This window comes from Pleurodeles waltl, chromosome 1_1 (assembly GCF_031143425.1).
Source record: "Pleurodeles waltl isolate 20211129_DDA chromosome 1_1, aPleWal1.hap1.20221129, whole genome shotgun sequence".
NCBI lineage: Eukaryota > Metazoa > Chordata > Amphibia > Caudata > Salamandridae > Pleurodeles > Pleurodeles waltl.
In genome coordinates, this window is record NC_090436.1 from 31,451,104 (window position 1) to 31,595,282 (window position 144,179).

At 48.2% G+C, this 144,179-nt stretch overlaps 1 protein-coding gene across 1 annotated transcript; it reads left to right on the forward strand.

The window, feature by feature from the left end:
• Positions 1-47,310: 47,310 nt before the first annotated feature.
• Positions 47,311-99,431, forward strand: LOC138259363 (probable N-acetyltransferase CML1). The gene is made up of 2 exons (XM_069207081.1): positions 47,311-47,393; positions 96,883-99,431. Exons 1-2 carry the CDS (start codon positions 47,341-47,343, stop codon positions 97,595-97,597), a joined length of 768 nt encoding a protein of 255 aa, XP_069063182.1. The 5' UTR covers positions 47,311-47,340; the 3' UTR covers positions 97,598-99,431.
• Positions 99,432-144,179: the final 44,748 nt, after the last annotated feature.

The following is a 144,179-nucleotide window of genomic DNA, read 5'->3' on the forward strand; positions in this document are numbered from 1 at the left end:
CTACTCAGACAGAATTCTAAATGCTCAATCTACAACCAAGGAATTTTACAAAATTCTCAATGAATTTCGAAAACCCACATGCATGGAAGGAAGTCATCCCACCACTCAAGATTTCACAAACAAACTGGCAACTCACTACACAAACAAGGCAGACGCATTGGACTCCTATTTAAAACAGAAGAAAACCATCAGCACCAACCCCTTTACTAAAATACCCTTTAAGAATAAACCATCCCAACCTCTACAGTCCTTCAAACAAATATCCCAGGATGAATTTATGGATTTGGTCAAAGCAAGCAGACCTTCTGGTTGCCCTTCTGACCCTTGCCCACCACAGATCTTCAAGAACATCCTGCTATCTACTTCCGCTGCCACACCTGTAAGAAGAATCATCAACAACTCTTTAACTTCAGGAACTTTTCCTACAGACCTGAAAAAGGCATACATATGACCATTATTAAAGAAAACAAATCTAGACCCGCAAGACCCCAACAACTACAGACCTATCACAAATGGACCTTTCCTGGGCAAATTGATAGAAAGAGCAGCATTCGCCCAGATGTCACAATTCATTGAAGACAATTCTATACTTTCAGACTTCCAAACTGGATTCCGCCCAGGAAGAAGCACTGAATCGGCACTCATGGCAATCTGGGACGATCTTAAAAACACAGTTGACCGAAATGGAGTTGCTGCACTACTTCTCTTGGACCTCTCAGCTGCCTTTGATACGGTTGACCATGACACCCTAACTCAAAGACTCCACGAAGCCGGCATACAAGGGATTGCGCTCGACTGGATTACTTCCTATCTCCAAAAAAGAACAAATATCATCCACTCACCCCCCTTCTCATCCGAACCCTACCTCACAAAAACAGGGGTCCCCCAAAGGGTCAATTATACCACCTTTGCTTTTTAACATCTACATGATATCTTTACCAGAACTGATCAATGATTTCCATCTCACATGCTACAACTATGCAGATGACACACAAATACTACTTCAATTAGAAGACCCCAAAAACATTGAAAACTCTCAAATCTTCAGTTGCCTCAGAGCCGTTGATCAGTGGATGACCTGGAGCCATCTCAAACTAAATACCTCCAAAACTGAAATACTCATATGTGGTAACTGGAAACATTATGACCCTCTGTGCGTCTGGCCTGATGATCTCGGACCACCTCCTCAATTATCCAAGGAAGTGAAAAACCTAGGAATCACCATGGATTCCAAACTAACTATGAATGCCCAAGTAGACAAATTAGCACGCACAAGCTTCATCACCTTAAAGACTTTACAACGCATTTTCCCTCACCTCGGATTTCCACATAAGGTGCAAGCTACTATCTCACTTGTATTATCCAAACTGGATTATGCCAATAGCCTCTACCATGGATCATCTCTATCTGTTATGAAAAAACTACAACGTATCCAGAATTCCGCGGCCAGGCTACTACTACATATAAAGCCGCAAGCCCACATCTCCCCTGCCTTGAGAGCACTACACTGGTTACCCGTTGCCAGAAGATGCACTTTCAAGCTGCTTTGTATCACCCACAAAGCTATACATGGAACAGGACCGCTTTTCATCAGAAAGAAAATTACCAAATACATCCAACAAAGAACCCTCCGCTCAAGACTGGCACCCCGCCTTAGAACACCACCATACAAGAAAAAGACTGTAAGTGGTACATCCTTCTCCGTCCAAGCAGCCAAACTATGGAATTCATTACCCCCAACTATAAGAGCCACAGATAACTTTCTTGTTTTCAGGAAACTACTCAAGAGTTGGCTCTTTCCTTCATAACCACCTTTTTCAAACAACTATGAACTGCATATGCCTATGTGGTTAATTATTTTTTTCAGATTATATGTATATTTCTATTTATTTATAGTTCTTTGGAAACTAAAGCAAGGCTGTGCGCTCAGAGATCCCATAGCAGGAAAAGATCTAGAATCCTTCCTGGAGGTGAACTGATGATGTACTGGAGCGTAATCTGTATCTGACTGTGACGCGCGGGTTCTATCTTCAACTCCTGGAGACACAAAGTAGAATGTTCTCCCTTTATAAAGAACCTGTAAGCTCCGCCCACTGAGCCACGCCCCGTCCACCCTCGAAGCAGGTAAAGGAATTCCCGCCTTTTACCAGGATGATGGACAGCTTTCCAAAACGACCCCACTGCGTTTACCGACGATTCCGGTGGTGCGTTGTTGATGCGCAGGAGCACGAGGACATCCCCACAAAGACGCACTAGTAACAATAACATTGCCAAAGGCTCACAAGATTGCTGGAGACGTTAACCCCGTGGCCCATCAGGTACCCTTAGTGTACAATATAAACGGGGCATATAAAACATGCTAGGTAACGCTTACTGACATACTCGTAGAAAATAATCCGGTTGAGTAGGCCACGATGCTCATTTTACAGAAACTAAACCTCAAAGGAAGCACTTACATATAAACGTAGCAGGTGCCGCAGTTGAAGCTCAGCTTCTGTAAAGGACAAGCCACCCTAACTCTTGGGCTTGGCAAAGATAAAGCAATGTCTGTGCACTCAGAGATCCCATAGCAGAAAAAGATCTAGAATCCTTCCTGGAGGTGAACTGATGATGTACTGGAGCGTAATCTGTATCTGACTGTGACGCGCGGGTTCTATCTTCCTCTTCTGGAGACACAGAGTAGAAGGTTCTCCCTTTATAAAGCACCTGTAAGCTCCGCCCGCTGAGCCACGCCCCATCCACCCTCGAAGTAGGTAAAGGAATTCCCGCCTTTTACCAGGATGCTGGACAGCTGTCCAAAACGACCCCACTGCGTTTACCGCCGATTCCGGTGGTGCGTTGTTGATGCGCAGAAGCACGAGGACATCCCCACAAAGACGCACTAGTAACAATAACATTGCCAAAGGCACACAAGATTGCTGGAGACGTTAACCCCGTGGCCCATTAGGTACCCTTAGTGTACAATATAAACGAGGCATATAAAACATGCTAGGTAACGCTTACTGACATACTCGCAGAAAATAATCCGGTTGAGTAGGCCACGATGCTCATTTTACAGAAACTAAACCACAAAGGAAGCACTTACATATAAACGTAGCAGGTGCCGCAGTTGAAGCTCAGTTTCTGGAAAGGACAAGCCACCCTAACTCTTGGGCTTGGCAAAGATAAATCAAGGCTGTGCGCTCAGAGATCCCATAGCAGAAAAGATCTAGAATCCTTCCTGGAGGTGAACTGATGATGTACTGGAGCGTAATCTGTATCTGACTGTGACGCGCGGGTTCTATCTTCAACTCCTGGAGACACAAAGTAGAATGTTCTCCCTTTATAAAGCACCTGTAAGCTCCGCCCGCTGAGCCACGCCCCGTCCACCCTCCTAGTAGGTAAAGGAATTCCCGCCCTTTACCAGGATGATGGACAGCTTTCCACAACGACCCCACTGCGTTTACCGCCGATTCCGGTGGTGCGTTGTTGATGCTCAGAAGCACGAGGACATCTCCACAAAGACGCACTAGTAACAATCACATTGCCAAAGGAACACAAGGTTGCTGGAGACGTTTTTTTACCCCGTCCCCATCACGTACCCTTAGTGTACAATATAAACGGGGCATATAAAACATGCTAGGTTATGCTTACTGACATACTCGTAGAAAATCCTCCGGTTGGGTAGGCCACGATGCTCATTTTACAGAAACTAAACCTCAAAGGAAGCACTTACAAATATAATCGTAGCAGGTGCCGCAGTTGAAGCTCGGCTTCTGGAAAGGACAAGCCACCCTAACTCTTGGGCCTGGCAAAGATAAAGCACGGCTGTGCGCTCAGGGATCCCAAAGCAGAAAAAGATCTGGAATCCTTCCTGGAGGTGAACTGATGATGTACTGGAGCGTAATCTGTATCTGACTGTGACGCGCGGTTTCTATCTTCCTCTCCTGGAGACACAGAGTAGAAGGTTCTCCCTTCATAAAGCACCTGTAAGCTCCGCCCGCTGAGCCACGCCCCGTCCACCCTCGAAGTAGGTAAAGGAATTCCCGCCTTTTTACCAGGATGATGGACAGCTTTCCAAAACGACCCCACTGCGTTTACCGACGATTCCGGTGGTGCGTTGTTGATGCGCAGAAGCACTAGGACATCTCCACAAAGACGCACTAGTAACAATAACATTGCCAAAGGCACACAAGGTTGCTGGAGACGTTTACCCCGTGGCCCATCACGTACCCCTAGTGTACAATATAAACGTAGCAGGTGCCGCAGTTGAAGCTCAGCTTCTGGAAAGGACAAGCCACCCTAACTCTTGGGCTTGGCAAAGATAAAGCAAGGCTGTGCGCTCAGAGATCCCATAGAAGAAAAAAATCTAGAATCCATCCTGGAGGTGAACTGATGATGTACTGGAGCGTAATCTGTATCTGACTGAGACGCGCAGGTTCTATCTTCCTCTGCTGGAGACACAGAGTAGAAGGTTCTCCATTTATAAAGCACCTGTAAGCTCCGCCCGCTGAGCCACGCCCCGTCCACCCTCGAAGTAGGTAAAGGAATTCCCGCCTTTTTACCAGGATGATGGACAGCTTTCCAAAACGACCCCAATGCGCTTACCGCCGATTCCGGTGGTGCGTTGTTGATGCTCAGAAGCAGAAGGACATCTCCACAAAGACACAAAGACGCACTAGTAACAATCACATTGCCAAAGGCACACAAGGTTGCTGGAGACGTTTACCCCGTGGCCCATCACGTACCCTTAGTGTACAATATAAACGGGGCGTATAAAACATGCTAGGTAACGCTTACTGACATACTCGTAGAAAATACTCCGGTTGGGTAGGCCACGATGCTCATTTTACAGAAACTAAACCAATAACAATAAAATACACACGCACTCCTTTAAACCTGTCTGACTAAGTATTTTTTACCCATGATTCTAATTATGTATTGTATGTGCATATGTGTGTGTATTCATGTGTGTGTGTATATAAATGTATATATATATGTGTATGTATGTGTATATGTTGTTTCTGTGCCTGGCATGTTTGTGGATCATTGCATGGCTCCATTTCTCACTCGGACTCATCCCAAATCCCTTCGACCATTTTCATCTCCTAAATATCTCTGCCTAAGCTCTTCCCTCCACCTCCACATCTAACTCACCAAACCTCACTCTACCTCTGTGACCTCCCACACAACCCCACTAAATTCTCCTGCATTCATCTCACCCTGCTACCATGCTCTCCCTAACCCTTCCACATCCTCTTTCCCCTCCGCTCCCCTTTTATTCATCTCAAGCCTTTGGATTGAGTAAATGAAGGATAAACTCACAATTAACACTTCTGGATTTCTTTCCTCCTCCACCCCTCCATTACTCCAGTCAATCTAACTAACAACCTCTCTCATATCCGCAACTCAAATTAACTCATAATAATACTAAAACTGTACTCCTTATTAAATTATACTAATCCATCACTAATTCTTGTTGGGTACCGGAGTAGCGTGCTACTCATCGAAAAGCGTTTCGACACCTCGTCAGGGGTAGTAAGCGCTATATAAATACGATTACAATACAATACAATTACAATTAGTAGTGTTCTAGCAGCTTATGCTGATAGAGGTAGCTCTAGCAGAGCAGCTTAATCTGAACTAGGAGACATGCAAAGTTCCTACTATACCACATATATCATATAGCAGTATATCATAAGAATCACAATACTCAGAGTTACTAAAAATAAAGGTACTTTATTTTAGTGACAATGTGCCAGAAATATCTCAGAGGATATACTCCCTTAGGAGGTAAGTAAAATACACAAAATATACACACAACCCAAAATCAGGTAAGTAAACAGTTAGAAAAGTAGAGCAAACACTGTAGAATACAATAGGATGCAATAGGCCTAGGAGCAACACAAACCATATACTAAGAAAGTGGAATGCGAACCACTTAGCGACCCCTGGTCTAGTGTAGTGTGTAGAGGGTCGCTGGGAGTGTAAGAAAACACTAAGGGTGTCCAAGATACCCCACCCCAAGACCCTGAAAAGTAGGAGTAAAGTGACCCTACTTCCCCAGAAACACACTAAAGTTGTGACAGGAGATTCTGCAAAGACCACAACAGACTGCAAAGCACTGAAGACGGACTCCTGGACCTGAGGACCTGTAAAGGAAGGGGACCAAGTCCAAGAGTCACGAAAGTGTCCATGGGGGGCAGGAGCCCACTAAACCATGGATGAAGGTGCAAAATGGCTGCCTCTGGGTGGAAGAAGCTGAAGATTCTGCAACAACGGAAGATTCCAGGAACTTCTTCTTTGCACAGAAGATGTCGCACGGAGTGCTGGAGGATGCAGAGTTGTTTCTTTGGAGAAAGACGGCAAATAAGCCTTGCTAGCTGCAAAGGTCGTGGTTGAAGAAAATGGGGCCACCCGGGCCCAGAAAGAACCAGGAGGTCACCATTTAGAAGAGGAGGCCCTCAGCAACACAGAGAGCCCACGCAGAAGGCAGCACCCACAGAAGTCCTTGAACATGGGTTCAAGAAAACTGAGCACGGTGGCCGTCTCAACACTACAAATGAGGGTCCCACTAAGGCGGTGGTCAACTCAGCGAGCTGAGCAATGCAGGACAGAGTGCTGGGGACCTGGGCTAGGCTCTGCACGAAGGATTCCTTTCAAAGGTGCACAAAAGCCCTAGCAGCTGCAGTTCATGCAGTACACAGGATTACTGATGAGAGGGGTCCCAGAGTACCAGTGACGCTGAAGTTTGATGCCTGCTGGAGCAAGGGGAAGATTCCGTCAACCCACAGGAGATTTCTTCTTGGCTTCCAGTGCAGGGTGAAGGCAGAGAGCCCCCAGAGCATGCACCACCAGCAGGAAACAGTCGAGAAAGCCGGCAGGATTAGGCGCTACAATGTCGCTGGTAGTCTTCTTGCTACTTTGTTGCAGTTTTACAGGTGTCCTGGAGCAGTCAGCAGTCGATCCATGGCAGAAGTCGAAGAGGGAGATGCAGAGGAACTCTGGTGAATTCTTGCAAGTCGTTTTCTGAGGGAAAGCCCACAGGAGAGACCCTAAATATCCCTCAGAGGAGGATTAGCCACCTAGTCAGGTAAGCACCTATTAGGAGGGGTCTCTGACATCACCTGCTGGCACTGGCCACTCAGAGGCCTCCATTGTGCCCTCACACCTCTGGATTCAAAGATGGCAGAGGTCTGGGACACCCTGGAGGAGCTCTGGGCACCACCCCTGGGGTGGGGATGGACAAGGGGGTGGTCACTCTCCTTTCCTATGTCAAGTTTCACGCCAGAGCAGGGACTGGGGGTTCCCTGAACCGGTGTGGACTGGTTTATGCAAGGAGGGCACTATCTGTGCCCTTCAAAGCATTTCCAGAGGCTGTGAAAGGCTTCTCCTCCCCAGCCCTTAACACCTTTTTCCAAAGGGAGAGGGTGTAAGACCCTCTCTCAGAGGAAATTCTTTGTTCTTCTTTCCTGGGACTGGGCTGCCCAGACCCCAGGGGGCAGAAGCCTGTCTGAGGGTTGGCAGCAGCGGTAGCTGCAGAGAAAACCCCAGAGAGCTGGTTTGGCAGTACCCGGGGTCCATGCGGGAGCCCCGGGGATGCATGGAATTGGCTCCCCAATAACAGATTTGGCATGGGGGGGCAAATCCATGATCTTAAACATGTTACATGGCCATATTCAGAGTTACCATTGTGAAGCTACATATAGGTATTGACCTATATGTAGTGCACGCGTGTAATGGTGTCCCCGCACTCACAAAGTCCAGGGAAATTGCCCTGAACTACGTGCGGGCACCTTGGCTAGTGCCAGGGTGCCCTCACACTTAGTAACTTTGCACCTAACCTTCACTAAGTGAAGGTTAGACATATAGGTGACTTATAAGTTACTTAAGTGCAGTGAAAAATGGCTGTGAAATAATGTGGACGTTATGTCACTCAGGCTGCACTGGCAGGCCTGTGTAAGAATTGTCTGATCTCCCTATGGGTGGCAAAAGAAATGCTGCAGCCCATAGGGATCACATGGAACCCCAATACCCTGGGTACCTCAGTACCATATACTAGGGAATTATAAGGGTGTTCCAGTGTGCCAATTAGAATTGGTGAAAATGGTCACTAGCCTATAGGGACAATTTAAAGGCAGAGAGAGCATTGAGGTTCTGATTAGCAGAGCCTCAGTGACACAGTTAGTCACTACACAGGGAACACACATTCAGGCCACAAACTATGAGCACTGGGGTCCTGGCCAGCAGGATCCCAGTGAGACAGGCAAAAACAAACTGACAACAAGTAAAAATGTGGTCTGGGGCCAGTGGTTGTATTACTGGACTGCGCTAGTGATTGTTTCATGGGTTGTGTGAATAATTTTTCAGTATTCCTCTACTGGTAACTGTCATCATTGTGTTTGGGAAACATCCTGACTTTTTCTGTTGCAGCTTGCGAGGGCATAGTACTCGGTGCAGATTGTGTCAAGGTTCTCCCCCTTAGCAAACTGTGACGCAGTCCACAAAACTCCTTATCCTAGGGCGGTGCCATCTTGTTTTTTTCTATCATGCACCAGGCCACATAGGGTACTTGGGCAAATTCATATGTATGTCGGCTGGTTAGTCACCACATGCAGTAGAAACTATTTCCAAATGTATTTGGCATCTTTATTTGGAATTGATTTGTTCTTTGAGGTTGTTCTCTCACTGGACTCTCTGGATTCTCTGCCTTCTCTAGATCCTACTCGTACTCGCTCTTTGCCTTGCTGTCTGGCTTGGTCAGCTGGGAGGTTTTTCTGGTGTATAGATTTTTCCTTCCATTTGAGTATTATTTCTAGAGCAACACTGGACTTCCAGTTAATCTGGGATCTAGCTTTGCTTTGGAGATCGTAGGCCCTTCCTACATGCTAAGAAGTTCTTTCAAGTGTTCAAATATTGTCAAAAAGACCTGCTCTTGACATAACTTGCCTTCTTTGGCCTGGCACCCGGTCATGTTGGGTTGGCCAGCTAGTGTGTCTGGGTGTGGGGCATGTTGGAGTGCTGGGCTGCATTTGTGAGTGTGTGTGTGTGTGGTGCAGTTGGATATCCTGATGGGGATGTGTGTGTTGCTTGTGGAGGATGTAGACTATGTGAGAGTTTACTGTGCTGTGGTGTTTAGTACAGCAAGGTGGATGTCTGGAACATTGTTGATTAGGGTAGTTGTTGTGCATAGGTTTTTGTGTTGGAGTCAGGTCAAGTGTATTTTGAGTTCAGGTGATGTATGATTAAAATTTCCATTTTGGTTTTTGCTTTGGACCTTGAATGTGCAACTTAGGGATGAGGGAGAAACCCTTGGTCTAAAGAAGCTGGTGGGTTACGTGCCCTGGTTGTCGCGTGACTGGGAGTCCATGACTTCATGTCCGCCAAGCATAAAGTTTGTGAAGAGTCATTGTGAGGAGCTGACATGGACGTATGATCTCATTTTCCAGGAGACTGCAAGACCTGCATGTCTTGGACCATTGTGTTTAAAATGTGGCATGGAGAGCCTGATATGCTGACCCATCACAGAGCAGCTTCTGTGACTGTAATTTGTTGTCTTTCTGTGTCTGTGTGGCTAATGGAGATTTTAAGTGGTTTTTGCTGGGTTAATAGGGAAGGTAGGCCTGCTAGACATAGTGAATGATTCCTATTATGCTTTACATGCTAGGGAATGGCTGTTCATTATTTTGTTGTTCGTGTCTGTCATATGAGGTCAAATACCAGTGTTTCTCCTTGTCCTATCTTCGTCACCATTGAAAAGGTGTAGGACTTCACACTGGATCCAAGCTGAACTATGTAAATTTACATAGATACAGGACAATACTACTGGTAGGTAGTCAGGCAACCAAGAAATGCCACCCCCGGACCTGAAAGACAAGATGCACATTCTACAGAGGAAGACTTCATAAAACCCAACAATTGGCTACTAGGCATGCCACCATCCCCCTTTTTCACCCATAGCAGAATCATTGAACCCACCTGTCAGCGTTTCTTCCTTGCCCATGTTGCCACATGGAATACTTCGCCCTTTCTGATGTGATGCAGACACTACCCTGCGGTAAATCTGGCTAGACTGGTATTGTGTAGCTGGCTGTATGTTTTAGTCTAAAGTTTAACTATAATGTGCGTGCCAGTCTCACACACCTCCTCCATCACCTGGTAGGTGCTGTGCCCCAAAACAAGATAAGAGCATTTCTGTAGTCACTCTCACACAACACCAAGATGCTTCCCACATAGGATTTCAACACTACTCTGCCAATCATTCTAACTATCCAAAAATGTGCTTTGGCAATCACATAGCCATACGGAGTGCCATATACATGCTACAATACAATGCAATACAATACAATACAATACAATACAACACAATGCAATACATGGTGCCACTTGATACCAAATGTGCATTACCGGGATGGAGTTTGAGCTTAGATGTAGCAGAGCTTACTTTGTGGCAGTAAAGTGACAACGGTGGGATTTCCCCTCCTGCTTCCCTGAAAGCATGACAATGCGCAGCTGCTGCTTTATCAGCAGGATGTCACATAGCAGTACTTCTACCTCCAAGGATACATCAGGGGTGTGGCAGAAAGATACTACCTCGGGAGGGTGTAGGAGAGACCCGGAGAATAGGAGGATGCTAGGACTGCATGTAGGCACAACGGAAAAGAGGTTATTAGGAGATAGGACTGGTAGACATTTATAGAGTAGGGAGGTAACATACAGCACCTCAGCGTAAAGAGAAATGAGAGCATCTAAAGGGAGACAGGATGTTGGAAATGACCATCTTCTGCACAGTATTTCCCCTCCACCACCCTCATTATTTGCTGAACCTCTTTATGTTGGCATCAGAGCTCCATATGCTTTACTCCTTCTAATCAGTAGTAAAGTGCTTGTTCTCCCCCTTTCAAACATAATAAAGCTGATATACACCTAACCTGCATTTATACATCCCTAGTAAATGGTGCTTTATGCACCCTGGGCCTGTAAATTAAATACTACAAAGGGATGCAGCACTCATTGGGTCACCCACTAAAGTAGCACTATAAAACATTTCTCAGGCCTGCCACTGCAGTCTGTAGTGCAGTTTAAAAATGCCATTTTGAAGCATTTTGCAAGGCATAACCCTGCCTTTTTAATACTTTTAGATCACTTTTAAGGTAGGCCTTGATGGACTCACAGGGCAGGGTGACTGGCATTTAAAACATAGGACAGGTGTACTTACGTTTTACATGTCCTGGCAGTGGAAATCCTGCAAAGTCGTTTTTCACTGCAGCAGGGCTAGCTCTCAAATAGCCTACCTCGGGTTACCTTATTATATCTAGTTAATGATGATTTCAGTTTGAGACCAGTTAGAGAAATAGTTCTTCCACTCAATTCAATTGCAATTTAATATCCTCTTTAATGATGACGTTGGATTTTCAATTACTGGTTTAAAAATGCCACTTTTAGAAAGCTGTCATTTATCTGGCCAAACCAAATGTGGCTTTCTGTCAGTGCCCAGGGCCACATAAATGCTAATTTCTCTTCAGTGGTGAGATGTGTATTCTTCCAGACAGGGGACAAAAGCGCTTTGGGCATAGGATGTTGTAGCCCTTTCCTGCACTGCAGAGGGTAATCTGAGGGCTGTACCTAGCCCCTCCCTGAATTCTCAGGCATATGCTACTACACCTGGGCCTGCCTCCCTTTTATCTCCCTAGGCAGGCTGGAGCCAAGCCCTGGGAAAAGGTAAGAGCTGACCAGAACCCCTTCAGGGTTCTACAAAGGAGGTGTCCCCCACACACAGGCTGGTTCTGCGTATAAAAGTGGCATCCTCAGAACCTCTCATCAAAACACTACTGGATTAGGGAGGCTCAGAAGAAGGGCTGTCCTGATGTCTTAAGCCTGAATGAAGACTAGACCTTCTTAAATTGAACCCAGGGCCCCAGAAGTGACCCTAAGGGGGCAGTTGGCAGACGTCTTTGAGCTACATGGGCACAATAACGTTCCACGGGTCTTTCCCTGCAATTGCCCAGCTGACCAGCAGCAACTGGATCTACCTGGACCCTGCAGCTGGCCTCTGAGGGAGCGAATCCTAACTCCCGAAAGGTATTCCCCAGGTCCTGAATCTTTGGCTGGTGTTAGAGTGTCCTCCTTCAACCCTAATACTGCAAGAACTAGACTCCAGGAGAAAAACCAGGAGCTCTGGGCTCTTGGTGTTAAAAAGAACTGTCTCCAGTCTTCTTATGAAAGCAAGCTAACTTCACAGAGGCCAGCGTGGAAACTGCACCCGACAAGACCTTCTCGTATACGGACTCTGGACTTCATAGCGAAAACAACCGACCTATGTTTCTCTCCCACACAATGTTCAGTCGTCAAACAGTTCTTCGCACCAAAACCACCATACCAGCAACGCAAAGTTCAGAACGAGGCCAAGACTCCAGCAACCCACTGTCAACAAGCCCCTCTCCGGATCTAGCCAGCAGCGCTACTGCCGGCCGCCTTGTCGACGAGAGCTTCTCGCTTGAAAACTGATCTGAGTTAGAAGGTAAAACCTTCCACCAGGATGAACCTGGTCTCTGTATCAGAACCACACTTCGTCACAGTTGTTCTTAACATTTGACTTGGACCTGGTACAGCGTGGCCATATAACCTGATTGGCACTATTTCTACTGAAAACTTTATAAAAAACACATACCTATTGGATATTTGTCATTTTGGTGTCATATTATTTATTTATATTTTCTCTATTCATCAGTTAGGTTGGGACTTTTCTTTATGTTGTTTTGCTTTGTACTGAACTTTAGATGCTCCTTCTACTAGTCATTTGCACTCCTCTCTGGGCAGCTCTACATGGTATGTGATATTGGCATCGGGTCCCTCGGCATCATCTGCCTCCTACATAAACAGTTTTTCCTCCGGCCCTGCCACCACCTCTGCCCAGGTTCTCCTTCTCCCTGTCATGTATAAGACTAAGTTGTCCCCTGATGTCTGTTTCATAGACTTCTTGTATAACAATCTTAAAGACTACAATGTGTGTGTGAAATATAATTGTGTGTTGGTGGTTATACGTTTTCCAGTATTCCAATCTGTAAGTTCCCCAGGGTAAGACTCCATTTCTTGCGTTGCATGGTGATAGGCAGTGCCAGCTACTTACATATCGGGGAATGGTCTTAAATGCTCCTTGCTGGGCATCTTGTGTCTCAGAACCTGCATCCCTGTATCTGTGGGACCAGAAAATAATCTAACCAGGACATTGAGACAGTGGAGCCGGAGACATTGTAATACTGCCAGGCTATGGGGTGTACCTCCCTCCAGAGGTCTGTCAAATCCAGGGCTAATACTGACTAACATCATAGCCTGCAGCCCAGGGGGGAAATATCAGGTGGCCACTCCTTGTCATTGCATATCAGGTGGCAACTGTGCCCTGTACAGGCCTTCCACCTCACACGGTGGCACCACGTGTCACAGGGTATCAGCTCCCATCATACAGTCACCCGCTGAGGAGCCGGTATCACACGGTCTGCAAACAGTTAGCTGGAAACCCCTGCAGACAGCCGATGTCCCTTCACGAGGTGTGAAACCTCACCAGGACATTGGCAGCAGCCTGAAAAGCTAAATATTGACTGGGTTTGAGGGGGTGGGCACTTAGAGGCAGTGAATAAAACGCGCCTTGTGCTATGGTCGGCACTAAGCCCTCCTCACACGACAACAAGTTTCTCAGGTTGGCAGGTCTGCTTGCAACTGCAGCATAACACAACCCTGGATCCATCTGCTTCTCCACGACCGTCAGCTGGAATGACCCGCTTGCCTATGTTTCGACTTCCTGAGAGTCAGAGGGAAATCTAGGCTGAACCTCGGTTTTGTCTTTCCCCTTCCGGGGAAAGCACAACTGTTCCCCACAGGGTGTGTCTCCTTTGACAAGAGAAGATCGGTTGGTGCATGAATTACTTATTTACTCCTCTCTTCAGTGTGTTACCCAACCCGTTCACATTCCACAAGAGAATGCAAAGACCTGCCTCGTTAGTGTTGGGCCATTTGTGCGTGGTTGCTGGGTAAACTAATGGGTTGCTTCGCGCCGACTTTCCCATCTCGTTGTGTCTTCACGCTGCAAGTCTTCAAGCAGCGTTTGAGATAGGTCAGGAGGTAGGGAGCAGTCCAGTTTCTGTTTTTTCTCACTCGAGAGTTTCTCACAGTTCTTTAATGATATTAAAAAGTTTCTTACGTTAGTTATTTTCACTGCGTTAATTTCATTTTTTAATGAAGGATACTTTGAAGGCCTTGAATAAGTATTTTGTAGGATTTTTAACTGGCTTCAGGATCTCGAGGCTTGTCAGGCAACTTTGGCCATGCCATAGTTTGTCTCTTGCTCTGGGTAGTTTTCCCTTTTCATGGAACTCATGATAACACTTTAAGCTTGTTCATCTCTTTCCATGAGAGGGGCTTGGTCATCTGCTACCTCAGTCATGATGGAGTTGCAGGCATCCACCAGAGCCGCAATGTCCTAAGGGCTGATGTTTAGCAGAGTTATGGACCTGCTGTGCTCCACCGTAGCCTTCTCAGTGTCTTTGGAGTTCTTTGCCCAGATCTTAGGATGTTTGAATGGTCCATCTTGAGAGTTTTGGGGCAACAGAGATACAGATGTACCAGGTCAGATCAGTTCACTGGTATAGGGTTGTCTCATGTGATGGTATCTGTTTTGGCAGTGATAAAGTCTAACGAGGAGCCTTTGTTATGGCTGGAAACTGAGTGTCACTTGCAAAGTCATTGTAGTTAACACATTGGGATAGCTGTGAGATTTCCGTATCCTCGGTGCCACCCCAGTGTAAATTAAACTTACCAATAAAAATGTTTTTAGCATCTGAGATTGATTGTACGGGGAGGGGGTGCAAAAGATTGAATTGTCAGTCATTTTTATCTCAATGGAGAGGGATTGGAAAGGGAGGCATCGATTCACTCTCAAAGGATGGCAGATATTGGGTGCTCTATTCAACAGGGCAGTGCCACTTTCTATTCTGCCTTTGCGGTCTATGCAAATTTTGTCGTTTGTCCAAATCTAGTAGGAGGTCCAGGATTGTTCCTGAGGAGTTGTTGAGTTATGTTTCCGTGAGGAAAGCTGGTTTAAGATTTTCAGTACTGATCAGATCTGTGTTTTTGAGACAGTATTTTGCTGTTGATTTGCATTTGTGTAATACACATTTGAGGTGTGAGTGGTTGACTTTGACACTTAGGCTGCTCATGAGTAGAACTTGAGTCAGGTTTTGGATCTCTGGTTCTTGTGATGATTTGAATGTGGAAGGCGAAGCCGCAGCAGGGTGGGGTATGTCTCTGCCTCCATGGCGTATCATGCTACCTGTTCCTAGGCAATCTCGTGGCACACACACCCAGGTGAGGTAATGGGACCAGCCACACTGCATGTGGAGCACTCTGGGCACCAAGCCCCCACCAGAACCAGTGGAGAATCACATCCACTACCTCAGTCCTTGGCAGAATGAAGCACTCTGGGCAGCAAGCCCCCTCCAGAACCAGTGGAGACTGACATCCACTTGAAAGACTGTGTCTTTGCACTCCACAGGATTGAGCAGTGGGCAAACCACCCACTGGAAAGACTTGAGAGACTGTGGCTTTGCACTCCCCAGGATAAAGCAGTGGGCATACCACCCACTGGTGAGACTTGAGAGACTGTGGCTATGCACTCCCCAGGATACAGCAATGGGCATGGAGCCCCCTCGTGCAGCAGTGGCGTTGTGCATTCATCCAGCTGAGGTGCCCCCCTCCCCTTCCCCCTGAGGTGCCTGTTTATTTTCGATCTGATGCCCCTGCAGTGTTCACTCCGTTTCGAGTCAGGTATCTTGTGTGGACTTCACCCATGCATTTTGGGACCACTGGTCCAAGTACAATGATTGGTACACCATGCAGACTTGTGTAGTTGGTGTACATATTTGTGTATACTGATTTTTGAACTTTCACTATCTGATTTTTCATGATTACACTTGTTACAATCATTTAATTTTGTCCTTGCTTTCTTCCAGAGGGTGAGGGGGTGTATATGTAATGTTGCAGCATCTATTTGTGTGTATGGTGTTGTGGGTGAGGGGGTATGCCGTGTAGCGTGTGTGTGTCACTCTCTTTTCCCTCCCCCCTCCCCTGTGTTGTAGGTGCAGTACTCACCGTGGTCGTCGACGGCGTCTGTCCGCTCCTGATACAGCAGGAGGAAGACCAGCATGGTAGGACATGTAACTCGGGCTCCATGGCGTCCTGGTTCCTCGTTGGGTGTCGAGAGGTGAGTGGTTTCCCTTCTGTGTACTGTTTCCGCTGTGCTTTTGATAGCATTGGTCCCGCCCCCCCGGAAAAGGTGGCGGATAGGCGTGTTGAAATACAGTGGGTGGTACTTTGTCCTCTGCCTGCCTGTTGGCGGTTACCGCCACGGTGTTTGTTTCTACCGCCGTGGCGGTCGGAGTGTTAAAGTGGCTGTGTATGTTGGCAGTTTCCGCCATGGTCGTGATTCCATTTTTTTTCGGCCGTCCTGTTGGCGGTATTACCGCTGCTTTAACACCGTCCGCCAGGGTTGTAATGAGGGCCTCAGTAACCCCATTATATTTACAGCTTAATTTACATGTGTGATGTCAAGCCAGAGGTGCTAATAAATCTGATTTCCTAATATTATCTAAATTCAGTTGCTGCGTATCCACTTCAGTGACTGCGGATGAGATCACGACTGGCCCCAATGAGTCCCAGGCCTGGATCCACCCCTCTGGCTAAGTGGCCCTGGGGTAGGTCCCTCCAAATGGGAGGGCATTCCCTCCTCCCCAGTTCAACCCCCCCACACTCCCTGCAGCAAGCATTCTGGGTGCAAACTTTGTGCAGGGGGCCCACCTTAAGGTTGTCCCTGCAACCCCCCCAAAAAATGTAGTGTCCCCTACGCCCCTGCTAGTGATGGCTATCGTTTTCTCTATTTACTTAACAACAGAGGTTTATGTTTTATTTTTAACTGCTAGGCTATGAGTATTAACTGTGTTGGCAGGCAGAAGCCACAAAACATCTGGCTTGTTTTGCGCTCAATGTTCCAAGAGGACCTTGATCTGAGCGAGAGCCGGGCCTCTGGCTCGAGTCTTCAGTGGCTCACCCACCTCTAGCACTGTTATGGTGGCCATAAGCTGCGTGCAGTGTACGAGGTTATAAACAGGACCACTGGAATTATGAGTTTGTGCAGCTGCAGCAATTTTTGCATAATTATAGATTTGTCAAATCTGACACATAATCCATCATCTGCCGCATAATTTGTAGAATTTAACTAAAAACTAATTTTGCTCATAGTTCAAACAATTCAAAAGTTACTAAAAATGCAGCAACAAGGCTTGCTGCATGCTGGAAGGACATTTGGAAAACTGGACTGGTCACCTTTCTTTTGCTTATTGCTATATTTGGGTGTTAAGCGGGTGCTAAATTAGGTACACCCAATGCTCAGACAGTGTTACTTAGTTTAAACAAGCATGTGCAATGCAATGGGCCTAGCATTTGGTTGAGTTAGAGCTATTAGCGTTGTAAACTCCTAACCGGACGTTTCTAGCCACACAAATTAAAAGAAAAAAACGAAGCGCGATCACGCTGTGTAAAATGCAGCGCAATCATGCTGAAATTGAAAAAGGAAAAACAGAGCGCTATGTAAACCCCATTGCGATTGCGCTGCATGGAAAAGAAAAAAAAAAAAGTAGTCCAGAAATCATGATGAAAACATGGAGCCTCGTATGTTTTCAGTAGTTTACCGGTGCTGTGTAAGTGGGCTAAACACCGGAAAAGGCATGACGTATGCCTGCCTTCCATGAATGAAAGCAAGCGGATTTTAAAAGGCAAGCCCACGAACCGGTTAAAGTGACGATGTGACATGGGCGTGTCTAGAAGCCCAAAGAGAGATTACTGCTGGGGACGGAGCACTTTGGGATTGCCTCTAAAAATGATCGGTTAGAGACGTAATACTATTACAAAATGTGCTTCTTTATGCTGCATAATTCGCCTTTTCCTGCCACATACTTTGGCCCTCTCCTGTCGCCTAATTCCAGCGCCCTGGTTATATAGTTGGTGTGTGTCGTGTGTCTAGCGTTATGGTAAGCATTACCAGAGGCTGCCGGATCAGTTTTAGGGGCTTCATAGCCAGGCCTCGATGTTTTAGGGGACATGGCCCAAGGAAGAACCGTAGCATAAAAGGAGTCATGACTGGACAGCGGCATGGCTCTATCTCACAGCAGCGTTTAAAAGCAACCTATTGTCAAAGCCAATAGGTATCACCCATGTGAGATGTATTCGCTTTACCACTGTTTCTTTAGACGAGTTCTACAGCAGCACGGTTGCTGTGCAGCAAGTTTGAAGGTTAAAAACAGCACTAGCACACAGCCAGCGTTGACCGCGTCAAAGCGCTTTCTATTTGCTTTCAATCGTGCTGTTGTACAACATGCTTAAAAAACATTTAACAAGCTCCTGCATAGGGGGGCATTCCAGCAGACCCTTCAGTTCATGCAAGCAGACTCTCTTGCTGCTTGGGGAGAATACGTTTTCTACATTTAATCACGAGAGCTGCCTCTGTCATTCACTCTGACTCGACGCACTTCGTATTCATTCATTTTGCAATGTTTTCCACGTTGTCACTCACGACAAGGGCCGTGTAGCCTCACTTCCTGTGATGGTGAAGAACCAAGCTAAGGTCTAAGAATGCTGAAACTGAGACGTGTCGGGGGGCAGCGCTACATCCACAGCGCACATTTGGGGGAGGGGTGCTGGGGGCATGGACGTCAATTAGGGGTCGCAGTAGAGACCCCTGCCTTGCCTCCTGCTACCCCTGGCACTGGCCTTGCTAGTCCTGGCTTCCAATGTCACAATGGAAGCCTCAGAAGCAGGAAGGACTCACAAAGTAAATAATGAAACTCATTTCACTGACATGGGGCACGTGCACCTGCATCCTCCAGAAGGAAGCCTCACTCTCCATCTTCTAGCGTGCAGGGAGCAGGAGGAGGTGGGCACCCCGCGCCTTGACAACACCCTCGGGCTCAGGGCAGGGGCAGCTCCCACCCAGCTCCTCCTGCCCACTTACACAAATCCTGCAGCTCACATACCCGTGGGTCACCATGCCCTGTTTATCTGACAAATATTTGCTCTTTGCGGGCAGAGCCCAGATTATTACCTTTGTAGTGGTTGTAGTTCCTTCAAAATAATGTTCTATAATGCAATATGGGATTTTATGCATATAATCCAGTATCCTTTTAGATCATATATACATCTACCTTATATTATTTGGATTTATGTGTAGCTGCAGTTCTGGGGACATGGGGGCAGCTAGGCTTGTGCCGCAGCCCTGGGGGTCGGGGTTGGTTGCCTGTGATGTCCTGGGGTCTGTTCTACAATGGATCCGCAAAGTGACCCCGGTATAACCCCGTAAGCATGTGACTCTCGGCGGTAGTGACGGTGCCCATCCCTGAAATGAGAAGCCAGGACTTTGTGTGCTGGGCCCAGGGGAAGCCACGCTGGCCACCTCGGTGGCCGATCCACAAGCCAGTCACAGTGTGAGCCAATCTCTCCACCTCCACTGCCCCTCTGTGGTGCGTGGCCTCCCGAAGTCTCCACACCAGTTTTACTCGGTCCTGGCTTGACACTCCTGACGAGGGATGACCCGCCTAGGAGGTGGGAGTGACAACATGCAAGAGAGGCTCGAGCTGCGGTCTTTTATCCACTGTGCATGTGGTGTGAAGGGAACAGCCGCCCAAAAGACTCAGACAACAGTAGTACCAAAGTTTAAAAGCCCCCTTCACGATGTCCATTAAGTATTAACATTACAAAAGCCTCATGACCACAGCTATACTGGCTGGTGGGATGATAGAGTGATGCACCTCAGCTGCGGGTTTCTAAGCACTAGCACGTGGTCTCTTGAGTAATCCGCAATCAGAGTAGAAAGGGACCTTCTGGACCTGAGATTTATGGAATGCATCATTTTGTGCCCACACAGTATATTTTTAGAATCAAGGAACGTTGACAGTGTATGTTTTGTTGTCTCATACCTTAAGCTGTAACATGCACTATGTAAAGGTTTTGAGTATGTGAAGTTTCCCCTTCCCAGTATGTTTATGTGTCTTTATCTGTGCAGCAGACACCTAGCGCTGCGCAGAGTCAGAGACGCAGAGACAGGCGCTAGGCAGAGTGTGCTGTGATCAGGGTGTGTGGACGATTTACTGCATCATGGCGCATATGGTCCACCGGCGGCCATACATGGGAGGCAGATTCAATGAACTGAGCCCTACTTTCGGCAGAGAAGCTTTGGTCGTGTTTCTCCTTCATTTCCCGTTATTTACGTGTCCGCTCCGCTGACAGGTGCCAGTAATGTGTCATTAAAAGCGCATGAGCTGTCCTGGTGGGATCTGGCTTTGTCCATCACTAGTCGAGCATCTTTGACAAGAGGTACCTGTGCTGGGAGCCGCAGACACCGCCTCTTGCTAGGATAATGACCCTGCGTTACTCTAGCCACAGCTGGGGGTGCAGGAGATCAAGGCTTCCACTACAGGGAGGTCCCACGCACACAGTTTCATCCCATGAACACAGACCTGAATCCCACCAACCTCTCGGTCTTTTATCCCTCCCGAGTGAAGCGCATAAATGTCATTGAATTTGGCAAAATGGGAGACGGGATCACCACAAGCAGTAAATCAGATTGCATTATGTTAATAGATACAAGCACTGGAAGGTGTGTCATGGTCTGGGGATCCCCGGTCTTGTGCCAGTCTGGGTGTGAACTGTGGCCGAGCACTGAAGATTGCGCTGGTGAACAGAGGCTGGGGCATGGCCTGGGGATCTCAGGTCTTGTGCCAGTCTGGGTGTGGACTGTGGCCGAGCACTGAAGTTTGCGTTGGTGAACAGAGGCTGGGGCATGGTCTGGGGATCGCAGGTCTTGTGCCAGTCTGGATGTGAACTGGCCGAGCACTGAAGTTTGCACTGGTGAACAGAGGCTGGGGCATTGCCTGGTGATCTCCGGTCTTGTGCCAGTCTGGGTGTGGACTGTGGCCAAGCACTGAAGTTTGCACTGGTGAAAAGAGGCTGGGGCATGGCCTGGGGATCTGAGATCTTGTGCCAGTCTGGGTGTGAACTGTGGCCAAGCACTGAGAACTGTGGCCAAGCACTGAAGTTTGCGCTGGTAAACAGAGGCTGTGGCATGGCTTATGGATGTCAGGTCTTGTGCCAATCTGGGTGTGAACTGTGGCCGAGCACTGAAGTTTGCACTGGTGAACAGAGGCCGTGGCATTGCTTGGGGATCTCCAATCTTGTGCCAGTCTAGGTGAACTGTGGCCGAGCACTGAAGTTTGCACTGGTGAACAGTGGCTGAGGCATGGCCTGGGAATCTGAGATCCTGTGCCAGTCTGGGTGTGGACTGTGGCCGAGCACTGAAGTTTGCACTGGTGAACAGAGGCTGGGGCATGGCCTGGAGATCTCAGATCTTGTGCCAGTCTGGGTGTGAACTGTGGCCGAGCACTGAAGTTTGCGTTGGTGAACAGAGGCTGTGGCATGGTCTGGGGATCGCAGGTCTTGTGCCAGTCTGGGTGTGAACTGGCCGAGCACTGAAGTTTGCACTGGTGAACAGAGGCTGGGGTATTGCCTGGGGATCTCCGGTCTTGTGCCAGTCTGGGTGTGAACTGTGTCTGAGCACTGAAGTTTACACTGGTGAACAGAGGCTGTGGCACGGCCTGTGGATCTCAGATCTTGTGTCAGTCTGGGTGTGGACTGTGGCCGAGCGCTGAAGTTTTCGCTGGTGAACAGAGGCTGGGGCATGGCCTGGGGATCTCAGATCTTGTGCCAGTCTGGGTGTGAACTGTGGCTGAGCACTAAAGTTTGCGTTGGTGAACACAGGCTGGGGCATTGCTTGGGGATCTGAAATCTTGTGCCAGTCTGGGTGCGGACTGTGGCCGAGCACTGAAGTTTGTGTTGGTGAACGGAGGCTGTGGCATGGCCTGGGGATCTCAGGTCTTGTGCCAGTCTGGGTGTGAACTGTGGCCGACCACTGAAGTTTGCGTCGGTGAACAGAGGCTGGGGCATTGCCTGGGGATCTCCGGTCTTGTGCCAGTCTGGATGTGGACTGTGGTCGAGCACTGAAGTTTGCGTTGGTGAACAGAGGCTGGGGCATGGTCTGGGGATCGCAGGTCTTGTGCCAATCTGGGTGTGAACTGGCCGAGCACTGAAGTTTGCACTGGTGAACAGAGGCTGGGGCATTGCCAGGGGATCTCCGGTCTTGTGCCAGTCTGGGTGTGGACTGTGGCCGAGCACTGAAGTTTGCGTTGGTGAACAGAGGCTGGGGCATGGCCTGGGGATCTCCGGTCTTGTGCCAGTCTGGGTGAACTGTGGCCGAGCACTGAAGTTTGCACTGGTGAACAGAGGCTGGGGCATGGCCTGGGGATCTCCGGTTTTGTGCCAGTCTGGATGTGGACTGTGGCCGAGCACTGAAGTTTGTGTTTGTGAACAGAGGCTGGGGCATGGTCTGGGGATCGCAGGTCTTGTGCCAGTCTGGGTGTGAACTGGCCGAGCACTGAAGTTTGCACTGGTGAACAGAGGCTGGGGCATTGCCTGGGGATCTCCGGTCTTGTGCAAGTCTGGGTGAACTGTGGCCGAGCACTGAAGTTTGCACTGGTGAACAGAGGCTGGGGCATTGCCAGGGGATCTCCGGTATTGTGCCAGTCTGGGTGTGGACTGTGGCCGAGCATTGAAGTTTGCGTTGGTGAACAGAGGCTGGGGCATGGTCTGGGGATCGCAGGTCTTGTGCCAGTCTGGGTGTGAACTGGCCGAGCACTGAAGTTTGCACTGGTGAACAGAAGCTGGGGCATTGCCTGGGGATCTCCGGTCTTGTGCCAGTCTGGGTGTGGACTGTGGCCGAGCACTGAAGTTTGCGTTGGTGAACAGAGGCTGTGGCATGGCCTGTGGATCTCAGGTCTTGTGCCAATCTGGGTGTGAACTGTGGCCGAGCACTGAAGTTTGCACTGGTCAACAGAGGCTGGGGCATTGCCTGGGAATCTGAGATCCTGTGCCAGTCTGGGTGTGGACTGTGGCCGAGCTGAAGTTTGCACTGGTGAACAGAGGCTGGGGCATGGCCTGGAGATCTCAAATCTTGTGCCAGTCTGGGTGTGAACTGTGGCCGAGCACTGAAGTTTGCGTTGGTGAACAGAGGCTGTGGCATGGTCTGGGGATCGCAGGTCTTGTGCCAGTCTGGGTGTGAACTGGCCAAGCACTGAAGTTTGCACTGGTGAACAGAGGCTGGGGTATTGCCTGGGGATCTCCGGTCTTGTGCCATTCTGGGTGTGAACTGTGTCTGAGAACTGAAGTTTGCGCTGGTGAACAGAGGCTGGGGCATTGCCTGGGGATCTCAGCTCTTGTGCCAGTCTGGGTGCACTGTGGCCGAGCACTGAAGTTTGCACTGGTGAACAGAGGCTGGGGCATGGCCTGGGGATCTCAGATCTTGTGCCAGTCTGGGCGTGAACTGTGGCCGAGCACTGAAGTTTGCGCTGGTGAACAGAGGCTGGGGCATGTTCTGTGGATCTCAGGTCTTGTGCCAGTCTGGGTGTGAACTGTGGCCGAGCACTGAAGTTTGCACTGGTGAACAGAGGCTGTGGCATGGCCTGTGGATCTCAGGTCTTGTGCCAGTCTGGATGTGAACTGGCCGAGCACTGAAGTTTGCACTGGTGAACAGAGGCTGGGGCATTGCCTGGTGATCTCCGGTCTTGTGCCAGTCTGGGTGTGGACTGTGGCCGAGCACTGAAGTTTGCACTGGTGAAAAGAGGCTGGGGCATGGCCTGGGGATCTGAGATCTTGTGCCAGTCTGGGTGTGAACTGTGGCCAAGCACTGGGAACTGTGGCCAAGCACTGAAGTTTGCACTGGTAAACAGAGGCTGTGGCATGGCTTATGGATGTCAGGTCTTGTGCCAATCTGGGTGTGAACTGTGGCCGAGCACTGAAGTTTGCACTGGTGAACAGAGGCCGTGGCATTGCCTGGGGATCTCAAATCTTGTGCCAGTCTAGGTGAACTGTGGCCGAGCACTGAAGTTTGCACTGGTGAACAGTGGCTGAGGCATGGCCTGGGAATCTGAGATCCTGTGCCAGTCTGGGTGTGGACTGTGGCCGAGCACTGAAGTTTGCACTGGTGAACAGAGGCTGGGGCATGGCCTGGAGATCTCAGATCTTGTGCCAGTCTGGGTGTGAACTGTGGCCGAGCACTGAAGTTTGCGTTGGTGAACAGAGGCTGTGGCATGGTCTGGGGATCGCAGGTCTTGTGCCAGTCTGGGTGTGAACTGGCCGAGCACTGAAGTTTGCACTGGTGAACAGAGGCTGGGGTATTGCCTGGGGATCTCCGGTCTTGTGCCAGTCTGGGTGTGAACTGTGTCTGAGCACTGAAGTTTACACTGGTGAACAGAGGCTGTGGCACGGCCTGTGGATCTCAGATCTTGTGTCAGTCTGGGTGTGGACTGTGGCCGAGCGCTGAAGTTTGCGCTGGTGAACAGAGGCTGGGGCATGGCCTGGGGATCTCAGATCTTGTGCCAGTCTGGGTGTGAACTGTGGCTGAGCACTAAAGTTTGCGTTGGTGAACACAGGCTGGGGCATTGCTTGGGGATCTGAAATCTTGTGCCAGTCTGGGTGCGGACTGTGGCCGAGCACTGAAGTTTGTGTTGGTGAACGGAGGCTGTGGCATGGCCTGGGGATCTCAGGTCTTGTGCCAGTCTGGGTGTGAACTGTGGCCGACCACTGAAGTTTGCGTCAGTGAACAGAGGCTGGGGCATTGCCTGGGGATCTCCGGTCTTGTGCCAGTCTGGATGTGGAGTGTGGTCGAGCACTGAAGTTTGCGTTGGTGAACAGAGGCTGGGGCATGGTCTGGGGATCGCAGGTCTTGTGCCAATCTGGGTGTGAACTGGCCGAGCACTGAAGTTTGCACTGGTGAACAGAGGCTGGGGCATTGCCTGGGGATCTCCGGTCTTGTGCCAGTCGGGGTGAACTGTGGCCGAGCACTGAAGTTTGCACTGGTGAACAGAGGCTGGGGCATTGCCAGGGGATCTCCGGTCTTGTGCCAGTCTGGGTGTGGACTGTGGCCGAGCACTGAAGTTTGCGTTGGTGAACAGAGGCTGGGGCATGGCCTGGGGATCTCCGGTCTTGTGCCAGTCTGGGTGAACTGTGGCCGAGCACTGAAGTTTGCACTGGTGAACAGAGGCTGGGGCATGGCCTGGGGATCTCCGGTTTTGTGCCAGTCTGGATGTGGACTGTGGCCGAGCACTGAAGTTTGTGTTGGTGAACAGAGGCTGGGGCATGGTCTGGGGATCGCAGGTCTTGTGCCAGTCTGGGTGTGAACTGGCCGAGCACTGAAGTTTGCACTGGTGAACAGAGGCTGGGGCATTGCCTGGGGATCTCCGGTCTTGTGCCAGTCTGGGTGAACTGTGGCCGAGCACTGAAGTTTGCACTGGTGAACAGAGGCTGGGGCATTGCCAGGGGATCTCCGGTATTGTGCCAGTCTGGGTGTGGACTGTGGCCGAGCATTGAAGTTTGCATTGGTGAACAGAGGCTGGGGCATGGTCTGGGGATCGCAGGTCTTGTGCCAGTCTGGGTGTGAACTGGCCGAGCACTGAAGTTTGCACTGGTGAACAGAAGCTGGGGCATTGCCTGGGGATCTCCGGTCTTGTGCCAGTCTGGGTGTGGACTGTGGCCGAGCACTGAAGTTTGCGTTGGTGAACAGAGGCTGTGGCATGGCCTGTGGATCTCAGGTCTTGTGCCAATCTGGGTGTGAACTGTGGCCGAGCACTGAAGTTTGCACTGGTCAACAGAGGCTGGGGCATTGCCTGGGAATCTGAGATCCTGTGCCAGTCTGGGTGTGGACTGTGGCCGAGCTGAAGTTTGCACTGGTGAACAGAGGCTGGGGCATGGCCTGGAGATCTCAAATCTTGTGCCAGTCTGGGTGTGAACTGTGGCCGAGCACTGAAGTTTGCGTTGGTCAACAGAGGCTGTGGCATGGTCTGGGGATCGCAGGTCTTGTGCCAGTCTGGGTGTGAACTGGCCAAGCACTGAAGTTTGCACTGGTGAACAGAGGCTGGGGTATTGCCTGGGGATCTCCGGTCTTGTGCCATTCTGGGTGTGAACTGTGTCTGAGAACTGAAGTTTGCGCTGGTGAACAGAGGCTGGGGCATTGCCTGGGGATCTCAGCTCTTGTGCCAGTCTGGGTGCACTGTGGCCGAGCACTGAAGTTTGCACTGGTGAACAGAGGCTGGGGCATGGCCTGGGGATCTCAGATCTTGTGCCAGTCTGGGCGTGAACTGTGGCCGAGCACTGAAGTTTGCGCTGGTGAACAGAGGCTGGGGCATGTTCTGTGGATCTCAGGTCTTGTGCCAGTCTGGGTGTGAACTGTGGCCGAGCACTGAAGTTTGCACTGGTGAACAGAGGCTGTGGCATGGCCTGTGGATCTCAGGTCTTGTGCCAGTCTGGATGTGAACTGGCCGAGCACTGAAGTTTGCACTGGTGAACAGAGGCTGGGGCATTGCCTGGTGATCTCCGGTCTTGTGCCAGTCTGGGTGTGGACTGTGGCCGAGCACTGAAGTTTGCACTGGTGAAAAGAGGCTGGGGCATGGCCTGGGGATCTGAGATCTTGTGCCAGTCTGGGTGTGAACTGTGGCCAAGCACTGAGAACTGTGGCCAAGCACTGAAGTTTGCGCTGGTAAACAGAGGCTGTGGCATGGCTTATGGATGTCAGGTCTTGTGCCAATCTGGGTGTGAACTGTGGCCGAGCACTGAAGTTTGCACTGGTGAACAGAGGCCGTGGCATTGCCTGGGGATCTCAAATCTTGTGCCAGTCTAGGTGAACTGTGGCCGAGCACTGAAGTTTGCACTGGTGAACAGTGGCTGAGGCATGGCCTGGGAATCTGAGATCCTGTGCCAGTCTGGGTGTGGACTGTGGCCGAGCACTGAAGTTTGCACTGGTGAACAGAGGCTGGGGCATGGCCTGGAGATCTCAGATCTTGTGCCAGTCTGGGTGTGAACTGTGGCCGAGCACTGAAGTTTGCGTTGGTGAACAGAGGCTGTGGCATGGTCTGGGGATCGCAGGTCTTGTGCCAGTCTGGGTGTGAACTGGCCGAGCACTGAAGTTTGCACTGGTGAACAGAGGCTGGGGTATTGCCTGGGGATCTCCGGTCTTGTGCCAGTCTGGGTGTGAACTGTGTCTGAGCACTGAAGTTTACACTGGTGAACAGAGGCTGTGGCACGGCCTGTGGATCTCAGATCTTGTGTCAGTCTGGGTGTGGACTGTGGCCGAGCGCTGAAGTTTGCGCTGGTGAACAGAGGCTGGGGCATGGCCTGGGGATCTCAGATCTTGTGCCAGTCTGGGTGTGAACTGTGGCTGAGCACTAAAGTTTGCGTTGGTGAACACAGGCTGGGGCATTGCTTGGGGATCTGAAATCTTGTGCCAGTCTGGGTGTGGACTGTGGCCGAGCACTGAAGTTTGTGTTGGTGAACGGAGGCTGTGGCATGGCCTGGGGATCTCAGGTCTTGTGCCAGTCTGGGTGTGAACTGTGGCCGACCACTGAAGTTTGCGTCAGTGAACAGAGGCTGGGGCATTGCCTGGGGATCTCCGGTCTTGTGCCAGTCTGGATGTGGACTGTGGTCGAGCACTGAAGTTTGCGTTGGTGAACAGAGGCTGGGGCATGGTCTGGGGATCGCAGGTCTTGTGCCAATCTGGGTGTGAACTGGCCGAGCACTGAAGTTTGCACTGGTGAACAGAGGCTGGGGCATTGCCTGGGGATCTCCGGTCTTGTGCCAGTCGGGGTGAACTGTGGCCGAGCACTGAAGTTTGCACTGGTGAACAGAGGCTGGGGCATTGCCAGGGGATCTCCGGTATGTGCCAGTCTGGGTGTGGACTGTGGCCGAGCACTGAAGTTTGCGTTGGTGAACAGAGGCTGGGGCATGGCCTGGGGATCTCCGGTCTTGTGCCAGTCTGGGTGAACTGTGGCCGAGCACTGAAGTTTGCACTGATGAACAGAGGCTGGGGCATGGCCTGGGGATCTCCGGTTTTGTGCCAGTCTGGATGTGGACTGTGGCCGAGCACTGAAGTTTGTGTTGGTGAACAGAGGCTGGGGCATGGTCTGGGGATCACAGGTCTTGTGCCAGTCTGGGTGTGAACTGGCCGAGCACTGAAGTTTGCACTGGTGAACAGAGGCTGGGGCATTGCCTGGGGATCTCCGGTCTTGTGCCAGTCTGGGTGAACTGTGGCTGAGCACTGAAGTTTGCACTGGTGAACAGAGGCTGGGGCATTGCCAGGGGATCTCCGGTATTGTGCCAGTCTGGGTGTGGACTGTGGCCGAGCATTGAAGTTTGCGTTGGTGAACAGAGGCTGGGGCATGGTCTGGGGATCGCAGGTCTTGTGCCAGTCTGGGTGTGAACTGGCCGAGCACTGAAGTTTGCACTGGTGAACAGAAGCTGGGGCATTGCCTGGGGATCTCCGGTCTTGTGCCAGTCTGGGTGTGGACTGTGGCCGAGCACTGAAGTTTGCGTTGGTGAACAGAGGCTGTGGCATGGCCTGTGGATCTCAGGTCTTGTGCCAATCTGGGTGTGAACTGTGGCCGAGCACTGAAGTTTGCACTGGTCAACAGAGGCTGGGGCATTGCCTGGGAATCTGAGATCCTGTGCCAGTCTGGGTGTGGACTGTGGCCGAGCTGAAGTTTGCACTGGTGAACAGAGGCTGGGGCATGGCCTGGAGATCTCAAATCTTGTGCCAGTCTGGGTGTGAACTGTGGCCGAGCACTGAAGTTTGCGTTGGTGAACAGAGGCTGTGGCATGGTCTGGGGATCGCAGGTCTTGTGCCAGTCTGGGTGTGAACTGGCCAAGCACTGAAGTTTGCACTGGTGAACAGAGGCTGGGGTATTGCCTGGGGATCTCCGGTCTTGTGCCATTCTGGGTGTGAACTGTGTCTGAGAACTGAAGTTTGCGCTGGTGAACAGAGGCTGGGGCATTGCCTGGGGATCTCAGCTCTTGTGCCAGTCTGGGTGCACTGTGGCCGAGCACTGAAGTTTGCACTGGTGAACAGAGGCTGGGGCATGGCCTGGGGATCTCAGATATTGTGCCAGTCTGGGCGTGAACTGTGGCTGAGCACTGTAGTTTGCGCTGGGGCATGTTCTGTGGATCTCAGGTCTTGTGCCAGTCTGGGTGTGAACTGTGGCCGAGCACTGAAGTTTGCACTGGTGAACAGAGGCTGTGGCATGGCCTGTGGATCTCAGGTCTTGTGCCAGTCTGGGTGTGAACTGTGGCCGAGCACTGAAGTTTGCACTGGTGAACAGAGGCTGGGGCATTGCCTGGTGATCTCCGGTCTTGTGACAGTCTGGGTGTGGACTGTGGCCGAGCACTGAAGTTTGCACTGGTGAAAAGAGGCTGGGGCATGGCCTGGGGATCTGAGATCTTGTGCCAGTCTGGGTGTGAACTGTGGCCAAGCACTGAGAACTGTGGCCAAGCACTGAAGTTTGCGCTGGTAAACAGAGGCTGTGGCATGGCTTATGGATGTCAGGTCTTGTGCCAATCTGGGTGTGAACTGTGGCCAAGCACTGAAGTTTGCGCTGGTGAACAGAGGCCGTGGCATTGCCTGGGGATCTCAAATCTTGTGCCAGTCTAGGTGAACTGTGGCCGAGCACTGAAGTTTGCACTGGTGAACAGAGGCTGGGGCATGGCCTGGGAATCTGAGATCCTGTGCCAGTCTGGGTGTGGACTGTCGCCGAGCACTGAAGTTTGCACTGGTGAACAGAGGCTGGGGCATGGCCTGGAGATCTCAGATCTTGTGGCAGTCTGGGTGTGAACTGTGGCCGAGCACTGAAGTTTGCATTGGTGAACAGAGGCTGTGGCATGGCCTGGGGATCGCAGGTCTTGTACCAGTCTGGGTGTGAACTGGCCGAGCACTGAAGTTTGCACTGGTGAACAGAGGCTGGGGTATTGCCTGGGGATCTCCGGTCTTGTGCCAGTCTGGGTGTGAACTGTGTCTGAGCACTGAAGTTTGCACTGGTGAACAGAGGCTGTGGCACGGCCTGTGGATCTCAGATCTTGTGTCAGTCTGGGTGTGGACTGTGGCCGAGCGCTGAAGTTTGCGCTGGTGAACAGAGGCTGGAGCATGGCCTGGGGATCTCAGATCTTGTGCCTGTCTGGGTGTGAACTGTGGCTGAGCACTGAGGTTTTCACTGGTGAACAGAAGCTGAGGCATGGCCTGGGGATCTCAGGTCTTGTGACTGTCTGGGTGGGGACTGTGGCTGAGCACTAAAGTTTGCTTTGGTGAACAGAGGCTGGGGCATTGCCTGGGGATCTGAAATCTTGTGCCAGTCTGGGTGTGGACTGTGGCCAAGCACTGAAGTTTGTGTTGGTGAACGGAGGCTATGGCATGGCCTGGGGATCTCAGGTCTTGTGCCAGTCTGGGTGTGAACTGTGGCCGAGCACTGAAGTTTGCGTCGGTGAACAGAGGTTGGGGCATTGCCTGGGGATCTCAGGTCTTGTACCAGTCTGGGTGTGAACTGTGGCTGAGCACTGAAGTTTGCACTAGTGAACAGAGGCAGGGGCTGTACCTGAGGATGCTGCTGTGGGTACTGGAAGTAGGGTGTCCACATTGCAACTCTCTGGTCCATCTATCATTAGCATTCACCATTCTAACAGAGCAAGAAGAAGCTCTATGGACCATGGGGCACTGTACAAGATCCTAAAATGCAAACATGCTTGTAGTGTTAACTAAAATACTGATCATATATAGAAAAGGGTTTATACTTCTAAATTCACTTTCAGATCATCATAGAGCATATTTAAAATGTGTCATACAGTAGATTTGTTTTTTAAAGATTGTGTCAGGAGAGCAGTGTTGCTGAGCGCACAGTCATTCACTCACTGAGCCTCAGTATTTTAGCTTCTAGTGGCGTAGGACTGGATTTACACATGCAAATGCACTGTTTGCAGAAGGGTAGGTAGTGGGTGCACTCCTGACATATTATGACTATGGCCCTTATTACAACTCTGATGGTAAATGCTGCCTACCGCCGTGCTGACGGCCGCCAAGATACCGCGACTGCAGCGGTTTACCCCTACGGTTATTATGACCCACACAGAGAAATCCGCCACTATACAGACACTCACACATGTCCGCCAGACCAAAGGTCAGTGATAAATTGGCGATACTAAAACCCACACCGTTACGCCAACAGGAATATGCCCACAGTATCAGGACCCACGAATCACCGCGGTGGTCTTTGAACCGCGGTAAACCATTGGCGTGACACACCGCCGCGCTCAAAATACACACACACTAACAAAACTACACCACATTGGACAATTCCAACTACACACACCTGACACACATACACACACCCCACCCACACACCCAATCCAATATAAAACATCCACCCACATTACACACAACCCTTTCAACAACAAAAAGAAATTGCCAACAGAGAGAGACACAAGCCTGGAGCACCCACTCAATCTGAGCCACAGATCACCATCAACCATACACCATCCACGCACCTCACAGCACACACCACAACACATCACCGCACACATCATCCCACACATCCATGGCACCCCAAAGACACCCCAAGTTTTCAGAGGAGGAGCTAAGGGTCATGATGGAGGAATTCATCCGGGTAGAGCCACAGCTATTCAGATCACAGGTGCAGCAGACGTCCATTGCTAGGAAGATAGAGCTATGGCGGAGAATCGTGGACAGGGTCAACACCCCAGAACAAGGGATGACATCAGGAAGAGGTGGAATGACCTATGGGGGAAGGTGCATTCCGTGGTTGCTAGACACCACGTAGCTGTACAGAGGACTGGCGGTGGACCCCCAACTCCTCCCCCACAACTAACAACATGGGAGGAGCAAGTCTTGGCGATCATGCATCTCAAGGGCCTCGCAGGAGTAGCAGGAGGACTGGACTCTGGTAAGTCAAATCCCCCACCCTACCTGCATGCCATCACAAACTCCTACCCCTACCCTCACCCCATCACTCCGCCACCTCACATATTCCCCACTATCACAACCCACCCATCCCAATACCAAGCCCTGCATGCCACAACAATCCATGGACCCCCATCACAGACATGCATGGACACCCATCACCACAGCATGCCCAGTAGAGAGACTCCCCCAGCCCACAAAATCACCACTCACACAAGGCAAAGCTGACAGAGCAATCACAACCATACAGGGAAACACACCCATGCACAAGATGGCACATGCAGCTACAATAACACTGCATTTTCATCCCCACAGGACCCCTACTTAACGTCACCGGAGAGGAGTTGCCAGCAACATCCAGTCCCCCCCTAGATGAGGCTCACAGTGATGACAGCAGCTCTACACGCCTGGATCACGATGACCAACCTGGCCCATGAGGGACAGGCCACAGTCCCAACCCACCACAGAGCAGCCCCCCTCAGGAAACACCAGCACAGCACCCAGCGGGCCAATACCACTGTCACCAGGACACGTCAATCAGCAGTGTGTCCACCACTACAGGGACCCCAGGCAACCCCACTAACTCAGGACAACCAGGGACCTGGGGGCAGTGGGCACATGGTTCAGGGGACAGAGTCACAGGACAACAGGAGAACTGGGAGGGCTGCTATGCGACAAGGGGAGGACAGGCCCAGGGAACCGACCCTCCACGGGGCCCTGTCCAACATCATGGTAGCTTACCATCATTCCCAGGAGACGATGGCAACGGTACTGGCCAAGTTGCAGGAGACCCAGCGGCTGCAGGAGGGACAGTACCTGGGGATCAGGGAGGACCTCAAACACATCTACACCATCCTGATCACAATTGCAGGGGTGCTGGGTGACATGGGCAACACAATGAGGGAGGCAGTGGCACACCAACGGGCCCCTGACACTAGCCACACAGAATAAAAGCCCTCTACCTCCGCCGGGGCTAGTGGACAGGAGGCCCCGCCACAGGAACAACAGACCACCAGCACCTCACCACCTGCAGAAGGAAAAAAATACCCTGCAAACGGTCCCTGCGATCCAGACAGAAGCCAGAGAACATTGCCAAGACCCCCGCCAGGAAATAGGACTCTCCAGATTGTCACCCTTCTGTCCCACTCTGCCATCCTGTCCACCTTGAACTGCCATTACTCCCCTTCCTATGCCCCATTGGACAATGCACCTGTGATACCAAGAGACTGGACTCTAACTGGACATTCCTCCACCATCACCTCAGCCCATTGCACATCCCCCTCTACGTATGAGCCCTTAAATAAGCACTCTTGGAACAAATACAAATCTGGAGTCTGTCAAATGATTGAAATATGTATTAGTACAACATTCTGAAAACATTGCAAGTCATATATACAATTATATATACATTGGTATCACCTTTAGTGGGAAGCAGTAAACATACCAGTAGCCGGAGTGGGTCACAGAGATCTGAAAGTAGAGATGCCAAAGGGTACAGTAAGTGGCCATAGAAATAGGGAAATCAGGCTGCTATGTACAATGTCCAACACAAAACTGAAAAGTAAAGTGAAGTTACAGTGTCTTTCCTGTGTGTCACTGGAAGTATTGCTGTATGATATTACTTCTGTTGTCCACATCTTCTTCCTCTGCCTCCTCTTCCTCACTGTCCACAGGCTCCACCGCTGCCACAAGACCATCTCCAGGCTCATCCTCCTGCAGAAAAGGCACCTGGCGTCTCAAGGCCAGGTTATGCAACATGCAACATGCAACGATGACCTGGCACACCTTCTTGGGTGAGTAGTACAGGGATCCACCTGTCAGATGAAGGCAGCGGAACCTGGCCTTCAGGAAGCCGAAGGTTCTCTCAAATATCCTCCTTGTTCACCCATGTGCCTCGTTGTAACGTTCCTCTGTCCTTGTCCTGGCATTCCTCACTGGGGTCAGCAGCCATTTCAGGTTGGACCAGAGTCACCTGCAAATATCGAGGGACAACTGTTCGACACACACTAACCCTTAGGATCAACCCCATACCCAGACACCAACATATACTGGGTGGGTACCTTGGCCTCACCTATTAGCCACACCCGGGGCCTCTGGCGTTGGCCCATCACATATGGGATGCTGCTATTCCTCAAGATAAAGGCGTCATGCACAGAGCCACAATACTTGGCATTCACATGGGAGATGTACTGGTCCGCCAAACACACCATCTGCACATTCATAGAGTGATAGCTTTTTCTATCTGTGAACACTTGTTCATTTCTCCGGGGGGGACAAATGCCACATATGTACCATCAATGGCACCAATGATGTTGGGGATGTGTCCCAGGGCATAAAAGTCAGCTTTCACTCTGGCCAAATCCTCCACCTGGGGGAATGCAATGTAGCTGTGCATGTGTTTAAGCAGGGCTGACAACACTATGGTCAACACATTGGAGAACATTGGCTGAGACATCCTTGATGCCATGGCCACTGTTGTTTGGAAGGAACCACTTGCCAGGAAATGGAGCACCGACAGGACCTGCACTAGAAGGGGGATACCTGTGGGGTGGCGGATAGCTGACATCAGGTCTGGCTCCAATTGGGCACACAGTTCTTGGATTGTGGCCGATCAAGTCTGTATGTTAGTATAATGTGTCTGTCCTCCATTGCCGCAAGGTCTACCAGGGGTCTGTACACTGGAGGATGTCTCCATCTCATACTCATCCTCAGCGGTTGAAGCCTATGGAGAAAAACGATGAGCAGAGGGTCATATTCACACATCAATTGAAATAATGATGCATTTCTACATTTACAGAACCAGTATGCGAATCCAAGAGTCAGTTGTTGTGCCAATGTCTGCGGTGACGCAGTTAGGTACCATGGCCTGTGCCCCCCTGAAATGGCGGCTGCCTGACCTGTGAGGAGGGACAAGTTGAAATGAGGTAATTCCACTGGCGTTGTGAGCCGTTGCGGTAGGCGGTCGATGACCGCCACGCAACTTTGAAATGGTTGTCATTAGGCCCTATGGTTTCCAGGAGCCAATGGCGATGTACGCCGGCGGTGACCATACGCACCGCCATGGACGTGACAGCCATTTTCTATCTATTCACTCACTTGCTGCCTGACCTTCAACAGGAGAGGACCTACACTGCTGTGACCTGTGTCTGGAAGCGACAATGGCTCATGTGTCTGGGGAAGGGGCCCCTGCCTTCACTGCGGAGGAGTTGTAGAGACTGGTGGATGGGGTCCTGCCCTAGTACACGTTACTCTACAGTCTTCCAGACAAACAGGTGAGAACACTGTGAGCATGATGCGTGGGTCATGAATGTATGAAGTGCTGTGTGTAAAAGCCACATGTGGGGTGGCTGGGGCATCCTGCCAGAGTGCTGCATGTATGGTGGTCAATGTATGTGCGTCAGGGGATGGGAGGGATATGGTGGGCCATGAGTGTGATGGTCTGGACGGTTTACTAATTCCCTTTTCTCCTGTCTTTTTCTTGCAGGTCAGCGCCCATCGGAAAAAGGGTATTTGGCGTGCCATCGCCAAGGAGGTGCGGAGCCTGGTGGGTCTTTGACCGGCAGAACACCCACTGCCACAAACGGTGGGAGGACCTGCATCGCTGGGTAAGGAAGATGGTGGAGGCCCGGAAATAGCCTGTTTGTGAGGAGCACATGGCGGGCTGCGTCACGGCCGTAGCTCGTTAGACGCGCCTTCTGCCGTTCCAGGGGGGCATGGCACACATACACAGCAATCGGCTGAATGTGTCGGCCGGCCGCGCTAATTTTGGGAAGCCGGCCGCATTGGAGTTCAGACGAGGCACCCGCGGGAGACTCCGGCATTGGGGACGTGCCGCGCTGGAGCTCCGCCGGGTGCGAAGAGGCTCGGCGAGGATTCCCCTTTGGGGGAATCCGGGCAGCGCCAGCACTAGCAAGGTTCCCGGGAGCCTGGTAGCGCGGTTACGTGCGCTTTTTTAGAGAGTTTTAAAGCAGCAAGTAAGGCGGTGGGCAGTGCTGGGGCCGCAACCAGTTCCCGTGAAGAAAAGAGCCCTCCACCCCCCAGTCCTCCGTTAGCTTCTTGCAGGTAGGGGGGCTGGGGCTAAGGGTGGAGAAAAGGGATAGGGCGGTTGGCGGAAATCAGGGGAAGCCCAAGGGAAAAACTTTGGACCAGGCAAATTATTTATTTAAAAAAAAGAAAGACGCGATTGAGGGGAGACAAAAAATAAAGCACAGACTTACACCATCTCTAAGATCCTACTTTAGGGCTAGGCCAGAGGATATTGTGCTGGTGCCTGGGCAAGGAAAAATTTATACCTATATGGTTAAGGACACTGGAAACTGTGCAGACTCTGGCAAGGAGGTTGAGGATGACTCTCCCCCCAGTTGATAATTTGACCCTTCGAGAGAATATACAGGTTGGTCTTGATGTTTCTATGACGAGTCAAGGTGGCAACTTGTCCACCCCGCGACATGAGGAAGAAGTGCTGGTAGAATTAGTAGCCAGCCCTCCCCTAGACCAGACTCTGGCCCCCAACCCCCGACTCAAGGTACAGCCCCTCCATGGAGGAGGTGATCCTCTCCATCTCGAACGATAGAAAAAAAGGCTTTGCAAGCTTGGAGTGCAACCAAGGGGAAATCAGAGAGGCCTGTGAGGCATTGGAAAAAAAAATTGATAACTTGATGGAGAGGATCCAGACATTGGAAGAGACAGTAGGGGGGATGAAGGAGGAGTTGAAACATCATAAAGATGAGATCCGAGGCTTGAACGAAAAAGAGCAAGGATTACAAGTTAGGATTGAACAACTGGAGAACTACTCACGTAGGAATAATGTAAAGTTGTTAAAGGTGCCGGAAGGAGCAGAAGTGGCAAATCTCAAGTCATACGTGGTTTCCCTAATTAAATCCGTTTGTGAGCTGGAAGAGAGTAATGAAGAGATTGAAAAAGATATTCAGAGAGTCCACCGCGACCCCTTTATGAGGCGGCCGAACAGCACAAGACCGAGAAAAATCTTAGTTAATTTCTTAACCTATCATCTAAAGGAGAAAATATTGAGTTGCGCACTAAAACAGAAATCATTAAGGGTGGAAAATGTGACATTTGAGATTAGATCCGACCTATCCAAAATTACAATGGATAGACAGTGGGAATTGGGAAAAAGGCTGGATGAATTAAAAAAGTTTGGAGTCACGGCACAGCTGAAATTTCCGGCATTCTTGCGAATAATGTACAATAACAAAATGTACAATATAAGGGAGATAGATAGGGCGGATGAATTGTTAGATGTTATAAAGAAGGAACAGGCCGATCATGTGTAATAATTGTAATCATTTTTGTAATTTTGAGCCTCCCAGGTAGGCGGGGCACTCTAAAATTAGGCCCATGGTGGCTGACATAGTGGGGGGGGTTCTCCATGGGAGGGAGTAGGGAGGGAAGGGTACAAGGGGGTTGGTTTTTTGGGTTAAGCATGGAAATAGTTCCTCATTCACTTAGGCGGTGGGGTGGTGGGTTAGCATTGAATGGTTAGAATTGGTAAAGGCCAGGGGGAGGGGAGGTTTACGATAAAATTTCTTTCTTGGAATATTAATGGTTTGAGGACTAAATCGAGACGAAACAAAAATTTAAAATACTTAAAGGATTCGCCGGCACAAATCCAAATTTTGCAGGAGACTCACTTGGCGGCAGACGATTGTAAAGAGTTATTTAAGACCCAAAAATGGGTGCAAATGTGTTTTTGCACCACCCAGAATTTTCACACAAGGGGAGTAGTTATTTTGGTTAAACAGGGGCTCCAAGCTAGACCAGAAATTCTTGAAATAAGGGCGGATCAAGCCGGTCGTTGGATCATAGCAAGAGTACAGGTTGATGAGGCAGTTCTGGTATTGGTTGGATTCTATGGCCCGAATTGTGATGATATCGAACCTCTTAAGAAGGTATTCTCTCAGTTAATTGAATTTTCAGATTCGGTCATTATGGCAGGAGATTTTAATGTGGTGTTGGATAATAGATTGGATAGAACCGACTCTTGCAGATCCTTAGGTACGCCAAAATCAGACATTTTTTAAAGAGAATGATGAAAGATCATGAGTTGTGTGATATCTGGCGAAAGAAGGAAGGGGAGGCTAGAGTCTTCTCCTTTTTTAATAAGAAATATAGCCGTGCGTCACGCATTGATTATTTCTTAGTTGATGACAGGTTGTTGGAAAATGTTGATGGGATCGAATATTTACCCTCACATCTATGAGACCATGCAGCGGTAGTATTGCATCTGACTCTCCCTCAGAGAAGAATGTTTAAGAGATGGACATTGGAGCGTGCGTTATTACTAGATGAGGATGTCTTGTCGCAATTACGTAGAGAAACTGAGTCTTTTTTTAATATTAATATAGGTTCGGCACCATTATCAGTGGTTAAGGCTGTAATACGGGGCGTAATTAAGATTATCTTATGTTACAAACATAAAGTGTTTAGAGACGAAATAAGAGCTTTAGAACAGGAAATGTTAATAAAAACCGAGGTGTTGGTTGGTAAAGGAGATGGGACTCAGGAGGAGGAGGTAGGAAGAGTGGAGTTGGCCGAGCTAAGAACACAATTGGTTAATATTCTACAGGCGCGTATTGTTAAAAGATGGGAGGTTAGCAAACTAAAACATTTTGAATATGGGGAAAGTTCGGGGAAATTGCTAGCCTGGAAAGCCAAATCAGATCAGGTTAGGAATCATATTAAGGAAATAGTGGTTGAGGATACAGGTGTAAAATTGACACGTAGTGAGGATATTGAACGTGGGTTTCAGGACTTTTTTTCATCTCTGTATACGGAACATGTGGAGGGGTGAGAAAAGTTGGTGGAGGATTGGCTAGCTCAAGATATGTTACCAGAAATCTCGCAACAAACCCAGGAATTTTTGAATGGCCCTATCCCAACTGGGGAAGTGTGGGCGGCCTTAGCTGGGGGTAAAGAAGGGAAAGCCCCGGGCCCCGATGGTATTCCGGTGGAGGTGTATAAAGTCTTAGGCGAATCAATAATCCCGATTTTGATTGAGTTGTTTGGCAAGGTTTCCTCAAACGAGATACATATGCCCTCCTCGTGGAATGACGCAGTTATTACGTTGATTTTGAAACCCGGCAAAAACCCGACTAATCGTACATCCTATAGACCTATCTCATTATTGAATAGCGACTATAAGCTGTTTACCAAAATTGTGGCGGATAGATTAAATAGAGTAGCAAATAGTTTAATACACTCGGACCAGAAGGGCTTTTCGAAGGGTAGATACCTCCACGAGCTGACATATGAATTGATTGGGGCTATAGATATGGCAGTATCTTTTGACTCCCCTTTGGGGATTATTACTATTGATGCAGCGAAAGCCTTTGATCAAGTAAGTTGGGGCTATTTAAAGCTTTTGTTAAAAAAAGCTAAACTGGGAAGTAATTTTTGCGGGGTAGTAAATCAGATTTACAGGGCTCCAACAGCTAGAATACTTGTGAATGGGAATCTTACTGGTCCGATTGTTATAGCTAGGGGCACTAGAAAGGGCTGCCCGTTATCTCCTGTATTATTTTATCTATATATGGAGCCTTTTGCAAGGAAGATTCGGTGGAATATGGTGATCTCCCCCTTCTGTTGTCAGGGTTGGGAGAGGATACTCGCTTTGTATGCCGATGACCTCTTGGTTTATACAGACAATCTATAAACTGCATTTCCTGAGATTCTTAGGCTGGCTGAAGAGTTCGGTAAGGTTTCTGGTTACCAAGTGAATGTGGAAAAAAAGAGATTATGGCTTGGAATATGGATTATAAATCTGTTTATTGTAAGAAGGAAATTAGATATTTGGGAATTTTGATACCTCAAAACATTAACCAATTAGCGGAGAGGAACCAGGTAAAATTGTTGCTGGAATGCAAGAGTTTATTACAAGGCTGAACCAATCTCACTTTATCGATTATTGGCAGGGTTAATTTGGTGAAAATGTCTATCCTTCCAAAGTGCAACTTTTTGTTTTCTACCTCTCCACTCCCCATGCAGAAAAAATATATAGAAAAAATGCAGCGCCTTATAAACAACTGTATTTGGAACTCTAAAGGGGTTAGAATTTCTCTGAGGAAGTTGCGTTGATGTAAGGAAAAAGGTGGTTTGGCATTACCAGAATTGCAATATTATGCTTAGGCTTTTCTTTTGAAAAACTTTAGAGTTTTCCTCCTTGCTTCAGATTCCACGACTACGGGTTTAATGTTTAAGATAATGGCTTCTAAGATCAAAGGCGCTTCAACTAACTTTATTTTCAAATTTGGGGACCCTAAATTTTTCAAAAAGATAAGGCTGAAAATTATGCGGGGATTGGAAGAATGTTGGTATCAGATCAGACAATCGGCAAAACTTACTTATTATAACTTCAATGCACCTATCTGGGATTCCCCGGGTACCCCAGAATGCTTTCAAGATATTTTAGCGTTACCGATAAAACAAGCTGGGTTAGAGCACTGGGGAGAGTTTTTGGAGGGGGTTCTTCTTTCCTGGGAAGAATTGGTGCTGAAAACGGGGGGTTCTTTGTCTAGGTGGAAGTTTTTGCAAATAAGAGAATGGGCTAAGGGGATTAAGGAAGGTGTTGGTATGTCTAATCCTTTGAACGAGATCATTCCGAGCCCATTAGTAGGTCCCCACAGATTGTCAGCCTGGTATTGGGGGATCCTAGAAGGGGTAGACGGTGAGTTTGAACTTCCCATAAACTTGTGGAGAGAATTTTTCCCAGAAGAGTCAGTTAAGTGGTGGTGGAAAGAGTCGTTAGTATTGCTCTATGGTATTGTGAAACCTGCCGCTCTGAGGAAAAATCACTGCTTCACGATACATAGAGTTTATATCTCTCCTCAGAAGCTATCCAAAATGAAAGGAGGGCAGGAGGTAAAATGTCCAAAGTGTGGTTTAATTCAAGCAACAGATATTCATATGTTTTGGGAATGTGTTGATGTTCAACATTTTTGGGAAGGAGTATGTGGAACAATTTCGAGTATATTGAATCGGGAAATTGTGCCCTCCTTACAGTTAATCATTTTCGGTCAATCCCATGATCAGCAGGGGCGGCCTGGTCGGGATACATCCATAGACATGAAGTTTGTATTCTATGCAATATTGCTGGGGAGGCGGGAAATATGTAGAAAATGGATGTCGAAGGCCCCTCCAGGCCACGCAGAATGGCTTAGGGATGTTTTTTGTACAGCAGATTTGGATCTAATAATGGGGGGAAAGGATAGGATGCGGGGGAATTTTTGGGTACCATTATTGAATTGGAAATTAGGTCATTGATGTATATAATTTTGCCGAACTCAATGCAGGAATTGAAATGGTTCTGTGCTACTTACCCAATGATTATACACCCTGCTCTGAAATCCTTAGGGAATCGGGACAGTCTGAGGATTCCCTGAGAGGAGAGGGCAACCCCTGGCCGAGAAAAATGTATTTTGTCTTGGTTGATAAGCAAAGGAAGTTTCTCATATAGCCTATGAGGAATGAGGAAAAAAAAAAAACCAAACAAAAAAAAAAGACGGTGGAGGCCCAGCTGGGGCTGGCCTCCCAACGAGGAAGGGGTGCCCATCGTACCCTGACCCCCCTGATGTTCTGCATCCTGGCGGTAGCCTATCCGGAGTTGGATGGGCGCTTGAGGGCATCACAGCAGCCACAAGGGGGTGAGTACAAATTCTGATTCATTACTTTGCGCGCGTTAATGTTTTACCTGGGTGGGGATGTAGAATGTGGGTTCCCCTAGGCCAGGGCAAACATGGCAGGGTAGGTCCCTTGTTGGGCAGGCTCTGAAGCACTCCAAGCCCAATAGTGTTAGTGGGCATCTACTACTGGTCAGGGCCCTGTTTGTTTCAGGTGTGCAGCTGGTGGCGTTAGGCATTGTACCCTTTGGGGTGGTGACTGGCATTTTAACTGGTAGTGCATGGTATAGTGCATAGGGGCAGAGGGCGAGGGGAGCACCACGACAGGGACAGGAGGGGACACCTCAGACAGCGACCCCTGGCAGTGGCAGACACCTCTGTGCCCACCCAAACAACAGGTACAACTGCCACCACCCCTACCAGCACCGCCCTTCCAGCAGCCCCTCAGCGTGTTTCCCGTGCCCACTCACCCAGGAGTGTGGGCATCTCCTTCGCCCCAGGCACCTCAGGCCCTACCCCAGTTAGCCCTGCTGCCCTCAGTGAGGAGGCTATTGACCTCCTGAGATCCCTCTCTGTTGGGCAGTCAACCATTCTGAATGCCATCCAGGGTGTCGAGTGGCATTTGAAACAAACAAATACATACCTGGAGAGCATTCCCTCTGGCGTGGCAGCCCAACAGAGAGCATTTCAGGCTCTGGCCTCCGCACTGATGGAAGCCATTGTCTATGCCTCCAGCCTCCCCCTCCAACTTCCTCTACCCAGTCCCAACCCCCTCAACCCCAGCCTATCCCAAGCACACCTTCAGACCAGCATTCACCCGAATCAACACACAGAAATGGCTCAGGCAAACACAAGCACCACACTTCATCTCACAGGCACTAACACAAGCACCATCCCCATGCAGACACACCAGCATCCACTGCCTCAACTGTGTCCCCTCCTCCCCGTCGTCCATCTCCCTCCCAGTAGCATCTCCACTCACACCTGCATGCAGTACATCCTCATCCACTAACTCCATCACTAGCATGTCCATCACTACACACCCCTCACTGGCAGTCACCATTCCCACATCCAGATACACGTCCCCTGTGTCCTCTCCCACTGTGTCTGTGACCCCTCCTCCCAAAGTACACACATGCAAGCACCCACCCACCCAACACCCATCCACCTCACAACAGCATCCAGCCCATGCACCTGCACCCAAACTCAGCAGAAAGACATCTCCTACAACCACTCCCTCTTCCTCCACTCCCAGGGCTGGTGCTGGTGGGGATGCTGCCAGTGGTGGAGGGAGGCTGCAGCCTCCCTCCACCACTGGTAGCATCCCCACCAGCACCAGCACTACCATCACTGTGCAGCCGTAACCACCGCCGGATGGAATCTAGCCCTGCGTCCATGGACCATCATGCATCCTAGTCACTGCAAATCTCGGGCTCAGACACCCAGGTGACGGACTGTGAACTGCCACACCCCAAGTGTTGCATCACTGGGCACAGAGCTCCCTCCAGAACCAGTGGAGAAAGGCATCCACTTGAGAGACTGTGGCTTTGCACTCCCCAGGACCAGGCAGTGGGCAAACCACCCACTTGACAGACTTGAGAGACTGTGGCCTTGCACTCCCCAGGACATCGCTGTGGGCATGGGGCCCCCTCCAGGAGCAGTGGCATTGTCCCATCTTGCAGCTGAGGTGCCCCCCACTTCCCCCTCAGGTGCCTGTGGGTTTTCGACCTGATGCCCCTGCAGTGTTCCCTCCATATTGAGGCAGGAGTCAAGTGTGGGCTTGGCCTGTGTGATATGGCCCAGTGGCCCACGGACATTATGAGTGGACAATGTACCGCCTTATATACTGTAGGAAAGTACCATCTTGCCTGGCATGTTACCCCCATTTTCACTGTATGTATGTTTGTTTTTGCCTATGTGTCACTGGGACCCTGCCAGCCAGGGCCCCAGTGCTCATAATGTGTGCCCTGTATGTGTTCCCTGTGTGGTGCCTAACTGTATCAATGAGGCTTTGCTAACCAGAACCTCAGTGTTTATGCTCTCTCTGCTTTCTAAAATTGTCACTGCAGGCTAGTGACTAATTTTACCAATTCTCATTGGCACACTGGTACACCCATATAATTCCCTTGTATATGGTACCTAAGTAGCCAGGGTATTGGGGTTCCAGGAAATCCCTATGGGCTGCAGCATTTATTTTGCCACCCCTAGGGAGCTCAGGCAATTCTTACACAGGACTGCCACTGCAGCCTGCATGAAATAACGTCCACGTTATTTCACAGCCATTTTTCACTGCACATAAGTAACTTATAAGTCACCTATATGTCTAACCCTCACTTGGTGAAGGTTAGGTGCCAGGTTACTTAGTGTGTGAGCACCCTGGCACTAGCCGAGATGCCCCCACATTGTTCAGGGCAAATTCCTGAACTTTGTGAGTGCGGGGACACCATTACACGCGTGCACTGCACATAGGTCACTACCTATGTGTAGCTTCACAATGGTAACTCCGAACATGGCCATGTAACATGTCTAAGATCATGGAATTGTCACCCCAATAGCATTCTATTGGTATTGGGGGGACAATTCCATGATCCCCCGGGTCTCTAGCACAGAACCCGGGTACTGCCAAACTACCTTTCCGGGGTTTCCACTGCAGCTGCTGCCAACCCCTCAGACAGGATTCTGCCCTCCTGGGGTCTGGGCATCCCCAGCCCAGGAAGGCAGAACAAAGGATTTCCTCTGAGAGAGGGTGTTACAACCTCTCCCTTTGGAAATTAGTCTGAAGGGCTGGGGAGGAGTAGCCTCTCCCAGGCTCTGGAAATGCTTTGATGGGCACAGATGGTGCCCATCTCTGCATAAGCCAGTCTACACCGGTTCAGGGATCCCCCAGCCCTGCTCTGGCGCGAAACTGAATAAAGGAAAGGGGAGTGACCACTCCCCTGACCAGTACCTCCCAGGGGAGGTGCCCAGAGCTCCGCCAGTGTGTCCCAGACCTCTGCCATCTTGGATTCAGAGGTGTTGGGGGCACACTGGACTGCTCTGAGTGGCCAGTGCCAGCAGGTGATGTCAGAGACCCCTCCTGATAGGTTCTTACCTCTCTTGGTAGCCAAACCTCCTTTTCTGGCTATTTAGGGTCTCTCCTCTGGGCTATTCCTCAGATAAGGAATGCAAGAGCTCACCAGAGTTCCTCTGCACTTCCCTCTTCAACTTCTGCCAAGGATCGACCGCTGACTGCTCCAGGACGCCTGCAAAACTGCAACAAAGTAGCAAGACGGCTACCAGCAACATTGTAGTGCCTCATCCTGCCGGCTTTCTCGACTGTTTCCTGGTGGTGCATGCTCTGAGGGCTGTCTGCCTTCACCCTGCACTGGAAGCCAAGAAGAAATCTCCAGTGGGTCAACGGAATCTTCCCCCTGCCAACGCAGGCACCTAAAGACTGCATCATCTGTCCTCTGGGTCCCCTCTCATCCTGGCGAGTGTGGTTCCTGGAACACAGGAGCTGGGTCCAAGTGTCTCCCACAGTCCAGTGGCCCTTCCGTCCAAATTTGGTGAAGGTAAGTCCTTGCCTCCCCACGCCAGACAGCAACCCTGTGTACTGCGTGATGCAGCTGCTCTAGCTTCTGTGCACTTCTCCAAGATTTCCTATGTGCAAAACCTAGCCTGGGTCCCCTGCACCCCGTCGTGCAGTGCTCAACCCGCTGAGTGGGACTCCGACGTCATGGGATCCTTCTTTTGTGACTCACAGAACTTCCAATTGCTTGCTCCGGTACTTCTGCGGGTGCTGCCTGCTTCTGCGGGGGCTCTCTGAGGTGCTGAGCGCCCCCTCTGTCTCATCCTCCAAGGGGCGACATCCTGGTCCTTCCTGGTCCCCAGCAGTACCCAAAAACCTCTACCGCGACCGTTGCAGCTAGCAAGGCTTGTTCGCGGTATTTCTGCGTGGAAACCCTTGTGCAACATCCAGCACGCTGTGGGACATCTTCCATCCAAAGGAGAAGTTCCTAGCCCTTTTCCTTGTTGCAGAATCTTCGGCTTCTTCCACCCGGAGGCAGCCCTTTTGCACCTTCATCCAGGGTTTCCTGGGCTCCTGCCCCCCCTGGACACTATTGCGACTCTTGGACTTGGTCCCCTTGCCTTGCAGGTCCTCACGTCCAGGAAACCGTCTTCAGTGTTTTGCTGGTGCTTGTGGTTCTTGCAGAATCCCCCTATCACGACTATTGTGTCTTTCTGGGGTAGTAGGGTAACTTTACTCCTACTTTCTAAGGTCTTGGGGTGGGGTATTTTGGACACCCTTACTGTTTTCTTACAGTCCCAGCAACCCTCTACAAGCTCCCATAGGTCTGGGGTCCATTCGTGATTCGCCTTCCACTTTTGGAGTATATGGTTTGTGTTGCCCCTAGACCTATGCTCACCTATTGCATCCTATTGTGATTCTACATTGTTTGCACTACTGTTCTTTCTGTTACTTACCTGTTTTGGGTTTGTGTACATATAACTTCTGTATATTACTTACCTCCTAAGTGAGGGTATTCTCTGAGATACTTTTGGCATTTTGTCACTAAAATAAAGTACCTTTATTTTTAGTAACTCTGAGTATTGTGTTTTCTTGTGATATTGTGCTATATGATAGAAGTGGTATAGTAGGAGCTTTGCATGTCTCCTCGTTCAGCCTAAGCTGCTTTGCCATAGCTACCTTCTATCAGCCTAAGCTGCTAGAAGCACCTCTATTCTACTAATAAGGGATAACTGGACCTGGCACAGGGTGTAAGTACCACAAGGTACCCACTATAAGCCAGGCCAGCCTCCTACATGTACATATTGTATATATTGTAAATACTGTTTTGGAATTTGTAACATATATCTGACTATTTCTAATATGACACTCATTTGACTTAATTCCTTTTGTCCTTGCGTTCTTCCAGTGGGTTATGGGGTGTATATGTAATGTTGATGCATGTGTTTGTGTGTATGGTGTTGGGGGTGAGGATGGGGGTGTTGCGTGTTTCGTGTGTGTGTCACTCTCTCCCCCCGTGTGCTAGGTGCAGTACTCACCGTGGTCGTCGCTACCGCCGTGGTGTTTGTTGCTACCGCCGTGGCAGTCAGAGTTTTAAAGTGGCTGTCTGTGTTGGCGGTTTTCGTTTTGGTCGTAATTCCAATTTTCTTACCGCTGGCCTGTTGGCGGTATTACCGCTGCTTTAACACCGGCCACCAGGGTTGTAATGAGGTCTTGTATGTCATAACTAAAATAGCCATTTATCTGCTTTAGCAACTGGTAAGCAATTGTATTAATCTTTCAGTTATTGTAGGGTTCCTAATTTAAGCGATTTTTGGCGATGTAATTCAGGTGGTGTGATCAGGGTCACATGTCATGTGACATCACCTGCTCCTGTGATGGCACATCCTATGATGTCACTGGAATCAAAGGCACATGATCTCACTTCCGCTGCCCCTGTCATTTAGTTGAACTGACGTCCAGTGCCGGGGGGGGGGGGGGGGCGGGGGAATTTATAGAATATAGAGGATAACTAGGAAGAAACTTAACTGATGGGTGAAGCGCCAAGAAAACATTCATTGAGGAGCTATGTATTGTATTCAGTGCGGGGCTCGGTGCACACTTGTCTGTGGCTCCTAAGCCCACAGGATGTGACCTGGAAACGGACACGAATATTTGCAAACGTGTCCAGGCAGCTGAGGGACTGTAGGACCCTCGGACCGCATTACTTCTAGGCACTCCCGCCGAGGCTCATTGGCCGCCAGGGTGTGCTGGCTCAGGGAGCTGGGAAGTGGCCGAGTCACATGCGGAGGGCGGCTGTTTCACAACTTGCACTGTTGTGGCAGCTTCGGACGAGGTATGTTGTGTTCACGTCATCTTTTCCTTTCCATAGCTCTGCGTTGTTTCTTCTTCATGCGAGGCATCTGGGCTGCGAGATCCAGGCCACCATTAGCCACGCTTAGCTTGCATATTTTATTTTTAAACATTTCACTCCTGTCTCTGCACAGAGCTGCGTTTGTGAAGAATGATTGTCATTGGAAAAAGCTCCCAAGTGCCCGTTTTAGGAAGAGCGCGTTGCTTTGTGTTCTCTACTGGAATAGAAACATGCCCCTGGTTGTATCTCACAATGCCCAGAGCGCTGCTTCTAGTATGGAAAAGGGCATCTGTAGGTGCCATGGCTGCCATAGGAGATATTACGATCATAAACAAGAAAGCCTGCTTTAAAAGCTACACGTCAGTGCTTAACTTTAGCCGGTGGTTTCCGCTGTGGAGCACCGGCACTTATTTTTGAGGTCCGGCATTTGTTTTTCTGCCTCAAGTATTTACTGCGAGCAAAAGACATATGGGAAAGACGGAGGAAAGAAGCAGGGAAAAGCCTAACAAAGGGAGAAAGCAGAACGCTGCAAGAGTGAGCTGAAGGGGCAGGGAGTGGTGTAATTGGATCAAAAAGGCCCGAGGTGGCTTCAGGATTACGCTGTCTCAGTATTCTGTTTTCGCACATTTAATTGCAGCAGTCGCGTCATTCATAGAAGAGCTTTGGCACCGGCACGTCATTGTTTATAAATTAAGCACTGTTATACGTTATTTATCGCTGACGTGCATCTAATGTATCTTGAGCTCACTGGGCGCACGAGGGCAAAGCGCCGAGTTAAAACAGAACCTAAAGGCGCAGAGTTGTCTCAGACTGTCCACCAATAGATGGAAACAGGCGCTGCATGTCCTGGCTAGGCACCGGCCCGTTCACACCTTCCCTTTTACAGCAGTCTAAAGTGCACGTCCACTGCCCCAGGGGTTACTGGCGCTGATAACACAGCGTTATCATTAACCAACCCAGAGGGACCCAGTTTATGGACCTTGGATGACATTCTAACCTGTGACCATACGTTTACGGATGCATTATTAGTCTGCTGAGACATCTGCCTGGCCGCACACCTACCCTTCTAAGTCACAAAGTGTGTTTAGGCAAGAGAAAATTCACTGTACTCAATCATTCATTCATTCTACAAACGTTGTTGAGAAGTTTGTGACGCTACGGCTCAGTGTGCCCGCACATATTCACAAGGCCACGCAAAGCCACCTTTTCATAGACTTGTAAATATGGCCCCCTTTCACACGTAACTCTGGGTGAGAGGGGCGTTCCATGGGTGTTGCTGTGGGGGTGTCAACGCAACGCCCATGAAATATGACGCATTCCCAGATTTACAAGGTTTCCTAAACGTTGGAATGCGTCAGATTCCTACGCCACTCCAAGGGTGGCGTAAAAGTGGCACAACAAGCAATACCTTTATTTCTCTTTGTTTTTTGCTGCAGGGGGAAAATGCCATTAATGATTGTCCATGTGCAGGAAGGTGTCTCTTCCTGCACATAAACAATCATCCCTGCAATGCAGGCACTCTTGCACCATGGTGCAAGGGTACCTGCGTTGGTGCTAGACAGCCCGTTGTGTGCCAGCGCTGAGGTACGTACAGGAATGCGTTGTATTCTTGTAAATACGGGGCGTCCCTGCTCTTTCCTAATGGCGCACCAAGCTGGCTTGTGGTGCCATGCTGTGTCATTTCCTCGTAAATATGGGCCTCACTGTCTGCCGACCCCTGCATAAAAGTCCTGCTGGAGCAGGCATTGAAGTTACGAGTTGGTTGGTATTACAGCATCAGATGAACAATGCGTACGGTAAACAACCCCCTCCCCCACTTCATGAAATGTAGGTAATTCACACCTGCTGGAAATTAACAGGGGAGAAGTGTACAGTATTTACCAAACTGCTGCCCATATTTATACTTTTTTAGCGCCACATTTGGGTCGTTTTTTGGCACAAAATCGGCGCAAACTTACAAAATACAATTGTCAAAAAACGATGCAAATGTGGCGCTAAAAAAGTATAAATATGGGCCTAAGTATGTTTTCGTTCTGTAAGCATCAAAATCTGAATGTTGTTCCCCAGATACTAAAGTAAGCCAGTCAGTGCGCTGTGTCGTGGAACCATTGTTTCATTAAAGGGACACAACTTTGCATCCAAGCGTGGCAACACACCTCTTATCCAGCACAAGCCAGGTGGAGGCGAGACGATGTTTTCCAGGAGTGACGCCTGAAATGTCTCCTAACAAGGTTACTTGGAGAGAAGGGTTGAGGTAATCTCCAATACCCCAGTCGTGATTTGAAATACTTCTTGCCAGAACATTGTAAGTGAGAGGCAAGTCCCTGCCATATGTAGAATATCAGCTGACACAGTTACACATATCCCACATTTAGTACAGTTATCCGCACCAGACTTAGCGGTGCGCTCCGGGGTGTAATGATGTTAGTGTATTTGAATTTGTATCAGCTTGTTTCTGAATTGTAGGGGAGTGTTCTTTACTTGTGCATAGCAATATGCCCACGGCTTATCAGTTAGCCTGTAGCCTAGAGAGTCTTTTGATTTCCACCTAGCCTCAGTGAGCGTGTCTGTTGTGCTGGCCATGAAGTTAGAGCATAAGTGTGAGAAAGTAGCCTCTTTCTAACCTTGTTACCCCCACTTTTGGCCTGTTTGTGGGTATGTCAGGGTGTTTTCACTGTCTCACTGGGATCCTGCTAGCCAGGGCCCAGTGCTCATAGTGAAAACCATATGTTGTCAGTATGTTTGTTATGTGTCACTGGGACCCTGCTAGCCAGGACCCCAGTGCTCATAAGTTTGTGGCCTATATGTATGTGTTTCCTGTGTGATGCCTAACTGTCTCACTGAGGCTCTGCTAACCAGAACCTCAGTGGTTATGCTCTCTCTGCTTTCCAAATTGTCACTAACAGGCTAGTGACCAATTCCACCAATTTACATTGGCATACTGGTACACCCATATAATTCCCTAGTATATGGTACTGAGGTACCCAGGGTATTGGGGTTCTAGGAGATCCCTATGGGCTGCAGCATTTCTTTTGCCACCCATAGGGAGATCTGACAATTCTTACACAGGCCTGCCACTGCAGCCTGAGTGAAATAACGTCCACGTTATTTCACAGCCATTTACCACTGCACTTAAGGAACTTATAAGTCACCTATATGTCTAACCTTCACCTGGTGAAGGTTGGGTGCAAAGTTGCTTAGTGTGTGGGCACCCTGGCACTAGCCAAGGTGCCCCCACATCGTTCAGGGCAAATTCCCCGGAATTTGTGAGTACGGGGACACCATTACACGCGTGCACTATACATAGGTCACTACCTATGTATGGCGTCACAATGGTAACTCCGAACATGGCCATGTAACATGTCTAAGATCATGGAATTGTCACCCCAATGCCATTCTGGCAGTGGGGAGACAATTCCATGATCCCCCGGGTCTCTAGCACAGAACCCGGGTACTGCCAAACTGCCTTTTCAGGGTTTGCACTGCAGCTGCTGCTGCTGCCAACCCCTCAGACAGGTTTCTGCCCCCCTGGGGTCCAGGCAGCCCTGGCCCAGGAAGGCAGAACAAAGGATTTCCTTCTGAGAGAGGGTGTGACACCCTCTCCCTTTGGAAATAGGTGTGAAGGCTGGGGAGGAGTAGCCTCCCCCAGCCTCTGGAAATGCTTTGATGGGCACAGATGCTGCCCATCTCTGCATAAGCCAGTCTACACTGGTTCAGGGATCCCCCAGCCCTGCTCTGGCACGAAACTGGACAAAGGAAAGGGGAGTGACCATTTCCCTGACCTGGACCTCCCAGGGGAGGTGCCCAGAGCTCCTCCAGTGTGCCCCAGACCTCTGCCATCTTGGAAACAGAGGTGTTGCTGGCACACTGGACTGCTCTGAGTGGCCAGTGCCATCAGGTGACGTCAGAGACTCCTTCTGATAGGCTCTTACCTTTCTTACTAGCCTATCCTCCTTCCTAGGTAGCCAAACCTCCTTTTCTGGCTATTTAGGGTCTCTGCTTTGGGGAATTCTTCAGATACCGAATGCAAGAGCTCACCCGAGTTCCTCTGCATCTCCCTCTTCACCTTCTGCCAAAGGATCGACCGCTGACTGCTCAGGACGCCTGCAAAACCACAACAAAGTAGCAAAGACGACTACTGCAACCTTGTATCGCTTCATCCTGCCGGCTTTCTCGCCTGTTTCCTGGTAGTGCATGCTCTGGGGGTAGCCTGCCTCCTTCTTGCACCAGGAGCTCTGAAGAAATCTCCAGTGGGTCGACGGAATCTTCCCCTACAACTGCAGGCAACAAAAGACTGCATCACCGGTCCTCTGGGTCCCCTCTCAGCATGACGAGCGTGGTCCCTGGAACTCAGCAACTCTGTCCAGGTGACTCCCACAGTCCAGTGACTCTTCAGTCCAGGTTTGGTGGAGGTAAGTCCTTGCCTCCCCACGCTAGACTGCATTGCTGGGTCCTGCGTGATTTGCAGCTGCTTCAGCTCCTGTGCACTCTTCCAGGATTTCCTTCATGCCCAGCTAAGCCTGGGTCCCGACACTCTAACCTGCAGTGCACAACCTTCTGAGTTGTCTTCCGGCGTCGTGGGACTCCCTTTTCTAACTTCGGGTGGACTCCGGTTCACTCCTCTTCTAAGTGCCTGATCCGGTACTTCTGCGGGTGCTGCTTGCTTCTGTGAGGGCTCCCTGACTTGCTGGGCGCCCCCTCTGTCTCCTCATCCAAGTGGCGACATCCTGGTCCCTCCTGGGCCACAGCAGCATCCAAAAACCCTAACCGCAACCCTTGCAGCTAGCAAGGCTTGTTTGCAGTCTTTCTGCAAGCTTCTTCACGACGTGGGACATCCATTCTCCAAATGGGAAGTTCCTAGTCCTCTTCGTTCTTGCAAAACACCAAGCTTCTCCCATCCGGTGGCAGCTTCCTTGAACCCTCAGCTGGCATTTCCTGGGCATCTGCCCACTCTCGACACTGTCCCGACTCTTGGACTTGGTCTCCTTCTCTTACAGGTACTCAGGTCCGGAAATCCACTGTTGTTGCTTTGCTGGTGTTGGTTTTCCTTGCAGAATCCCCCTATCACGACTTCTGTGCTCTCTGGGGGTTGTAGGTGCACTTTACACCTACTTTACAGGGTCTTGGGGTGGGCTATTTTTCTAACCCTCACTGTTTTCTTACAGTCCCAGCGACCCTCTACAAGCTCGCATAGGTTTGGGGTCCATTCGTGGTTCGCATTTCACTTTTGGAGTACATGGTTTGTGTTGCCCCTATACCTATGTGCTCCTATTGCAATTTATTGTAACTTTATACTGCTTGCATTACTTCCTTTTGCTATTACTGCATATTTTTGGTATTGTGCACATATATCTTGTGTATATTTGTCATCCTCATACTGAGGGTACTCACTGAGATACTTTTGGCATATTGTCATAAAAATAAAGTACCTTTATTTTTAGTATATCTGTGTACTGTGTTTTCTTATGATATTGTGCATATGACACCAGTGGTATAGTAGGAGCTTTGCATGTTTCCTAGTTCAGCCTAAGCTGCTCTGCTATAGCTACCTTCTATCAGCCTAAGCTGCTAGAAACACCTCTTCTACACTAATAAGGGATAACTGGACCTGGTACAGAGTGTAAGTACCCCTAAGTATGGAAAAGCAGCTCAACGTAGTCTCCTCCACCTGCTTCCTCACCCTTCGAATGCTCCTGAAAATCTTCAAGTGGCTTCTGGTCACCACAAGAATAACAGTCACGCAGGCCCTCATCACCAGCCACCTGGACTACGGCAATGCACTTTATGTGAGCATCTCATCACACTTCATGAAATGACTTAAAGTCATCCAGAACTCAGCAGCCAGACTCATCCCGGACCTCCCCAGATGGACCAACATCTCCCCCGTCTAAGGAACCTTCACTGGCTGTCCTACACATAATCGCTCGCTGCTAATTCAAGATCCAGACCTAGACATACAAGGCCCTGCACCACCTAGGACCCACCTGCCTAAACCACTGACTGAACTTCCAGCAACCCTCCAGACACCTCCGCTCCACAGCACTTTCCCTCTTTCACCCGCTGTAGGAAAGTACCATCTTGCCTGGCATGTTACCCCCATTTTTACTGTATGTATGTTTGTTTTTGCCTGTGCCACTGGGATCCTGCTAGCCAGGACCCCAGTGCTCCTAAAGTATGCCCTGTATGTGTTCCCACTGTGGTGCCTAACTGTATCACTGAGGCTCTGCTAACCAGAACCTCAGTGTTTATGCTCTTTCTGCTTTTACAATTGTCACTGCAGGCTAGTGACTAATTTTACCAATTCTGATTGGCACACTGGAACACCCTTATAATTGCCTAGTATATGGTACCTAGATACCCAGGGTATTGGGGTTCCAGGAGATCCCTATGGGCTGCAGCATTTCTTTTGCCACCTATAGAGAGCTCAGACAATTCTTACACAGGACTGCCGCTGCAGCTTGAGTAAAATAACGTCCATGTTATTTCACAGCCATTTTACACTGCACTTAAGTAACTTATAAGTCACCTATATGTCTAACCCTCACTTAGTCAAGGTTAGGTGCAAAGTTACTTAGTGAGTGGGCACCCTGGGACTAGCCAAGGTGCCCCCACATTGTTCAGGGCAAATTCCCCGGACTTTGTGAGTGTGGGACACCATTACACGCGTGCACTACATATAGGTCAATACCTATATGTAGCGTCACAATGGAAACTCTGAACATGGCCATGTAACATGTCTAGGATGATGGAATTGTCACCCCAATACCATTCTGGTATTGGGGGGACAATTCCATACATCCGTGGGTCTCCAGCATAGACCCCGCGTACTGCCAAACTAACTTCCTGGGGTTTTCTTTGCAGCTACCGCTGCTGTCAACCCTCAGACAGGTTTCTGCCCCCCTGGGGCCTGGGAAGCCCAGTCCCAGGAAGGCAGAACAAAGGATTTCCTCTGAGGGAGGGTGTTACACCCTCTCCCTTAGGAAATAGGTGTGTAGGGCCTGAGAGGAGTAGCCTCTCCTGGCCTCTGGAAAGGCTTTGAAGGGCACAGATGGTTCCCTCCTTGCATAAACCAGTCTACACCGGTTCAGGGATCCCCCCAGCCCCGCTCTGGCGCGAAACTGGACAAAGGAAAGAGGAGTGACCACTCCCCTGACCAGCACCTCCCATGGGGAGGTGTCCAGAGTTCCTCCAGTGTGTCCCAGACCTCTGCCATCTTGGATGCCGAGGTGTGAGGGCACAATGGACAGCTCTGAGTGGCCAGTGCCAGCAGGTGATGTCAGAGCCCCTCCTGATCGGTGCTTACCTTTCTCTGTAGCCAATCCTCCTCTGAGGGCTATTTAGGGTCTCTCCTGTGGGTATCTCACCAGATAACGAATGCAAGAGCTCACCAGAGTTCCTCTGCACTTCCCTCTTCGACTTCTGTCAAGCACTGACTGCTCCAGGACGCCTGCAAAACCGCAACAAAGTAGCAAGAAGACTATCAGCGACATTGTAGCGCCTCATCCTGCCGGCTTTCTCAACTGTTTCCTGGTGGTGCATGCTCTGAGGGCTGTCTGCCTTCACCCTGCACTGGAAGCCAAGAAGAAATCTCCCGCGGGTCGACGGAATCTTCCCCTGCCAAAGCAGGCACCAAATTTCTGCATCACCGGTCCTCTTGGTCCCCTCTCATCCTGACGAGCGTGGTCCCTGGAACACAGGAGCTGGGTCCAAGTATCCCAGACAGTCCAGTGGCCCTTCTGTCCAAATTTGGTGGAGGTAAGTCCTTGCCTCCCCACACCAGACAGTAATCCTGTGTACTGCGTGAAGTGCATCTGCTCGGGCTTCTGTGCACTCTTGCAAGACTTCCTTCATGCACAGCCTAGCCTAGGTCTCCAGCACTCAGTCCTGCATTGCCCAACTTGTTGAGTTGGACACCGACTTCGTGGGACTCCCTTTTGTTGTGCTGAGTCGACCGTCGTGCTCAGATCTTCTGTATGCCTGTTCAGGTGCTTCTGCGGGGGCTCTCTGTGTTGCTGAGCGCCCCCTCTGTTTCCTCCTCCAAAGGGAGACCTCCTGGTCCTTCCTGGGCCCTGGCAGCACCGAAAACCTTCAACCATGACTCTTGCATCTAGCAAGGCTTGTTTGCGGTCTATGTGTCTGGAAACAACTCTGCATCCTCCAGCACGACGTGGGACATATTCTGACCAAAGGAGAAATTCTTGGTACCTTCCATTGTTGCAGAATCTTTGGCTTCTTCCACCCAGGGGCATCCCTTTTGCACCTTCATCCGGGGTTTAGTGGGCTCCTGCCCCCCCTGGACACTTGCGTGACTCTTGGACTTGGTCCCCTTCCTTTACAGGTCCTCAGGTCCAGGAATCCGTCCTCAGTGCTTTGCAGTCAGTTGTTGTCCTTGCAGAATCCCCTATCTCGACTTTACTGTCTTTCTGGGGTAGTAGAGTAACTTTACTCCTACTTTTCAGGGTCTTGGGGTGGGGTATCTTGGACACCGTTAGTGTTTTCTTACACTCCCAGCGACCCTCTACACACTACACTAGGCCTGGGGTCCATTCGTGGTTCGCATTCCACTTTTGGAGTATATGGTTTGTGTCGCCTCTAGGCCTATTCTTCCCTATTGAATTCTATTGTGTTCTACAGTGTTTGCACTACTTTTCTAACTGTTTACTTACCTGATTTGTTTTGTGTGTGTATATTTTGTGTATATTAATTACCTCCTAAGGGAGTATATCCTCTGAGATACTTTTGGCATATTGTCACTAAAATAAAGTACCTTTATTTTTAGTAACTCTGAGTATTGTGATTCTTATGATATAGTGCTATATGATATAAGTGGTATAGTAGGAGCTTTGCATGTCTCCTAGTTCACCCTAAGCTGCTCTGCTATAGCTACCTCTATCAGCCTAAGCTGCTAGAACACTACTAATCTACTAATAAGGGATAACTGGACCTGGCACAAGGTGTAAGTACCCCAAGGTACCCACTATAAGCCAGGCTAGCCTACTACACCCCCCCCCCCCCCCCCCACATCCGTCACAACCCCTACGGATGATGCACCTTCTTTTTCATCGCAGCCAAAGCCTGGAACAGCCTCCCAACCCACCTGAGAACACCTCCTTCCCTCCAGGACCTCAAAAAGAACTCAAGACCTGGCTATTCGACTAGAGCTCAACAGCATCTTCGCACCTGGATACCTTCATGGTGCGCTATATAAATCCCCTGATTGATTGAAGTTCTTGTGTTTTTTTTAAGTGATTGGTGCTAGGTCTTGAAAGAGTTGGACTGTCGATCCTCTGAAGATAATGTCTGTCTTACTGTAGGAGGCTGGACTGGCTTGTAGTGAGTACTAAGGGGTACTTGCACCTTGCACCAGGCCCAGTTATCCCTTATTAGTGTATAGGGTGTCTAGCAGCTTAGGCTGATAGATAATGGTAGCTTAGCAGAGCAGCTTAGGCTGAACTAGGAGACGTGTGAAGCTACTAAAGTACCACTTAGTGTCATATGCACAATATCATAAGAAAACACAATACACAGTTATACTAAAAATAAAGGTACTTTATTTTTATGACAATATGCCAAAGTATCTTAGAGTGTACCCTCAGTGAGAGGATAGGAAATATACACAAGATATATATACACAATAGCAAAAATATGCAGTATAGTCTTAGAAAACAGTGCAAACAATGTATAGTTACAATAGGATGCAATGGGGAAACATAGGGATAGGGGCAACACAAACCATATACTCCAGAAGTGGAATGCGAACCACGAATGGACCCCAAACCTATGTGACCTTGTAGAGGGTCGCTGGGACTATTAGAAAATAGTGAGAGTTAGCAAAATAACCCTCCCCAAGACCCTGAAAAGTGAGTGCAAAGTGCACCAAAGTTCCCCTAAGGACAAAATAGTCGTGTTAGAGGGAGAATGCAAGGAAAACACAAATCAGCAATGCAACAACGATGGATTCCTGTCTGAGGGTACCTGTGGAACAAGGGGACCAAGTCCAAAAGTCACAAGCAGCTCGGAGATGGGCAGATGCCCAAGAAATGCCAGCGGTTGGTGCAAAGAAGCTCTTACTAGGCTGAAGAACTGTGAATACTGCAGGAACGACATGGGCTAGAGACTTCCCCTTTGGAGGATGGATCCCCCACGCCTTGGAGAGTCGTGCAGAAGTGTTTTCCCGCCGGATGGACGCCAACAAGCCTTGCTACACGCAAATCGTGCGTTTGGCGTTTTTGGACGCTGCTGGGGCCCAGGAGGGACCAGGAGGTCGCAAATTGGACCTGCAGAGAGAGGGGACGTCGAGCAAGACAAAGAGCCCTCACTGAAGCAGATAGCACCCGGAGAAGTGCCAGAAACAGGCACTACGAGGATGCATGAAACGGTGCTCGCCGAAGTTGCACAAAGGAGTCCCACGTCGCCGGAGACCAACTTAGAAAGTCGTGCAATGCAGGTTAGAGTGCCGTGGACCCAGGCTTGGCTGTGCACGAAGGATTTCCGCCGGAAGTGCACAGGGGCCGGAGTAGCTTGCAAAGTCGCAGTTCCCAGCAATGCAGCCCAGCGAGGTGAGGCAAGGACTTACCTCCACCAAACATGGGCTGAAGAGTCACTGGACTGTGGGGGTCACTTGGACAGTGTCGCTGGATTCGAGGGACCTCGCTCGTCGTGCTGAGAGGAGACCCAAGGGACCGGTAATGCAGCTTTTTGGTGCCTGCGGTTGCAGGGGGAAGATTCCGTCGACCCACGGGAGATTTCTTCGGAGCTTCTGGTGCAGAGAGGAGGCAGACTACCCCCACAGCATGCACAAGCAGGAAAACAGTCGAGAAGGCGGCAGGATCAGCGTTACAGAGTTGCAGTAGTCGTCTTTGCTACTTTGTTGCAGGTTTGCAGGCTTCCAGCGCGGTCAGCGGTCGATTCCTTATCAGAAGGTGAAGAGGGAGATGCAGAGGAACTCGGCTGAGCTCATGCATTCGTTATCTAAAGTTTCCCCAGAGACAGAGACCCTAAATAGCCAGAAAAGAGGGTTTGGCTACCTAGGAGAGAGGAAAGGCTACTAACACCTGAAGGAGCCTATCAGCAGGAGTCTCTGACGTCACCTGGTGGCACTGGCCACTCAGAGCAGTCCAGTGTGCCAGCAGCACCTCTGTTTCCAAGATGGCAGAGGTCTGGAGCACACTGGAGGAGCTCTGGACACCTCCCAGGGGAGGTGCAGGTCAGGGGAGTGGTCACTCCCCTTTCCTTTGTCCAGTTTCGCGCCAGAGCAGGGGCTAAGGGGTCCCTGAACCGGTGTAGACTGGCTTATGCAGAATTGGGCACCTCTGTGCCCAACAAAGCATTTCCAGAGGCTGGGGGAGGCTACTCCTCCCCTGCCTTCACACCATTTTCCAAAGGGAGAGGGTGTCACACCCTCTCTCAGAGGAAGTTCTTTGTTCTGCCATCCTGGGCCAGGCCTGGCTGGACCCCAGGAGGGCAGCTGCCTGTCTGAGGGGTTGGCAGCAGCAGCAGCTGCAGTGAAACCCCAGGAAGGGCAGTTTGGCAGTACCAGGGTCTGTGCTACAGACCACTGGGATCATGGAATTGTACCAACAATGCCAGGATGGCATAGAGGGGGCAATTCCATGATCATAGACATGTTACATGGCCATATTCGGAGTTACCATGGTGAAGCTACATATAGGTAGTGACCTATATGTAGTGCACGCGTGTAATGGTGTCCCCGCACTCACAAAGTTCAGTGAATTGGCTCTGAACAATGTGGGGGCACCTTGGCTAGTGCCAGGGTGCCCTCACACTAAGTAACTTTGCACCTAACCTTTACCAGGTAAAGGTTAGACATATAGGTGACTTATAAGTTACTTAAGTGCAGTGTAAAATGGCTGTGAAATAACGTGGACGTTATTTCACTCAGGCTGCAGTGGCAGGCCTGTGTAAGATTTGTCAGAGCTCCCTATGGGTGGCAAAAGAAATGCTGCAGCCCATAGGGATCTCCTGGAACCCCAATACCCTGGGTACCTCAGTACCATATACTAGGGAATTATAAGGGTGTTCCAGTAAGCTAATGTAAATTGGTAAAAATGGTCACTAGCCTGTCAGTGACAATTTGGAAAGAAATGAGAGAGCATAACCACTGAGGTTCTGATTAGCAGAGCCTCAGTGAGACAGTTAGGCACCACACAGGGAACATATACATGCACACCTATGAGCACTGGGGCCCTGTGTGACAGGGTCCCAGTGACACATACATATAGGCCACAAACCTATGAGCACTGGGGTCCTGACTAGCAGGATCCCAGTGACACATAACAACCATACTGAAAACATGGTGTTTTCACTATGAGCACTGAGGCCTGGCTATCAGGATCCCAGTGAGACAGTGAAAACAGTGACAAACACCCTGACATACACTCACAAACAGGCCAAAAGTGGGGGTAACAAGGCTAGAAAGAGGCTACCTTCTCACACTTACCCCTGGACTGCGCATAATTTCTTCTTTGTCCTCAAAGAAGCGGACCTGGGTGAGGATGTCCTGAGAAACCCAGTGCTTTATGACATAAAGAGAGTCCAATATGCTTGTTCTAGTCGAATGGGCGGCAGTTCAGTCTGTCCTCTGATTGCTTGCAGATGGTCATGGGTGAAACTGAGAATGTCATCTCGCTCTGTCTCCTTTGGCACATCCCTAATTCATATGTTGTTGCAGTGACATCTACTTTCCAGATCTTGGCATTGAGGCAAATGCTGGACAGGACTGTAAAAAAATTCAAGACAAAGGGTCAAAATTCAGGACAAAAATTCAAGACAAATGGTCAAAATTCAGGAAAATAATTCAAGAACAAACATCAATTTTACAGACACTCCCAAGAGAGGCCATTCCTCACTATGTTGTCAGTGCATTTATTTACTCTTTTTTAACATAGCACTATTATCTTTTTGTGATTGCCTCCTGTATGCTACATTCAGGTGACACATTACGTCCTTGTTCAGTAGTAAATTAATGCCCTTCAGCACTGCGTCTAGGCCATCACCCCTACCCTGGTCTACCTAATCTTTTTTGAAGAGAAAGTAACAGCAACTTTTTGATTATGTTTCTTAACATTTAAAAACCCCTGGCAAACAGTTTGGGAAACATCAAAGTAATTAACCTTATGCTAGTTTAAACAAATTGAACAAAAACATCTGGCTGACCCCAACCACCCATGAACTTTCAACAACAAAAAAAATGAGGCAGGGCAGATGGTGTGGGTGACAGTCTCACACCTAATGTCAGGATGTGAGGTACCCACAACTAGTCTCACAGCACTAGAGTGCATGTCTGGGACTCTACATTTATCTCAGAAATGGGAACCCGGACCACCAATCAAAGATGATAAAAGAGGAAGATGAAATCGAGATCAAATGGGAGATCCACGGCAACTGATTCAAAAGGTTGTTGCTAAGAACTGGATAAATAAGGAAGAGAAGAACAAAGTGGGACAATTTCTAAAATCAGACAAGATGGGTCCACCAAAACTATTGGAAGGTATTGGGTACCTGGGGAATTGTCTCTGCAGACAGGAGAGAAACAGAAGAGGCACTGTCAAGTGGCTGAACAAGCAACACCCATCCACCTTGGCAAACTCTTCTGGGGCAATGGTCCGCTGTTAGTGCTTGTGAAGGGTGAGCAGGGGCCAGACCCCTTGCAAGGTTGTGCAAGGCAATTTCCCGCTTTGTCCATGGCTTTATATGGTTTTGAAATTGAGCAAAAGCTAAACTAGTAATCTGGATTATCCCTAAGTGTCAAGTACACATAGAATCTTCAAAATATTTGGGTTGTAAATTGCACAAACAAAATGTAAACATTTTTAAATGCAATTAGTGTTTCTTTAACATATGGCACTGTTTTCCCCTTTATAAACAACTAGATCTCAGATTGAACTGGGAACCAGTTACCGTTTGATACCTAGTGATTAAGGGCCGGATGTAGCAAGATATGCTTCTGCGATTCTGAAATAGCGAGTCGGTGCGACTCGCAATTTCAGAATCGCAAAAGCATATGCAGAATGGTGTCTCAGACACCTTCTGCGACTCGCTATGGGGTCGCAAAGACCCACCTCATCAATATTCATGAGGTGGGTCGCATTTTGCGACCCCATAGCGAGTCCCTGCACTCACAGGGATGGTGGCCTGCTGAAGTCAGCAGACCTCCATGTCTGTGACTGCTTTTTAAATAAAGCAGTTTTTTTTTTCATTTTGCAGCCCGTTTTCCTTAAAGGAAAACGAGTTGCAAAATGAAAAAAATACCGAAACCATTTGTTTTTGTTTTTTTCAGAGTAGGCAGTAGTCCATAAAAAATATTTTTGTCGACATTCACAAAGGGGAAGGGGTCCAATGGGGACCCCTTCCCTTTTGCGAATGAGTTACCACCAGTGTGACACTGGTGGTAACTGCGAGTTGCTTTGCGACCGCATTCGCGGTCACAAAGCAATTCTGAATTGCGGTGCGAGTCGCAAATAAGAAGGGAACACCCCTTCCTATTTGCGAGTCGCATTCACAAATTGCGAGTCAGTACCGACTCGTAATTTGTGAATGTGCATCGCGGGAGGCCGTTTGCATGGCGCAAACTGCGATTTTTGCAGTTTGCGACATGCAAACAGCTTGCTACATCTGGCCCTAATATCTACCACTCTCTCACTGATTTGCAGTATGGAAATCTCGGCAGAGCGTCACGGTCCCTCCAAGCCCAGTTTGCTTTTTGGTCTTCTCTTCTGCTTTCTGAAGTGGGCCACATGGCACTGGTGAAGATGGTGTGCTACCTCAATTATAGTATTATTTTGCAAACCTTCTCCTGCTCATCCTTCATTCCTTCTTCGGACATGCCACACATCTGATTTGGTGGCTGGGGCCCAGTCGGGTAGCTCTTTCCACTCTAAAGTTACCAGTGAATGCTGGTGGATTAGGTCTTCTGGACTTAGAATGCTATTATTTAACTGCACAGGTCCAATGGGTGGCTCGCTGGCTTTCTGACCACCTCCCTGCATGAGATGGGGTTTATCAGGAAAGACCTTTAAGGAAGGTTTACTGCACTGCTCATTGGTTCTTACTGACCATTCTATGGATCACCGTCCGGGGTTATCATGCACAGCTTTCTCTTGCCTTGCTAGAACCTTTAAACTCAATGACATGAAGAAACCCTTTGCTCCTGCATTACCATTGCTAAGCCTTCCCACTCGCACAGGACAGCTGTGTTCAGAGCAACTCCATCAGTGGCATGCTGCAGATGTCTTAAAATTGGGGGACTTGTTTCTGGACAGCGAGCTACTAAGTTTCCAAACCCTTGTGGCAGACTACCATCTTCACCCAGGTCAACTCCTTACTTACAACCACCTTAAATAATCATTAAATGCCCTATTTCATGTCTGCCACCTAGCACTAACCCTACAAGAGGTGTGCCAGAAGCTCTACACCATAGGAACTGGTGGCAAAATGACAGAATGGGTTATAGACCTTTGCTGCAACCTGGAGACCACGCCAAGTCTTCTTGTCATACTACCTGGGTGATTGATGTAGCCAAACCTCTGCAAGATATGGACTGGACTAAAATACTGGACTTTCCCCACAAAGTGTCCCACAGCTGTCACTTTAAGTACATTCAGAGAGCTTCCTTGGGAATGCATTCCACCCGTTGCTTGCCATTGACCTTGTGGTTTGTAACTCACATTTTGTTGCTTTCAATTTGCTGGCTTTATTTGTTTTATGCTATTCAGCTTGAGTTCATTCCTTCCCTGGCCCAAACCTTATTTACAGTATCTTTCTGAGTGCTCCCTTTCTGTACACATGCCTGTAAATCTTGTTCTAATCTCATTGCATTTGCTGTGCATTCAAAGAACAAAGTCAAATGTCAGGCTCTGTCTTCGGTGGGAACTTAGGGCCAGATGTATCATTCTTAACAATAGTGATTACCTAATTGCGATGCTTTGCGAATCTCAATTAAGTAATTGCTATTGGAATGTAGGAGTTTCATACTGCAAGTCGCAAGGACTCACAAATGGACATACCTTATTAATATTCATGAAGTAGTTTCATATTCATACTCATGAAGTAGGTCGCATTGCGAATGGTTACAATCACAGGGATGGTGGCATGCTGCGCTCAGCAGACCACCATGAATGTGATTGCTTTTCAATAAAGCAATCTTTTTTTTTTTTAATTCATCCAGTTTTCCTCAAAGGAAAACGGAATGCGTTTAAAAATGAAAAATTAAAAGTTTTCTTTTCATTTTTTAAGAGTAGGCATTGGTCAGTGGGACCACTGCCTGCTCTCAAAAAACGTTTTCGCATGCATTCACAAACGGGAAGGGGTCCCCTTTGTGAATGGGTTACCACCTACTTGAAGTAGGTGGTAACTGTGATTGTTTTGAGACCGCATTCATGGTCACAAAACAATCATACATACCTCTGCGATTCGGTATTAGGAAGGGACGCCCTTGACACTCCCCTTCCTAATACCGAATCTGTATGTAGTCGCAAATCCAGTTTGCGAATCGATAGCAAGTTACCAAATCGCAAATTGGACTTGTTATATACCAAAACAACTTTTTGCAATTGCAAAGGATCGCAAAAATGTTTGGTACATCTGGCCCTTAGTGTTTACTTTTCTTTCTCTGACTTCAAAGTGAGAGCATTTATTGGACAATCTTGTTGGATACTGGGGTTAGGAAAGAGTTTTTCTATCACATGACAACATTTAAATAAACTTCAGAATATATCAGAATAAGGAGTACAAATGAAACACATTTTTGTTAATTCTGAACTGTTCTGGAAACAAATACCTTTATATGATTAAAACAAATCATTGCATTAGGTGATGCAATTTCCACACATCATCATCGGTGCACAGTATAGTTTTATTTGAAAAACTCTATGTCTCTGCAAATTTAATGGTCAGTACAATCACAAATGTGTTGTCTGTAATGGCAGTGTGTTACCACACCATTGCATACTCTACTCCACGCTGCTCTGCACCACTCCACACCACTGCACCCTTCTCTGTATCACTCCACTTTACACCACTCCATGCCACTGCACTGCACTCTTCTCCATTGTGAACCACTCCACATTATGCCACTGCACTCCATGCTACTTCACGCTATGCCTCTCTACTCTACTCTACTCTGTACCACTCTACTCTATGCCAATGCACTTTACGCCTCTCTACACCACTGCGCTCTGCTCCTCTGCACGCTATACCCCTCCAGTCTAGGCAACACCAATCTAGTCCGCACAACTCCACTCTCTGCCACTCTGCAACACTGCACTGCTGTACGCCACTGCACTCTAAGCTAATACACGCTATGCTAGTGCACTTTACTCTGTAACACTCAACTATATGCCCCTGCACTCTACATCAATACACTGTACGTCACTTTAATCTACTCTGCACCTCTGCACTCTGTGCCATGGCACTCTACACCACTTTATTCTCCGCCATCACACTCTATGCAACTCTACGCAACTCCACTCTACCCTGCACCTCGCCACTCTAAGCCACTTCACTCTACTGTGAAACAATCAACTTTATGCCACTGCACTCTGTGCCACTGCATTCTGTGCCACTGCCCTCTACCCTGCACCTCTCAACTCTATGCAACTGCACTCTACTCTGAAACAATCTATTTGGAGGCACTGCACTCTAAACCACTGCACTCTACTTCAATACGCTCTACGCCACTGCACGATGAGACACAACTCTGCAATACTGCACTGGCCGCCACTATACTCTACACAACTCTACTCTGTACTACTACATTCTGCACCAATACACTCTATTCCACTGCACCCTATGCCACTCTACTCTGCCCCATTCCTCTCTCTGCCGCTGCACTCTACGCCAGTGCACTCTAAACAACCGCACTGTATCCCACTGCTCTTTACTCTGAACCACTGTACTCTATCCCACTGTTCTCTGTACCACTCTACACCACTGCGCTGACACTGTACTCTGCAGCACTACACTCTACACCACTCTACTCTGTACTACGGCATTCTATGCCACTGTACTCTATGCCACTTCACAGTGCATCACTGCACTCTACGCCACTGCACTCTAGGCACTATACTCTACTCTGCACTGCACCACTCTACAATACTCCACTCTGCACCACTCTACGTAACTGCACTCTATGCCACATGAGTCTTCTCTGCACTCACTGCCTCTTCACTGTGTATCACTGCAGTCTACACCACTGCACTCTAGGCACTATACCCTACTCTGCACTGCACCACTCTACAGTACTCCACTCTGCACCACTCTACCCCACTGCAGTCTATGCCACATGAGTCTTCTCTGCACTCTGACACTGCACCACTCTGCATTACTGTACTCCCTGCCACTCTATTGTACGCCACTCTACTCCACTGCACTCAATGCTACTCTACCCCATGCCACTCTATGCCACTGCACTCTGCGCCAATGCACTCTAAACAGCTGCACTGTACACCACTGCCTTCTACTCTGCACCACTGCACTCCACTCTCTCTGTGCTACTCTACTCCACTCTACATCACTGCACTGACACTCTACTCTGGAACTTTACACTGTCCGCCTCTGTACTGTACACCAATCTATTCTTTACTACTGCATTCTACGTCACTGCACTCTATGCCACTCTACTCTTCATTACTCCACTCTACGCAACTGTACTCTACAGCACCATACTCTACTCTGCACCACTCTACACTACGCCACTGCACTCTATGCCACGCAAGTCTACTGTGCACTTTATGCCACTGCACCATTCTACACTATTGCACTTGCTACCACTCTATTCTATGCCACTCTACTCCACTGCACTCTATGCCACTCTACTCTGTCCCACGCCACTCCATGCCACTGCACTCTAAACCACTGCACTCTATGCCAATGCACTCTAAACAACTGCACTGTACCTCACTGCACTGTACTCTGCACCACTGTGCTCTACACCACTGCTCCTATGCCAGTCAACTCCACTCCACACCACTATGCCACTAGCTTTCAGCCATGCTGAACAGCAGCCACTCTGGTGTATATCATGGCTAAAACACATTGGCGAAGCCAATAACTCTTGCGGTAACGAGACGTATTGGCTTGGCCAGTGTTTGTTAGTATTACGAGGTACCGAGGTCCCTGAAAGAACTGTGAATCTGTAATTCCTTATTTTAAACATCCATTCGACGCCTGGTCAGGGGTAGTAAGTGCTATATAAATACAATTACATCATAATATAGGCTGCTACAAAATGCGCAAATACATTTCGGTTAATGAAAAAAAAAGTGGTTCTCAAATACAGATCTGAATAATTATACCTAGTAGTAACAATCTTTATAACACTCCATTAAAACCACACACTCCACAGCGCACCTTGGAACACCATTACAGTACCTCTCTAAAAGAAAATATCTTTGCCATCAGAAAGCTTCAAGTGACTCCTTTGATTAAGTTCAATGCAAGTTTTCAAGCCCCTTTGCATTTGCAGATTTACCAGTTGCCCACATTTTCATTTCTTTAGGAAAGGAGATACCCTGGCAAGAAGGTCTGTTTCTTTTCTGTCTGCCCCTCCCTCGGAGCACAGGAGACTCTCTGCCTTTCAATCCAGCTGGGGAAACTGGTCTGCCTATAATTTCACCATGCTGTCCATTGTCCTTGTGGTGATAGGCTAAAATTACAGCCAAATACTGTTTGTTAAACCTTTCATCACGGACAACGGACGGATGGGCGAAATTACGGGCAGTCCATGAAATTTACGGACGAGTGGTCACCCTAGCCATGGTCGTTGCTGCTGGGTTGCGTCAACGGCCCTCGGAGTCAAACAAACTTTCTTTCTACCAGACCTGGACACTCATGAAGAATTAGTAATCAGCAGCCCCTCCCTAATGAGGCCATCATCGAATACCTAAGAGGAGCCCTGTAGGAAAGTACCATCTTGCCTGGCATGTTACCCCCATTTTTCACTGTATATATGTTGTTTTAGTTGTAGGTGTCACTAGGACCCTGCCAGCCAGGGCCCCAGTGCTCATAAGTGTGCCTGACTGTGTTACCTGTGTATATGACTAACTGTCTCACTGAGGCTCTGCTATCCAGAACCTCAGTGGTTATGCTCTCTCATTTCTTTCCAAATTGTCACTAACAGGCTAGTGACCAATTTTACCAATTCACATTGGCATACTGGAACACCCTTATAATTCCCTAGTATATGGTACTGAGCTCTGACAATTCTTACACAGGCCTGCCACTGCAGCCTGAGTGAAATAATGCACACACTATTTCACAGCCATTTTCACTGCACTTATGTAACTTATAAGTCACCTATATGTCTAACCTTTACCTAGTAAAGGTTGGGTGCTAAGTTACTTAGGGCCAGATGTAGCAAGGCATTAGCGCCTCGCAAACGGCGAAAAACGCCGTTTGCGAGGCGCTAATGCCTGTGCGCGATGCAGAAACACATTTTGCGAGTCGGAACCGACTCGCAAAATGTGTTTCCGACTTGCAAATAGGAAGGGGTGTTCCCTTCCTATTTGCAACTCGCACCGCGATGTAAGTTGATTTGTGACCGCAAAAGCGGTCACAAATCAACTCGCAGTTACCATCCACTTGAAGTGGATGGTAACTCATTCGCAAACGGGAAGGGGTCCCCATGGGACCCCTTCCCCTTTGTGAATGATCACAAAAATAATTTTTCAGAGCAGGCAGTGGTCCAATGGACCACTACCTGCCCTGAAAAATACCGAAACAAAAGGTTTCGGTTTATTTTTCAAAGTGCAGCTCGTTTTCCTTTAAGGAAAACGGGTTGCACTTTGAAAAAAAAAACCTGCTTTATTGAAAAGCAGTCGAAAACATGGAGGTCTGCTGAGGACAGCAGGCCTCCATGTTTGCGAGTGCCCATAGTCGGTATGGGGCCGCAATTTGCGACCCACCTCATTAATATTAATGAGGTGGGTCATTGCGACCCCATACCGACTCGCAGAAGGTGTCTGAGACACCTTTCTGCATGTGGTTTTGCGAGTTGCAATTTGCGAGTCTCTATGACTCGCAAATTGCAACTCGCAAAACCATACTTACCTACATCTGGCCCTTAGTGTGTGGGCACCCTGGCACTAGCCAGAGTGCTCCCACATCGTTCAGGGCTAACTCCCCGGACTTTGTGAGTGCGGGGACACCATTACACGCGTGCACTACACATAGGTCACTACCTATGTGTAGCTTCACAATGGTAACTCCGAATATGGCCATGTAACATGTCTAAGATCATGGAATTGCCCCCTCTATGCCATCCTGGCATTGTTGGTACAATCCCATGATCCCACGGGTCTGTAGCTCAGACCCGGGTACTGCCAAACTGCCTTTTCAGGGGTTTCACTGCAGCTGCTGCTGCTGCCAACCCCTCAGACAGGTTTCTGCCCTCCTGGGGTCCAGCCAGGCTTGTCCCAGGATGGCAGAACAAAGAACTTCCTCTGAGAGAGGGTGTTACACCCTCTCCCTTTGGAAAATGGTGTGAAGGCAGGGGAGGAGTAGCCTCCCCGAGCCTCTGGAAATGCTTTCATGGGCACATTTGGTGCCCATTTCTGCATAAGCCAGTCTATACCGGTTCAGGGACCCCTTAGCCCTGCTCTGGCACGAAACTGGACAAAGGAAAGGAGAGTGACCACTCCCCTGACCTGCACCTCCCCTGGGAGGTGTCCAGAGCTCCTCCAGTGTGCTCCAGACCTCTGCCATCTTGGAAACAGAGGTGCTGCTGGCACACTGGACTGCTCTGAGTGGCCAGTGCCACCAGGTGACGTCAGAGACTCCTTCTGATAGGCTCCTTCAGGTGTTGCTAGCCTATCCTCTCTCCTAGGTAGCCAAACCCTCTTTTCTGGCTATTTAGGGTCTCTGTCTCTTGGGATTCCTTAGATAACGAATGCAAGAGCTCATCAGAGTTCCTCTGCATCTCTCTCTTCACCTTCTGCCAAGGAATCGACTGCTGACCGCGCTGGAAGCCTGCAAAACTGCAACAAAGTAGCAAAGACGACTACTGCAACTCTGTAACGCTGATCCTGCCGCCTTCTCGACTGTTTTCCTGGTGGTGCATGCTGTGGGGGTAGTCTGCCTCCTCTTTGCACTAGAAGCTCCGAAGAAATCTCCCGTGGGTCGACGGAATCTTCCCCCTGCAACCGCAGGCACCAAAGAACTGCATTACCGGTACTCTGGGTCTCCTCTCAGCACGACGAGCGAGGTCCCTTGATTCCAGCAACTCGGTCCAAGTGACTCCCACAGACCAGTGACTCTTCAGTCCAAGTTTGGTGGAGGTAAGTCCTTGCCTACCCACGCCAGACTGCATTGCTGGGAACCGCGACTTTTGTAGCTACTCCGGCTTCCGTGCACTTCCGGTGGAAATCCTTTGTGTACAGCCAAGCCTGGGTCCACGGCACTCTAACCTGCATTGCACGACTTTCTAAGTTGGTCTCCAGCGACGTGGGACTCCTTTGTGCAACTTCGGGTGAGCACCGTTTCATGCATCCTCGTAGTGCCTGTTTCTGGCACTTCTACGGGTGCTACCTGCTGCTGAGAGGGCTCCTTGTCTTGCTCGATGTCCCCTCTGTCCCCAGACGCAATTGGCGACATCCTGGTCCCTCCTGGGCCACAGCAGCATCCAAAAACCCTTACCGCACGATTTGCAGCTAGCAAGGCTTGTTGGCTGTATTTCCACAGGAAAACACTTCTGCACAACTCTCCACGGCGTGGGGGATCCATCCTCCAAAGGGAAAGTTTCTATCCCTTGTCATTCCTGCAGAATCCTAAGCTTCTACTGTCCAGTAGCAGCTTCTTTGCATCCACCGTTGGCATTTCTTGGGCATCTGCCCATCTCCGACTTGCTTGTGACTTTTGGACTTGGTCCCCTTGTTCCACAGGTACCCTCGTTTGGAAATCCATTGTTGTTGCATTGCTGGTTTGTGTCTTTCCTGCAGAATTCCCCTATCTCGACTTCTTTGTCCTTTGGGGAACTTTAGTGCACTTTGCACTCACTTTTCAGGGTCTTGGGGAGGGCTATTTTTCTAACCCTTACTATTTTCTAATAGTCCCAGCAACCCTCTACAAGGTCACATAGGTTTGGGGTCCATTCGTGGTTCGCATTCCACTTTTGGAGTATATGGTTTGTGTTGCCCCTATCCCTATGTGTCTCCATTGCATCCTATTGTAACTATACATTGTTTGCACTGTTTTCTAAGACTATACTGCATATTTTTGGTATTGTGTACATATATCTTGTGTATATTTGCTATCCTCATACTGAGGGTACACTCTGAAATACTTTGGCATATTGTCATAAAAATAAAGTATCTTTAGTTTTAGTATATCTGTGTATTGTGTTTTCTTCTGATATTGTGCAAGTGACACTAGTGGTACTGTAGGAGCTTCACTCGTCTCCTAGTTCAGCCTAAGCTGCTCTGCTAAGCTACCATTATCTATCAGCCTAAGCTGCTAGACACCCTATACACTAATAAGGGATACCTGGGCCTGGTGCAAGGTGTAAGTACCCCTTGGTACTCACTACAAGCCAGTCCAGCCTCCTACATTGGTTGTGCAGTGGTGGGATAAGTGCTTTGAGACTACTTACCACTCTTGTCATTGTACTTTTCATAAGAGAAAAATATACAAAACAAGTTCAGTGTGTGTACACATTGCTAAAAAGTTTTGCATTTCCTCTTTTCACTCTTTTCTAAGTGCTGAAAAGTACTTCTAAACTTTCTAAAAGTTCTTTAAAAGTTTTAAAAGTTTTTTTCTGTCTTTCTAAAAGTTCTGAAAAACTTTTTCTTCACTTTTTCTGTCACTTAAACTCTTTCTAAAATGTCTGGCACAGGCCAAAATGTTGATCTGTCCAAAATTGCATATGACCACCTTAGCTGGAAAGGAGCAAGGAGTCTCTGTGTAGAAAGAGGTTTGAGTGCAGGGAAGACTCCTTCTTTGGAATTGTTGCTTAACATGCTTAGAGAACAAGATAAGGCCAAAGGGGCCACATCTGTTGAAAAAGTAGCTAATGGTTCCCAATCTGATCCAGGGACTCCCCCAGGAAAAGATTCAGGAAAGAAACTTCTCAGCCTGCCCATTACTAGACAGTCTAGCATAGTTGGTACTGAAGTTGGGTCACACCATACAGATAGTGTTGTCTCACATCATAACAAGAGTATTCCTTCTCACTACAGTAGAAGTGATGTTTCTGTTAGCCAAGCTGTTAGGGTGCCTTCTATAAGGGACAGGTCTCCTTCTGTCCATTCTCACCATACGTCTGTGTCTAGGAATTTCCCTCCCACCCACCCTGATGACAGAATGTTAGAAAGGGAGCTCAATAGATTGAGAGTGGAGCAATCCAGACTGAAGCTTAAACAGCAACAGCTGGATTTAGATGGACAATCCTTAGAAGTAGAGAAGGAAAGACAGAAACTGGGTTTAGAAACCCATGGTGGCAGCAGCAGTATTCCCCATAGTCATCCTGCAAGAGAGCATGATTCAAGGAATCTGCATAAGATAGTTCCCCCTTATAAGGAGGGGGATGACATTAACAAGTGGTTTGCTGCACTTCAGAGGGCCTGTGTCGTACAGGATGTCCCTCAAAGGCAGTGGGCTGCTATCCTATGGCTATCATTTAGTGGAAAAGGTAGGGATAGGCTCCTTACTGTGAAAGAAAGTGATGCCAATAATTTTACAGTTCTTAAGAATGCAGTCCTGGATGGTTATGGCTTAACCACTGAACAATACAGGATAAAGTTCAGAGAGACCAAAAAGGAGTCTTCACAAGACTGGGTTGATTTTGTTGACCATTCAGTGAAGGCCTTGGAGGGGTGGTTACATGGCAGTAAAGTTACTGATTATGACAGCCTGTATAACTTGATCCTGAGAGAGCATATTCTTAATAATTGTGTGTCTGATTTGTTGCACCAGTACTTGGTGGACTCTGATCTGACCTCTCCCCAAGAATTGGGAACGAAGGCAGACAAATGGGTCAGAACAAGGGTGAACAGAAAGGTTCATACAGGGGGTGACAAAGATGGCAATAAGAAGAAGGATGGTAAGTCTTTTGACAAGGGTGGGGACAAATCTAAAAATGAGTCTTCATCAGGCCCACAAAAACACTCTGGTGGGGGTGGTGGGCCCAAATCCTCTTCAAATCAAAACAAAGAAAAGAAACCATGGTGCTATTTATGTAAAATAAAAGGCCATTGGACAACAGATCCCAGTTGTCCAAAGAAAAGCACCAAGCCTCCTACCACTACAACCCCTACTGCTACACCTAGTGTCCCTACTAATAGCAGTGGTGGTGGGAGCAAACCTACTAATAGCCAATCCAAGGGAGTAGCTGGGCTCACAATTGGTAACTTAGTTGGGGTTGGTCTGATTAGGGAGACCACAGAGGCTGTGTTAGTCTCTGAGGGGGCTATTGATTTAGCCACCTTGGTTGCTTGTCCCCTTAACATGGATAAGTACAAGCAACTACCCCTAATAAATGGTGTTGAGGTTCAGGCCTACAGGGACACTGGTGCCAGTGTTACTATGGTAATTGAGAAACTGGTCCACCCTGAACAACACCTACTTGGTCACCAGTACCAAGTAACCGATGCTCACAACAACACACTTAGCCACCCCATGGCTGTTGTAAATCTCAACTGGGGGGGGGTTACTGGTCCAAAGAAAGTTGTGGTAGCCTCAGATTTACCTGTAGACTGTCTACTAGGAAATGATTTGGAGACATCAGCTTGGTCGGATGTGGAGTTGGAGGCCCATGCAGCAATGCTGGGCATTCCAGGGCATATTTTTGCTTTAACCAGGGCTCAGGCCAAAAAGCAAAAAGGGCAGGGTGACTTGGATCCTGGAACAATGGACCAAGTTCTCCCTAAAGCTAGGGCTAGTAGAAGTAAAGCACTACCTACTATCCCTCCCTCTACAGTGGATTCTACTTCTGAGGAAGAAGAATTCCCTCACTGTGCAGAACCTACACCAGAGGAGCTTGAAGCAGACACTGCTGAGCTTTTGGGTGAAGGGGGGCCTGCCAGAGAGGAGCTGAGTGTGGCACAGCAGACCTGTCCCACATTAGAGGGTCTAAGACAGCAAGCTGTCAAACAGGCTAATGGGGATGTCAGTGACTCTCACAGAGTTTACTGGGAGGACAACCTCTTGTACACTGAGGCAAGGGATCCTAAACCTGAAGCTGCCAGGAGATTAGTGATTCCTCAGGAGTACAGAAAGTTCCTCCTAACAATGGCTCACGACATTCCCCTAGCTGGACATTTGGGGCAAATGAAAACTTGGGACAGGCTTGTTCCCTTGTTTCATTGGCCTAGAATGTCTGAGGACACAAAAGATTTTTGTAAGTCCTGTGAAACCTGTCAAGCCAGTGGCAAGACAGGTGGCACTCCAAAGGCACCCCTTATTCCACTGCCTGTGGTTGGGGTTCCCTTTGAAAGGGTAGGGGTTGACATAGTTGGCCCCCTTGACCCTCCTACTGCTTCAGGCAATAGGTTTATCTTGGTGGTAGTGGACCATGCCACAAGATACCCTGAAGCTATTCCTCTTAGGACCACTACAGCTCCTGCAGTGGCAAAGGCCCTCCTGGGAATCTTTTCCAGGGTGGGCTTCCCAAAAGAGGTGGTATCAGACAGAGGAAGCAATTTCATGTCTGCTTACTTAAAGGCCATGTGGAAGGAGTGTGGTGTGACTTACAAGTTCACTACACCCTATCATCCACAAACAAATGGACTGGTGGAGAGATTTAATAAAACTCCCAAAGGCATGATTATGGGTCTCCCTGAAAAACTCTGCAGGAGATGGGATATCCTGTTACCATACCTCCTTTTTGCCTACAGGGAGGTACCCCAGAAAGGAGTGGGCTTCAGCACCTTTGAACTTCTTTTTGGACACCCTGTTAGGGGTCCACTCACACTTGTCAAGGAGGGTTGGGAACAAGCTTTAAAAGCTCCGAAACAAAATATTGTGGATTATGTACTTGGCCTCAGATCAAGGATGGCTGAGTACATGAAAAAGGCCAGTAAAAACCTTCAGGCCAGCCAACAGCTCCAGAAGCAATGGCATGACCAGAAGGCTGTTTTGGTTCAGTACCAACCAGGACAGAAAGTGTGGGTCTTGGAGCCTGTGGCCCCAAGAGCACTCCAAGATAAATGGAGTGGACCCCACACAATTGTTGAGAAAAAGGGTGAAGTCACCTACTTAGTTGACTTAGGCACTGCCAGGAGTCCCCTTACGTGCTCCATGTCAATCGCCTGAATCCCTACTATGACAGGGCTGATCTCACCCTGCTCATGGCAACTGATGAGGGACAGGGAGAAGACAGTGATCCTCTACCTGATCTCTTCTCTTCCACAGAACAAGATGCTCTAGTGGAAGGTGTTGTACTTGCAGATTGTCTTACTGCTGAGCAGAAAGACCACTGCATAAATCTCCTAGGTCAGTTCTCTGAACTCTTCTCTACTGTGCCAGGTACCACTTCTTGGTGTGAGCACACTATAGATACTGGAGACAGCTTGCCTGTCAAAAGTAAGATCTATAGGCAGCCTGACCATGTCAGAGACTGCATAAAGCAAGAGGTACAGAAAATGTTAGAACTGGGAGTGGTTGAGCACTCTGAAAGTCCATGGGCTTCTCCTGTGGTACTTGTACCAAAACCTCATTCCAAAGATGGAAAGACGGAAATGCGGTTTTGTGTAGATTACAGAGGTCTCAACCAGGTAACCAAAACTGACGCTCACCCTATACCCAGGGCAGATGAGCTCATAGATACACTGGCATCTGCCAAGTATCTAAGCACTTTTGATTTGACTGCAGGGTATTGGCAGATCAAATTATCAGAAGATGCTAAAGCTAAAACTGCATTTTCAACCATTGGAGACCATCACCAATTTACAGTAATGCCTTTTGGATTGAAAAATGCACCTGCCACTTTTCAAAGGTTGGTGAACACAGTCCTGCAAGGGCTGGAAGCTTTTAGTGCAGCATATTTGGACGATATAGCTGTCTTTAGCTCCAGTTGGGATGATCACCTGGTCCACCTATGGAAAGTTTTGGAGGCCCTGCAAAAGGCAGGCCTCACTATCAAGGCTTCAAAGTGCCAGATAGGGCAGGGGAAGGTGGTTTATCTGGGACACCTTGTTGGTGGGGAACAGATTGCACCACTTCAGGGGAAAATCCAAACAATTATTGATTGGGTTCCCCCTACTACTCAGACTCAGGTGAGAGCCTTCCTAGGCCTCACTGGGTATTACAGGAGGTTCATTAAGAACTATGGCTCCATTGCAGCCCCTCTTAATGACCTCACATCCAAGAAAATGCCTAAAAAGGTATTATGGACAGCAAACTGTCAGAAAGCTTTTGAGGAGCTGAAGCAGGCCATGTGCTCTGCACCTGTCCTGAAAAGCCCTTGTTACTCTAAAAAATTCTATGTCCAGACTGATGCATCTGAATTAGGAGTAGGGGCAGTCCTATCACAACTTAATTCTGAGGGCCAGGATCAACCTGTTGCTTTTATTAGGAGGAGGTTGACCCCTAGAGAAAAGCGTTGGTCTGCCATTGAGAGGGAGGCCTTTGCTGTGGTCTGGGCACTGAAGAAGTTGAGGCCATACCTGTTTGGCACTCACTTCATTGTTCAGACAGACCACACACCTCTACTTTGGCTAAAACAAATGAAAGGTGAGAATCCTAAATTGTTGAGGTGGTGCATATCCCTACAGGGAATGGACTATACAGTGGAACATAGACCTGGGAGTACCCACTCCAATGCAGATGGACTCTCCAGATATTTCCACTTAGACAATGAAGACCCATCTGGTAATGATTAGTCTTATTGTCCTTTGTTTGGGGGGGTTGTGTAGGAAAGTACCATCTTGCCTGGCATGTTACCCCTATTTTTCACTGTATATATGTTGTTTTAGTTGTAGGTGTCACTAGGACCCTGCCAGCCAGGGCCCCAGTGCTCATAAGTGTGCCTGACTGTGTTACCTGTGTATATGACTAACTGTCTCACTGAGGCTCTGCTAATCAGAACCTCAGTGGTTATGCTCTCTCATTTCTTTCCAAATTGTCACTAACAGACTAGTGACCAATTTTACCAATTCACATTGGCATACTGGAACACCCTTATAATTCCCTAGTATATGGTACTGAGGTACCCAGGGTATTGGGGTTCCAGGAGATCCCTATGGGCTGCAGCATTTCTTTTGCCACCCATAGGGAGCTCTGACAATTCTTACACAGGCCTGCCACTGCAGCCTGAGTGAAATGATGCACACATTATTTCACAGCCATTATCACTGCACTTATAAGTCACCTATATGTCTAACCTTTACCTAGTAAAGGTTGGGTGCTAAGTTACTTAGTGTGTGGGCACCCTGGCACTAGCCAGAGTGCTCCCACATCGTTCAGGGCAAACTCCCCGGACTTTGTGAGTGCGGGGACACCATTACACGCGTACACTACACATAGGTCACTACCTATGTGTAGCTTCACAATGGTGACTCCGAATATGGCCATGTAACATGTCTAAGATCATGGAATTGCCCCCTCTATGCCATCCTGGCATTGTTGGTACAATCCCATGATCCCACGGGTCTGTAGCTCAGACCCAGGTACTGCCAAACTGCCTTTTCAGGGGTTTCACTGCAGCTGCTGCTGCTGCCAACCCCTCAGACAGGTTTCTGCCCTCCTGGGGTCCAGCCAGGCTTGTCCCAGGATGGCAGAACAAAGAACTTCCTCTGAGAGAGGGTGTTACACCCTCTCCCTTTGGAAAATGGTGTGAAGGCAGGGGAGGAGTAGCCTCCCCCAGCCTCTGGAAATGCTTTCATGGGCACATTTGGTGCCTATTTCTGCATAAGCCAGTCTACACCGGTTCAGGGACCCCTTAGCCCTGCTCTGGCGCGAAACTGGACAAAGGAAAGGGGAGTGACCACTCCCCTGACCTGCACCTCCCCTGGGAGGTGTCCAGAGCTCCTCCAGTGTGCTCCAGACCTCTGCCATCTTGGAAACAGAGGTGCTGCTGGCACACTGGACTGCTCTGAGTGGCCAGTGCCACCAGGTGACGTCAGAGACTCCTTCTGATAGGCTCCTTCAGGTGTTGCTAGCCTATCCTCTCTCCTAGGTAGCCAAAGCCTCTTTTCTGGCTATTTAGGGTCTCTGTCTCTTGGGATTCCTTAGATAACGAATGCAAGAGCTCATCAGAGTTCCTCTGCATTTCTCTCTTCACCTTCTGCCAAGGAATCGACTGCTGACCGCGCTGGAAGCCTGCAAAACTGCAACAAAGTAGCAAAGACGACTACTGCAACTCTGTAACGCTGATCCTGCCGCCTTCTCGACTGTTTTCCTGGTGGTGCATGCTGTGGGGGTAGTCTGCCTCCTCTTTGCACTAGAAGCTCCGAAGAAATCTCCCGTGGGTCGACGGATTCTTCCCCCTGCAACCGCAGGCACCAAAGAACTGCATTACCGGTACTCTGGGTCTCCTCTCAGCACGACGAGCGAGGTCCCTTGATTCCAGCAACTCTGTCCAAGTGACTCCCACAGTCCAGTGACTCTTCAGTCCAAGTTTGGTGGAGGTAAGTCCTTGCCTACCCACGCCAGACTGCATTGCTGGGAACCGCGACTTTTGTAGCTACTCCGGCTTCCGTGCACTTCCGGCGGAAATCCTTTGTGCACAGCCAAGCCTGGGTCCACGGCACTCTAACCTGCATTGCACGACTTTCTAAGTTGGTCTCCAGCGACGTGGGACTCCTTTGTGCAACTTTGGGTGAGCACCGTTTCATGCATCCTCGTAGTGCCTGTTTCTGGCACTTCTACGGGTGCTACCTGCTGCTGAGAGGGCTCCTTGTCTTGCTCCACGTCCCCTCTGTCCCCAGACGCAATTGGCGACATCCTGGTCCCTCCTGGGCCACAGCAGCATCCAAAAACCCTTACCGCATGATTTGCAGCTAGCAAGGCTTGTTGGCTGTATTTCCACAGGAAAACACTTCTGCACAACTCTCCACGGCGTGGGGGATCCATCCTCCAAAGGGAAAGTTTCTATCCCTTGTCATTCCTGCAGAATCCTAAGCTTCTACTGTCCAGTAGCAGCTTCTTTGCATCCACCGTTGGCATTTCTTGGGCATCTGCCCATCTCCGACTTGCTTGTGACTTTTGGACTTGGTCCCCTTGTTCCACAGGTACCCTCGTTTGGAAATCCATCGTTGTTGCATTGCTGGTTTGTGTCTTTCCTGCAGAATTCCCCTATCTCGACTTCTTTGTCCTTTGGGGAACTTTAGTGCACTTTGCACTCACTTTTCAGGGTCTTGGGGAGGGCTATTTTTCTAACCATTACTATTTTCTAATAGTCCCAGCGACCCTCTACAAGGTCACATAGGTTTGGGGTCCATTCGTGGTTCGCATTCCACTTTTGGAGTATATGGTTTGTGTTGCCCCTATCCCTATGTGTCTCCTTTGCATCCTATTGTAACTATACATTGTTTGCACTGTTTTCTAAGACTATACTGCATATTTTTGGTATTGTGTACATATATCTTGTGTATATTTGCTATCCTCATACTGAGGGTACACTCTGAGATACTTTGGCATATTGTCATAAAAATAAAGTACCTTTAGTTTTAGTATATCTGTGTATTGTGTTTTCTTCTGATATTGTGCAAGTGACACTAGTGGTACTGTAGGAGCTTCACTCGTCTCCTAGTTCAGCCTAAGCTGCTCTGCTAAGCTACCATTATCTATCAGCCTAAGCTGCTAGACACCCTATACACTAATAAGGGATACCTGGGCCTGGTGCAAGGTGTAAGTACCCCTTGGTACTCACTACAAGCCAGTCCAGCCTCCTACATTGGTTGTGCAGTGGTGGGATAAGTGCTTTGAGACTACTTACCACTCTTGTCATTGTACTTTTCATAAGAGAAAAATATACAAAACAAGTTCAGTGTGTGTACACATTGCTAAAAAGTTTTGCATTTCCTCTTTTCACTCTTTTCTAAGTGCTGAAAAGTACTTCTAAACTTTCTAAAAGTTCTTAAAAAGTTTTAAAAGTTTTTTTCTGTCTTTCTAAAAGTTCTGAAAAACTTTTTCTTCACTTTTTCTGTCACTTAAACTCTTTCTAAAATGTCTGGCACAGGCCAAAATGTTGATCTGTCCAAAATTGCATATGACCACCTTAGCTGGAAAGGAGCAAGGAGTCTCTGTGTAGAAAGAGGTTTGAGTGTAGGGAAGACTCCTTCTTTGGAATTGTTGCTTAACATGCTTAGAGAACAAGATAAGGCCAAAGGGGCCACATCTGTTGAAAAACTAGCTAATGGTTCCCAATCTGATCCAGGGACTCCCCCAGGAAAAGATTCAGGAAAGAAACTTCTCAGCCTGCCCATTACTAGACAGTCTAGCATAGCTGGTACTGAAGTTGGGTCACACCATACAGATAGTGTTGTCTCACATCATAACAAGAGTATTCCTTCTCACTACAGTAGAAGTGATGTTTCTGTTAGCCAAGCTGTTAGGGTGCCTTCTATAAGGGACAGGTCTCCTTCTGTCCATTCTCACCATACGTCTGTGTCTAGGAATGTCCCTCCCACCCACCCTGATGACAGAATGTTAGAAAGGGAGCTCAATAGATTGAGAGTGGAGCAATCCAGACTGAAGCTTAAACAGCAACAGCTGGATTTAGATGGACAATCCTTAGAAGTAGAGAAGGAAAGACAGAAACTGGGTTTAGAAACCCATGGTGGCAGCAGCAGTATTCCCCATAGTCATCCTGCAAGAGAGCATGATTCAAGGAATCTGCATAAGATAGTTCCCCCTTATAAGGAGGGGGATGACATTAACAAGTGGTTTGCTGCACTTCAGAGGGCCTGTGTTGTACAGGATGTCCCTCAAAGGCAGTGGGCTGCTATCCTATGGCTATCATTTAGTGGAAAAGGTAGGGATAGGCTCCTTACTGTGAAAGAAAGTGATGCCAATAATTTTACAGTTCTTAAGAATGCAGTCCTGGATGGTTATGGCTTAACCACTGAACAATACAGGATAAAGTTCAGAGAGACCAAAAAGGAGTCTTCACAAGACTGGGTTGATTTTGTTGACCATTCAGTGAAGGCCTTGGAGGGGTGGTTACATGGCAGTAAAGTTACTGATTATGACAGCCTGTATAACTTGATCCTGAGAGAGCATATTCTTAATAATTGTGTGTCTGATTTGTTGCACCAGTACTTGGTGGACTCTGATCTGACCTCTCCCCAAGAATTGGGAAAGAAGGCAGACAAATGGGTCAGAACAAGGGTGAACAGAAAGGTTCATACAGGGGGTGACAAAGATGGCAATAAGAAGAAGGATGGTAAGTCTTTTGACAAGGGTGGGGACAAATCTAAAAATGAGTCTTCATCAGGCCCACAAAAACACTCTGGTGGTGGTGGTGGGCCCCAATCCTCTTCAAATCAAAACAAAGAAAAGAAACCATGGTGCTATTTATGTAAAATAAAAGGCCATTGGACAACAGATCCCAGTTGTCCAAAGAAAAGCACCAAGCCTCCTACCACTACAACCCCTACTGCTACACCTAGTGTCCCTACTAATAGCAGTGGTGGTGGGAGCAAACCTACTAATAGCCAATCCAAGGGAGTAGCTGGGCTCACTATTGGTAACTTAGTTGGGGTTGGTCTGATTAGGGAGACCACAGAGGCTGTGTTAGTCTCTGAGGGGGCTATTGATTTAGCCACCTTGGTTGCTTGTCCCCTTAACATGGATAAGTACAAGCAACTACCCCTAATAAATGGTGTTGAGGTTCAGGCCTACAGGGACACTGGTGCCAGTGTTACTATGGTAATTGAGAAACTGGTCCACCCTGAACAACACCTACTTGGTCACCAGTACCAAGTAACCGATGCTCACAACAACACACTTAGCCACCCCATGGCTGTTGTAAATCTCAACTGGGGGGGGGTTACTGGTCCAAAGAAAGTTGTGGTAGCCTCAGATTTACCTGTAGACTGTCTACTAGGAAATGATTTGGAGACATCAGCTTGGACGGATGTGGAGTTGGAGGCCCATGCAGCAATGCTGGGCATTCCAGGGCATATTTTTGCTTTAACCAGGGCTCAGGCCAAAAAGCAAAAAGGGCAGGGTGACTTGGATCCTGGAACAATGGACCAAGTTCTCCCTAAAGCTAGGGCTAGTAGAAGTAAAGCACTACCTACTATCCCTCCCTCTACAGTGGATTCTACTTCTGAGGAAGAAGAATTCCCTCACTGTGCAGAACCTACACCAGAGGAGCTTGAAGCAGACACTGCTGAGCTTTTGGGTGAAGGGGGGCCTGCCAGAGAGGAGCTGAGTGTGGCACAGCAGACCTGTCCCACATTAGAGGGTCTAAGACAGCAAGCTGTCAAACAGGCTAATGGGGATGTCAGTGACTCTCACAGAGTTTACTGGGAGGACAACCTCTTGTACACTGAGGCAAGGGATCCTAAACCTGAAGCTGCCAGGAGATTAGTGATTCCTCAGGAGTACAGAAAGTTCCTCCTAACACTGGCTCACGACATTCCCCTAGCTGGACATTTGGGGCAAATGAAAACTTGGGACAGGCTTGTTCCCTTGTTTCATTGGCCTAGAATGTCTGAGGACACAAAAGATTTTTGTAAGTCCTGTGAAACCTGTCAAGCCAGTGGCAAGACAGGTGGCACTCCAAAGGCACCCCTTATTCCACTGCCTGTTTTTGGGGTTCCCTTTGAAAGGGTAGGGGTTGACATAGTTGGCCCCCTTGACCCTCCTACTGCTTCAGGCAATAGGTTTATCTTGGTGGTAGTGGACCATGCCACAAGATACCCTGAAGCTATTCCTCTTAGGACCACTACAGCTCCTGCAGTGGCAAAGGCCCTCCTGGGAATCTTTTCCAGGGTGGGCTTCCCAAAAGAGGTGGTATCAGACAGAGGAAGCAATTTCATGTCTGCTTACTTAAAGGCCATGTGGAAGGAGTGTGATGTGACTTACAAGTTCACTACACCCTATCATCCACAAACAAATGGACTGGTGGAGAGATTTAATAAAACTCCCAAAGGCATGATTATGGGTCTCCCTGAAAAACTCTGCAGGAGATGGGATATCCTGTTACCATACCTCCTTTTTGCCTACAGGGAGGTACCCCAGAAAGGAGTGGGCTTCAGCACCTTTGAACTTCTTTTTGGACACCCTGTTAGGGGTCCACTCACACTTGTCAAGGAGGGTTGGGAACAAGCTTTAAAAGCTCCGAAACAAAATATTGTGGATTATGTACTTGGCCTCAGATCAAGGATGGCTGAGTACATGAAAAAGGCCAGTAAAAACCTTCAGGCCAGCCAACAGCTCCAGAAGCAATGGCATGACCAGAAGGCTGTTTTGGTTCAGTACCAACCAGGACAGAAAGTGTGGGTCTTGGAGCCTGTGGCCCCAAGAGCACTCCAAGATAAATGGAGTGGACCCCACACAATTGTTGAGAAAAAGGGTGAAGTCACCTACTTAGTTGACTTAGGCACTGCCAGGAGTCCCCTTAGGGTGCTCCATGTCAATCGCCTGAATCCCTACTATGACAGGGCTGATCTCACCCTGCTCATGGCAACTGATGAGGGACAGGGAGAAGACAGTGATCCTCTACCTGATCTCTTCTCTTCCACAGAACAAGATGCTCTAGTGGAAGGTGTTGTACTTGCAGATTGTCTTACTGCTGAGCAGAAAGACCACTGCATAAATCTCCTAGGTCAGTTCTCTGAACTCTTCTCTACTGTGCTAGGTACCACTTCTTGGTGTGAGCACACTATAGATACTGGAGACAGCTTGCCTGTCAAAAGTAAGATCTATAGGCAGCCTGACCATGTCAGAGACTGCATAAAGCAAGAGGTACAGAAAATGTTAGAACTGGGAGTGGTTCAGCACTCTGAAAGTCCATGGGCTTCTCCTGTGGTACTTGTACCAAAACCTCATTCCAAAGATGGAAAGACGGAAATGCGGTTTTGTGTAGATTACAGAGGTCTCTACCAGGTAACCAAAACTGACGCTCACCCTATACCCAGGGCAGATGAGCTCATAGATACACTGGCATCTGCCAAGTATCTAAGCACTTTTGATTTGACTGCAGGGTATTGGCAGATCAAATTATCAGAAGATGCTAAAGCTAAAACTGCATTTTCAACCATTGGAGACCATCACCAATTTACAGTAATGCCTTTTGGATTGAAAAATGCACCTGCCACTTTTCAAAGGTTGGTGAACACAGTCCTGCAAGGGCTGGAAGCTTTTAGTGCAGCATATTTGGACGATATAGCTGTCTTTAGCTCCAGTTGGGATGATCACCTGGTCCACCTGTGGAAAGTTTTGGAGGCCCTGCAAAAGGCAGGCCTCACTATCAAGGCTTCAAAGTGCCAGATAGGGCAGGGGAAGGTGGTTTATCTGGGACACCTTGTTGGTGGGGAACAGATTGCACCACTTCAGGGGAAAATCCAAACAATTATTGATTGGGTTCCCCCTACTACTCAGACTCAGGTGAGAGCCTTCCTAGGTCTCACTGGGTATTACAGGAGGTTCATTAAGAACTATGGCTCCATTGCAGCCCCTCTTAATGACCTCACATCCAAGAAAATGCCTAAAAAGGTATTATGGACAGCAAACTGTCAGAAAGCTTTTGAGGAGCTGAAGCAGGCCATGTGCTCTGCACCTGTCCTGAAAAGCCCTTGTTACTCTAAAAAATTCTATGTCCAGACTGATGCATCTGAATTAGGAGTAGGGGCAGTCCTATCACAACTTAATTCTGAGGGCCAGGATCAACCTGTTGCTTTTATTAGGAGGAGGTTGACCCCTAGAGAAAAGCGTTGGTCTGCCATTGAGAGGGAGGCCTTTGCTGTGGTCTGGGCACTGAAGAAGTTGAGGCCATACCTGTTTGGCACTCACTTCATTGTTCAGACAGACCACACACCTCTACTTTGGCTAAAACAAATGAAAGGTGAGAATCCTAAATTGTTGAGGTGGTGCATATCCCTACAGGGAATGGACTATACAGTGGAACATAGACCTGGGAGTACCCACTCCAATGCAGATGGACTCTCCAGATATTTCCACTTAGACAATGAAGACCCATCTGGTAATGATTAGTCTTATTGTCCTTCGTTTGGGGGGGTTGTGTAGGAAAGTACCATCTTGCCTGGCATGTTACCCCTATTTTTCACTGTATATATGTTGTTTTAGTTGTAGGTATCACTAGGACCCTGCCAGCCAGGGCCCCAGTGCTCATAAGTGTGCCTGACTGTGTTACCTGTGTATATGACTAACTGTCTCACTGAGGCTCTGCTAATCAGAACCTCAGTGGTTATGCTCTCTCATTTCTTTCCACATTGTCACTAACAGGCTAGTGACCAATTTTACCAATTCACATTGGCATACTGGAACACCCTTATAATTCCCTAGTATATGGTACTGAGGTACCCAGGGTATTGGGGTTCCAGGAGATCCCTATGGGCTGCAGCATTTCTTTTGCCACCCATAGGGAGCTCTGACAATTCTTACACAGGCCTGCCACTGCAGCCTGAGTGAAATGATGCACACATTATTTCACAGCCATTATCACTGCACTTATAAGTCACCTATATGTCTAACCTTTACCTAGTAAAGGTTGGGTGCTAAGTTACTTAGTGTGTGGGCACCCTGGCACTAGCCAGAGTGCTCCCACATCGTTCAGGGCAAACTCCCCGGACTTTGTGAGTGCGGGGACACCATTACACGCGTACACTACACATAGGTCACTACCTATGTGTAGCTTCACAATGGTAACTCCGAATATGGCCATGTAACATGTCTAAGATCATGGAATTGCCCCCTCTATGCCATCCTGGCATTGTTGGTACAATCCCATGATCCCACGGGTCTGTAGCTCAGACCCGGGTACTGCCAAACTGCCTTTTCAGGGGTTTCACTGCAGCTGCTGCTGCTGCCAACCCCTCAGACAGGTTTCTGCCCTCCTGGGGTCCAGCCAGGCTTGTCCCAGGATGGCAGAACAAAGAACTTCCTCTGAGAGAGGGTGTTACACCCTCTCCCTTTGGAAAATGGTGTGAAGGCAGGGGAGGAGTAGCCTCCCCCAGCCTCTGGAAATGCTTTCATGGGCACATTTGGTGCCTATTTCTGCATAAGCCAGTCTACACCGGTTCAGGGACCCCTTAGCCCTGCTCTGGCGCGAAACTGGACAAAGGAAAGGGGAGTGACCACTCCCCTGACCTGCACCTCCCCTGGGAGGTGTCCAGAGCTCCTCCAGTGTGCTCCAGACCTCTGCCATCTTGGAAACAGAGGTGCTGCTTGCACACTGGACTGCTCTGAGTGGCCAGTGCCACCAGGTGACGTCAGAGACTCCTTCTGATAGGCTCCTTCAGGTGTTGCTAGCCTATCCTCTCTCCTAGGTAGCCAAACCCTCTTTTCTGGCTATTTAGGGTCTCTGTCTCTTGGGATTCCTTAGATAACGAATGCAAGAGCTCATCAGAGTTCCTCTTCATCTCTCTCTTCACCTTCTGCCAAGGAATCGACTGCTGACCGCGCTGGAAGCCTGCAAAACTGCAACAAAGTAGCAAAGACGACTACTGCAACTCTGTAATGCTGATCCTGCCGCCTTCTCGACTGTTTTCCTGGTGGTGTATGCTGTGGGGGTAGTCTGCCTCCTCTCTGCACTAGAAGCTCCGAAGAAATCTCCCGTGGGTCGACGGAATCTTCCCCCTGCAACCGCAGGCACCAAAGAACTGCATTACAGGTACTCTGGGTCTCCTCTCAGCACGACGAGCGAGGTCCCTTGATTCCAGCAACTCTGTCCAAGTGACTCCCACAGTCCAGTGACTCTTCAGTCCAAGTTTGGTGGAGGTAAGTCCTTGCCTCCCCACGCCAGACTGCATTGCTGGGAACCACGACTTTTGCAGCTACTCCGGCTTCCATGCACTTCCGGTGGAAATCCTTTGTGCACAGCCAAGTCTGGGTCCACGGCACTCTAACCTGCATTGCACGACTTTCTAAGTTGGTCTCCAGCGACGTGGGACTCCTTTGTGCAACTTCGGGTGAGCACCGTTTCACGCATCCTCGTAGTGCCTGTTTCTGGCACTTCTACGGGTGCTACCTGGTGCTGAGTGGGCTCCTTGTCTTGCTCGACGTCCCTTCTGTCCCCAGACGCAATTGGCGACATCCTGGTCCCTCCTGGGCCACAGCAGCATCCAAAAACCCTTACCGCATGATTTGCAGCTAGCAAGGCTTGTTGGCTGTATTTCCACAGGAAAACACTTCTGCACAACTCTCGACGGCGTGGGGGATCCATCCTCCAAAGGGAAAGTTTCTATCCCTTGTCATTCCTGCAGAATCCTAAGCTTCTACTGTCCAGTAGCAGCTTCTTTGCATCCACCGTTGGCATTTCTTGGGCATCTGCCCATCTCCGACTTGCTTGTGACTTTTGGACTTGGTCCCCTTGTTCCACAGGTACCCTCGTTTGGAAATCCATCGTTGTTGCATTGCTGGTTTGTGTCTTTCCTGCAGAATTCCCCTATCTCGACTTCTTTGTCCTTTGGGGAACTTTAGTGCACTTTGCACTCACTTTTCAGGGTCTTGGGGAGGGCTATTTTTCTAACCATTACTATTTTCTAATAGTCCCAGCGACCCTCTACAAGGTCACATAGGTTTGGGGTCCATTCGTGGTTCGCATTCCACTTTTGGAGTATATGGTTTGTGTTGCCCCTATCCCTATGTGTCTCCATTGCATCCTATTGTAACTATACATTGTTTGCACTGTTTTCTAAGACTATACTGCATATTTTTGGTATTGTGTACATATATCTTGTGTATATTTGCTATCCTCATACTGAGGGTACACTCTGAGATACTTTGGCATATTGTCATAAAAATAAAGTACCTTTATTTTTAGTATATCTGTGTATTGTGTTTTCTTCTGATATTGTGCAAGTGACACTAGTGGTACTGTAGGAGCTTCACTCGTCTCCTAGTTCAGCCTAAGCTGCTCTGCTAAGCTACCATTATCTATCAGCCTAAGCTGCTAGACACCCTATACACTAATAAGGGATACCTGGGCCTGGTGCAAGGTGTAAGTACCCCTTGGTACTCACTACAAGCCAGTCCAGCCTCCTACAAGCCCTGTCTTCATTCTCTCTCACTTTACCATCTTGTGTGAACTTTGAAATCGTAGGAATGCAAGCAATACACTTCCACTGTCTGGGAGGTCTGCGTTTCAGTGTGCTTTCCTCTACCGGAGCTGGCATGCACGTGAGTAGGGTGTTAGTAATGAGCATACCAGCAAAGCCAAAGGGGACCTGCGCTATAGCTGACCACCAAGGAGGGTATTGGGGGGTGGACACTGTCTGCTTTTTGTACAACTCACATCCTGAGTTCTTGCTTTTCAAGACTCTTCCATATGTTCTAATGATGTTTATTAGCACTTATGGGAGCGCTTTGAAATACGTGCGCTCAGGATGTGAGTTGTACAAAAATGATTCTTTTTTGTACAGAACACATCCTGAGCTCAGGTATTTCAAGGCAATCTCATACGTACTAATGACTTTGTTAGCACATATGAAAGCGCCTTGAAATGTGTCAGATTTTCCTTTTTCTAGGCACGAAGGCTCACTTACCCAGTGGCGTAGCGTGGAGGGTGCAGGGGGGGGCGGCCGCACCGGGCGCAACATCTGGGGGGGGGGGGAAATCCACGGGTTAGGGGGCGCAAATTACTTGCCTTGCCCCGGGTGCTGACACGGGTTAGGGGGCGCAAATTACTTGCCTTGCCCCGGGTGCTGACAACCCACGCTACGCCACTGCACTTACCCAGGCAACGGCAGGCAGCGGGAGCTTGCAGGAGGCCGCGCTCCGATCACTGGGTTCGTGAGTCAAACAGAGGCAATGCCCTGAGAAGGTACAGGAGTCACCTCAGACCAATAATTTGGGGCAGACTCTTTAGACAACCGGACACAGCTATCCTTTGACCCAATGCAAGAAAATTATGCATTTTGAACACATTGTTCAATCCAGATGTGATTACACAAGCAATGTGTGTTAGTGGATCTGAGAATGTTTATGTGCTACTGACAAAGGCCTTTAAAAAGGGAAATACGCTATTTAACAACTAAAAGCTGTTTCTTCAGATTTCAGTACAAAGCGCTTTCTAACCAGGTTTCTCATAGTTATTCTAAGATGGCAGCCCTTTTTGCCAATGTTTCGAAAATTCCATTGTGAAATGGCAGTGAGCTCTCAAAATTCCTTTATTTCCATCTTCATAAAGACACTCCTGCCTCACAGTTAACCACAGGTAGGTTTTAAGTCTGATTATTAAGATGTTGGTCCCATACTTGTTTGAGGCGGCAGACATGTACAGGTCTCAGAATATTGAGATTAGTGTGTTCTCACACCTGGGTTTGGTATGTGTAACTGGTAAGTCACTGGTTTGCTTCCATTCATCCTTCTTTTGAATAAGTCACAGCCAATCAGTTTACTTTGCCAGGAATCTTTTCTGTCCTAAACCAAAACAAAATAGGTGTTGTCAGCACCTCATACTCAGCAGGTCTCATATGAGATGACTGAGCTACATTGATGCAGGAAGCCACCAGCCCTAAATCACTGCAAAAGAGTAGTTGCCTTTAAATAACTTTACAACAACTGGTGTTCTAGGATGCGAAGAATGCAAGTATTCATTCAAGATGCAGAACACAAAGAATGTGTGGCTGATGGGCAATGTTCTGCAAGAAGTCACTCTAACAGATATTATGCCTCTTAATATCATATTTTATGATAACAACTATCAGGCTTTCAGGGGCTGCTCTGAAGCCCACAGCACATAGAGTCAACTTCACTAAAATATAAGTGTTTTTCACTCCTCTGTAATGGTTGTTCCTAAACATCAATAGTAATTAGAGCCTTTACCCTGGCCTGGATAATGAAAGGGACCCCCTGGAAGGGGCACAACAGAGACACCAGGCAGACAACATGTTTACCAGTTTGCCATTGTAACACTTGAACAAGTATGCACAAAGTAGTCTTTACACTGTGCAATGCTTTGGTATTGCCAAGCTGTTATACTAAATATCAGAGTTGTGCTGCTTTTGACAAACCTAGGCTTAGTTTGACAGCAGAATAATAATTCTCAAGCATTTTGCTTCCACCCTACACTAGCTAGAAGAGGCATACCCAGCAATGACCCAGACAGACAATGTGACAGCCACTCTCACCCCTGGATACACCCTCTCACACCAATTCTCATACCCAGAGAAGACGCAGCCAACTCCCACCATGTACGGCCAAAGGGCTGTGCACAGCGCGGGTTTGGGTAGTTAGGGGGCGTTGGCCACAGGGTCTCGCTGCAGGCCAGGTCTTACGAGCAACCTCCCCTGCGCACGGGTGAAGGCTGTTCACGGTGCAAGGTTGGGTGTTTATAGGGGGTTGGACTCAGGGCATGGTACCGTTCACCGCAATGGTTGTAATAACGTGTAGTAATTAAAGTTACTATAAGTTAAAAAAAAAACATAGAAATTCACTGAAAAAAACAAAGGTTACAGGGACATTATAGTTAGGCTCACATTTTAAACTCACAAAAGCATAGAAATTCACCAGTTATATTTAGAGTTACCTCAAGTAACTATAGCTTGTGCCCTAAGGTAACTATAACACGCGCCCTCGACATGCACAGCCAATTACCGCACAAATGATAGCACTCATGACACCTTTGGTAACATCAATGATAATATCAGTGTAATATTTGCAGTAAAACTTTTACTGAACAAAATGTGCAAAGCGGAAAACTTAAAGACTTAAAGAAAGACAAACGATAGAAACACAGAAGGAGCAAAAGAAAAAGAAATAAAGAAACAGGAACTAAAGGAAGAAGGAAACAAGGGAAAAAGAAGAAAGTATGGATGGAAATATAGAAGGGAATGAGGGATACAAACAAGTAAGAATAGAAAGAAGGGAAAAAAGAAGGAAAAAGAAAGGGAAGAGAGAAAAGAGGAAGAAAATAAAAAGGGAAAGCAAGGAGAAAGGAAGGAAAAACAGAGTGAACAAAGAAAATAAAAAAAATAGGAAAGGAAAAAAGAAAGGCTCTAAGAAGGAAAGAAGGAAGGAAAGATGGGAACAAAGAAAAATAAATAAAGAAAAAGGAGGGGAAGAAGAGAAACAAGGGAGGAACATAGGATAGAGAGCAAGAGGAAATGAAAGGAAAACTAAAAAGAGGGAAAGAAGGAAAGAAGGATAGAAAGGCAAAAAGAAAAGGAAAGAAAGAAGAAAGGAAAAATGTAACGAAAAAGGGTAAGGCAAGAAAGAATAATAAGAGGAAAGAATGAAGGAAAGAAGAGGAAGGAACAAGAAAGGAAAGAAGAAAAAATTTAAATTGAAGGAATAATAAAAAGGAAAAGAGAAAAAAGAAGGAAATAGAAAAAAGGGAAGATAGAAAGAAGGAAGGAAAGGTGAAAAGAAAAAGAAAGAAAGAAAAAGAGAAAAAAGAAAGAAAGAATTGGAAAAAGGAAGGAAAGAATATGAAACAAAGAAGAAGAAAATAAAAGTGTTACAGGCGCTGCAAATTAACCATGATAAAGGTTCATTTTTTTCCTGAGCAAAGATGATTAAAACAAATTGGTGAACTTGAGTCCAGATTAAACATGTTCTGGAGAACTAGCTGCTTCTGAATTCACACGTATAATAGTGAAGCTTTCGTCTTGTGTGGCGCATGCCCAGGTAAACAAGAACAACTTAAAACAGAACAGGTTGAAAGGGGTGTAGTCTGCTATGCTCTGAAAAAGCAGTCAAATAAAGGAGACAACAAAAGGAATTTACAGCATCACTGGCAGGAGATGGGATCTGATAACCGGTCAATGTGCCCTGTGCCCACAGCTTCTTCTTTCACTGATACAAAGGCAACACTAAAGTAATTATAAAGTGAAAACAAATGGCACCGAAGGGAACCAGTTTGTGTGTGGATGTGCTCCTTTCGAGAGGGCAAAATGCAGTCACTCAGAGTTAACCGGTGGCTGAAGTGGGCTGACCCCACGACCAATGTTGTATCTTGTACTGGGTGGAAGCAAAATATGAATGAACAGACCAATGGATGAAGCGAGCTGGCTGAAAGCCCCTTTATGTAAATATATTATACTTATAATGTAAGTACAGGCCTAATGACTAGGTGGGAGGCAGACAAAATGAGAGAGACAAAGAAGAATGCGCATAAAACACACAAGATTGCACTAAAGAAAGAAAAGATGGAAAGTAGATTGGGAGGATTGAAAGAACAGCAGAAAGAGGAAAAGAAACATCAAAAAAGGATAAAAGGGAAGGAAAGACCGGATGAAGGAAACTTTACTGTTGCATGAACCTCCCCCAAATGGGTTGGTATTTAACTCTTTACTCATTCGTGCAGCGCCACATGGGTCACAGTGGGAGTGTTTTATTTTCTAGGCTACTCCCTTGGCTGTCATCTGGCCTGGACCAGACACATCAGCTGAAGAATTGTCTGTGTTATGGAGTTTGCAGGAGCCCAGGCTGGGAGAAGGGGGAGTTTTTGCTAAAGCATTTTTATCCCAGGGGGCACTTATGCACGCCTAGACCTGCATCACTACGTCCTCATGGAGTAGGCGCTGAAACAAATCCCTGAAGGCTCATAGAAGGTGCTATGGGGCATATTTACAAGAAAATGGCGCATCGGTCCCGATGCTCAACTTTTCTTGTGTGCGACCACTGTCACCTAACGACACCAAGGTTGCACCATATTTACAATACGGTGTGTCACGGCGGTCGTTTTGACGCTATTGTGCTGCTTGGCAGCACCTGCATAAAAATCTTTGACGCTGGTGCAGCAAAGCACAGTGAAATCTTGTAATTTTCAATGCATCATTTTTTCAGGCTTCCTAACGGGGGAACGCCCCCCCCGCACACATTATGCCTGGCGCTGGCATAATGTGGCACAAGGGGTCACAATGTGGAGCAATGCATGTATTTTGCCACTTTGTAAATGTTGCTTCTGGAAAAGGCCACCTTAGCGCTGCCTTAGTGTCAAAAAATTACGCTAAGCTGGCGAAAGGGGCTTATAAGCATGTCGCTATGTGTTCCACCGTGTCGGAGTGATGTTACGAGGCCGCTCCAATTCCGCGCAGCACATTACTTTTACCAGCAGTTCTCCATGCATTGCCCTCCTGCTTCTGCCCTCAGTTAAAATGGGAGTATACGAAGTGTGTCCTGTGTGCCCCTGCCACCCCATGTCCTGTGCGCTATGGCCGCACATGTTCTTTGCGCCCCTGCCAACCATGTCCTGTGTGTCTTTGTCACCCATGCACTCTGTGCCCCTGCCACTCATGTACTCTGTGCCCCTGCCACCCATGTACTGTGTGCCCCTGCAATCCATGCCCTGCGTGCCCCTGCCACTGATGTTCTGTGTGCCCCTGACACTCATCTTCTGTATGCCCCAGCCACCCATGTACTGTGTGCCCCGATACTCATCTTCTGTGTGCCCCGGCTGCCCATGTACTGTGTGCCCCTGCAACCCATGTCCTGTGTGCACCTGCCACCCATGCCATGTGTGCTCTGCCACCCATGTACTGTGTGCCCCTGCCACCCATGTACTGTGTGCCCCTGCCACCCATGTACTGTGTGCCTCTGCCACCCATGTACTGTGTGGCCCTGCGACCCAGGTCCTCTGTGCTCTGCCACCCTTGTCCTCTACGCCCCTGGCAGCAGCCACTGCACACTCCATGTGACCACGGGCCACCTGGAGTGTGGGAATTCTTGAGTGGCAGGGCGGCAGCTCACCATGTTGCAGATGTGGTAGCCAAGTAAAGGACAAACCATAAGTAGACATGTAGTTTATTCACAGAGACACCATGAGCCACTCAATGCTCTCAGATTAATTCCCCAACCAACCACTGTTCATATTCAGACCCACACAACTGGATGGCAAGTTCCACAGGACAGGGGTCAGATCTGAGGAGACAGCCTGTACCTGTCCCATGCATTAGCGGCTGCTCCATGAGAGCAGAGGAGCATCGCCTGCTGGAAAAATGCCCCAGAGCAGCTGAAAATAAAATGGTAATAAAGTTTATTTATTACATTTTATTTATCAGCTACCCGTCCTGAACCGAGTATCAGGAAGGGGAGGGGCAATTACTGCTGGGTGGAAGCAAGGAGCTGTCCACTATGTTTAAAGTGCGCATGTCCCTTTGGCCAGCCTTCTTGCGACAGCCAGCTGGGTTAGAGAAAACACAGGCCTCCAGTGGTCTTATGAGCGTTGAGAGGCCACTCCCTCCAACCCTGAAGCTTCTCTCATGCTGTTTAGCAGCATGGTAGCAGCGACAGGATTGGGTAGTGCAGTTTCCTGGGTCCGGAACTTTGAGGAGAGAAGACACTGGAGCAAGGAGGATGTCATGGCAAGTCAGTAAGGTAAGGCCTTTCCTTATTATTATATTAACCTCACCCATATTTTTCCGGCCCCACCACTCTAAATGCATGGCAGCCGCCACTGGCCTGATGCCTCAGGAATGTGCAAACTGAGCTGCTTCTAGCAGGTAAGGGACAGGAAGGATACAAACTTAGGTAAACTATTGTGCGATGTGGCAGATGCACCTTCAACTAAGCCAATCCTCTTCTGTTTGCAGTGCATGTTTGATACTTGGGGGTATATTTACTAAGGTTTTGTGCAGTGTTGCTAATCAATGCAAGATCTTTTTTTACTACTTTTCTTTCCACCACAAAACGTATGTGCTGGAAATCACTTGAAAGTAGTGTGCTTTGCATTACTGAGCACCAAAGGGGCTTTCCATGGGTGGTGCATGGGCCTTCCCTCTGCAACCTCCCAAGGTTTGTGACGCAAAACCCTATTTACTAAACAGTAGACAAGGTTTTACATTAAAAAAAAAAAACTATTTAAAAAAAGCAGTTCTTTGGATGCCTGCGGCACTGTACAGCACACATACAAGGTAGGAAAAGTTTTACGTTAGTCTAAGCATAGTAATATGTACTGGAAGGGTATCCTTCAAGTATAAATCCTATGCTTGACTCGCACACACCCTTGCACTGTGGTGCTGTACATCTCTGCACTGGCGCTAGGCAGAGGGGAGGAGAGTACCATATTTCTGTAACTATGACTCTCTTCTGTTCTCTCCTTCTCACGCAGCACAGCATTTTTTGCTACTGAGCTGCACTGTGTGGAAATTTGGTAAATCTGGGCCCAAATGTCCTTGGACATCAGCAGAAGAACAGTTGCTGCAACCACAATCAGTTATATCAAGGGCATTGAAAGGCTTACCATGAGCACCATGTTCACTATACAAGGCCATATTCTTTGTTTTGAGGCTCAGGGAGATTAAATGATTTGCTCAGAATCACAGGATGTTGAACCAACGCCGAGACTCAAACGTGTTCCCCCTAGTTCCAGAGTCTGCTGCTTGGGCCATAACATCACGTCCTCTCCTAATTTGCCAACCTTGAGAACTGATACAGGCACAAATGCTGGAGCCACACCAGACACCAGTGAACACTCCCCCCAAACAACAAAGGATGCCTGTCTGGTAGAATTTATGTAACATTAGCAGTGGCCTTGAACACTCAGCTACGATTTATAATCATTTACAGTGGAGAAGGGTGTTCAGTAGGTGCTAGAATCCTTTCATGATTTCTCATTCTCAATAGTTTCTCCTCCAGTGTCAGGGGATCTCCAGGTCTGTCTTTGCTTACTAGGAATTATAGTCACTTACTAATCAGAACAGTGAAACTACACGTCCCAGAATGCAGAGTACTTTGATGGAGAAGTGTGGCACAATGGTTAGAACAGCAGACCCTGAGGCAGAGATCTGGCCTGGGACCAGGGTTCAATTCCCACCTCGGCAGATCTTGGGCTCAATTCCCTTGGGCCAGATAATTCTCGCCTCAGTGCCTAATCTAATTAATGGGCCCCACTCAGTAACTCTGGGCAATAGCTTGCTTAATCTCCACAACTGCCCTCACAGTGCTTGGATGCTTGGCTTCACCCTGGGGTTGTCCAGGAGTGGGGGCCTCTCAGGGAAAAGCCAGGAGGGGTTCCACAGTGGTATGTGTTCAGCGCCTTGAGACCCTAAAGGGTGAGTAGTGTGCTCTACAAGTGTAAAGTTTACAGTTTGGGATATAAAACCACAACTGGTAACTATGATAAACCATTCACCTTATGCTGGTTTCCTAATTGGGGTGATGTTAACTTAGAAAATTGGCATTTAATTTTCTTAAAGTTGTAAGTATTTTGACATCATATTTTGTTTTTAATGAGACACTCGCATGCTTACAAATGTAAGTCATGGTGCTTTTGTTCTGGTGTTTTTGGTCTGCGAGTAAGCCAGGAAAATAGGATGTGGCACCATGTTTTTATTACCACATACATTTATTTCAGTCTTGCAATGGAGAATTCTTCAGCAGCCTCTAAACACAATTTTACCAATGCTAGAGGTACACAGCAAGGCCTCAGCCTGAAGCTTCCTCTTCAAAGGTTTCGAAAGCCAAATTAAGGGGCCCCTCTAATGCCACCATGTGTGCGTCATACTTAAAATACAGCGACCCATGGCGGTAGTTAGTGGACTCCCGTCAATATTGTCGACGCTAGTCCGCCGCTTTGCAGGATTAGTGTCAAAAATGTTGACGCTAATCATGCAAAGCACTCAGAGGCTCTTTGTAAGCAACGGAATTTTCTTTTTAATGCCTGCTCTGAGCAGGCGTTAAAAGTTCTGAAAAAAATAGCGTAAGGAAATCCCTTAGATTTCCATTTTTTAGGACCCCCTAACGGGGCAACGCCCCCTTTGCATACTTTATGCCTGGCGCAGGTATAATGTAGGGCAAAGGGTTACAAAGTGGCAAAATGTATGCATTGCGCCACTTTGTAAATATGGCGCAGCGTTTTTGCCTTCTAACGCCACATTAGCGCCAAGGTGCTAGGGGCTCTTAAATATGCCCCTAAATGTCTTGCATGAAACACAGAAAACAAATCGACACTCTGCCCATTCTTCATGTCATTCTGTGAATCTATCCTACGTCAGCCTTTATCATCCATGCAACAGGCTGAGACAAGGCTGGGGATCCCTGCACCGTTTGAAATGTATCTACTTGGGAAGTATATCCCAAGCTTTTTGGAGTCCTATGCTTTTTAAACAGGGCAGGGAATTATTTTCATTGAATGGATTAGGATGGTGAGGCCACACTAAAAGACACTACATAAGGATTGGAAACTGAGTGAAACTTTAGTTTGTATTTTCAACAGGTTGTTTATTTAATGGTGTAAAAAGATCACTGTTTTTACAAAGTTAAGGTACATATTATTGTTCCTATGGGTCCATCCACCCATATGTCTGTAAAAAATATTTCATGCACTTTAATACAAATGCTTCCATCTTTTAAAGTCTTTTGGCATCATTGCTATAATTTGGTCTTCTTTAACGGCTGGACTTTAACTGGCTTTTAATTTCGTTGTATCTGTTTCTCTCTCCTTAAGTGCAACATACCGCTGCAACATGGCCGACTACCGCATACGGGTGTACAAGGACAAGGATCACGTGACAGTACGGAGACTGTTTGCAAACGGACTTGCAGAGAATATTCCACCTTTCAGAAAGTATGTCTTGACTCTTCCACGAACGAAGCTTTTCCTGTTGGGGGTCCACCTGATGATCCTGATGGGCTTCCAGCACTCCTCCATTTCTGCTTTGCAAGCCACCCTGTGTGCGGCCGCTGCCTGGTGTGGAACGCTGTCATTTGTCTGGTGGGGCGCAAGCTATACCTACACTTCCTACATCCAGCAGAGCCTGGAGGAGGACATGCTTGACATACAAAAATGTTACATACAGAAGAGAAGAGCATGTTTTTGGGTGGCGGAGTCAAATGGGAAAGTTGTTGGCATGGTGGCCGCCCAACCGTACAGCGCTAGTGATGGAGAGACCAAAGTGGAGCTACTGCGGCTGTCGGTGAGCAAGGAACACCGGGGACAAGGAATTGGCAAAGCTTTGTGCCAAACAGTTATTAACTTCGGCCGACAGGAAAGTTACGAGTCAGTGGTTTTGGATACCTCAATGGTTCAATATGCAGGACGGAAGCTGTATGAAAACTTGGGGTTCAAACTGATAAACTCCTATATTCCACGATCTTTTATCTCTAGGCTTTTTCACTTTTATGTTCTTATTTATAGTTATAAAATTCATGCACATAATTAAAATATCAAGCATTATGACCTATCGCAAATGGCTCATATGCGCTTGCTTCTACTTGTATCTTTTGAGTTTTGAGGGAGGTGACCAACTTTGTAACCAGCATGTCCAAGATTTGGTTCTATAGTGGTCCTTGATAAACGGTGAGGTAACAAGGGGGTATTTTGAAAGCTATGGGATCCCTGAGCTCTTCAGCAATGGTTTGGGTGAGGACATGCTTCTACAAGGAGATAGCGATGACCTTCACAGAGTCCATTAGGATGACCTTCTCCCTTCAGGTCATTATGGACAATGTGTCCAGCTGTGGACATTTTGTGGTACACTAATGCATTCTGGGCAATGTAGTGCTGCTTTGCTTCCATGGAATTAATTAGACCAAAACACCTGTAATGGATGATTTGAAGGTGAAAAGGTCAGGATTGGGGGCAGTGTTCTTAATGATCTGGAATGAGTTGATCAACCTAAGAGGAAGAAGTTCCTTAAAGCCCGGATGAGAGTTTACCTGTGCAGAGACATGACAGACTATGGCAACTGTTCAGAAAGAAGAGAATGCAGTGGAAAAAAGAAATGTGCCGGCACGTGTAAATAATGTGTGAAAGTGGATCCATGGTTTTTGTCATCTGTTCATGACTCAAGATTATGGAGTATGCTCTGATGAAGCTCTCAGCCCAGACACTGCTGTCTGGATTGTCTCCTGACCAAGCACCATGCATTCTTCCTGACTACTCTCTCTTGGCACTCTGTTAGAGAGACTGAACAAAGTTCAACAAACTAACACAACAATGGCACTACTCTTCCCCACATCCACGACACCTGGACAACGGCAAGGGAGTATGGTTACAGATTGGAAGAGGATTCCTCTAAATGTACCTCCATGAAGGCAGCATTGGTGTTTGTAGGCTATCCATCCATATGTGTGTATCCTCAGTTGCAAGCAGCCTTTAGCCTTCCTCAAATATGAAAACATCTTATTCACTGGCATACTAGACCTATTTGTAACTACTGCACGGAGGGTACAAGACGCCCAAAAGTGCATTCTAAATGTAAAGCTGCAACAACATTACTTGTGGTAAAATTTAGAACAAAATGTGCCTTAAGCATAATGATGTTTTAGCTCAGGCTGTCCCTTTGTTTTTGAATAAAGTGAAACCATTTCGAATACCTGCTTTACCAGTTTGTATGTGATTTGGAAGAGTGCAGTAAAAGTTAGATGCTACTGGTCATTTGGTAATACAAAAAATGTAGTGTACTTATATGTGGACCACTTTTGTATGGATTAATAATTCACTGTTTGAGGAAGTAGCAATCTAAATCCATGGTTCCCAACCTGTGGTCCAGGGACACCTGGGAGTCCACGACGCCTCCTCAGGGGGTCCGTGACTGCTTAGAAAATTAAATAATATTAACAAATTAGGTCCCCAGCTTTCAGTGATGACTTAGTGGGGGGTCCATGGATTCCAATAATGATTCAGTGGGGATCCCTGGGTTCGTGTAATGATAAAATGGGGGTCCACAGAAGTCAAAAGGTTGGGAACCACTGATCTAAATCACTGTTAAAAAAAGACAAAAAAACTGTATTGGTGCAGGTAAATGAAGACAAAATTTTTTCATGAATACATGAAGAGCCTGATTTAAAGTTTGGTGGACGGGTTACTCCATCACAAACGTGATAGATATATTGTCCGCTGTATTACGATGTCTATAGGATATAATGGGATCGTAATACAGTGGACGAGATATCAGTCACGTTTCTGACAGAGTAACTCCATCAGCCAAACTCTAGATCACGCCCTACATTTTTGCTATCTGCACTGCAAAAATAAAGTTTTCGTGCTAACTACCTTTCTGCCTAACTTTTTGTTCCATGTGGGAAATGTTGTTCCCATTCTGTGTGTGCCTGTCCTGGTGCCTGGGATGCTGAGTGGAATGGTGAAAGTGAGTAGACGTGGTGTGTAGTGTGTAGTGGAAGCCGGAGATAGTGAGAGATGGCGGGAGGATGGAGCCTTACCTGCTGTTGCTGTAACCTGGGGGCCTAACATGAAATCCAAAAACTTGCCTGCTACTTAAGAGGCACCAGACACTTGAATGAAGACCCTGCCCTCCAACTACAACAGTAATCTAAACAGCTGGCCTAACCTCTTTCGTCTACTTGAACCTTGTGAACTTTAAAAGGTAGATGTTTTTTTTTTATATTTCACTTTCCCTAGGGAGAGAGGTCTTTCTGCCAGTACAGCAAACTTCCAAACTCACATATGTTCATGAATAGCTTCTCTGGCACTTTTTTTTAGATTACTTTTGGGCAGAAGGAACATTTCAGTTAAAGAGCAGCAGTTCTAAGTGAGAGACAGAGAGAATTCTAAGTAATGAAAAGAGTTGCAATTCCAGCAAAACGTTGTCTATGATGACGCTATGGATTATTATTACAACAAGGCAAATTTGTAGAACAGAAAGTGTGTCAGAGTGCAGAACATGTGCAAACTGTCTTTTTATTTGTTTAGGGGTTCCTGCAGTTATCAGGAGGTTAATATCTCAGAAGAAGAGAAAGAACACAACTACTTGTTTACAGAACAACTCCCATCTTCCTAGTAATGGACTATGAAGAGGAGTCTCTAACTTTACTTGGAATCTCTGGACCTGTAAGCTAATCCAATGGCCCCAGACGTAAGCCACAAGTTCAGCGATATGGACAAAGGGGGAGCAGGCCTGAAATGGAGAGCAGGCCTACTCGAAAACATCGCTCTTGGGGCAAGGAAAGTGTGACCGAGTTATAGGACAGAAACCTCTGAGCACACACTAGAAGTAAACCAGCAAGCCAGGTGTAACTGAACATTTAAATATGAATCTGCTTGTAGCCATGAGAGGCTTTTTCGCATCTGGAACCTGTCAGCTGGTGCCCAAGAAGAGGTCCTTGAAGGTATAGGGTCATTTGGAACACCATGAAAGAAGTTACTGAATTTTGGGCCTGATTTAGGTTTTTGCTGAGGGGAATACTCCATCACAGACCTGATGGATATCCTGTCTGCCTTAATACGATCCATGATATCCTATGGCGATAGTAATGAGGCGGACGGGATATCCGTCATGTTTGTGATGAAGTATTCCATCCGCCAAGATCTAAATCAGTCCATCTGCCTGAAGAAGTGAGGAGTGTGTGCTTCTGAAAACCATGGGCTGGGGTCCACAGAAATGTTCTTGAAGATCTCCATATTTTAATTATCGTCGTCTTGTTTGCGAACAAAAACATTAGGCAATGGGAGTAACTCCTTTGAAGAACACAGACACTTCTAAAGGCTATTTTAAAACAATTCTCTGGGAGAGCATTGCTTTATTTGGTGCAAAAACAAAAATAACCTACAGTCCTTTCAGTTTTCCACAATCGACAATTCCTGCGAACAAGCACAGATTTAAATCACATTTTCCGTGTTTATTCGTTCCAGAGAGGTTTCACGTTAATGCCTAAATACTGTGGGGCAAATACACAAGTGGCTTACGCTGCTGGTGCATTACTTTTTTTTAACACACCAGCGTCGGAGGCTGCAGGTCCATATCTACAAGGCCACGCTAGCCACTTGGCGTTGCTTTTCATGGCCTGGTAGATCTGGAGTAGGCAACGCAGAGCAACCAGCGTAAATTGCCTTACTCTGCGTCAGGGAGGCGTTCCATGGGCATTGCAGTGGCTTTTCCCACACATCACCCATGGATTTTAATGCGTTCCCAGATGTACAAGGATGTGGGAATACGTCAAAAGCCTACACCTCCCCAGGGGAAGAGCAACAAGGAGAAATAACTTAAGAGATGTTTCCTCTTTCCATGTCTGCAGCACACATGAAAGGAGGAAAACGTCTCCAGTGGCTATTTTTGTGCTGGAAGGTCTCCCTTCTATCACAAAAACAATCATTCCTACAACGCAGACACCCTTGCACCATGGTGCAGTGGAAGAGGGCAATAATGCACTGTATCTCATAGATATTGTGCATTCCTGCCCTTTTCTTTTGACGCAAGGCAGCACACCAAGAAGTATGTGCAGATGCCGTGCACCAAACATTTTGTAAATAAGCCCCTGTGTGTCCCCTCCATTGACAGATTTATTCCAAATGTGTTAGATATTTACTAAACCCTCTTAAGAACTTCCAAGCTTTCATAAACATCAAAGATCACTATTACATGTAACTATAACTGATCCAGACTTATGAAGTATGATATAAGTTAAATTCACTTACACAGGATGGCACATGTACTCATGGATGAGTCTGTGGATACCTACTATTGAAAAGCTTGACGTTGTCTCTTCTGGATTAGAATTTGACGACTCCTTTTACAGCTCTTGTATGCACGTGCGGCTCCTCCACTAGGGCAGAGGAGCGTCAACCCCGCCTGCAGCAGCTACTCTAAAACCTTTTACTAAAAACAATAATAAACTATTTTTATTATCGTTTTTAGTAAAAGGAGCCAGGCCAAAGGCTGCTAAGAGCACTGAGGGGGAGTGCACACCACTCCCACTCACTGCACATGTATGTTTGGCCGGCCGTCTCGGGCCGGCCAAACATACATGCGCAGTAGGCTCTGTCCAGCCCAACAACACGGTTGTCGGGCTGGAGAGAGTCTGCACAGGCTCCCAGTCTGCCTGGGAGCGCTCTGGCTGGCCGCTCCCAGCCAATCCCGATGCTGCTTTGACCAGCGTCAGGATTGGCCATAGGGCAGGCTGGGAGCCTGTGCCTGCAGCCTGTCGGCAAAGAAGAGGAAAGAAGCAGCACAGTCCTGATGGCAGTGGCGGCGACAATTAAGGTAAGTTTATTTATTTTTTTAATTAATTTCACCTTCCAACCCCCTCGCTCCCCCGTGCGTGCCGCCCCGCCCCCTGTTACCACCACAAGCCGCTTCTGCTTGTATGGTCGTGTTAGTAGTCTATTTCCTCTCAGTAACTGTCTTTGCAAGGACTTTCCTGAGGGATCATGTACTGTGTGTGATGTCAAAGAGACTTTGGGTCCTCTAGATTTCTTCATGGGGCATTGGTGAAAGTCCCTCTCTAATCATGAAGGAAGATTTATGGAAAGTTTATAGTTGGAAGCATTGAATCTGATTCAAGATCTGGAATTCTACTGGGGTTTGTTCAAGTTGTCTTCTGCTCTTGCTTCTTCTTGCCGACAGATTATTAATTTCTTTATTTTTGAAATAGCTCTTTATTGTTTATATCCATAATTATTATCTTATTATTCTTATAGAACAATCTCTAAACATTGAACAAATATATCAACTCCGATCATATATGACTTATATGCTCTTCCATTCCTCAAGGCTCCAAAAAAGTCCTTGTGTGTTGCAACTCATATCTCAAACACCTCCCCACCCATCCCAAGCCCCACACACCACTCCTGGGCCCCCTGCCCATACCCTCCCACCAACACACATTTAATAGTACTCAAACGACCTATTTCCATCTCTCTGCATCAATCTCCAAGATACTACCAAAAGGTCACTTACGTTCCACAGCTCCAACTATGTTCTTTTTGTGTGGAGTTCAAGGAGGCCTCTCATTTGTTTTTGACTGTATTTCCACTAGAACAGTGTCCCACTCTATCAGGGAAGGGACTGTTTTCTACAGGTTTTGAAATTTTATGGCTGCTATCCCTGCAACAATCCATTTCTGCATGCAACCAACCCCTAACATCGGGCGCTTTAGAAGCCATCCAATTCATAGCTATTGTGCATTACCCAATGATCAGTACTAGGTCAATAAATTTGCAGATATTTTTTCCACGTTTTGTCATACTAACCATTCCCAGTAAACAGAGTGCCATGTTATTTAAGTGTGGAAATCGTAGTGGTATGGGCTGTACTAAGAATTGTCCAGCAATGTTTCAGACCTATTTTAACTGTAGTTGCAAAGGTCATTTTGCCAGAGTTTGCTATAATGTGGGTAAACCTGTGATATCAAATGTGCATGTACAATGTGACAGGACCAATGGAGAAGATGTTGTTCCTGCGATCACTGAAGGAAATAAGGATAGAATAAAAGTTGGTGTAAATGAATATGAGTACCAAGTGGCTCTCCTCGGCTCATTCAGGAGGAAATCACCGTATTGCAGGATTTGTGTGCATGAGGTTGAAAGAGAAGTCAAGGCTGATTCTAGTTCACCTTTCACATTATTAGGACCTGACTACTTCAAAAAATTCCAAATGTTAGAATTAAAAAATTCACAGGCTAAAATGTTTTGCATAAAGTGGAAAAAGATTGACATCCTAGGTGTGTTACCAGCGATGGTAGACTTTGTTATGACAGTTTGTAGAGCGCGTCCCAGACTACTCATAGCTTATGGACATGTGAACAAGAAAATCCATGTAGATGGGCTCTGTCCCTTTAACCAGGAGCCTCCTGTAAGAGAAGGTGTGTGGCCAGGGGTCAGAAAAGGGAGTCCCTGTGACGTCACAAGCACTAAGGAGGAGACCACAGGAGCAGAAGTTGGACATGGAGAACCACGTCAAAAGACTATGCTGGGAGGGTGGGGGGCGAGAGAGAGAGAGAGAGAGAGAGAGAGAGAGAGAGATATCAGCCGCACAGACTCCTGTGAGGATTAAGTGGGTTGCGGACACACTTTGCGCTCCTTTATGTTTATTGTGTTTCTTTGCTTTATCACTATGGTTTTGTGCCTGGGTGATGGCGCAGTCTCTGACCGAAAGCACACAACAGTGAGAGTACTTAGTGCACCTGAGGGAAAACGCTTCTGGAGTCATATATTGAAACAGCTCACAGCTGTTACTTGCAGACTCCTTGGTGACAGACTGTATAGTAATTAAGTAAACAGGACAAAGTACTCTACTACCCTTTTTCCCTTTTTACTTCGAGGGTACCGGTGGGCACCATCTACCTTCACTACCTGAAGGGAGGAAACCCAAGGAGCGGAAGAAGAGATATAATTTCCCAACCTAAGCAACGTTTGTATCTACCTGCCAAGTTACTTGACTGTAGGAATGTACCATCTTGCCTGGCATGTTACCCCCATTTTCACTCTATGTATGTTTGTTTTTACCCACGTGTCACTGGGATCCTGCTAGGCAGGGCCCCAGTGCTCATAATGTATGCCCTGTATGTGTTCCCTGTGTGGTGCCTAACTATGTCACTGATGCTCTGCTAACCAGAACCTCAGTGTTTATGCTCTCTCTGCTTTTAAAATTGTCACTGCAGGCTAGTGACTAATTTGCCCAATTCTCATTGGCACACTGGAACACCCATATAATTCCTTGTATATGGTACCTAGGTACCCACGGTTTTGGGGTTCCAGGAGAGCCCTATGGGCTGCAGCATTTCTTTTGCCACCCATAGGGAGCTCAGACAATTCTTACACAGGACTGCCACTGCAGCCTGAGTGAAATAACGTCCACTATGGGTATTTTAGTGCCCGGACACCATTGAATAGCTGTCACACTTTATAAATCCCAATCAATTCCAATCCAGAGGTTTAAGGAAAAGAGTGTTGCAATTAGATCAGGAAGGGCTCGGGGAAATCAGGGCCATGAAAGACTCAGACGGGATAAGTCCCAACTCCCAGTGTAGCAAATACAATAAGGTCGACTGGGAAACTGCAAACAGTTTTAAAAAACACAAACTATTTTCTGTATAGGCGTAGCTGTAGTATGGCCTATAAACTAGCCTTGTAGAAGGCTACACTGGTACATTTAGATTTGTAAATAAATAACCGTCCCTTACAGGGTTTACCTCAATTTCTTGGCTAAACCCTCAACACACAAGAAACATTTTTCAAACTGATGCTTCCTCAACTGTATCAAATGCTCCATGAACTTTTCACATCAAATTGCTCCCCCAAGTACACAAAAGAAGGGACAATGTATAGCCATACCTACTCACATACATGGGGTGATATTTAAAATTTGGGAGGCACTTGAACATAATATAAGATTTTGTTAGCTTAACCTTTAAATCCAAAGTAGACATCAAGACAATGAAACTATTAGGCACTTGCAGGAGGGCCACTGGTGTCCTAGCCAGGTGCACTGTGTCATCCGCAAACAAGAGGACAAACGCTGGTCGGTAGCCAATCTGTGGGAGATCATTTTTTGGTACATGTTTATATTGTTATGTTGTCTTAATTAATATTGTTTACTTATATTTAGTTGTAAGATATATAATTTTTTGTTGAATTTAATATGTTAGTCAAAAATAGCTGTTTGTATAATTGTTGTTGGTTTTTTGTAGTGTAGTTTATATTTTCAAATTATTTGTTTTTTCATTACCTTCTCACACTATTCCCCATACAATACCAAAACCCAGCTAATAAAAAATACATTACCAACATAAATAATAAAATTTAAATATACCTAAAAAAATCAAAAATACAAAAACGAATCCAGCAATTAAACATTAAATAATTAATGTTCAATTACAACATTAACAAACAATTCAAAGTTAATTTGCATTGATATAAAACTATTAGTCCTTTAAAAAACTTCCCACCCTGTTCCCCAACAAAAACCGACAACTCGTTACTACTACTTAATCACAATTTAAACATTTACATTAAAAATAAGAAATGAAACTTAAGTACATTAAATACCAATTAAACAATTTTAGTCTTTTTTAATCAATTCAATATTTGATTTGCAAATTTAATTAACAATAAGTTTAATCTCATATCAGTTAAATTACTTTCCACTCTCCTTCCCTACAAACCGAACAACACACTACTGCATTTTAAATTTCAAAATATACTACCTTAAACTGATATTAACTACCATATATTAGTTTAAACAATATATTAATTGAAACAAAAACTATATATTTTACAACTAATTTTAAATTCTGTAATACCATTTCTGTACTAACAATAGATTGTGACAATATTTAATTATCACAACATTAATAACTCAATATTTGGTCCAAACTCCTTCAAACCGCAGGTGCTCATTGTTGCTACTTAAATGACTGTCTGTCTCCACAGGACTGTCATGCACCGTTTGCCTTCATTTATTGTAGGAGAAAGGTCGAAGTGACCAACAGCGCCTCACCCACTCAGCAAGTGCTGCAATTAGAATGCTAGTCTAGTTCTATCAACACTAAGGGCTGACAGAAAGGAGGAAAACTTGAAGAAATAACCCACAGTGCCTTCACTTTTAACACATTTCAGGAAACACCTGACTGGTAAGAGGGCAAGAATGTGACGACAAACCAAACAAAAGCAAACATGTAAAAATACAATGTCAGCAAATAGGAAAACACATAAAATGCAAGGCTGGAGGACATTCCATGGCAATGATGTATCCCGCTGAATGTGTAGGTGCTGCACACTAGGTGCTTCGTGGCCAGGGCTGAAAGACAACCAAGCAGTTTGATGTTTTCTATGTTGTCCACTTTATGAAGATCATAGTTCAGGTCACCCACTGTAGTGAAGTTCATGAATCACATGAATTCTTATAAAGTCAGCAATGGCACAGGAAAAATTTGATATCAAACCTGGAGGCTGATAAATCAAAGCCCCCGAGAAACTAGTGTTGACATTGATTTCAATGGTAAAATTATTCCTTATAAAAAGGGGGTGTCCTCAGTAGAGGTAGTGCACTTAAGGGCACTCAGAGAAATAATCTGTCAGTACTATGGCATACTGGGAGGGTGGAAGTCTCCCCTAAAATACCTGAAATGTTGACTGTGTTTCATCACCTGTGTTTCATCATTCAAAATACATGCACTGCAATCACTCATAAAATGTTCCAAAGCCATTTCTACTTCAGGCAACCATCCTGTCTGGAGCTTTGCTTCATGGGACTGATTCCCATAAGACCTTCCAACCTCTAACTATCCTAAGGGCAGTAATAAACTCTGGTCTATCTGAGCATAAGCTGTAAATTGAGCATTCAGACCTTTCATAAGGGGCCATCTACTTACTACTCATTTCATCATTAGTTTGAGCATGTGGTCCCTCTCCAAACCACATCTACACTCTCGCTCAGATAGTGTACCACCCCAAATGACTCTTAGATCATTGGCCATGCACACCATCTCGTTATCTTACTAAACGTCCACATAGAATCTGTTTAATCTTGTACCACATTTCTTTTTCCTGGCACATATTCCACAGTACAACTGCAATGGGTACTGCTACTCCGCCATCCTTGGCATAGCAGTACTCCCACCTAGAGTGCTGAAGAAGTTTACTAATAGTTTGTGGTCCATTCGAAGCATGAATAGTACTTCCCAAATGTATGCCCTATAATGTCGCACTATCCACCACAGCACGAGAGCCTCCTTTTGACAGTAGGATTTGTTGAGTCTTTCCCGCAGTCTCCCTTCTCCGATGAAGTATTACAATCCCTAGACCAGCATTGCTAGCATCGGTAATGATAAATGCTTGAATCCCTTGAAAAGTTTCAATAGGCCAGCATTATCAATACCACACCACAGTCTGTCAAAAGCATCTTGACACTCTTGACTCAGTACAAACGTGTGTCCTTTCTGAAGCAAATTCCAGAGGAGTGCAGTTATATTGATAAAGTGTGGAGCAAACATTGAACAAAACACTACAAGGTACAAAAAGGATTTAAATTGCTCCTTAGTAGATTGGGCCGGAGCCTTGTCAATCTCCTTCAAAATTTTCATTTTGAGTTCCACACCCTTCTTGAAGATATGATGTCCAAAATTATCCAAACCGCTTTGCTCAAATTTGTACTTATCATAATGAACGGTTAGGCCCCTGTCTTCAAAAGTAATCAACACCTCAGTGAGTCCACCAACATGGTCTTCAAATTCTTTCCAAATACTACATGTTGTCATGGAAATACATCACTCCGCTGTATCTCTCAACATCATCTTCATCAGCCTTTGAAATATTGAGGATGCTAAAGCTAATCCGAAAGACATCCTTCTGTAACAAAATACACCGTCTGGAGTCACAAAGGAAGTTAAAGGTTTGGAGTTGTCTTGACACTTGATTTGGTGCTAAGCGACACATATCTAAAGTGGTAAATACTACATTTCTGAATTGTTGGGTAAATGATTCTAGTCAACCCTCATGCTGTGATTTAGATTGTGAATGTCAACAAACAAATGCAGGGAATTGTTCCCTTTGTGACCTACGGCCACGAGAGCTAACAACTTTGATTTCTCAATGGGTCCAATTATGGAGACACAATTTATCCAAATTCCTCTTGTAGACTTTCTCTCAAGCTAGGGGCACTCTTTTCACTTTAGGAACTACAGCCACAAAGTTCTCTTTTAAATGTGTTCAGTGTAGGAACCCTTTTAACTTGACCAAGCGTTCCGTAAAAACGTCAGAAAACTTTGCGATCCTGAAATTGTTAATAAGTTTACACTGAAGGAATGACAAAATTTTGATTTTGACAATACTTTTTCAGGATGGTTGGGGTGCAAAATGATTTCTAATTCCCCTTGGTTGTCCTACACTAGTAGGTAATAACCTTCATTTGCAACATGCACCATGGTCTCAGCTGATTTGCTCTCAATGGATTTCACATCACCTACCACCAGCTCCTCAATCTTCATCCCATCCAAGGACCTCTTCAGCCAGGTGTCCAGCCACATAATCAGCAACATCTACAACAGATTTGCCCTCAGCTGGATCGATCCAAAATTTGCCACCAGCCTAATCCATTCTCCATTGCAGTCCTTATGTACACTTTTAGTAAAATAATCTCGTACAAGAAATTATATATACATAATTGCATTGAAGATCATTCTCCAACAAATCACAACTCATAAATATAACTTGTTGCTGATCACTTGTGAAAATTACAAGCCCTTCTCCAGAGCATCCTGTGTTCACATGACTCACTATCACCATGACAGAAACAGCAGCAGCCATGCTATCCATTCACTCATGAGCTCCATTGGATCCATGCCCACACTTCATCTTCACCAAAGGACTGAACCCCATCTGCCCAGGCCTGACCCTGATACTCAACAACTTCATAAGCACAGCCACTTTCCCAGACACATGGAAACATGCTACCATACTCACCCTTCCTAAGAAACCCTCAGCAGGCCTGAAGACGCTGTCTAACTACTGACCAATCTCCTTGCTGCCAAAGTCCTGGAGAACAACAAAGAACTGGACAACCACTTTAACACCAATCACCTCCTCAACCTGACCCAATCTGTATACAGGCCAAATTGCAGCATAAGACTGCCCTAATTTCCACCACAGATGACAACCAAGTAATCATGGACTTAGAAGACACCTCAGCTTTCATTCCACTCAACTTATCTGCTGCTTTTGACACTGTATCCACCCCATCAACTTTTAGCACCTCCACGAAACTGGCATACAAGGGTCCGCTCTCTGTTGGATCTGCTTCTTCCTCATCAGATGTACCCAGTCTGTCAGCCTGGGTTCACCTCGGCTACTGCCAACCTTATCTGAGGAGTAACTTAAGAATCATCTTTCAGCTCCACACTGTACAACGCCTACATGGTACCACTCCAAAACATCCCCTGATCCTATAGAATCAATGCCATCTCTTATGCCAAATGCAACATGCTCCATCCTTTCCCTTTCTGATAAAACATCCAATACCTGAACCAATTTCAACTCTTGAATGTCAGAGGTCACCAGCTGGATGAAGACCAACTGTCTGAAAATCAAAACAGACAAAACAGAAGTGGTATCCTTTGGTAAGAAAACCTCTCCTCTACTCTACCTAGTAGCCAACAGACCTCAGACCTACACCCTTGCCACCCATCCAAGACATGAAACTGGGCATAGTGCACAACGAACTCACAATCATGAACCAAGTCAACATGGTCATCGCCTCCTGTTTCTAAATTCTAAAGGTCCTAGAAACGATCTTCAAATGATTCTTAATCAACACACACAGAACCATCACCCAGACCCCTTTGACCTTAAAATGGGCTATAGCAACACACTATGTTGGTGTCATTGCTCAACTGTCCAGTAGACTCCAGGTCATATAAAAATCAACAGCCAGACTCATACTTAGGTTCCCACCCTGCACGTCCATCTCTTCGCACCCTGACTGGCTCCCCATCCACAATAGTGCACTCTTCAAGCTCTGCACACACATGTATAAAGCCTTGCACAGTACAGGTCCCTCTTACCTCAACATCCACTGCATCCACTTCAACAGCCGGGTCCGAAACATCTGCAGAGCCAGAGTAGCAGGTGGTGCTGTCTCGGACCTCCCACCCAAAGCCTGGAACAACCCACCCACATCAGAGCTCCACCTCAGCCCTTGAGTTTTGCAAGAAGCTGATTCTTGTTTCTTAATCTAGACCATAGACTCAGGTAGCACAATCATCTCCTTATCTAGCTCATGGATACCCTCCTGTGTGAGACATGTGCTCTACAAATTGTCATAACAAGGCAGGCATTGCTGGAAACACACCTAGGATATCAATCCTTTTCCACTATACACAAACATTTTAGCTGCTTAAGTTTTTAATTCTGACAGTTGGATTTTTTATTTTATTTACCTAGTCCTATCAATGTGAAAGGTGAACCAGAATCAGCCTTGACTTCTATTTCAACCTCGTTCATAACTTTCCTGCAATATTGTGCTTTTCTCCCAGAAGAGCCGGGTAGAGCCACTTGGGCCTTACATTTATCTACGCCAACTAGAACACTCTCCTTATTTGCTTCAGTGATCATAAGAATAACATATTTATCATTAACTTTATCACATTGTTCATCCAGGTGTGATACCACAGGTTTACCCACATTTCAATAAACTCTGGCAAAATCATCCTTGCAACTACGTATAACACAGGTCTGAAACATTGCCGGACAATTCTTAGCAGAATCCACACAATTGTGGCACACCTAAAACAAATTAAATTTTCTTTGTCTTGTTCATTCTCTCAAACGCCATTGGAACGATGTTCCACTTTGTTTGCTTGACCTTGAATGCTCCAAAGCGCTCCTCCGAGTCGAAGGAGACATCAAATAAGTGGTTTGTTCACTGCGGACTCCTCAGCGGATAAAGTCAACAGTCTTCCTGTGGTTCCTGCATTCTACGTGAATGTAAAGCTGATGGTCACACATCTTAGAGGGTGAGTTTGGTACCTGCACATAGCCAGTGTAAAGATCACTCAAAGTTGGTTGCTTGAATTAGTTGCTGTAAAAGGACAGATGAAGTCATTAACAGCACCTCACCCACTTAGCAGCTGCCATGATCAAAATCCTAGTCTACATTCTACATTCTAAGAACACTAAGTACATAAGACAGGAAAACTAGAAGAAAGACCCCACAGGTGGAAGTGGGGGGGTGACTTCCTTAGAAAGACTTTGGACACCATCACTTATTTGTTCACAAAGTTTAGCACTGTAAATAGTGAGGGGTATGTAATTTAAACGTAGGAAAATAGCTTGTTAGAAATTGGGTCTCTAGTTGGCAGAGATATACTCCCTGTTCAAGAAGGGACCACACTCCTCGTCAGGGTAAGTCACAACGCAATCCAAATTATCCTGTGCCCACCCTCTGGTAGCTTGGCACGGAGCAGTCAGGCTTAACTTAGAAGGCAATGTGTAAAGTATTTGTGCAATAACTCATACAGCAACACAGTGAAAACACCACAAAAGTACACCACACCACTTTAGAAAAGTAGATAATCTTTATCTGAATAAAATAAGGTAAAACATCAAAAATCCAATGAACGCAGGCAGAGTTATGAATTTTTAAATGCTAAATCCCAATAAAGCACTTAGAAAAGCAATAGCTCCAACTGGGGCTAACACTGCATCGTTCATGGAGTCATTTGCAATAGTCTGACACCACTGGCACTGGTCACGGAGTCGCAATGAACCCCAGGCACAGTGCCTTGGAAAACAAAGATGTTGCATGGAGTCGTGGAGGTGACGCAACGCTAGAGCTGGTGCGGCATCAGTCCCTTACGGCGTCCATGGAGGCGAGGTGTCGGTTCCGTACTGCGAGGCAGGGGAGGCGAGGTGTCAGTTCCATCCAGTTACAGGGGAGCGGATGCGGCGGCGATGCATCGGTTCCTTGTGACCCAGCAGGGTTAATAAATGCAGTTGGCCAAGACGAGATGAGTCGACTTTGCAGTCCCTCATTCACACTGCGGGATGTCAGCGGGATCGCGCCGACTTCAGACTTGCTTTGCAGGCTGCGGTCGTTGCTTGCAGCAAGGACCACAGAGCCAGAACAGACAGCAGTGTGGCAGCGGGCAACAGTGTTGGAGTCACTGAAGTCGGTGAACTAGCTTGAAGCTAGTAGATGAAGTCTTTGTTGGCCCTGCAAATTCAGAACAGGAAGCAGGCTCAATCCAAGACCTAGGAGAGCACTTGTGGGGAAGGCAGAGTCCTTATAGCAGGGTCAGAGGTCACCAAGCAGCAGGGCAACAAGCAGAGCAGCAGTCCTTCTCAGGAAAGCAGTCCAGATGAGTCATTTGAGCAGCCAGGCAGACCTTCTCACAGAGTCTAGTTGCAGATCCAGAAGTGTCTGATTTGCTGGGGTCAGAGACCCAGTATGTATACCCAAAAGTGCCTTTGAAGTGGGGGAAACTCCAAAGAGTGGTTTTGAAGTGCACAAGTTCTCCTTTCAGCCCACTCCTGTCTGCCTGATCCCTGTTGGGGGGGGAGAGTTATCAGTCCTTTGTGTGAGGGCAGGCCACTTGCCTTTGTAGTGTAAGAGAGAGCCCCTCCACCCTTCCTGCCCAGGAAGACCCTTTCAGTATGCAGATGAATGCCGATGTGACTAGGTGTCCTGTTTTTATAGCTGTCTGGGTGGAATGCACAAGGGGAGCTGTCAACCAGAACATACCAGACATGGATTGGAGGCAGGCTGTAAGACACAGATGGCAGTAAGCACAGAGAAATGTTCATTTTCTAAAAGTGGCATTTCAAAAATAGTAATGTTAAATCCAACCTCACCAGTAAGCAGGATTTTATATTACCATTCTGGCCATACTAAATATGACAGGGCTACTCCTTCCAGATCAGAATCGACCACTTAAAAGTATACAGGGGCAGTTCTAGTGCTGGCCTATGAGACGAGCAGGCCTCACAGTAGTGGAAAACAAATTTGTGGGTTTTCCACTACCAGGACCTGCCCTATAGGTTACCTGGGGCCTACCTCATGGGTGACTTAATGCAGGAAAAGGGGAATTTAAGGCTTGGAAAGTAGTTTTAAATGCCAAGTCGAAGTGGCAGGGAAACCACCACACAGGCCTTGCAATAGCAGACTCCAGACATGGTTAAGGGGCAACTGATGTGGGTGGCTCACCAGTGTTTCAGGCCCACTAGTAGCATTTATTTACAGGCCCTGGGCACATGTAGTGCACTTTTGCACTTTACTAGGGACTTACAAGTAAATTAAATATGCTAATTTGGTATGAGCAAATGTTACCATGTTTTAGGGAGAGAGCACATGCACTTTAGCACTGGTTGGCGCTGGTAAAGTGTCCAGAGTCCTAAAGCCAACACAAATGCGGTAAGAAAAAGAGGAGAAGAAAGGCAAAAAGTTTGGGGTGACCCTTCAGAGGGGTGCATTTTCCAACACAACCCCCTTCCAGGCTAAAGCCAGGTTAGACTAATCAGTACCTTGATGGACTTCCCTATTTAGAGCGATAGAATGTGGACAAAGGCCCATTACTGTAGGGGAACGTGCTAGTTCTATGCCTTTCTGAACCCAGTTGGACCCCTCTGTCTATACTCTGAGGGACCACGGACTTGACCCATGGGGAACCCTTCTCCTCATCTGTATACCTCATCTGTGAAGCACCAAACTTTGATTTACTGACAGATGCATCCCAGTAGGCAGACAGTACCACCATGGCCAACAGATTGATGTGGCTCATTCCACTCCTTGGGTCTGATTTCTGTCGCCAACCCAGGGAACACTCTGTCCACAAGGACAGCAACCAACAGAGGCCACTGACAGCTGTCAGTGTTAAGAGCCAGTCCTCAGGCCATTCACTGCTAAGTGGAGGCTGCAAGTGTGGCCATTGATTGGGTAAGTTTCTCCTCCAGCCTTGGGGCTGACAGAGAGTTCCCTATGGGTTCTTGAGGTTTCTCTGACCTCTGAGGTATCTCGGAGCGGGGGGCGGTAGCCCCAGCGGTTTGGCACCCTTTCTCCACTTCACCTCCTTCCAGTTCAGGAGTGGTTTGCTGGCATTGGCCAATTGTAGGAAAGTACCCTATTTTTGCCATTGTTACCTCCATTTTCTGCCTGATGTCAGTGTGGTTGACTATGTTCAATGGGATTCTGCTAACCAGGACCCAGTGATTATGCTCTCTCTCCACTAAATGTTGTCACTGCTTACTGGAAACCCAGTATTTCCCCCAAAATTGGCATACTGGTGCCCCCTATAAGTTCCTAGTAGATGGTACTAAGGTACCCAGGACATTGGGGTTCCAGGGGATCCCTATGTGCTGCAACATATCTTGTGCCACCCATAGGGAGCCTATGCAAAGGCTTCTGCAGGACTGCGATTGCAGCCGGCGTGAAAAGGTGCATGCACCCTTTCACTGTCATTTACAGTGCACCAGGTCACTTATAAGTCACCCCAATAGCAGGCCCTCCGACCCTGAGGGCAGGGTGCAAAGTATCTGTGTGTGAGGGCACCCCTGCACTAGCAGAGGTGCCCCCAAGACCTCCAGGACCATTTTCACAGGCTTCACGAGTGCGGGGATGACATTTTACACGTGTACAGGACATAGGTCACTACCTATGTCCAGCTACATAATGGTAACTCCGAACACAGGCATGCTTGGTATCAAACATGTTGGAATCATACCTCAAGGCTTTTGCAAGCATTGTTTGTGTGGCTCCATGCACTCTGGGGGTTCCTTTGAGGACCTCCAGTACTGCCATTACAGCCCCAGCTGCTGCCACTTCTCTGACACATTTCTGCCCTCCTGTTGCTCAATCAGCTTGAGCCTAGGAAGGCAGAACTTTCGAGAGGGGTGTTACACACTCTCCCTTTGGAAATAGGTGTTACAAGCATGGAAGGGGTAGCTTCCCCAAACCACTGGAAATGCTTTGAAGGGCACATTTGGTGTCCTCCTTGCATAATCCAGTCTACACAGGTTCAGGGACCCCAGTCCCCTTTCTGGCGCGAAACTGGACAAAGGAAATGGGGGTGACCACTCCCTGTCCATCACCACCCGAGGGGTGGTGCTCAGAGCTCCTCCAGAGGGTCCCTGGGTTTTGCCATCTTGGATTTAAGGTTGGCAGGGAACTCTGAGAGCATCTGAGTGGCCAGTGCCAGCAGGTGACGTCAGAGCCCTCCCCTGATAGGTGCTTACCTTTTTAGCTGACCAATCCCCCTTTCAGGGCTTTTTAGGGTGTCGCTTTTTGGTGGATCTTCAGATTCGGATTGCAAGACCCCAGCAGGAATCCTTTGTATCCTTTACTTCACCATCTCACCGAAGAAACTACATCTGGACCCTACAGGAACTGTACAAACTGCAACAAAGAAGCAAAGACGACTTCTGCAACACTGAATCTTCAGCTCCTGCCAGCAACTGCAACTGTTTTCCAGTTGTGAATCCTCAGAGGACAGCCTGTTTCAGCCTGCAACAGAAGAGCGAAGGAATCTCCCTTGGAGTGAAGGAGTCACTCCCCTGCTATGGCAGGCACCTCACTGCATCGACGACCAGCTATGTGGATCCCCTCTCCTGTTGAGCTGCCTGGATCCTGCATCACAGGTGGTAGACTGAAGTGGTCCCGGTCTTCCTGATGTCCAACTGTCTAACTTTGGTGGAGATAAAGGTTTGCCTCCCCACGCAAGACTGTACCCTCATGTGCCGCGTGTTTTGCAGTTGTCAAGGCTTGTTGGTATCCTTACACGAAGGTCTTCATGCACCGTGCAGCTCTGGCCCCCAGCACTACTTCCTGTGATGCACAGCTTCCTGAGTGGGTCTCGGGTGGCGTGGGATCCCTTTGTGTAGTGCTGCGTGGGCCTCCATTTGCACCTTCTTTGTCCTCATTCTGTGGGACTCTTGTGCATGCTGCCTGGTCTTCTGAGGGCTCTCTGAGTTGCTGAGAGCCCCCTCTGCCTCCCCCTCCTGGGTAGAGTCCACCAGGTCCCTCCTGTGCCTGGGCAGCGCCATTTTCCACTAACCATGAGCTTTGCATGTGCCAAGGCTTGTTGGCGGACTCCAGGGATGCAAACCAGACTGTAATCATCCATCCGGCGTGGGACATCATCTGCACCAACCAAGAAACCATATCCTTCTTCTTGGGTGCAGTACTGACTGTTGTTCCTCACTGATGGTTCTTCTTTTGCACCTTCATCCGGGTTAGCAGGGGCTCCTGTTCTCCCTGGACTCTTCTGTGCTTCTTGGACTTGGTCCCCTTCTTCCACAGGTCTTCAGGTCCAGGAATCCATTGTGGTGTCTTGCGGTCTCTTCTGGTTCTTGCATTATCTTCTTTCTCGTGTTCTTGTGTGTTCTAAGAAAGTTACTGTGATTTATTCCTGCTTTCCTGGGGTGGGTTCTATTACTTACCTGTGGTGTTTTCTAATACTCCCAGCACCCCTCTACACAGTACACGTGCCTAGGTGAGAAACCAACATTCGCATTCCACTTTCTTAGTATATGGTTTGTGTTCCCCCAGGCCCATTTCTAACTATTGTGATTTGCATTATTTGCACTGTTTTCTAACTGTTTTTACATATATTTCTGCATACTAGTGTATATAATTTGCGTATTACTTACCTCCTAAAGGAGTATAGTCTCTATGGTATTTTTGGCACTTGTGTCACCAAAATAGAGTACCTTTTTTGTAATACTGAGTATTTTTTTCATGTGTGTGAGTACTGTGTGACTACAGTGGTATTGAATGAGCTTTGCATGTCTCCTAGAAAAGCCTTGGCTGCTCAGCTACCCCTAGAGAGCATGGCTTCTAGACACTGACTATATTTCACTAATAAGGGATGAATGGACCTGTTGTAAGGTGTAAGTAACGAAGTACCAACTACAAACCAGGCAAGCCTCCTGCACTAGTACAGAGTCCTATTTAGCCCACGTTTCTGTGATGAATAAATAATCCAAAAGCAAACATTGGATCAAATCGCAGACTTCAAATTTGTGTTTTTTCAGAGAGAGCGCGTTGAATAAAGCACATGTAATCGCCCTCTGTAAATCAAATCCCTTCACAGTGGATTCCACCTCTTCCATAGCAGTAGAAGCAGGCGGTCTCATATCATCAGGAAAATTAATATACCACATACATTTAAAGTCCAAACTTTGTTTTTGTAATTTGTTTTTGTTTTCCCCAAAAATATTAACCCCTTGGCTGCCAGGCCTTTCCCCCTCCTGTGCTGAGCCTTTTTTTGGCTATTTGGGGCAGTTCGTGTTTAGGCCCTCATAACTTTTTGTTCACCTAAGCTACCCACGCCAAATTTGCATCCTTTTTTTCCAACGTCCTAGGGATTCTAGAGGTACCCAGACTTATGGGGGTCATTCTGACCTCGGCGGTAAAAGGCGCTTACCGCCCGTCAGAAGACCGCCATAATACCGCCGCGGCCGCGGTAAGCCGCCACGGTCATTCTGACCCACAACTGGCAAACCTCCAAAAATCCGACCTCCACTGCAGTCCGCCACATCAGTGGTCAGTGGTAAACAGGAGATGACCAAACCTCCACCGCCACGCCAACAGAAATACGCCCATGCCATTACGACCCACGAATCCACGCGGCGGTCTTTCAAACGCGGTATTCCATTGGCGGTACACACCGCCGCGGTCAAAATACACACCCAGCACCAAAACACAGCCACATTGGACAATTTGAAAGACACACACCTGAAACACATACACACACCACTCCCACACAATCAATACGATATAAAACACACACCCACATCACCCACAAACCCCTACAACCAAAGATCAGAGACGAAGGAGAGAGAGACACATCATACAATATAGAGCTATACACACAGAGGCACACTACACCATCACACACACCACATAGAAGCACAAAGCACCACACACCAACACACTCATCACCACATACACCACCCCACACCTCATCCACACCACCCCATGGCACCCCAAAGGCACCCACGGTTTTCGGACCAAGAACTCCGGGTCATGGTGGAGGAAATTATAAGAGTTGAACCCCAGCTCTTCGGCTCACAGGTGCAGCACACCACTATAGCCAGGAAGGCGGAGCTATGGCAGCGGATCGTGGACAGGGTCAACGCGGTGGGACAGCATCCCAGAAATCAGGAGGACATCCGCAAACGCTGGAACGACCTACGGAGGAAGGTGCGCTTGATGGTCTTAAGGCACAACATCGCGGTGCAGAAGACTGGCGGCGGACCCCCACCCACCCCTCCCGAATTCACATCATGGGAGCAAGAGGTCTTGAACATCCTGCATCCTGAGGGCCTCGCTGGAGTATCCGGAGGAATGGACTCTGGTAAGTCGAATCTCAACTACTTTATCCCCCCCACCCCACCAGCATGCCAACCCACACCCCCACCCTCACCCCCAACCCCCCATCACACATCCTCCCTGGGAATGTCTCACCAGCACAACCCACCCAACCCAACACCAACCCCTGCATGCCAACACAAACTTTGGACACTCATCACCTAAGCATGACCACTGCACATACCCATCCCCCCCCCCACAAACCACCCTCACAACACCTCCCCCAAGGGAATGCCAGCACTGGGGGACAAGGGCACCCATAAATCGCACGCAATTGCACACACAGAAACAATAACCATACTCTCTTACCCCATGCAGGACCCGAACGCCAACACACCGGTCAGGAGGGTCCAGAAATGTCCATCCCACCCCCGGAACAGGCCCCCAGTGATGACAGCAGCTCTGTCGACCTGGAACCTGATGACCAGCCCGGACCATCGGGGACCTCTGGACAGTCGGTTCCCCTCAGGCAGCCACAGGCCACAGCAGACCCAACCCCCTCTGGCAACACCAGCACAGCTCCCACCCAGCGGGCACATGCCTCTGTCTCTAGGACAGGTCAATCAGCGGTGTGTCTGCCACTACAGGGCACCCAGGCTAACCCACCACCCCAACAACAACAGGGACCTGGGGGCAGTGGTAGTGGGCACACCGTCCAGGGGACAGAGGCCGGGGGAAACCGGGCAACTCGGAGGGCTGCTGTGCGACGGGGGGGAGGAGAGGCCCAGGGAACCCACTCTCCAAGAGGCCCTCACCACCATCATGGGAGCCTACCACCACTCCCAAGAGACGATGGCGACGGTACTGGCCAGGTTCACGGAGATCCAGGCACAGCAGGAGGAACGCTACATGGGGTTCAGGGACGAGCTTAGGAACATCAGGACCGCAATGGGGACCATTGTCCTGGCCCTCAACCGGATAGAAGACACGTTGCGGGACCATGTGGCACCACACAGGGCCCCTGTCATTAGCCCGGACCAGGAACAGCCTACCACCTCCGCCGGCGCTAGTGGACAGGAGGCCCTCACTCAACGACAGGCCACCAGAACCCCACCTCCTGCTGAAGAACAACCACCCCGCAAGAGGAGCCTGAGATAAAAAAAAACGACAGAGTAGGATGTCAAGACCCCCGCCAGCATGAGATACCCCCTGAAGTCATCCCACTGTCCCACATTGCCACCCTGTCCAACCTTGAACTGCCCCTGCTCCATCCTTCCACAGGCATATGGACAATGCACCTGTGAGACTGAGAACTGGACTCTGCCATGGACATTACTCCACCCCCACCCATCACCGTTTTACTATCATGTACCAATATCTAGCATTAAAAATAAATCACTTATTGCACACAAATCAGTTTGGAGTCATGCTGTATTCTTAACAAATGTATTACACATTACAGTTCAATATATGTTCTGTCAATTAGTGATGACAACATACCAATGTCAATACGCTGTAGTTCATGGGCAAACCAAGCAGAAGTCACGCACTGAGTCATACAGCACTGAGAAGGGAAGGGAAAATCAAAAATTAGTTAAAAAGAACTGGGGGGAAATACAGAAAGTAGAGATGCAGGAGGCTCTAAGTAAATGTGAAATGGCGTGGGTGATTCTTACCTGTGGGCTACTGAAAATACTGTTGTATAACAGTGTCCCTGTTGTCTGTGTTCTCCCCGTCGTCTTCCTCCTCTTCACTCTCCACAGGCTCCACGGCTTCTACAACACCACCATCTGGACCATCCTCCTGCAGGAAAGGCACCTGGCGTCGCAAAGCCAGGTTGTGAAGCATACAGCACGCCACTATGATATGGCACACCTTCTTTGGTGAGTACATGAGGGATCCACCTGTCATATGCAGGCACCTAAACCTGGCCTTCAGGAGCCCAAAGGTTCGCTCGATCACCCTCCTAGTTCGCCCATGGGCCTCATTGTACCGTTCCTCTGCCCGGGTCCGGGGATTCCTCACTGGGGTCAGTAGCCACGGCAGGTTGGGGTAACCAGAGTCACCTATTAGCCACACACGTTGTCTCTGTAGCTGTTCCATCACATAGGGGATGCTGCTATTTCGCATAACATACGCGTCATGCACTGACCCAGGGAACTTGGCATTTACATGGGAGATGTACTGGTCTGCCAAACAGACCACCTGGACATTCATAGAATGGTAATTTTTCCTGTTTCTGTACACCTGCTCATCGTCATTTGGGGGTACTAAAGCCACATGGGTCCCATCAATGGCACCAATGATGTTGGGGATATGTCCAAGGGCATAGAAATCAGCCTTCACTGTAGGCAAATCACCCTCCTCTGGGAAAATGATGTAGCTCCGCATGAGTTTCATCAGGGCAGACAACACTCTGGACAAAATCTTTGAAAACATAGGCTGAGACATTCCAGATGACATGGCCACTGTTGTCTGGAATGAGCCACTTGCCAAAAAATGGAGGACAGACAGAACCTGCACTAGAGGGGGAATTCCTGTGGGTTGGCGGATGGGGGACATCAGGGCTGGCTCCAGCTGGGCACACAGTTCATGGATAGTGGCTCGGTCAAGTCGGTATCGGAGTATAATATGGCATTCTTCCATTGTCGACAGGTCCACCAGCGTCCGGTACATGCGAGGATTCCTCCTTCTCATCGCAAGTCCCAGCGGACGGTGCCTAGGAAGGAGAATATGGAGCACAGAGTCAATCAACTCACAGGTACGTTCACCACAGCTTGCACAGTACACGATAATGTATGTATTGCAATGCTTGTATGTGTGACAATGCAAGGCCTAGGCCTGTGTGACGCAGTTGAAATTAAGCCATGTGGGCCCTTGAAATGGCGGCTGCCTGACCTGTGAAGTGGGACAATGGGATGTGAGGTCACTGCGCTGGCATGGCACACCGTGGCGGTAGGCGGCCGAAGACCGCTGTGCGAAGACGCATTGGTTAACATTGATCCCTATGGGTTTCATGAGCCAATGACGATGTGCGCCGGTGGTCGCGGTACGCACCGCCGCGGTATGCACCGCCGCGGACGTGACCGCCATTTTCTATCTGCTTAATCACTCGAGACCTGATCATCCACAGGAGAGGACCTATACTGCAAGTGCTGCTGTGAACTCGGTCTGGAAGTGACAATGGCTGCTGCGACTGGGGTATGGGCCCCTGCCTTCACGTCTGAAGAGTTGGAGAAACTTGTGGATGGGGTCCTCCCCCAGTATGCGCTACTCTACGGTCCTCCAGACCAACAGGTAAGCACACTGAGTGCACATTGAATGGGTTATGCCTGTGTGGAGTGGGGTGGATGTAAGTTGGTGGGGTGGGGAGGAAATGAGGAGTGCAACGCACGACAGATGAGAGAATGTGCCACATGGCAAGGTTGGGGAGGGGGGGGCATTCACATCTAACATGCAGAAAAATTATGTTTTTTCATTCCCACCCTGTACATGTCAAACAGGTCAGCGCCCATCAGAAAATCGACATTTGGCGTGCCATCGCCAAGGAAGTCCGGGCCCTGGGGGTCTACACCAGACGGGGCACCCACTGCCGCAAGAGGTGGGAGGACATCCGCCGCGGAACCAGAAAGACCGCCGAGTCACTGCTGGGGATGGCCTCCCGACCTAGGAGGGGTGCCAGTCGTACCCTGACCCCCCTGATGTCCCGGATCCTGGCGGTGGCCTACCCTGATTTGGATGGGCGCTTGAGGACATCACAGCAGACACAAGGGGGTGAGTATCTGCACATTCTGCTATCTTTATGCGCAGTTGAGGCGTCTGGGTGGGGGAGGAGGGCTGTGGGTGACAGTAGGCCAGGGCGCTTTCTGTAGTGTAGTCCCCTCCTTTAGACATGGCCCTGTGCCCCCACCCCCCACCTCTGTAGGGTGCCAAGTACAGCTATCCATGGTCCTACATCACACATGTGCGCGTTTGTTGTCCCTAGACCTGTTGGCCTAGTCAGAAGTACTGAGTAGTGTACCCCGATTGCGCGGCTTAGTGCATGAGGCACCTGTGTCTGTCCTCTCCGCTAACGGTGTTGACAAGGCATGCACTCAACCTGTTTTTATTTCTCCCCCCACCCTTTTTCTTCAAAATCTTGTACATGTGTGCATTAGCATCATCAGGCGGAGGAGATTTGGCATTGGAGCACGAGGGAGCTGCAAGTCACAAGGCCCCGGTGGGCACTGGAACAGACACCGAGGGCACCAGTGATCCGGAGGGCGAGGGGAGCACCACAACGGGGACCGGTGAAGACAACAGCGACACGGACACGTCCTCGGTTGGGAGCTCCCTAGCGGTGGCGGCAACATCCGGGCCCCCCCGCCTCTACAGGTACAGCCGCCACCCAGCGCACCAGCACCGCCCTCCCAGCAGCCCCTCAGCCTTCGCTCCGTGCCCGCTCACCCAGGAAGGCGGGCGTCTCCTTCGGCCCAGGCACCTCAGCCCCTGCCCCTGTTACCCCTGCTGCCCTCAGTGAGGAGGTCATTGACCTCCTTCAGACCATCATTGTTGGGCAGACTACCCTTTTGAATGCCATCCAGGGGGTGGAAAGGGAGGTGCATCGGAGCAATGCCTACCTGGAGGGCATTCATTCGGGTCAGGCTGCCCATCAACGATCGTTCAATGCTCTGGCCTCAGCACTGACGGCAGCCATTGTCCCTGTCTCCAGTCTCCCTCTTCTAACTGCCTCCACCCTTTCTCTGTCTCCTGTTCCTCAGCCTATCCCATCCACACCATCAGACCAGCCATCACACACCTCAACACCCAAGAGCAGCTCATCCAGACACAAGCACCACAGATCCCACAAACACTCACACAAGCAACACCCAGATGCAGACATTCCAACAGTCACTACCACCTCTGTGTCCCCCTCCTCCTCGTCTCCCTCCTCCCTCCCTGTGACGTCTACACTCACACCTGCATGCACACCACCATCAGCCAGTGCTTCCATCACCAGCACACCCTCCACTACAGTCCGCACACGTGCAGTCACCACCCCCACTGCCATTTACACGTCCCCTGTGTCCTCTCCCACTGTGTCTGTCACCCCCTCTTCCAAGACACATAAACGCAGGCAGACACCCAAACAACAGCCAACCATCTCACGACAGCCTACGTCTCAGTCACCTCCACCCAAGGACAGCACACCTGACTCTCCTACAACCACATCCTCTTCCTCCACTTCCATCACCACTACTCCTACCCTTTACCTTGGTCCTAAGAAATATTACCTCTCTAATCTTAACCTCTTTCCCTCCCCTGACCCACCCCCTCCATCTGCTAAGAGTCCCAAGAGCACCTCAGCCACCACCAGCCCAGCTTCGAAGGTCAAAGTGGTGCATGGGTTATGGAGTCCACCCTTTGGCGGCAGTGACACTTCAGTCAGCAGCAAGGGGACAGCCAGCCCCCCCCCCCCAGGCAAGAGGACCCAGAAACTAAAGGGCCGCCGTGAGAGGACTGACACGGCTGCCCCCAAGGAGCTAACTACAGCCACTTCACCTGCCACAACAGCCAGGGGAGGCAAGGCCCCGAGAGCACCATCTAAGGAGCGAAAGGGCAGCAGGGCGGAGAGGTCAGCCAGCAGGAGCGCGGAGCAGGAGGGCCCCACAAGCCCCATCCCGGCTGCAAGGGACGACACCAAAGGGCCCAGGACTCCGTCCCCGAAGGGGCCTGACACTGTACGTTCGGAGGGCGAGTGAGCAGGGTGTCCAGGCCAGGTCTGGCTCCCTAGACTTACTGGAAGAGCACCGCTGAACTGGGCCCCGCCGTGAAGACAGGCACCACTGAACAGGGCCCGCCGTGCAGAAGAGCACCGCTGAACAGGGCCCCGCCGTGAAGACAGGCACCGCTGAACTGGGCCCCGCCGTGGAGACAGGCACCGCTGAACAGGGCCCTGCCGTGCAGAAGAGCACCGCTGAACTGGGCCCCGCCGTGAAGACAGGCACCGCTGAACAGGGCCCCACCGTGAAGACAGGCACCGCTGAACTGGGCCCCGCCGTGGAGACAGGCACCGCTAAACAGGGCCCCGCCGTGCAGAAGAGCACCGCTGAACTGGGCCCCGGCGTGAAGACAGGCACCGCTGAACTGGGCCCCGCCGTGGAGACAGGCACCGCTGAACAGGGCCCCGCCGTGCAGAAGAGCACCGCTGAACAGGGCCCCGCCGTGCAGAAGAGCACCGCTGAACTGGGCCCCGCCGTGCAGAAGAGCACCGCTGAACTGGGCCCCGCCGTGAAGACAGGCACCGCTGAACAGGGCCCCGCCGTGAAGACAGGCACCGCTGAACTGGGCCCCGCCGTGAAGACAGGCACCGCTGAACTGGGCCCCGCCGTGAAGACAGGCACCGCTGAACTGGGCCCCGCCGTGGAGACAGGCACCGCTGAACTGGGCCCCGCCGTGGAGACAGGCACCGCTCCGCTGGGCCCTTCATCTCAAGCACCGCTCCGCTGGGCACCGCCGTCTCTGCACCGCTCCGCTGGGCCCTTCCTGTCAAGCACCGCTCCGCTGGGCCCTTCCTGTCAAGCACCGCTCCGCTGGGCCCTTCATCTCAGGCACCGCTCCGCTGGGCCCTTCCTGTCAAGCACCGCTCCGCTGGGCCCTTCATGTTCACGGTTCACTGTGCCCACCATGCATCCTCCTTGTCCAGTGGAGAAATTTATCCACCTGATGGACTGTGGCTTTGCACTCCCCAGGATGGTACAGTGGGCAAGCCACCCACTGTAGAGACATTGAGAGACTGTGGCTTTGCACTCCCCAGGATGGTACAGTGGGCAAGCCACCCACTGTAGAGACATTGAGAGACTGTGGCTTTGCACTCCCCAGGATGGTACAGTGGGCAAGCCACCCACTGTAGAGACATTGAGAGAGGGCATGGTGGGCCCTTCGTGGATCTGGCGTCGTGGACTCATGTGGCTGTGGTGCCCCCCCCTTCCCTTCCCCCTGAGGTGCCTGTAGTTTTGTCAACAGATGCCCCTGCAGTGTTCTCTCCAAAGGACTCAGGTCTCCTGTGTGGGCTTTGCCCTTGTGTCGCTACACTTTGGCCCACGGACAAATCGAAATTCGTAACATGTGCAGGACTAATTGCTTCGGTTATCCACTGCTGTGTATATAGACTTTTTAAAATGTAAATATTTTTGCTAGTTGAACAATACTTATCAGAGGCTATTTTGTACATAAATTTTTATTCCCAATTTGATTATGTCATTGCATTTTTTACGGGGGTTTGGGTGGTGTCACTGTGACTTGTTGCTCTGCATTGGTGTGTACATATTGGGGAGGGTGGGGGTCGCATATGTGTGTGCCCGTAACCTTTCGTCCTCCCCCCTCCTGAGTGTCGTAGGTGCAGTACTCACCGTTGACGTCTGCGCCGGAGTTCGTACTCGTGGTAGATGAGCAGGTAGACGAGAGCAGGTAGGATGTTCAATTCGGGTTCCATGCTGTCCTCCGTCCTCGTTGAGTGCGTAGAGGTGAGCGTTTTCCCGTTCGTAGTCTGTTTCCGCCGTGTTTTTATCGGAAAAGGTGGCGGATTGGTGGGTCGTGATAGGGTGGGCGGTACATTGTCTCCCGCCTGGCTGTTGGCGGTGACCGCTGCGCTGTTTGTTTGTACCGCCGTGGCGGTCGGAGTGTTAAAGTGGCGGGCTGTGTTGGCGGTTCCCGCCAGGGTCAGAATTCCATTTTTTGGACCGCCAGCCTGTTGGCGGGTTGGCCGCCGCTTTATCACCGACCGCCAGGGTTAGAATCACCCCCTATGTGGGTTCCCCTGAAGGAGACCAAGAAATTAGCCAAAATACAGTGTTTTTTTTTTTTTTTTAAACAATCGGAAAAAAGGGCTGCAGAACGCGGCTCGTGGTTTTTTCCCTGAAAATGGCACCAACAAAGGGTTTGCAGTGACAAGATCACCCTCTTCCCAGCTTTCAGGAACAGGCAGATTTGAATTAGAAAACCCAATTTTTCAATACAATTTTGTCATTTTACTGGGACATACCCCATTTTTACTATTTTTTGTGCTTTCAGCCTCTTTCCAGTTAGTGACCGAAATGGGTGAGAAATCAATGCTGGATCCCAGAAGGCTAAATATTTCTGAAAAGTAGACAAAAATCTGAATTCAGCAAGGGGTCATTTGTGTAAATCCTACAAGTGTTTCCTACAGACAATAACAGCTAAAATAAAGAAATATTGAAATTGAGGTGAAAAACCAGCCATTTTTCTCCACGTTTTACTCTGTAACATTTTCCTGCGATGTCAGATTTTTGAAAGCAATATACCATTACGTCTGCTAGACTCTTCTGGTTGCGGGGATACATAGGGCTTGTAGGTTCAAGAACCCTAGGTACCCAGAGCCAATAAATGAGCAGCACCTTGCAATAGGTTTTAATTCTATACCTGTTATACAGCAATTCATTTGCTGAAATATAAAAAGTGAAAAATAGGTATCAAGAAAACCTTTGCATTTCCGAAATGGCCACAAGATAAGGTGTTGAGAAGCAGTAGTTATTTGCACATCTCTGAATTCCGGGGTGCCCATACTAGCATGTGAATTACAGCGCATTTCTCAAATAGACGTCTTTTTTACACACTGTCTTACATTTGGAAGGAAAAAATGTAGAGAAAGACAAGGGGCAATAACACTTGTTTTCCTATTCTGTGTTCCCCCATGTCTTCCGATAAAAATGGTACCTCACTTGCGTGGATAGGCCTAGCGCACGCGACAGGAAATGCCCCAAAACACAACGTGGACACATCACATTTTCACAAAGAAAACAGAGCTGTTTTTTATAAACTGCCTGGCTGTGGATTTTGGCCTCTAGCTCAGCCAGCACCTGGGGAAACCTTGCAAACCAGCGCATTTTTTAAAACTAGACACCTAGGGGAATCCAAGATGGGGTGACTTGTGGGGCTCTGACCAGGTTCTGTTACCCAGAATCCTTTGCAAACCTCAACATTTGGCCAAAAAAACACTTTTTCCTCTCATTGCGGTGACAGAAAGTTCTGGAATCTGAGAGGAGCCACAAATTTCCTTCCACCCAGCGTTCCCACAAGTCTCCCAATAAAAATGGTACCTCACTTGTGCGGGTAGGCCTAGCGCCCACGAAAGGAAATGGCCCAAAACACAATGTGGACACATCGCATTTGTTCACAGAAAACAGAGGTGTTTTTTACAAAGTGCCTACCTGTGGATTGTGGCCGCTAGCTCAGCCGGCACTTGGGGAAAACTAGCGAACCAGTGCATTTTTGAAAACTAGACACCTAGGGGAATAGAAATTGGGGTGACTTGTGGGGCTCTGACCAGGTTCTGTTACCCAGAATCCTTTGCAAACCTCAAAATTTGGCCAAACAAACACTTTTTCCTCTCATTTCGGTGACAGAAAATTCAGGAATCTGAGAGGAGCCTCAAATTTCCTTCCACCCAGCGTTCCCCCAAGTCTCCTGATAAAAATGGTACCTCACTTGTGGGGGTAGGCCTAGCGCCCGCGATAGGAAATGCCCCAAAACACAACGTGGACACAACATTTTTTCACAGAAAACAGAGGTGTTTTTTACAAAGTGCCTACCTGTGGATTGTGGCCTCTAGCTCAGCCGGCACCTGGGGAAACCCAGCAAACCAGCGCACTTTTCAAAACTAGACACTTAGGGGAATCCAAGATGGGGTGAATTGTGGGGCTCTGACCAGGTTCTGTTACCCAGAATCCTTTGCAAACCTCAACATTTGGCCAAAAAAACACTTTTTTCTCTCATTTCGGTGACAGAAGGTTCTGGAATCAGAGAGGAGCCACAAATTTCCTTACACCCAGCGTTCCCCCAAGTCTCCCAATAAAAATGGTACCTCACTTTTGTGGGTGGGCCTACTGCCCACGAAAGGAAATGCCCCAAAACACTGGACACATCAAAATTATCAAATACAAAACTACCTGTTTTTGCAGGAGGGCACCTGCGTTTTTGGTCCTGGGCTTAGCAGCCTTCTAGCCTACCAAGCCCAGACATTTCTGAAAACTAGACACCCGAGGGAGTCCAGTGAGGTGTGACTTGCGTGGATCCCACAATGTTTTCTTACCCAGAATCCTCAGCAAACCTCAAATTTAGCTGCAAAATCACGTTTCCCACATTTCTGTGTGGGATCACCGCACTGGGACACATTTCATACCACCCAATGTTCCCCTCAGTCTCCAGGTAAAAATGATACCTCATTGGTGTAGGTGGGCCAAGTGCTTGTGAAAGGGAAGAGCCAAAAACATGTCGACATCGAGGGGGAACAATGGGAGGTCCAAAAGGGAAGTTTGCAAAAAAAATTTAGGCTGGCAAGTGCAGCAGAATTTTTATCGGTATAGCTGAGACAATGCTGGGTGGTAGGAATTTTGTGGATTCCCACAGATTCCGGAAGGTTCCATCACAAAAACGTGGGAAAAATGTGTGATTTCCAGCAAAGTTGGAGGTTTGCAGGGGACTGTGGGTACAAAAATAATGCGGGGTGCATGTGAAACACACCACCCTGGAATCACCCAGATGTTTAGTTTTCAGATGTGTTGAAGTCTTGTGGATTTTTCTACATGGCAGCATCTCAAAGTCCATAAAGTGCAGCCCTCACCCTTCCAAGTGGGACGATTTTGAGAGTAAGCCAAGCTCTCATGGCCGAAATGTAAAACTAAAACCCCAAATAATCAAATGTCTTCTTGCTTGCTGTGGGATAAGATGTTTTAGAGTGCGGGGGAGAGCTGAAAGACTGTTATCCCCTTCAGTTGAGGTGGGGGCGTAACCAGGCCCATACTGTTGGTAGCCACCACCCCAATATTTTTAGTTTGTTAAAAATTCCCTGGCATCTAGTTGACGTTCTGCCCCCCCCGGGTGTGGATCAGGGGTAATTGCCCCATCTGCCCACTGGTGGGCAGAACAACTTTGGCCCCATTTATTTGGGGTGGGGGTATGGCCATACCCCCACCCTCTTATTTCTGAAAAAAAAACTTCCCTGGCCTCTGGTGGGCTTTCTGCCCTCCCTTGGGGGTAGATGGGCCTTCCAAAAATAGGCCCATCTGCCCCCAATGGGGGGCAGATATGGCCAACAGTAATGTGCCCCCATGGGGAGCGACCCTTACCCAAGGGGTTGCCCCCCTAAAGAAAACACACGCATACACACACACCAATACCTGGTGCCTAAGTGGTTTCTGCCACAAGGGGGGCAGAAATTATCTAAATACAATTTGCCCCCAAGGGGGAGCGACCCTTGACTAAGGGGTCGCTCCCCACCTCAAAAAAAACAAAACATTTTTTTTTTATCCTTGGTGCCTAGAGTTTTCTGCCACACCTGGGGGCAGATCGGCCTGATAACAATAGGCCTAAAGTAAATTTGCCCTCCCCCAGGGGAGCGAACTTTGCCTAAGTGGTCGCTCCCCACCACTAAAAAACAAAACAAAACAAAAAAAAAATCCCCAAAAATGTTATCCCTGGTGCCTAGAGGCTTCTGCCCCCCCGGGGGCAGATCGTCCGAATAACAATAGGCCGATCTGCCCTCGGGGGGGCAGAAATGGCCTAAAATATATTTGCCACCCTGCTCCCCACCCCCCCAGGGCACCCTGGGGTGCGACCTTTGCCTACGGGGTCGCTCCCCTTGCGTGACATTGGCGCAAAAAAAAAGATCCCTGGTGCCTAGTGGTTTCTGCCCCCTTGGGGGCAGATTGACCTAAAATCGTCCGATCTGCCCCCCATGGTCTAAATACAACTTGCCCCCCAGGGGAGCGACCTTTGCCTAATGGGTTGCTCCCCATCTCTAAAAAAAAAAAAAAAAAAACACAAAAAAAAATGTGCCCTGGTGCCTAGAGGTTTCTGCCCCCCCTGGAGGCAGATCCGCCTAATAACAATAGGCCGATCTGCCCCCGGGGGGGGCAGAAATGGCCTAAAATAAATTGCCCCCCCTGAACCCCACCCACCCGGGGAGTGACCCTTGCCTTCGGGGTCGCTCCCCTTGCGTGAAATTGGCAGAAATGGCCTAAATACAATTTGCCCCTCCAGGGGAGCAACCCTTGCCTAAGGGATCGCTCCCTATCTGTCAAACAGCAAAAAAAAAAAAATCCCCGGTACCTAGTGGTTTCTGCCCCCTTGTGTGCAGATCGGCCTAAAATAAAGTTGCCCCCAGGGGAACGACCCTTGCCTAAGGGGTCGCTCCCCTTGCGTGAAATTCACAAAAAAAAAAAAAAAACTCCCTGGTGTCTAGTGGTTTCTTGGGGCAGATTGGCCTCATAAAAATAGGCCAATCTGCTACCAATGGGGGCAGAAATGGCCTAAATATAATTTGCCCCCTAAGGGTCGCTCCCCAACTCTAAAAAAAAAAAAAAAAAAATGATCCCTCGTGCATGGGGGTCGTAGGTGGAAGGGGAAGGGCTTTCCCTTCCATCCCTGCCTTGGGAGGGTGGGGGGAAACCCCACAGAGGGAGCGCTCCTTCTGGGTTCTGTGCCCAGGACGTAATGGTTACGTCCTGGGCACACGAGGACTGTGCCGCAGGACGTAACCATTACGTCCTGGGCACAGAAGGGGTTAAAAAATAACAAAAACACACCAACAAAAAAAAAACTGTTCACATTTTTTTTTAAATATAAATCTTCAGATAGAAATAAGGCTCTTTTAAGAGCTATGCTATATTGTTATCAAAATATGAACATTTTCTTTAACAACTCCATTTTTGTGAGAGGTTAGCCTTCTACTGGACACTGGCAGGAGTAGTAGTAGCAAAACAACACCATTCTCTATATATCTATAAATTCAAACTTTTGTGAGCCTCTCACAAGCTCATACGTCTCATTGGGCATAGTAGGCACTGGACAGGAACTGGCTTCTTTCATGAGCCCCCCTCAAGGTGATAAATGGGTGTAATCAAGTATGGAGAGGTACTGACTTCTCTGCTGAGACCCCTCCCCAGGGTGACAGGTGTACGTAGTAGGGTTTTGCTAGGAATCAGCCTCTCTGATGAAAAGTCTATTTTGGATAATGAATCTACAGAGAATGGTACAGGTAGGGGCTGGCGTCTCTGCTAAGACCTCTCCCTTGTATGATGGGTATACATAGACTGATCTTTCTCAGCCATCTTTACAAGGTCACATGAGTGCACAGTAGTGTGTGCAGGGAGAGTGGATTTTTTTCTGACATGTAACTAGGGTAATAACCATGATTCGTAAGGTATCAGGAGGGACTGACTTCTCTGCTGACATCTCTTCTCAGGTTGATCTTTGTTTTTTCCAATGAATTTCTAGGCTTTTTTTAGACATAAAGCAATATTTTATTTCTATTGTGAACATACTAGAATGCGGAGAGGAGCAATCTTGTCTACACACATTCCTTCCAAAGGGAATGCCTTGCTATGATAGTGTATGAGAACTACTGCACTGTTCGCTAAAAACCTCCCTTTTCAGTGATATGTTGTGAGAAGGTAGCCTCTTTCTAGCCTTGTTACCCCCACTTTTGGCCTGTTTGTGAGTGTATGTCAGGGTGTTTGTCACTGTTTTCACTGTCTCACTGGGATCCTGATAGCCAGGCCTCAGTGCTCATAGTGAAAACACCATGTTTTCAGTATGGTTGTTATGTGTCACTGGGATCCTGCTGGTCAGGACCCCAGTGCTCATAGGTTTATGGCCTATATGTATGTGTCACTGGGACTCTGTCACACAGGGCCACAGTGCTCATAGGTGTGCATGTGTATGTTCCCTGTGTGGTGCCTAACTGTCTCACTGAGGCTCTGCTAACCAGAACCTCAGTGGTTATGCTCTCTCATTACTTCCAAATTGTCACTAACAGGCTAGTGACCATTTTTACCAATTTACATTGGCTTACTGGAACACCCTTATAATTCCCTAGTATATGGTACTGAGGTACCCAGGGTATTGGGGTTCCAGGAGATCCCTATGGGCTGCAGCATTTCTATTGCCACCCATAGGGAGCTCTGACAATTCTTACACAGGCCTGCCACTGCAGCCTGAGTGAAATAACGTCCACGTTATTTCACAGCCATTTTACACTGCACTTAAGTAACTTATAAGTCACCTATATGTCTAACCTTTACCTGGTAAAGGTTGGGTGCAAAGTTACTTAGTGTGAGGGCACCCTGGCACTAGCCAAGGTGCCCCCACATTGTTCAGAGCCAATTCCCTGAACTTTGTGAGTGCGGGGACACCATTACACGCGTGCACTACATATAGGTCACTACCTATATGTAGCTTCACCATGGTAACTCCGAATATGGCCATGTAACATGTCTATGATCATGGAATTGCCCCCTCTATGCCATCCTGGCATAGTTGGCACAATCCCATGATCCCAGTGGTCTGTAGCACAGACCCTGGTACTGCCAAACTGCCCTTCCTGGGGTTTCACTGCAGCTGCTGCTGCTGCCAACCCCTCAGACAGGCATCTGCCCTCCTGGGGTCCAGCCAGGCCTGGCCCAGGATGGCAGAACAAAGAACTTCCTCTGAGAGAGGGTGTGACACCCTCTCCCTTTGGAAAATGGTGTGAAGGCAGGGGAGGAGTAGCCTCCCCCAGCCTCTGGAAATGCTTTGTTGGGCACAGAGGTGCCCAATTCTGCATAAGCCAGTCTACACCGGTTCAGGGACCCCTTAGCCCCTGCTCTGGCGCGAAACTGGACAAAGGAAAGGGGAGTGACCACTCCCCTGACCTGCACCTCCCCTGGGAGGTGTCCAGAGCTCCTTCAGTGTGCTCCAGACCTCTGCCATCTTGGAAACAGAGGTGCTGCTGGCACACTGGACTGCTCTGAGTGGCCAGTGCCACCAGGTGACGTCAGAGACTCCTGCTGATAGGCTCCTTCAGGTGTTAGTAGCCTATCCTCTCTCCTAGGTAGCCAAACCCTCTTTTCTGGCTATTTAGGGTCTCTGTCTCTGGGGAAACTTCAGATAACGAATGCATGAGCTCAGCCGAGTTCCTCTGCATTTCTCTCTTCACCTTCTGATAAGGAATCGACCGCTGACCGCGCTGGAAGCCTGCAAACCTGCAACATAGTAGCAAAGACGACTACTGCAACTCTGTAACGCTGATCCTGCCGCCTTCTCGACTGTTTTCCTGCTTCTGCATGCTGTGGGGGTAGCCTGCCTCCTCTCTGCACCAGAAGCTCCGAAGAAATCTCCCGTGGGTCGACGGAATCTTCCCCCTGCAAACGCAGGCACCAAAAAGCTGCATCACCGGTCCCTTGGGTCTCCTCTCAGCACGACGAGCGAGGTCCCTCGAATCCAGCGACTCTGTCCAAGTGACCCCCACAGTCCAGTGACTCTTCAGTCCAAGTTTGGTGGAGGTAAGTCCTTGCCTCACCTCGCTGGGCTGCATTGCTGGGAACCGCGACTTTGCAGCTACTCCGTCCCCTGTGCACTTCCGGCGGAAATCCTTTGTGCACAGCCAAGCCTGGGTCCACGGCACTCTAACCTGCATTGCACGACTTTCTAAGTTGGTCTCCGGCGACGTGGGACTCCTTTGTGCAACTTCGGCGAGCACCGTTTCACGCATCCTTGTAGTGCCTGTTTCTGGCACTTTTCTGGGTGCTACCTGCTTCAGTGAGAGCTCTTTGTCTTGCTCGACGTCCCCTCTCTCTTCAGGTCCAATTTGCGACCTCCTGGTCCCTCCTGGGCTCCAGCAGCGTCCAAAAACGCCAAACGCACGATTTGCATGTAGCAAGGCTTGTTGGCGTCCTTCCGGCAGGAAAATACTTCTGCACGACTCTCCACGGCGAGAGGGATCCGTCCACCAAAGGGGAAGTCTCTAGCCCTTTTCGTTCCTGCAGAAACCTCAGCTTCTTCTGTCCAGTCGAAGCTTCTTTGCACCCGCAGCTGGCATTTCCTGGGCATCTGCCCATCTCCGACTTGCTTGTGACTTTTGGACTTGGTCCCCTTGTTCCACAGGTACCCTAGATTGGAAATCCACAGTTGTTGCATTGCTGGTTTGTGTCTTTCCTGCATTATTCCTCTAACACGACTACTTTGTCCTTAGGGGAACTTTAGTGCACTTTGCACTCACTTTTCAGGGTCTTGGGGAGGGTTATTTTTCTAACTCTCACTATTTTCTAATAGTCCCAGCGACCCTCTACAAGGTCACATAGGTTTGGGGTCCATTCGTGGTTCGCATTCCACTTTTGGAGTATATGGTTTGTGTTGCCCCTATCCCTATGTTTCCCCATTGCATCCTATTGTAACTATACATTGTTTGCACTGTTTTCTAAGACTATACTGCATATTTTTGCTATTGTGTATATATATCTTGTGTATATTTCCTATCCTCTCACTGAGGGTACACTCTAAGATACTTTGGCATATTGTCATAAAAATAAAGTACCTTTATTTTTAGTATAACTGTGTATTGTGTTTTCTTATGATATTGTGCATATGACACTAGGTGGTACTGTAGTAGCTTCACACGTCTCCTAGCTCAGCCTAAGCTGCTCTGCTAAGCTACCATTATCTATCAGCCTAAGCTGCTAGACACCCTATACTCTAATAAGGGATAACTGGGCCTGGTGCAAGGTGCAAGTACCCCTTGGTACTCACTACAAGCCAGTCCAGCCTCCTACATTGGTTGTGCAGTGGTGGGATAAGTGCTTGAGACTACTTACCACTCTTGTCATTGTACTTTTCATAAGAGAAAAATATACAAAACAAGGTCAGTGTATATACACATAGCCAAAAAGTTTTGCCTTTCCTCTTTTCACTCTTTTCTAAGTGCTGAAAAGTACTCCTAAACTTTCAAAAAGTTCTTAAAAGTTTAAAAAGTTTTTTTCTGTCTTTCCAAAAAGTTCTGAAAACTTTTTTCTCTTTTTCTATCACTTTAACTCTCTCTAAAAAATGTCTGGCACAGGCCAAGGTGTTGATCTGTCCAAACTTGCATATGACAACCTTAGCTGGAAAAGAGCAAGGAGTCTCTGTATAGAGAGAGGTTTGAGTGTAGGGAAGAATCCTGCCTTGGAACTGTTACTTAACATGCTTAGAGAACAGGATAAGGCCATAGGTGCCCCATCTGTTGAAAAAGTACCTAATAGTTCCCACTCTGATTCAGGGACTCCCCCGGGAAAAGATTCAGGGAAGAAACTTCCTAGCCTGCCCATTACTAGACAATCTAGCATAGATGGTAATGATGATGAGCCACACCAAATAAATAGTGTTGTCTCACATCATAGCAAAAGCATTTATTCTCACCATACTGGTAGTAATGTTTCTGTAAACCAAGCTGTTAAGTTGGCTTCTGTAAGGGACAGGTCTCCTTCTGTTCATTCCCATCATAGCTCTGTTTCAAGAAATGTCCCTCCCACCAACCCAGATGACAGAATGTTAGAGAGGGAACTCAATAAGTTGAGGGTGGAACAAACCAGCCTGAAGCTTAAAAAGCAACAGCTGGATTTGGATAGACAGTCTTTTGAATTAGAGAAGGAAAGACAGAAGTTGGGTTTAGATACCCATGGTGGCAGCAGCAGTATTCCCCATAGTCATCCTGCAAAAGAGCATGATTCCAGGAATCTGCACAAGATAGTTCCCCCTTATAAGGAGGGGGATGACATTAACAAGTGGTTTGCTGCACTTGAGAGGGCCTGTGTTGTACAGGATGTCCCTCAAAGGCAGTGGGCTGCTATCCTATGGCTATCATTTAGTGGAAAAGGTAGGGATAGGCTCCTTACTGTGAAAGAAAATGATGCTAATAATTTCCAAGTTCTTAAGAATGCACTCCTGGATGGTTATGGCTTAACCACTGAACAGTACAGGATAAAGTTCAGAGAGACCAAAAAGGAGTCTTCACAAGACTGGGTTGATTTCATTGACCATTCAGTGAAGGCCTTGGAGGGGTGGTTACATGGCAGTAAAGTTACTGATTATGAAAGCCTGTATAACACAATCCTGAGAGAGCATATACTTAATAATTGTGTGTCTGATTTGTTGCACCAGTACCTGGTAGACTCTGATCTGACCTCTCCCCAAGAATTGGGAAAGAAGGCAGACAAATGGGTCAGAACAAGGGTGAACAGAAAAGTTCATACAGGGGGTGACAAAGATGGCAATAAGAAGAAAGATGGTGAAAAATCTCAAGATAAGCATGGGGATAAGGGTAAAACCAAAGATCCCACTTCAAATCTTAAACACTCTTCAGAGGGTGGGGATAAAACTAATTCTTCCTCTTCTTCTCAACCTGCACACATTAAAAAGCCTTGGTGCTTTGTGTGTAAAAACAGAGGCAATAGGCCAGGGGATAAGTCCTGTCCAGGTAAACCCCCTGAGCCTACCACCACTAATACATCAAGCTCTAGTGCCCCTAGCAGTAGTGGTACTAGTGGTGGGACTGCTGGCAACAGTCAAGCAAAGGGTGTAGTTGGGTTCACTTATGGGTCCATAGTGGAAACTGATGTAATCAGTCCCAAGACAGTTTCTGTCACACCTAGTGGCATTGGCCTTGCCACACTGGCTGCTTGTCCCCTTACAATGGATAAGTACAGGCAGACAGTTTCAATAAATGGTGTTGAGGCCTTGGCCTACAGGGACACAGGTGCCAGTTTTACTTTGGTGACTGAAAACCTAGTGCACCCTGATCAACACATCATTGGACAACAGTATAAGATTATTGATGTCCATAACTCCACTAAGTTTCTTCCCTTAGCTATAATTCAGTTTAGTTGGGGTGGAGTTACTGGCCCTAAGCAGGTGGTGGTATCACCTAGCTTACCTGTAGACTGTCTCTTAGGTAATGACCTAGAGGCCTCAGGTTGGGCTGATGTAGAGTTTTATGCCCATGCAGCCATGCTGGGCATCCCTGAGGAATTGTTCCCTCTCATTTCAAGTGAAATGAAAAAACAAAGGAGAGAAGGCCTGAAAACTCAGGATCCCTCTCCATCAACAGGTAAAAAGGGTATCACAGTATCCCCTAACCACCCTACCATTCAGGATACTATTCCTGTGGTGGGAGAAACCTCTCCTGGGGTGGCACCTGTTCCAAGGGAATCATCAGCTGGCAAAGCTGGACTCCCTGAGGTGGAAGTACCTCTCTGTGGGATAACTAACATTGGTGAGAAAAACAGCACCATTTTAGTTAACATGGAGCATCCCTCCAACCCTCCCAGAGAAACTTTAGTGCAGAAACCCTGCACTACCTCACAACACTTAGGACAGCATCCCTGCCCTAGTGTGGAGCTCATAGGACAGCATCCCTGCCCTGCTCCAACTCAAGAGAAACAGCATCCCTGTTCTCTCTTCCAGCCAGATGGACAACGTTTTTGCCCAGCTATGGCTTTTCTGAGACAGCATCCCTGTCTGGCATTTCCATCACTACAAATAGGTTCAGTGGACAATTCCCACTGCTCTAAACTAAAACTTACTGATAGAAACTCTGAAAATACATCTTCACATTGTTGCTTAGCTAAAAAACTTCAAACAGGGTGGTTTACATCCCCACAGGGAAGTAACCATATAGTGGATGATAAAGGGAGTAACCAGTCTATTGCAGAGCTACTCTCTACTTATCACCACTTAGACAATAAAGTCTCAACTGGCCAAGGTTAGCCTTATTGTCCTTCGTTTGGGGGGGGGTTGTGTGAGAAGGTAGCCTCTTTCTAGCCTTGTTACCCCCACTTTTGGCCTGTTTGTGAGTGTATGTCAGGGTGTTTGTCACTGTTTTCACTGTCTCACTGGGATCCTGATAGCCAGGCCTCAGTGCTCATAGTGAAAACACCATGTTTTCAGTATGGTTGTTATGTGTCACTGGGATCCTGCTGGTCAGGACCCCAGTGCTCATAGGTTTATGGCCTATATGTATGTGTCACTGGGACCCTGTCACACAGGGCCACAGTGCTCATAGGTGTGCATGTGTATGTTCCCTGTGAGGTGCCTAACTGTCTCACTGAGGCTCTGCTAACCAGAACCTCAGTGGTTATGCTCTCTCATTACTTCCAAATTGTCACTAACAGGCTAGTGACCATTTTTACCAATTTACATTGGCTTACTGGAACACCCTTATAATTCCCTAGTATATGGTACTGAGGTACCCAGGGTATTGGGGTTCCAGGAGATCCCTATGGGCTGCAGCATTTCTTTTTCCACCCATAGGGAGCTCTGACAATTCTTACACAGGCCTGCCACTGCAGCCTGAGTGAAATAACGTCCACGTTATTTCACAGCCATTTTACACTGCACTTAAGTAACTTATAAGTCACCTATATGTCTAACCTTTACCTGGTAAAGGTTGGGTGCAAAGTTACTTAGTGTGAGGGCACCCTGGCACTAGCCAAGGTGCCCACACATTGTTCAGAGCCAATTCCCTGAACTTTGTGAGTGCGGGGACACCATTACACGCGTGCACTACATATAGGTCACTACCTATATGTAGCTTCACCATGGTAACTCCGAATATGGCCATGTAACATGTCTATGATCATGGAATTGCCCCCTCTATGCCATCCTGGCATAGTTGGCACAATCCCATGATCCCAGTGGTCTGTAGCACAGACCCTGGTACTGCCAAACTGCCCTTCCTGGGGTTTCACTGCAGCTGCTGCTGCTGCCAACCCCTCAGACAGGCATCTGCCCTCCTGGGGTCCAGCCAGGCCTGGCCCAGGATGGCAGAACAAAGAACTTCCTCTGAGAGAGGGTGTGACACCCTCTCCCTTTGGAAAATGGTGTGAAGGCAGGGGAGGAGTAGCCTCCCCCAGCCTCTGGAAATGCTTTGTTGGGCACAGAGGTGCCCAATTCTGCATAAGCCAGTCTACACCGGTTCAGGGACCCCTTAGCCCCTGCTCTGGCGCGAAACTGGACAAAGGAAAGGGGAGTGACCACTCCCCTGACCTGCACCTCCCCTGGGAGGTGTCCAGAGCTCCTCCAGTGTGCTCCAGACCTCTGCCATCTTGGAAACAGAGGTGCTGCTGGCACACTGGACTGCTCTGAGTGGCCAGTGCCACCAGGTGACGTCAGAGACTCCTGCTGATAGGCTCCTTCAGGTGTTAGTAGCCTATCCTCTCTCCTAGGTAGCCAAACCCTCTTTTCTGGCTATTTAGGGTCTCTGTCTCTGGGGAAACTTCAGATAACGAATGCATGAGCTCAGCCGAGTTCCTCTGCATCTCTCTCTTCACCTTCTGATAAGGAATCGACCGCTGACCGCGCTGGAAGCATGCAAACCTGCAACATAGTAGCAAAGACGACTACTGCAACTCTGTAACGCTGATCCTGCCGCCTTCTCGACTGTTCTCCTGCTTGTGCATGCTGTGGGGGTAGCCTGCCTCCTCTCTGCACCAGAAGCTCCGAAGAAATCTCCCGTGGGTCGACGGAATCTTCCCCCTGCAACCGCAGGCACCAAAAAGCTGCATCACCGGTCCCTTGGGTCTCCTCTCAGCACGACGAGCGAGGTCCCTCGAATCCAGCGACTCTGTCCAAGTGACCCCCACAGTCCAGTGACTCTTCAGTCCAAGTTTGGTGGAGGTAAGTCCTTGCCTCACCTCGCTGGGCTGCATTGCTGGGAACCGCGACTTTGCAGCTACTCCGGCCCCTGTGCACTTCCGGCGGAAATCCTTTGTGCACATCCAAGCCTGGGTCCACGGCACTCTAACCTGCATTGCACGACTTTCTAAGTTGGTCTCCGGCGACGTGGGACTCCTTTGTGCAACTTCGGCGAGCACCGTTTCATGCATCCTTGTAGTGCCTGTTTCTGGCACTTCTCCGGGTGCTACCTGCTTCAGTTAGGGCTCTTTGTCTTGCTCGACGTCCCCTCTCTCTTCAGGTCCAATTTGCGACCTCCTGGTCCCTCCTGGGCTCCAGCAGCGTCCAAAAACGCCAAACGCACGATTTGCGTGTAGCAAGGCTTGTTGGCGTCCTTCCGGCGGTAAAACACTTCTGCACGACTCTCCACGTCAAGCGGGATCGGTCCACCAAAGGGGAAGTCTCTAGCCCTTTTCGTTCCTGCAGAAACCTCAGCTTCTTCTGTCCAGTCGAAGCTTCTTTGCACCCACAGCTGGCATTTCCTGGGCATCTGCCCATCTCCGACTTGCTTGTGACTTTTGGACTTGGTCCCCTTGTTCCACAGGTACCCTAGATTGGAAATCCACAGTTGTTGCATTGCTGGTTTGTGTCTTTCCTGCATTATTCCTCTAACACGACTACTTTGTCCTTAGGGGAACTTTAGTGCACTTTGCACTCACTTTTCAGGGTCTTGGGGAGGGTTATTTTTCTAACTCTCACTATTTTCTAATAGTCCCAGCGACCCTCTACAAGGTCACATAGGTTTGGGGACCATTCGTGGTTCGCATTCCACTTTTGGAGTATATGGTTTGTGTTGCCCCTATCCCTATGTTTCCCCATTGCATCCTATTGTAACTATACATTGTTTGCACTGTTTTCTAAGACTATACTGCATATTTTTGCTATTGTGTATATTTCCTATCCTCTCACTGAGGGTACACTCTAAGATACTTTGGCATATTGTCATAAAAATAAAGTACCTTTATTTTTAGTATAACTGTGTATTGTGTTTTCTTATGATATTGTGCATATGACACTAGGTGGTACTGTAGTAGCTTCACACGTCTCCTAGTTCAGCCTAAGCTGCTCTGCTAAGCTACCATTATCTATCAGCCTAAGCTGCTAGACACCCTATACACTAATAAGGGATAACTGGGCCTGGTGCAAGGTGCAAGTACCCCTTGGTACTCACTACAAGCCAGTCCAGCCTCCTACATATGTATAATTGGGTGTGATGTAGGATTAGTCCCTCTGTTTATCCTCTTCCCCTAAATGATAGGTGTCTATAACACAATGTCAAGAAGTGGTGCGCTGTGCTACAATCTGAGCCTTTGGAAATAAGTGCACATAGTTCAATGTAGGAGGAACTCACCTCTCTACACAGTTGTCACTCTTAGAAAACTCTTGTGCATTGTAGATTGTGGAGAGGCAGTGTCTTCTCTAGTAAAGGCTTTCTGTGGTTATTGGGTGTGTGGTGTTGTGGTGTATTGGAAGAGATTCATAACTCTGCTCTCTGGTTTCTGGTTTCTACCCCACTACTAAGGACTATACCAGTGGTTGTGGGCACTGAACCAGTGTTATAGAGCTGAGCTATCCTCAAAGGACTATAACAAAGGAGAGAACCTTTAACATATGCTACAGCCCAAGGCAAAACAGCTGTAAACATATAAACCATTGCACTAAAATAGGGTAGGATGTTCTCAACTGAAAAAGGACATACAGAAACACAAACATTGGAATGTTGAACCAGAAGGCTTATATGTTCCAATTTGTAAAACAAAGGCTTCAGAGCTGAGGGCACTGAAATCCCCCTTGGCTCCAAGAGTTACAGTTGCTGTAATTGTTCAACAGATAGCAGCGCACAGAAGTTCATGATTGGTATCTGTTGATCATTCATAGCAGGAACTGCGAAAGGAAGGCTATTCTCCAGTAAGCTGATGAATGTATGCAGTAGAGTATAGAGAATTACTGGCATCTCCACTAATACCTTTCCACAGTGTAATGATTGCATGTAGTATAGTTTAGTTATTAACTTCTATCTTTGTGGTAAAATGCCTTTTCAATCACAGATGTTCATAGAAGGATGCAGATGCACACTGGTCTCTCTGCTAAGATCTCTCCTCAGAATAGTGGATATATGCATAAAGTTCTGGAGAGAGATTGTGTTCTTGCTGACATCTCCTCCCAAGGTGATGGGTATTTGTTTATAGTAGTGTGTGAAGAGGGAGTTCTAAGATCTTTCCTCAGGCTCAATTAAATGCATAATGCAGCAGTGTGAAGAGTGACAGTAAACGAAGAGGTAATAATGTTAAGTGGGACAAAAAGGTGTTTGGACAAAGGTACATGTAGTACAGTGTGATAAAAGAGAGCAATATATATTTACACTTGTTTTGTTTATACATGTGAGTAGAACAGTGTGCAGAAAAACTGGCCTCCTTAGCTGACACTGCTTCTCAGGGTGATGATAGTTTCTAGCAGGGTGGGGAAGATACTGACCGTTTCCTTGAAACTTGCTATCCTAATAGAAAAGAAAAGAACACATTAACTTATTTTTCCTATATTTATCTTGCTGGTATGTGACAAGGCACAGGGTTCCCGTCTACTGGGGGCGGATGTAGAGTGCACCAGGGGCACTTTCATGAGGGTATTCCCACACTTTCTACCTGTCCGGGACGACGTCAGCGAGAACAGCGACGTCCGAGGAGAGGGGAACACGGACCCAAAGATGGAGGAGGAGAAGCCAGAAGTGGAAGAAAGGAGATGCGAAGATGACAGAGAGGGAGATGTACCGGAGGTGGAGACTGATGGATGAAGGGTAAACAGGAAGTCTTCCGACAGTGACGAGGAGGAAGAAGAATGAGCTGAGAGACAGAGATGGACGAAGAAGCCAGCCATGTTCCTGGAGTAGCATGGCTTTCTCAGGTACGGGAATGGGTGGGAGAATACATAATAACTGTAAGGGGGAGGACCAGATTTTGAAAAGGGTAGGCATGACACAGACGTCATCAACTAAGCACGGTGGGGAAAAGAAAAAACAAGGAAAAAGCTCTATTGCTGAATATCTGGTTCTCAGGGTGAATGCGAGTGTACTCTGTTTTCCAGTTGCTGGAAAACGTGGTTTCTATGCGGGCACCATAGGAGTTATAAGGGGAAGCACTGCACAGAGAGCACAGAGGGATGAAGTATTAACCCAAAAGATAAAACAAAAGAAATGAAAAAGGAAACCACAACTAATGAACGACTCATGCTAACCAAACACTTAAGACGAACACCAGAGGGAAAGGGCACTACATATAAATCACGCAAAGGTGGTGAAACACGTTTCATTGTGGGAAGAAGAAGTACGAAAAATGCAAGCCTGTACACTTACCTAATAAGGATATTCGGAGACATTGTCAACAGTGTCCCAAATGTTAGTTACTTAACCCTAATACAGAGCCAAAGGCTCCCCTTCTTCCTCTACCCATTATCGAAACCCCATTTACTCGGGTAGGGATGGATTTGGTGGGTCCACTGATACCTTCCTCTAAGGGCCACCAGTATGTCTTAGCGCTGGTAGATTCTCCAGAGGCTATTCCTCTTTCCAGCATGACGACCAAAAATGTGGCTCAGGCGATAATCAGGTTCTTTTCCAGGGTGGGGTTTCCTGAAGAACTGCTGACAGACCAAGGAACACCGTTTATGTCACGATTAATGGCTGAGATATGCCAGATCTTAGGTGTTCGACAGATACAAACAACAGTTTATCATCCCCAAACTAATGGTCTCG

Bases quoted from the DNA above. Each gene is read 5' to 3' on its own strand.
- LOC138259363 (XM_069207081.1), top strand. From the start codon at position 47,341: ATGCGGAGGGCGGCTGTTTCACAACTTGCACTGTTGTGGCAGCTTCGG. The intron at 47,394-96,882 runs GTATGTTGTGTT...TCTCTCCTTAAG, and splicing joins TTGTGGCAGCTTCGGACGAG to TGCAACATACCGCTGCAACA.